General features: G+C 48.5%; 4 protein-coding genes and 1 long non-coding RNA gene across 14 annotated transcripts in view; 2 read left to right on the forward strand and 3 right to left on the reverse strand.

The window, feature by feature from the left end:
• The first annotated feature begins 23,018 nt into the window (after positions 1-23,018).
• Kcng2 (potassium voltage-gated channel modifier subfamily G member 2) lies at positions 23,019-86,738 on the forward strand. 2 transcript variants are annotated; one of them, XR_009589736.1, is made up of 5 exons: positions 23,019-23,126; positions 60,764-61,470; positions 82,891-83,658; positions 84,455-85,823; positions 86,440-86,738. XR_009589736.1 is itself a non-coding variant. In XM_060376995.1 (4 exons), exons 2-4 carry the CDS (start codon positions 60,799-60,801, stop codon positions 84,470-84,472), a joined length of 1,458 nt encoding a protein of 485 aa, XP_060232978.1. In that variant the 5' UTR covers positions 23,019-23,126; positions 60,764-60,798; the 3' UTR covers positions 84,473-86,738. The 2 variants fall into 2 exon arrangements, 1 of the variants encoding a protein (XP_060232978.1); XM_060376995.1 differs by having other exon boundaries at positions 84,455-86,738.
• Positions 86,739-86,860: 122 nt separating this feature from the next.
• Slc66a2 (solute carrier family 66 member 2) lies at positions 86,861-118,633 on the reverse strand. 6 transcript variants are annotated; one of them, XM_060376996.1, is made up of 7 exons: positions 118,479-118,633; positions 117,692-118,028; positions 112,377-112,510; positions 106,942-106,995; positions 95,973-96,189; positions 88,990-89,052; positions 86,861-87,949 (listed from the first exon to the last, which is right to left on the reverse strand). In XM_060376996.1, the coding sequence occupies exons 2-7, from the start codon at positions 117,892-117,894 to the stop codon at positions 87,742-87,744; spliced, it is 879 nt and encodes a 292-aa protein (XP_060232979.1). In that variant the 5' UTR covers positions 117,895-118,028; positions 118,479-118,633; the 3' UTR covers positions 86,861-87,741. The 6 variants fall into 6 exon arrangements, 5 of the variants coding, with proteins under 5 accessions (XP_060232979.1, XP_060232980.1, XP_021495718.1 ...); XR_002476510.2 differs by lacking the exon at positions 88,990-89,052 and adding an exon at positions 95,557-95,725 and having other exon boundaries at positions 87,813-87,949; XM_060376997.1 differs by lacking the exon at positions 106,942-106,995.
• On the reverse strand, positions 94,212-95,550 carry LOC132652268 (uncharacterized). Its single transcript, XR_009589738.1, has 2 exons — positions 94,929-95,550; positions 94,212-94,856 (listed from the first exon to the last, which is right to left on the reverse strand). It is a non-coding gene; the product is annotated as an uncharacterized LOC132652268 (long non-coding RNA).
• Positions 118,634-127,199: 8,566 nt separating the features above from the next.
• Positions 127,200-141,845, forward strand: Hsbp1l1 (heat shock factor binding protein 1 like 1). 2 transcript variants are annotated; one of them, XM_060377000.1, is made up of 5 exons: positions 127,200-127,933; positions 128,055-128,277; positions 129,453-129,519; positions 130,954-131,048; positions 139,866-141,845. In XM_060377000.1, exons 2-5 carry the CDS (start codon positions 128,227-128,229, stop codon positions 139,887-139,889), a joined length of 237 nt encoding a protein of 78 aa, XP_060232983.1. In that variant the 5' UTR covers positions 127,200-127,933; positions 128,055-128,226; the 3' UTR covers positions 139,890-141,845. The 2 variants fall into 2 exon arrangements, with proteins under 2 accessions (XP_060232983.1, XP_021495737.1); XM_021640062.2 differs by lacking the exon at positions 139,866-141,845 and adding an exon at positions 132,925-133,007 and having other exon boundaries at positions 127,225-127,933.
• Txnl4a (thioredoxin like 4A) overlaps positions 138,775-141,928 on the reverse strand; it is a 14,941-nt gene continuing 11,787 nt past the window's right edge. For all 3 annotated transcript variants that reach the window (XM_021640053.2, XM_021640054.2, XM_021640055.2), the window contains one exon: positions 138,775-139,132. In XM_021640053.2, coding sequence (XP_021495728.1) covers positions 138,961-139,132 — 172 coding nt within the window. In that variant the 3' untranslated portion in view covers positions 138,775-138,960. The remainder of the gene's footprint in view (positions 139,133-141,928) is intronic.

Genomic DNA, 141,928 nt, shown 5'->3' on the forward strand with positions numbered 1-141,928 from the left:
GTCTGCAGAGCGAACTCAGGTCCTCATGCTTTCAAGACAAGCCCTTTATTGGCTGAACAATCCTCCCAGGCCAGTAAACTTGCTTTTAAGTCTCATCTATACTAGGAAGTGATATAGATGAAGGGTTAATATTGCATCTCTACATCCCAGGATCTCTTGAGCAATTGGACAAGGCTTTGTGATGACCAGGGCTGGCACCATTTAGTGGACGTGTTTCTGGAGCACCTTGGCAAGCTAGCCAAGGGCAGGCTGGAAGGGCTGGAGAATTGCTCCTTCGTAAGAAACAAAAATCTCCAATGGAGAAAAGGACACAGATATTCACACACCCTCAGGGCAGCTTCAGGCTGTGGGAAGGATGGCTTATTGATAATCTGATGTCTCAGGCTATTAGATAAGAAGACCTCCAGTGTGATGGCCAGAGCCAGGGCATCATGGGGGAAAGAGAGCCAGGTGAGAAAGGGAAGCAGGCCAGATGCTCTGCTGTTGGAGATGAATGGTCTGGACATGCTCCTTCTCCCTGCATTTCTGAGATAAGCCAAAAATGGACAACATAGGTAGTGATCTTACATAAGTGTTTGAAGAGTCGCCCAACCAGGCCACACTGACAACAGGTGGCCATAGAGGGTAGAATGGCCTAGAATGAGACCCCATCATCAAAGACAGAGACAGCCCATGGGAAGGTCTCCATGGAGAAGGAGACAAGACAGCTCCCACAGTGCAGGATAGATTAGCAGGACATTAGATCTCAGAAGAAACAAGAGGGTCCTGTAACTTCCAGGAGACGGAGTGTCTGAGAGGCTCAGCTTTTGGAATCAGCACTGGGTTGATGGCCACTGGCCCAAACATCTGGGGTGCTTCAGTGTCCTTGCTGTTGGTGTGTAGGGTTGAAGACGCCCAGCATTAAGGCGGCAAGTGGAGGAGAGCAGCACACCCAAGGTCCTGGCTCACTCTGAAAGCACCGCTGTCCCCTCATTCTTGCCCCTCCCCCATCTTCTCCCTGTCACTCCAGGCCACTTCTCATCCCTACAGCCTTTGCCCACCACAGCCCTCCATTGTTTACAGTCAGCTTCTGCAGGGCAGCTGTTTCCTCATTACTGGGCTGACATTCGTGCTGAGTCTTTACACCATGGACAGACCTGAATGGGGTGTCCAGGGAATGAAGGCAGGCACACAGAGAGAAAAATTGGGATCACATGTTCTGGGCTCTGTGATGGAGAAACTGCACACTAAACTGAGCTTAGAGTGTTCATTATATACAGTTGAACAGAGGGGGGAGTTATTATACACAGCTGAACAAGGAGCAAGCTGGTTATTAAAGATAAACAAGGAGGCAGGGCTTATGGTATACAGCTGGATCAAGGAGACAGATTTAGCTAATCTGGGCAGAGGCAGTCCCTGTAGGGGAGCAGCAGTAAATAGGGAGGGCAAGCTATGGTGACGTTTTCTGCACATACTACCAACGTCCACACGTGGATGGAAGGAAAGCTTGGTCATCTCTCTGAGCCTCGTTCTGTGGGGTAGACTGCCACTTGCCCTTGGGCTGAGGTAACGGGATTCTTGGCATGGCCATGCCCATGTCAACAGCATACATTCAGTCAGGACTTTGCTCGCTCGGGGCTTAACCCCTCCTAGGAGGCATGGTACTGTACAGTGATCTCTGCTTTCCGTAATTTAGCGTAATGAACTGACCGGGATTCTGAGCAGCTGAGAGGATCAGCTAGGGCAGCGTGATGCAGCTGGACTCTGAGCGTTTAGGATCTGCACCCCTGCTGCTGTCCAGCACGGAGCCTGTTGTGACTACCACTTGTTCATTTCCGTTTCCTGTTTCCTGCCAGCAGCCATCACCCAGCAGCTATTGGCCCAGGGCCTTCTCCATCCTGGCTGGAACTGTGGCCATTGGTCTTACTGAAAACATCCCATAGGGAAAGGCTTTCACCTAATGCTGCAGCCTCCCCATGCCTTAGATAGAGGAAGTGGACCACAAGGACTAAGGACTAGGAAAAACCAGAAGCAGGGGCTCCTTCTGGGTTGAGATGCTCAGGAGCTGAGGTGATGGATAAGGACATGCAGCAGCAGCAACAGCAAGGGCCCATTCCAACGTTTGCCAATGAAAACATTCAATATTTGAAGCCTGTTTAGGATATTGAATACGAAGAAAAAAATTTGTGTATACAACACAAATCATACATATATATTTAGCTGTGGTTTTCCATTTTGGCAACAGAAAAAGATATAAATACAAAATCCACACATATGAACTTGGCTTTTGTTTGCATTTATCCCATTATAAACACAGATGTACATTTGGAAACAAGCATTCTCTGGATCCAGCCATGCCCAGCAATGGCATCGATATGATGTTATCTACATGGATTAGTCATCTCTCACAGTGTTGAGGTAAAATGCAGTGCCATTCCCTCATCCTGCAGGCCGTGGGTAGGCCTCTGGCATGGCCCTGAGCCACATGGCCTCTACAGGAGGTCAGTGCTGCAAGAAGGAACTAAGTTGTTACCCTGGAGAGGGTGCACCCTCAGCTCCACTGGGAACAGGCCATGGTAGTGAGGGAGCCACAGCCTAGGCCTCAGATTTGAAACTAAATACAGCCAGGGAACTACTGGCATATTGGGGTGACTGTTGTCACTTCAAAGCCCTCTAACCTTCTTTGGACATAGATCCACGACCTCCACAGGAAGAAGTGTGTGTGTCAACATGAAGTTTCATACACTCAGAAAATGTTTATTGGATAATGGTTATCAGGCACCGTGCTAGGAGCCACAGAAATAAATAAGGCTGAGTGGAGAGAAGATAAAAGGAATTACTTGAATATAGCACCAAAGACTAACTCCACAAGTGTGCTCACCTGTTCACCCTCAGAGGACAGACACCAAATGATGAATCAGGACCCAACTGTAAGCAGTTAAAGCCAAAAGAGTCTCTTATTTTATGACTAAGGCTGAAAAGACACTGAAAAGAAAAAAAAAATTGAAAGGATTGAGAGTATCAGGAACAGCTGTATCCAGCTCAAGCAAGGCCCACTACCCTTGCCTCTGTGCATAAGAACTGCCTCTTTTTCCAATACCCCATTTCTCCCGGAGTAGAAGAGGTAGAACCAAGCCACGAGCCATATCCCTGTCACAGGAGAGCCCAGTTTGCTTCCTCGGCGATGGCATGAAAAGCCTGCTGTCTGGTCTTTGACCGTAAGCTCACCCACGAAGGAAAGTCTGTCTGCCAGGGTAAAAACACAGTCTGATGGAGGAGGGAGTCCCCTAGGGTGGTGCTGGTCCTACAGCACAGGGGTGATCTGGGCCCAGAAAAACAGTTTCTGTCCCCTCCACAGTGCACAACCCAACCGTGGAGGTCAGAGGAGGCTCCAAGGGAGAAATTCCTGAGTTGAGTCTTTACAAAAGAAAGGGAGTTCACCTGGGGACACACAGAGCCAGAGGCACCTGCTGCAGTACACTGAGGTCCCGGCTCAACAGCAATGCTAGTCAGGGTGGAGAGTTAGCCCAGGGGGGAGCATGCGCAGTGGTGTTGCTCGCAACAGCCTCCAGCTCAATGCTCAACACCCCTGGAGTCAGGGGCAGCCCTGCAGCGGGTGCAATCATGTGGTCTGGCCAGGATGAAGTCACAGACGTCCAAGTCAGTGGCTTCATGCATCGTACACTGTACACATTCTAGGTTCCTGTACCTGGTGGACCTCAGGCTGCATCCGGGCCTCCAGCATCTGAAGAGGGCTGCTGTCTTTCTCCTCAACAGGCTTGGGGCATGTTTACTTGGTGCTCGTTATGTAACTGGCCCTAGGCACACAGCAGGGGTGAAGACCCGTCCATCTGCTCATTCCCCTGGGAAGGGCAGATGGCTCACAAGCCATGCAGTTCAGTTCATGCCCGTTTGTGAGTGCATGGCCCCACTCCCTGCCCTTACCCTGCCAGCTCACACCAGCATCTGGTACACAGCAAGGAGGATACTCGGGCTCCTGGTGGGATCTGTGGTCCTCGCTGTTCCTGATGCACTCAGAGCTTCTGGGCTCCAGCCCGTGTCCTTCTGATGAGCTCCAGCTGCCATTGGAGCCAGGTCACACCAAGTACAGACTTGCAGGGCATGATCTTAGCACCCCAGGGATGGCCCGTGCTGGGGCCAGGGTTAGGGTGCTGTATCCAAAGCTGTGATGGGGCTAGTTGCACCTGACACTGCTGGGCACAGGACATTCCTGATAAGCCCTCTGAGGACACCTCGCTCACACAGGTGAGCCTTCGGGTAAGGGATGTATGAGCAGGCTCTTCCATCAGCGGGTACAGGGAAGGATACCGCCAAGCCTGGCTTCTCCTTCAGAGGCATTCGGTCCCCGGTGTGGGAAGCATTATCCTTGTGAGCAGGGCCTGCCCCGTCCCAGTGAACCCAAGTGGCCAATTGTGACCTGTGCCATTGTCAGGGCCAGTCCTGTGTTCTAGACATAGGGAAGTCATCTGACATGGTCCGTCAAAGGTGGGAACATGACATTCACTTTCACCTAGGAGGAGAGTATATGTAACATGATATTCAGAGGAGGGGATGCGTGACAGTAGATACCAGAGAGTCACATGCCTGAGGCCACCCTACGTATAGAGCTCAGGCCATAGAGCTGACCTGTCCCTGTGACCACGGAACTGCTCTGCTGTAGTCCTCCACACAATCCCAAGTACTCATGAGCCTCTCACGTATTCTCAGAATGGCCTCGGGTGTGTAACACACTTAGGCCATGCTTGCAGGCTTCAGGAATGAAAGAGAATCTCCATTGTCTTCCTCATTGCCAATGTGCCTGGCCTCCAGCAGGTCTATCTAGAAGCATGTCCCACGGGCCCGGAGAGTACGCAGGGTGCCTGGTCATTGCTCATGTTGGAAGTAGGTGAAATGAATCTATGCACAGGAATCATTCTTTGAATGCTGCTGGGCGCACGTCACGTGCCTGTGGACCCTGCGGCCAACCTCACACGCTACAGCTTTCAAGCCTGGCTGGCTGGTCAGTGGCCCCCAGGGTGTGGCTACAAGAAAGCTTAGAGAAGCAATTAGGACTTGATGAGTTTTGTTCACGGTATGTTTAATTGGAAGTTTATGAATGTTCATTTTTAATAATAGCTCCTATCTGACTCGGAAAAGCCTCCAACACTTGATCGATTCCAGCCAGCTTGGGCATCTCTTTGAGCTAGCATGCAAAACCAACAGCCCTCTGCCCCCAGGCCTGGGCCGTCCTCTAAAGCCTTGCCATGGTCCCTTTATGGCCTTTGAAGAGCCTGCCCTTCCTCTCTCAAAAATAAAATGAACCTGTGGCCAGATGAGCCCTCAGAGCTCCTCTGCTCAGGCTCCTCACACCTTAATTGCCTAAAACCACCTGGAGAGGCAGCTCTGTGGACAGTGGGCTAAGACTCAGCTTGTGTTCCTAACGCCACCCACAGGAGCAGGCAGACCACAAAGCAAGGAGCAAGATCAGCCCAGCGCTACAACTGAGGACAAAGAATCTGAGTCACAGGAAGGTTTCCCACGTCCCCAAACCTGCACAGCCCGTAGGCAGTGGAGACTACACCTCCTCACTGAGGGTTGTCTTCTCGGCCACCCTACCTTACAGTTTTCCTCCTACTCAATGTGGTGAACATTCTGCGGTATTTCCCTGACACACACATGCACACATGGATACACATGTTAAATAAACCATAATGAATCATTGCTTGAGACAAAACACCCCAGAGTGTTTGGCTAATTACGCGATGGTAAATATGCAAAATCAGATAATCAGGGCGATACCCCTTGCCTCATATTCTTCAGGCACAGGATCCCCAGGCCCCTGTGGAGAGTGAGAATCTAAGACAGCTGCTGTCGATCCCAAGGCACATCACCTTCTTGCACTCGTTTTTTGCCACACTATCACCTTGGGCCAATAAATTGGCAAATGACTCTGCTTCCACAACCTGGAAGGCGGCGTTCCTCATGGATGACAGGCGCCAAAATATAGCAAGAGTGTGCTGGCGAGTGAAACCCTGTCTCTCTCCGTGCCACACCCCAAGCCCCTGCTCACTCCCTTTCTCCAAACCTCCTCAGTGGTTCTCAACCTTCCCAAGGCTGCAACCCTTTAATACAGCTCCTCAGGTTGTGGTGCCCCCCCCCCAAAAAAAAAACCATAAAATCACTTTCATTGCCATCCCAACAGTCATTCTGCTACTGTTATGAATAGTAATGTAGACACTTGATGGCAGGATGGCCTTAGTGGGCCTTTGTGAGAGGGTTGTCCATCCCCCCAGAGGGTCGACCCATAGGTGGAGAACCACTGTCCTAGAGAAACTGGCTTCCTGGGCAGCCAGGCCTGGCCTCTGACTCTTCTTCTCACGGCGCTGTTGTGTGGCCGCCCCTTTGGAGAGCTGCAGCAGCACGGATGGCCAGAACAATGATGGCTGAGTTCTCGAACTGCACACCGGGCTCGCCCCTCCACCTGGCGGGGTGCAAGCAGCCTTGTCCTCTGCCCGGGGGTGGGGGTTGGAGGGGAAGGGGAGTACTTCAGCTGGGGGTAATCTACTGTTCTACCATGGAGGAAACTGGGGGCCTCTGGGAACAGCAGCAGCAGCTCTGGGCAGGTCCGTGCCTGGCTGGAGAGGTGGCTACATCTTCCATTGAGATGACTGTGCCCACGGTGTTTCAAGGCTGTGCACTGGTTGTATCTGGAAAGACGTCAGGGTGCCAGCTCTAACAAGGGGCTTCTCTCCGTGTTGGTACCCACACTGTGACCCTTTTGCAAGACCCGCTGTCACTCTCGCACCCATGGGCTGTTGAGTTTCTTTCTAAAATCCAAGTTCACACATTTATAATTTGGCTAGAGTCCAATTTGACAGAAACATTTAAAGCCAGCAGCATTTGATTTTTTTTTTTTTTCTCACTAGCAAATGCTTCTCTAATTGCCCTGCCTTCCCGGAGTTCCTGCCAGGCACACTGGGGGAGTCTCGGGGGAGCCTTCAATCAAGGTTGTACCTGTTTGGAAAGCTGCGGGGCGTCTTTTTATTTTTGGTCCTCGTAATCTCTGGTTCGTAGGTGTTGAGGGATAAGGAATTTTCCAGTCACTCCCCTGCAAATACAGGACAATTAAGCAGGGTCACAGTCCAAGCTCAAGCTCTCTTCTCCTGCCATGTGGCTTTTTCTCTCATAGAAATCTGCCTCTCTAGCCTCACTACTGCTCTTGAATAAACATTTTCAAAAATCACACACTGACTTATTGTCAGCCAAGCCCTTAAGGTCATACAGCCTGCCTTTTGGTGGCCAAATTAGTCATAGCAGATGACATGGAGAAGAGTAAATGCGAAGGCAGATGAAGGGTCCTTAGCCAATATGAACAAATGCTTTTCTGGTGCTGCTGGGGGCTGGAGTCTCCAGCATGCAATTGTTCTTCCTGCTTCAATCAACTGTGGGCAGCTCTTTGGGTTCTCCAGGCTTCAGCTACTCAGCTGCAGAAACTAAATTCATACCCAAGGGGCCACTGTGGGAACAGTGTCCGTCAGAATCAAGGTACCTGAAGCTGCTCAGCAGACAACTGTCACTGCTGTTGCTAATTCTTCTACAGTAACTGCAGAAGCTGGTAAGGCCCTGGCTTGTCCAGGATCTGTAGTCACAGGCTGCCTGTGGGATGAGAACCTAATCATCAGGTCCCACTGACCATATGGTTTACACTAGTCAGTGATGCTGCTCCCTGACCATTGGAAGCATTCCCCTCAGTTCTTCCCTTTAGAAAACCTCTTCAGTGAAGTTAATCATAGCCCAGCTGTTAATCCAACAGTGTGTGTGTTCTCTCTAGGCTCTGTCTATGGGCCAGCCCTCTTGTTAACACCTATAGGAGATGCCATTTCCAGAGCCAAAGGGCTCCTGCCTTGGGTTTCATGGAAACCATTCTAATTTTCTTAAACACTGCGATCTTATAAAAGTGTGACTAATTGCTTGTTCTAGCTGGCTTTCTTTGCTCTGATAAAAAAAAAACATTAATCAAAAGCAACTTGGTGAGAAAAGGGCTCATTTCAGCTTACAGGGTAAGTTTATCGTCAACGCCAAGGCAAGAACTCAAAGCAGAAACCATGCAGGACTGTTCGATAGCTTGCTCCCCCTGGCTCATACTCAGTGAGCTTTCCTGTACAGCCCGGGACTGGCACTGCCCACAGTGGCCTGGTCCTTGCTACAGCAATCAGCAGTCAAGAAAATGCCTCACAGGGGCTGGAGAGACCACTCAGTGGTTAAAAGCACTTGGTGCTCTGGGCAAAGGAGCCAGGTTCAGTTCTAAGCACCCACATAGCAGCTCACGGCCATCAGCAATTCCCATCCCAGGGGTTCTGACCCCTTCTTCTAGACCTTTCAAACACCACACACGTAGGCAATTATTTATACAAACTAAAATAAATAAATCTGTAAAAACAAAATGTCCCACAGAAATTCTATAGCCAGTATGATAGAGGCAACTCCTCAGTTGAGTTTGCATCTTTTCAGGCAACTCTAGTTTGTAACAAATTGGCAATAAAACCAACCATCATATTGTTATGTATCTTAATAGCAATCAAGTACAATTTTACCTTCAAAGCATACCTGCAATAAATGCTAAAAAATGACTTTCCAGGCCAGTGAAATGGCTTAATTGGTAATGGCGCCTCTTCCAAGCCCAATGCACACTGTGGAAAAGAGAACCAATCAGCATAACCCCTAAGCCATGCTCTGACCTTCACATATGTGGCCTGGCATGCTTGCACATGTACACATGAAGACACATACATGTGCATGCACACACACACATGAAGACACACACATACGCTAAACATTTTTAATGTAAGATTTTCCTTATGTCTGTGTGGTGACAAAATCACCCACAAATGTTACTAAGGGGTGAGGGGAAGCACACAGTTGGGGTATGCGGAGATACCACAGTCACCCCAAGGTCAGAACCCCACAGAAATAACTGCCTATTACTGATGTTTCAGGGGTCACATCATACAGGACAGCATCACACAGCATAGCACCACACATGGTTCATCACGGAAGTGGCATCGTACGAGATGATATCACAGCTGATGTCATCACCCAGGATGTTGTCATGGAGGTGATATCAAATGGTACAGCTCCACACACAGTGACATCATGGGGAACCAGCATCACTGAGATGATGTCACAACTGATGGCGTCATGTGGGATGACGGAGTATAGGTGATGGCACACAAATGTCCCCTGTCCGGTGCTTCGATTGCAATCTGTCAATAGTGACTAGAGTAGAATGGCCTGAGAGAGCCCAGGGGAATCTCGGAAGACACCACACCCCACTCACACACTGCTCTGTCTTGGCCTCCGAGCTCTGGACAAATGTTTCTGGTGCGCTGAAGCCTGTCAGATCTGCCCCGTAACCCTGAGGTGAACAGTGAGCATTGTCACTGTCTACCTAAACACGGAGCTCAGGCCTATATTTGCTCTCAGGTATCCTGACAGGAAGGGGCAAGATGAGGGGAGCATGAAGGGCCACCAGCCAACAGAGAAGCTGGGCAAAGGCCTTGTCTCTTCCTTTACAGCCTCTTCACCCTCTGTGTTCTCTTTGCACCTGGGCCAAGGCTTGTGTACACAGGGTTTTGTGAGTGGTGAGTTAATCTGACAGTTAATATGGGAAAAACATTCTGGTCAGAGCCACACAAATATGATGAGCGATTAAGGAGGGATGCCACAGAGCAAGAAAAAGCTGCCCTGCTGTGTACTCTGCTCCCAGCAAGCCTCAGGCCCCTGTGCAGTGGATGCAAGATGGCGTTCTTGGTACCTCTTTGCAATCAGCACCACTGACCAAATTCCTTGCTATGAGGTACAGGGGACATAGATAGCGGTATGGCGCTTGAAAGTTCCAGCATGGTGCCCATATTCCCATACGTCTGCAAGCATGGAGAACAGACCACAGGACCAGGAGAGCTGCTGGTTTAAGCAGTGTCCTCTGAGACCACCTGCCCTCCCAACACCACTTCCAAGTCCAGGATCTTAAGCCATCCTCGGAGAGGAAATCTGTCAGAGTGAGGGCGAGCTCACGGACCATCTTTTATGCATATTAGAAGGGCAGACAATGCCATCCTAGTGAGGAACCCAAGAGGTGCCATTCCAGTCACGATCAATGGTAAAAGCAGGGTGGGCTTTCTCCGGGGAGCCCACGTTGGCTACAGATTTACACGAGAGGCTCTACCTCAGGACTCCCGCCCCTCCCCCATCACTGTTGTACTTTCTATGTGACTGAAAAATCCAAACGATGCCAGTAGGGTCAGACTGGATGATGCCTCTGGAGCCACAGTGGCCTGTGGGGCTCAGGGGAGGCTGCAGTGCTGCTGTACTGCACCGAGGCTCCTGGTGGCCAGTTCTCTGCAGAGGGGCAACTCCTGCGTGATCACACGCTGATGTGCCAAAGCTCTAACTGCATCTTCCGTCTAACCCAGCGGCCGTGTCCTTCTGCCGTGTGAGAGACTAGAGCACTCTGTCCCACTAGGCCTGGCAAGCTTGGTTGCAGCTACCAGCAGATTGGCTCCAGGTTTTCTTTCCAAGAGGAGCATGGTTAAAAGCAGTAGTTGGTTACTGATTTGGATTTTTCTCCCTCAAATATGAGTCAGCCGTAACATAGGCTGCTTTCAGACAGCAAGTTGTGTAAATACATGCATGCGCACATGTGGGCTGGATATACATTCCTTTTGCTTCAGAGAGATGTAACCAACTGATGGGCCTACAGGCTTCAAGTTGGCAGGGCGGGCTGGTGGGAGGTGGAGGAAGGAGAAGACAAGAGGCATATTTTAAAACACGAGTCTATTTAAGCACCTCCCTTGTGGTGGTAGCTGGCTGCTGTATGAGGGGCAGGCTCTGTGCCATACACAGCGCCATTGGAACTCTCAGAGGCCAGAGAAGCCAAGGGTGCTGAGTCCTGAAGTCAACAGCATTTACCACAGAGGCCTCAAATATTAATATGTTCGCTGTCAGTTTATCTCTTCTTCAAGGCTTGAAAATGGATGGGTCCAAAAGCCGGATGACCCAGCTCAGAGCTGAGCTGGAAGGCAGCCCAAGCCAGTCCTGAGCAGCGATAGAAATGGTCCTCAATTGGCCCCCTCCTGGCAGGAAGAAAGTTAGGAGAAAGAAGCTCACAAGCTCAGATCCAGCTTCTTCTTCAGTGAGTTGTTGCTTTTCAAACTAGGACACTGGCGGTTTGACGGTACTCAGCACTTTCTAGATAAGAGGTAAGCAGTGGCCTGGGAGATTTCTAGAAAGACACAGAATTGATGGGTAAGGATTGCTGAAAAGACAGGTCAGTGCCTCCAAAAACAAGGCAGGAAAGCTGGCAAGCCTCTGGGCCAGTGGAACTCCTGAGTGTTACAGCAAAGGAGAGAGAGAACTGGGGGTGTTCCTGAGTGGAGAGGGAAGGCCCGCAGCTGCATATCTGAGAACTTGTCCCTGGGCCCACCTTTTATTCACTCACAGAGTGAAGGCACCCAAGAGGCCCCCTGCGGTTGCTTCCCGCTTGCAGACCACCTGGGCCAGCAGGTTTCAAGACAACAGGAAGCCTACCCTGGAGGAGAGGAGCAAGACCTGAACCCAGAGTGTAACAAAGGAAGAACCATCCAGATGGGCATTTCCTCTGTCCCACCTATCACTGGTCCAGGGGTCTCTTGCCTCCAGGAACAGCAGTTCCTCAAAGACAGAAACCTGGACAAACCACCCAATGCTGTGTTAAGGAAAGTCACATTCTGGAGCAAATGCAGTCATTTTACAATAAGGGAAATGGGCTTCCTAGTTTCCATGCCACACACACACAGACATGCGTGCCTCTATCGTGATGTTGACAGGTCAGCCAGATACACTAAATATAGGATGTCCAAGCTAAATTTGGGCCTGATTCCCCAAGTCACAGAAATGAGGCTGCTGTGAAGTGTCTGTGGGGGACAGGCAGGCAGAGCCACACGCTTCACACTGTGCCCCTTCACCCCTGCTTGGTGGGTAGGTTTTCTCTGAGACATGTTGGTTAAACTCTGTTCCAGTGGAGACGGGCAAGCATGCAGACAGAAAGCGTGCGTGCTTCCTCCCCAGAATCCAGCCTTGATTCTGACAGATCCACAATGCCTGAGAGAGGGGGACTCGGGGTGGGTAATCCGCAGCCACACGGGCGATTGGACTGCTGGCAGATGTCTCCTAAGAAAGATTGCTACCAGAATTGAACTATTTAGCTCAGAGCAGGGAGAAGGCAGGCTGCAGTCATTACTCTGAAGCTCTTCGCGGCTCTATTTTTGGCTCCTGCAATCCCCATATTGCAGGTGGGGGAATTTGAGGACTATTAGGGCAGTCGCTGGCTAGCCCTGCTAGAGCCAGTCCCCAGGCCTAGGAACAGGACCTCGTGCCGTTGCCTGCCTTCTGTCCTTGCCTAGCCCATATTCTCCTGTGGACATTGTCAGGATCACATTTTCCTTCACTGTAATGAGTAGTCAGCCTGAAACAATGGACATAAAATGAGCGCTTTGTCTTTTTCTTTCTCTATATTTGAGATGATTCTAAACTTTCCTCACCTGTGAAATGAGAGCAGCGCCAAGTGCTTGCTAACATTAATTTAAGTGGCAGCAAAGCTTAGCTCAGCTCTAGTGTGCAGTATTGGTTTTTCTTTAGACTCTAACAGAGAATCCAGGGGAGGAACATGACACAGTGTGGAACCCTCTCAGAGGACACCAGGCAGAAGAGGCCTGACAATGGCCTTGCCCGCATGTTCCTTCCGGCGGAGGCTGGGAGCCAGGCGTAGTCCCTGTCCTGACCTGGACCACGCTCACCTGCCCCACGGCAGCCTCAGGCCCTATCAGGTCCTTCTTCCTCAGGGACCTGCAATGCATCCTCTGCTGAGCTGCTCCCTGCTTCCCCTCCATCTCAGTGTCCTCCATGCTGCTGGACACAGCACTTTGAGCCCCAATCAGACCCTCCCTCAGAGCTCTGTCTGAACTCTTGGGTAGAGTTATTCCAACAAAGCCCAGAGCCACTGGGGGCTCATCTCCGCCTGGGGAGCTTTGAGAGCAGAGCTGAGACAAAGGAGAAGGAAGGGGCCAGCACAACTGAGACCCTAGTTTAGTGTCACCCCAGCATGCTGGTGATGGAGGCTAGGTCTCTGCACATGTCACATGAACTTGGAAGTGTCAATTTCAACTTAGAGACCCGGCTGACACACTCCTCTAATAAATGCTGTTAGCGAAAGGCAAGATGTTCAATGGAATATGAACCCACAGTTAAAACCTCAAGCGGCAGAATAGACAGTTTTCTGAAAGCCTGGCATTAGTTTAATGTGGCTCAAGCTCGAGACGCCATTTGTAGGACCCTCCTTCCCAAACCTCGCCTTCCTTTTCCTTTTCAAAATACTGCGAGGAAGTTAGGAAAATTTTAGGAGTTTTTTCTGTTTTTTTATTTGTCTGTTTGTTTTTAATAGTCGTTCAATTGTTTCATGGTTAAGAATAGTGCTTTATATTCCTAATGTTTGCTGACTCAGCCTATCAGACGATCAAACCATTAAAATGGGATGACCAGAGGATGGAAGGATTCCTTTCATTGTTGCACACTTTTTACGTCTGTAGAGGTTACAAAAGTTCTTTTTAGAAAATCCAGGACAGCCTACAGACTTGGAAATGATCTTTAACAATCCTAAATCTGACAGAGGGATAATATCCAAAATATATAAAGAACTCAAGACATTAAACACCAACAAACCAAATAATCCAATTAAAAAATGGGGTGCAGAGCTAAACAGAGAATTCTCAACAGAGGAATCTAGAATGACTGAGAAGCACTTAAAAAATGCTCAGAGTCATTAGCCATCAGGGAAATGCAAATCCAAATGATTTTGAGATTCCATTTTACTCCCGTCCCCTCCCCATCAGAATGGCTAAGATCAAAAAACTCAAGTGACAGCACATGCTGCAAGGTTGTAGAGAAAGGGGAACCCTCCTCCATTGCTGATAGGAGTGAAAACTTGTACAAAAGCTTTGGAAATCAATCTGGTACTTTCTCCAAAAATTGAGAACACCTCTGCCTCAAGACCCAGTTCTACCACTCCTGGGCATATTATATCCAAAAGACGTTCCACCGTACAACAAGGACATTTGCTCAACTATGTTCATAGCGGCTTTATTCATAATATACAGCAACTGGAAACAACCTAGATGTCTCTTAACTGAAGAATGGAAAAAGAAATTGTGGTACATCTACACAATGGAATACTACTTGGCTATTAAAAACAAGGACATCATGTAATTTGGAGGCAAATAGATGGAATTTGCTGAAGGAATTTGCTGAAGTAGTACGTAAAAGCAAAGTACGTTTATTTCTGCAGAAGTCCAGCCTGCTCGGGTCACCACTATGTTCGTGACCCCAAAGGGAGTTTGAAGGTCCCCTTTAAAGCCTGAAAGGGGAATTCCTACTGTGGCTACATGACCTCAGTTGTGATTGGCTGGTGCTTGTGGAGGCTAAGTGACTCTGGTCAGGACTTAAGTGCTTTTCAAACTGGTAGTTAAGCAACCTTATCTTCCCAGGCCAGATGTCTTGGCTGTTTCTGATTGGTTGCCCTTTTTCTGTGTGTGTGTGTGTGTGTGTGTGTGTGTGTGTGTTTCCTGTAACTCAGGTCTGTTTTGTCTAGCATGAAAATGAAGCCCGTCACAATGCTGAGCAGGCTGATTTAGCCAGACTTTCTCACTGGAAGAGACCATCCTGGGTACCATACCACAGACCCAGAAAGACATGCATAGCGTATACTCACTTACAAGCAGATGTTAGCCATACAGTACAGGATAACCATACTAAAATCCACAGACCTAAAGAAGCTAAGTAACAAGATGGACCCTAGGAAGGTTGCTTAATTCTCTTTCAGAAGGGCAAATAGAACAGACACAAGAAGTGGTTGAAGACAGGGAACAGGACAAGAGGCTACCATAGATGTCCTCTGAACAACTCTACCTAGCAGGGGATTAAAGCAGAGGATGGAACTCACAGCCAAACTTTAGGCAGAGCACAGGAAGTTTTATGGAAGAGTGGGGAGATAGAAGGAGCCACAGGGGACAGGAACCCTATGAGAAGACCAACAGAGCCAACAAATCTGGACCTAGGGGGGCCTGAAGAGACTGATGCACCAACCAAGGACCATGCACGGAGAGGACCTCGAGCCCCTGCTTAGATGTAGGCCATAGGCAGCTCAGTCTCCATGTGCGTTCCCAAGTAAAGGGGAGCAGGGATTGTTTCTGACATGGAATCTGTTGCCTGTTCTTTGATCACTTCCCCCTGGTGGGTGGCCTTGCCAGGCCACAGAGGAAGAGGATGCAGACAGTCCTGGAGAGATTTGATAATCTGGGGTCAATTGGTAAAAGTAGAGGGCTCCCCCTTTCTGAGGACTAGGGGAAGGGGTGGGGGGAGAGGGAGGAAGAGTGGGACTGGGAGGAAATGAGGGAGGGGGCTATGATCGGGATGTAAAGTGAATAAATTTTAAAAAATACAGGAAACACAGAAAAATAAAAAAGAAACAGAACCACCCAGATCCATTATCCTAAAGGTCCACCATACCCCAATCCCGTCCTGCATTCTTATTCACATGTGGTGGCTCCTGAGGGCCATGTGCTACCAAGTGCTTCTAGAGTCCCTCGGGTGCACACACCCATGCTGGACAGTTGCACAAAGCTCACAGTTACGGACCAGGAGAGTGAAAGTTCCAGATAGTCCAGCAGTTCTTAGAGGTGGTGAAGTGAGCTAGCAGGAGAGGTTCCATCAGCCTGCTGTGGTCTGTTCCCCTCCCACTCAGGGAGGCCTACCTCACCGTGCAGTAGACACACACAGCTTTACACATGCCTTTTGCCAAAGTGTCATGAATTATGCCGGTGTTATAAAACAGTCTTTGAATTTTGTTGTTAATGTCTGGTTTGGGGTCTTTTTGAGACCAGGTCTCATGTAGCTCAGACTGCCCTTGAATGTATTATGTAGCTGAAGGTATCCTTAAACTCCTGATCCCTGTTTCCATGTCTCAACCACTGAAATCTCAGGTATGTGCCACTATATCCAACTTCTGGGAATCCTTTCAATGGCCTCATATATCTGTGTATCATGTGGCTGTCACATAATCTATCAAGACAATCTACTGTTACTGGCTCCAATGGTTCTGATCTCTCAGTATTGTGAATGCAGCTTCTGTAGACACAAACATCGAGGACTTCAGGGGCTAGATGTGGCTGTTGGAGTATTTTAGCTTGCAAGCTTTAGCTGCCAGCATCCCAGCAGTAGGCTGGGAGTGGGAGGGGCAAGCCTGGGTGGCCCCTCCTCACCCCTGCAACCAGCACTGTGCCACTAACCCCAGCTGTCTGCACTGCTCTTTTTTCCTGCCCCGATCTTGATCTTCTGCACCCCAGCCCTAACTGCAGCAAGACTGGCCTTCCCTACAGTTCTGCAGATTCGTTAACCTCCATGGGAAGGTGGCCATCTCCCTCACAGGCAGAAAACCCCTGCTGGCAGCTGTTCGCTCAGGGAGAATGGTTTTGTTCTAATTGGGTTCTGGGGGTGAGAAGGCTGTGCTCTCACACTCCTGGCTCTTCCCAGGTGCTGAGTCTATCCTCTGTGACTGAGCCTGGGAGGGAAGAATTTAAAGCTTATTTTAAGGGAGGAGCAGAAGCCTACAGGCACCTCTCTCTTGCTCTTACTCGCTCACTTTTTAAAGCCATCATATTTGACTTTTCTTTTTCATTTTTTTCATTACTTCACTTATTTTTTTCTTTTTTCATCTATCTGTCTCTCTGTCTAATCCAATCTCTTTACAGCCTGATCTCAGGCCCCTCTCGCCTCTCCTCCCCGTCCCACTCTCACTCCTGTTTACACCTCTCCTTCTTTTCAGAGAAGGGAGGCCCCTCAGGGGTACCAATTCACCCTGGCACATCAAGTCACAGCAGGACTAAGAGCATCCTCTCCCACTCAGGCCTGACAAGGCAGCCCAGCTAGGGGACAGGGATCCAGTGGCAGGCAAGAGTGTCAGAGACAGCCCCTACTCCCATTATTAGTGGACCCACATGTTGATCACGCTGTACATCTGCCACAAATGTTTAGGGGGTATAGGTACAGCCTATGCATAATCTTTGGTTGGTGGTTCAGTCTCTGTGAGCCCCCATGGGCCCAAGTTAGTTGACTCTGTAGGTCTTCCTATAGTGTCTTTGATAGCCGAATACCTAGGATGCTCTCCTCCTGGATGGTTTTCGAGCTCCAAGCCTCTCGGTAGCAGTACCTGTTTGGAGCTTCTGTGTCCAGCACATCTGACTTAGGTGGGCTGGGGGGAGGTGGTGAACCTTGATATGCCAGGTGAGCAGGTAAACTTATTGGGCTGAATACAGATAATGATCTATCCCCAAATGGAAAATGGGATTCCCTTATGCACAAAGCAGGAGACAAATATCTTCAGAATGTCTCCATTGCCATGGAGTGTGGTGAGGCAGATACCCATCACCCCGAACCTCATCTGCTTACCAGTTAGCAATAGGCAAATACTTCAACACGTGCTTCTGTGGTGTGTGAGACTACTTCTAAGCATCGGTGATTCTGAATGCCAACCTGTCAGCATCACAGTGCTGATGGTGAAGAGTCCTGTGTTCCACCGATGAGCAGCAGGATCCTGCGGAAGAGACCCCGGGTGCTTGCTGGACACAGTTCTGAATAGCAACCGCTGTGCTGTGAGGCTGGAGAGCGGGCTCAGAAGTTAAGAGCATTCATGCAGAGGACCTGGGTTTGGTTTCCAGCACCTACCAGGCAGCCCACAACCATCCATAACTCCAGCTCCAGGGGAGCTGGCCCTCTCTTCTGACTTCTGTGGCTACCAGGCACCCATGTGGTGCACATGTATGCAGGTGGGCACACACTCATATACATAAAAATGTGAAATCTTTTTATTTCAAAGCTGTGTTGTGAATGTTACACGACTCCTCCCCCAGACCTTGACCATGAAAGTTCACAGGCTTCACACCACACAGCAATGCTGGTCAGCGTCAGCCATGCACATTGTAGGGGGACAGGGACCCTGTCACAGACAACGAAGGTTACTCAAACAAGGAGCGAGAAAGTAGCTGCTTATCCCAGGAAAGAAGTTGTAGAGAGGGCCTCTCTGTGGAGAGTGTTCCATGGAGGACTCCCATGCAACCGCTGACAACATTTCGGTTTACATAGATCTCGGGAGCACGTCACTTTCACAAGAGAGACTGCCTAGTGCTTCTGTGTGCAGGCACACACGGAGGACAGTGAGCTCTGCCTTGCAAAGCCCATATTCAGAGATCGGGAGAAGCGCTGAAGTGATGAGGTCTACCTTTGGTTGCCTCCCTTTGCAGCCCAGACAAGGCGAGGACAGAATGATGATAAATGTGGAGGTGGGGAATCTAGGATATAGGATTCAAAGTAATGAACAAAGGTGGGAACTTGAGAAAGCTCAAAGAGAGTACAAATTCCCTAGGATGAAGAATGTTTGATCCATCAAAAGCTGGGTGGTAGTGAAAACAAGAAAGAGGTGTGACTGGCAGACAAGAGCTCTGATGGCAGAGGAACAGATCTGGGAGCATTTGGAACAATTGTGTAATGGAGTAAAGACATGGAATGCTGCATGCAAGTGATAGAGAGAGCAGAGGCTAGAACAACAAACGATTCCACACAGCCTTGGAGAGCTCAGGAAGAGGCTGGCTGTGGGAATGCCGAGGCCCACGGGTTTCTGCTCTGCACTGGGGAACTGGGGTTGGGGTCAGGCTTTAGGAGCAGGGTTGCGTCTTCTAGAAGAAAAGAAGCTATGGGGACTCCTAAGAAAGGCTGACTCATGAAAGAACCCAAGTACCCAAAGTGGACAAATGTCCAAGATCAGGTGGCAAACACAGCATTAGGGAACAGCAGGCTCCTTCAGGTTCCCCAGAAAAAGGCAAGATGAGCAGACCCACCATGGTTGCCAAGTGTGGAAAAAGGTGATGGGCATTAAAAATGGGCTGTAGAGATGACTATGAACACAGTAAGAGCCACAGAACTGGCCACTGTAAAGTGCACAGTGTCTACATGGATCTCATTGGAACTGTTAATACAACAGAATGAAACATATCATCTTCCTTTGAAAAGCAGCCAAGAAAAGAAAATTATAGTTAGACATCTAGAAGAAAACCACCAATTTAGAAAATGCCAGCAATGAAAGTAACTTGATAGCTGCTCAAGTTGGATAAAAATGGAGTCTTAAGCCTGAAGAATACTGAGCAGATGGAGCCAGGCAGGCCTCTGAAGTGACCCAGCACACTTGGTTTGCAAACATCAGGAACACTTGGCTGTGGCTTGTAAATGCCTGTGTTAAAGAGAAACAGAACCTAAGCTCCAGCAGTCATGTTACATAACAAGTGCTTTCCAGCCGAGACATTATCTCTGCAGCCTTACCATCCCACCAATCAGACTTCTGTCATTTGCCACACTGTACTGGTCCTGTGACAGCCTCACTTGGTTCCAGAGCAACTTCTGGGTCACAGCTCCCTGATATGCTAACCTTTATGTGCTCAATTTTTCTACGAGTTTATTGTGCCTCTGTTTATTTTATAACACACAACTTCCATAGTATCCACTAGCCTCCTCCTCATTGATACAAACAGTAAACATCTGTTAACTTAGAAGCTCTCATGGCAGGCTCCCTGCTGAGGACCAATGATGCAAAAATAAAACATGGCCCTGCCTTGCAGGACAGTGTTTCCTAAGACAGAGAGGTAAGCATGCTCAGAATTTTCTGCTTCTTCAGAGAAATTAATTTTCAACTTCAGGTCAAGGCAGCATTGACTTCCGGAACTTTCTGCTGACAATGTGCCAGTTGGAATTTGGTAATACGTTCACGCAGTCATGAAAGGGACCCAAATATGTCTATGAAGGTAAAGTTCTTTGAGAGTGGAAAGTTGGAGAGAACACCATGTCAATTAATAAGGCATGGTACAAGTCACAGATTGGAATTCTGTTTAAGTAACTCTCAGCTTTTATGGGGGCCAGTGGAAACACTGGAAACATTTGTTACCTGTTTGTTGGTAAAACCTCAGTGTATGTTATAATATTATTTTTGTATATTAATGAACCAAAAGTATTTTTACACAAAAATCACTAAAGAGTTTTGGTGTCAAAATTGCTACCAAAATGTTAGCAGTGGTGAAGTTTGGATGATGGAGTTACAGAAAGTTTGCTATTTCCTCTTTTGTGCTTTTCAAAAGTTGATTTTTTAAATAATAACTAGGTACTATAAACAGAAACAATTCTGAAACATTACCCCTTCTTAAAACAGTAGCTGCCCCAAAGCACAAATGCCTCCCCAAGATGTGAACTTCCTGTCATTTAGGAAAACAAAACAGCATAAGGCCATGTTGGCAGGTTTGCTACCACCTCCCACCAACTTCCCAGGGCTACCCTGTCTGTGGGAGAAGCTCATGTTGACACCTGCAGCCAACACGATGTCCCACGGCCCCCTAATCACCTTCCGTAGATGCTGCCTAAGACCCAAAATACTCAGAAGTACAGAGATGAAGCAATGAGAATAGAGAAGGTAGTGCCGGGTGGGGGATTATGGGACCCAGAGAAATGGAGACTGGTTGAAAGACGACAAGCTTTCTGCCTGTCATGGAGAGTTGGTTGTATGAGTGGATGGTCCTCAGAATACTGTTCTTTACGGAGTTGCCATGGTCCTAAGGCCAGGAAGCTGGACTCAAGATCTCACCTCACCTACGTACGGATCCTGCATCTCAAGATCCCTTAGTTGCAACAATAGTTTATGTGTCAATCTTCCCTAAACATTGTTACAGTATGTGTAACGTTGTATTTCAGTGTTTTGTAAGCTTTAACAGTTTGGGTTTGTTTACAGTGGACCTGGCATTCCCATTAACTAACTAACCTACCAAAGGGAACAACACAGAGTTCTTGCCATTGTTCTCAGTCTACAGACAAGGACACTCAGACAGAGGTCAAGGACACACAGACAGAGGAGCTCACCTGCACTGATTTCCAAGTCACCGGGTGGCCTTGTGGATACTGATGATCACCTTACATTATCTTTCTTGTTCTGTTTTGGCATGCATGTGATATTGGTGGTAGAGTCACCAGTTTAAATGTCCCTTTAATTACATTTCAATTTCAAAAAATAGTAAATCAATGCCGACGTTCTTGTAACACACATAGGAAATACTGGATGGCTAGAAGAGCCAAGCGGGGTCAGCACTGGGGCTTGTGCAACACCTGGGTCCACAAATGCTAATGGTGTGTGTGTGTGTGTGTGTGTGTGTGTGTGTGCTTTTGAAAGCATGATCCATACTGAGGATGAGCCACCATAACCAGTCATATGTGTAGTGGTCCAAGGAGATTGGAGGGAACAGAGGGAGGCTAAGATTCTAAAGCATATGACAGACCCGTTAAAAGGGGAAACAAAAATGAGTGAGATGAAATTTACTAGGAACAAATTGTAATCTGCATTTCAAAGAACCAAAACCCAAAGATTGCAACAGATCAGGGAAACCAATTCCAACAAGTGCACAGAGGAGATACAAACACTCGGAGACTAGGGTTGAACTAAGCCAGGGTCATCTGCAAGTGTGCTGGGCGCCGGGGAAGGCTAGCGAGCGCTTTGGCTAAATGCACAGAGGCAGTCTGCGAAAGTGAGGGACACGGTTTCCTCACTCACCGTTCCAGTGTGTGGTCACTGTGACCCAGAGACTTGGAACAAGGTGAGAGTCTAAAAGGGGTGGCCATCGTGCTGCTGGACATGGCCACTTCCGCCCAAGAAGGACAGGACAGGGCCAGAGAATAAGAGGGCCAGCAATCACCTGGACCTCGCTATACCTGTAAACACATGAGCAGCTGGGTCAGGCTGAGCGCTTCCTGAGAGTTGCCTTGCTTATCAAGCTGCTTATCTTTGCATCAGAGGCATTCCCAGCTTGCTCTGCCTGTCGCCACCGCAGACTAACCGGAGGGCTGGCCAGGAGCACCTGCCCCCACAGACAGATTGTGTTGACAAATGGAACTGCCTCAAAGGGCACAGGCCCCAGAAGCACTCATTTCCTGTGGAAGGAACATGGTGGCCTTCCAGGGATAGTAGTGCCTGGGTTCCTGGGCTCTGAATCCAATGAACGGTTTCCAAGGAGAGGACGCCTCTCTTCCAGGCAGGACAGAATCCAGAAAAGAACATTTCCATCTCCATGCAAACAGTGACACAGTGGCCACAAGACGCCTCCTGCCGCCAGATCCATAAAAGGCTCCTGTCATAGCGTGAAGCACACACCTCCTGCTTGGCTTATGTCTGCAGACACCACAGTTGGACCGTGTCCACAGGGTGGAAACCTCCATCCTGTCCTTCCCATGTGTCTGGAGTTTGTTTGGAAGAGTTTGTTTCCTTGTCTTGGGGCATGGCTCTGGAGGAGTCAGTCCATGACTCTCCAATGGTGTGAATTCACCAAGTGAGTGCCTTACTTGCTGTGAGTCCCTGTGTGGGTGTGTGTAAGAATGAGTGTGTGCATGCCAGTGTGTCTGATTGTGTCTCCGTGTGTGTGCTGAGAGCACCCTGTGTGTGAGCAAGTGCTTATGCCCCACTTTGTCTGCTTGTGTGTTGGTTGTGTGTGCACCCTTAGCTCGCGCACATGTGTGTGCAAACGCTTTGCCTAAACCATGTGTGTGTGCCTGTGTGGTTGTATGAGTGCCCTCACATGTGTATGGGTGGTGAGTGTGAGTACTAGTGAGCATGTGAGTCCATATGTGTGTGCCTGGGTAGCTACGTGTGCTTTTCCTAGTGCGGTTGAATGTGATGGAGAAGCACATGCGTTTGAGTGCCTGGGTGCGGGAGCGCATACCTTTGTCCTTCCACGGTTCCACAGTGTCCACAGAGGCCAGCCTGGAGCTCCCCAAGCCTCCGCGGGGGGCCTCGCCCTGGGCCCCGCTGGGCACTAGGGGGCGCCGCGCTACCGCCGTCGGGATGCGCTGGCCGGGGCGGCCCGGGGGCGGCTCACGGGGCGGTGCCGGACTGTGCGCCGCGGGCTCTGGGGACGCCGCGCTCCGCCCCGAGGAGCCACGGCCAGGCACGCGGAGCAAGCCGCCCGGAGCCCCGGCAGGAGGTAAGTTGCCCGGAGTCTGCTCCAAGCGTCCCCGGGACCGTTCGGGGACAGGGGAGTAGCTGCGAAGGAGGTCTGTGCGCGAGGCCGGGGTCCGAGGGGAGGGGAGCGTGGACACCTGTCCGCCGGCGGCCACCGGCGGGAACGCAGCTCGGCTTGGGTGGCGGGCTGTGCAGCCGGGGCCGCGGCGCTTGGAGGGGCTCTCGGGGAGTCGGGCAGGGCCGGGGCAAGCTGCGCTGGGAGCCGGAGGCTGGGGCTTGGTCGCGTGGAGCGCTTTCATGGAGGTCCGGGCGGCCGCTGGAGGCTGGGTCTCGCTGCCGCCCCGTCTGCCCGCGTCGCCTCTGCCGGAGCCCGGGTAAGAAGGAGAGAGGAGGGAAAGGGGGTCCGCCTCCGGCCGGGGGGCTCAGGGTCCCCGCGAAGCTGCCAGGGCTTTCCCAGACCCAGCCGAGCTTGAAGGCTGCGCACACCAGCTTCCGAGGAGAGCCCGCGGCTCCGGTTCCCCTCTCTGGTCCGAGGCGGTGAAGTGAACGCCCCCCACCCCACCACCTTTAACACGCGCAGCCGCGCGCACACGCGCTTTGCACGCGCGGTTGTCCGGCCACCTTGTCTTCTCTAGCCTACCAGAGCCCCGGCTTGACTCAGGTGCGGGTCCCGGCTCAAAAAACGATCCGAATTCGGCAAACTGTCTCTCGTCCGGAGCTCGGACGGCAACCGCTGGTCAGGACGGTGGGGCCAGCAGTGAGGAGTGCTGGGCGCTGAGGGGATGCGAGCCTAGGCTGGCGCGCGGAAGGTGAGCTGGCTCCTCTGCGCCCTGGACGATTGTCCAGCCTCGCGACACCGCACGCGTGTTTGCCATCGAATGGTCTCGGAGTTTGGAAGCCCCTTGATTCCAAGAGTTCTGACTCTTGACGCACTGCCCCTCGAGGAAGCACTGGAATCACGTGATGTGCTCCCCGTGATGTACTCGGGGACCCGTTTGGTCAAGTCCAAATTCTCCTGCTCTTGGACCCCGAGATTAGGAACTCAGATTCATCCTTGTTCTTGGCCTCTGGAGGTCTTAGAAGTACCCACGCCCCCACCTTAAAGCCTCTGGCCTCTTTTGTCCCCTTCTTTGCCCTTGGCTTAAAAAGGCCAGGCTAGCATTTAGAGCAGTGACGTGCCGTGAATAATGGATTTTGGTCCAGTCTGGAATTTCGGGAGTGATTAAGTAGTGGATCACACTGTGGCCCTGCCCTGGGGTCAGCTAAACCCACCCGGGCAGGAATCGCCTTCAGCAGTGGTTTTCATTTCTTCCAGTGTCAGGAGGCATCCACCAGCCCCAAGGCAATGGCTGTCCTCTGTAGCTGGCTACCCAGTCCTTCCTTCCCTCTGTGGCCGCGTAGGACTTTCACTGGCCTCTGGCTGCCTTGGGTAGGTTGTCATTGGGATTGCTGTGTTCTCTTACACGGTGAAAACCAAGGGTGTTGTGGCACATGCAGCAGCGAGGTCCGCTTGCCCGGAAGGTCCGCTGCAGGCTCTGTACTGTGCAGACACAGGAGCTGGCGGTGCCGTCCAGAGAAGGCTGCTGTCTCTGGGTCTCCTCTGGGGAGGCTGATGACTGCTTTCCAAGGCCAGTTTATGTATTCCATTTTGAGTCCCCTCCCACCTTGAGGTTGCCATAATTAAAAAAAAAAAAAAGTTGGGTGTTTGTGGAGGCAAGGGAAGAGAAAGGAGTGAGTTTCTAGTTGACACAGAATGTAGCTGTGTGATTTTCCTTTGCCAGTGCCTAGCTGAGCCCTGCGTGGGCCAGATGCTTAGAAAATGTGAGCTGGTTGATTAATTGTTTGAGTTATAATTAAGAGTTTCTACCTTGTGTATGGCGGGAAGCAGCATTATCATAATTACAGGTGTGTGTGCCGTAATTAGTAGGTCCTGTGGAACACATAGGTTGGTAGGAAATGATAAAATGTTGGGGTTTGCCCTGGCAAATGCAGGTCCTAAGCTTCTCTGAGTAGCGGAGACTGCGTTGAGGCTTGGGGTCCTCTTTACCCCTAGTTCTGGCCTGGGTTTCTGAAAGAAGTGTACCAGATACCCAGAGGGCAGCATGAGCCAAGGGGTATCTGGAGTGGGAGGTGTTGTCGCCAGAGAAACTCTGTGCAGATGTGTGGGGGCAGACAGGAGGGGAGCAGATGTGTGGCACTGAGTGTGTGGGGGTGCTGACGGTGGCCGCTGACGGTGGCCGATCGGAATGATGAGGCTGGCCTCTGGTCCAAGACGGCCCTTTGGCTCTCAAGCCCTGGGTACCTGTCTACCAATGGCCATTTGATGAGGAGCAGAAGCGTTCAGAGCTAGCCCTACTAGGGGCTAGCTCTAGAAGATGGGTTCTCATGTTGCTCCCCGCTGCTAGAGTGGGGGTGTCTGAGCAGGGAGTGCCTTCAGAGGGCCCTGTCCCCGCCATGACGAGAGGCAACCGTGGTCTGGTTCACTGAAGCCTCCACAGTGGCTGACAGCAGCTACCACACCACAGCTGGCTTGCAGCAACACCTCCGCCCCAAGGGACTGAGTCAGAACTGCCTTTAACAGGGGTCCTCGCCTTCCAGAGCTCGAAGGTGCTCTGGATCCCTTTTCTATGGCCGAGAAGCCCCACCATCTCTCAAGTCCACTAACTTTGTCAGCAGGGTATCAGAGGTTCCCTTTCCCAGAGAGGCTCAGTCAGGCCAGGGAGCGACCAATCCTTGACCATCTAGGCACTAGCATCTCCACTGAATTGAAGGAGCTTGGGCTGCAGCCGATACGATGAGGTTGGGGGAGGGGGTCTTCCTTCCCCCTTTTCTAAACCAGTCAGTTTGTAAGAGCAAGCTGAGGAAGACACTTAAGAAGCAGCCATCCATCATCTAGCCAAGGGTAACATCCCTCTGAAGACACAGATTCAGCAAACCCGGGGCTCAGTATTCATATAAACCCTTAGTCCCAGAATCAGAGGAGAAGCTGCACCAAATGACATCTCTGTGCAATAGCTTTGGACATCTGCTTTGCAGAGCCTTATTCATAACGTAAAACCCACACCACATTCCATTAGAAATACCCAACATTTTAATTTGATAGTGAGTTTAGGAAAAAAAAAGAGACTAATGGGAATGTGTACAGAAAAACCTCTGTGACTTTCTTCCCCTAAGAGAGGAAATCTGCAGATTAACAGACACACCAGCAAAGGCTCCAGTGGCTCTTGGGCCTTGGCAGCCACTTTTGTTACGGTCCCTGATGAGCCATTGCTCTCCTAACTAAGTGCTTCCTCTTCCCTGAAGCACCTGGGCCCCAGTGAGGAAGGCAGGATACAGGCTATGGCCCCGGAACTCAGTGGTTCTCCCGAATATTCTTAACCTCCTCAGACGTTTAAATGGTGACGTTTAGATGTTAGTCTCAACCTGAGTGCTGCCTTGAAACCAAAGGCTGGAATTCAGAGGCTCCACCAGGCCTCCAAACCGCCCGGCTGATGTGAATACGGGGGCAGCTTTAGCTAAATTCCATCGCTAAGAGGCAGATTTATTTTTGTCAAGGCTCGGCTGTGGTGGGAAGGGCTGTGGGATTGACTTGAGCCTGACTCTTGGCTCTACGCCCCCCTGTGGCTTCCCAGCTCCGGGAACTTCCTCCCAAGTAAGGAGGGATCCGAGGGTCCTTCAGACATCCTGACATACATACCACTGGGCTGTTGCATCTCAGGCCCTTCCCTGGGGGACTCTAGTAGTGAAGGTGGAGCCTGAGGATGTGGATTCTGGATATGGATCCTAAGTGAGGCTTGGTGCATGAGTGCGTGGTGTGTGCAAACCTCAGTCCTCACCTTCCACCTTGTTTGAGACATGGTCTGTCGTTCACTGCTGTGCTGTGGATGATGCTGGTCACGGTGGCTGCCCATGTTGACAGAGGCAGGCTTCCGTTGCTGATGGTTTGTGTGATGTCACTGAACTTGGTGCCCTTGGTGGGCCTTCTCATTCATCGCCTACTCCCTCTGTTACCTGTTTTTCTGTGCTGGTCTGTATGCCTCTCTGCCATCTACTTTGTTTGTCACTGGTCTAGCATAAGCTTCTCCCCAGATCGTTTCCTGCACCCAGCTTGGCTGCCCTATCCTTCCCATCTTTAAGTACCACAGGAGACACTTTGCTGCTTGGTGGCTTCATGCCAGCACTAAGTGTGCACCCGGTGACCAAACTTACGCTCAGTGAGCTGATGCTCCTGAGGAGTCACTGTGAGCTGGGTCCTGTGCAGGGATCGATGTGGTGACCTAGGGAAATACCTCGACCACTAAAACCTAGGCTTTCGTGGTATAAATAAGGAAATGCACACGAGTGCATACTCACACATGTACACACATGGGCACGCTCTCCCACACACCTCCTCTGACACACACCCACCACATGCCTAATGAGTGAAGCAGGCTAGTAGGTAGTGAGTGTATGGCGGCTGATGTGAAAGCCTCAGGAGGGGAGGCAGCCAGCCAGAGCTTTGTGACCTGTGTTCACTAGTATCTCTCTAGGTTAGTGTATTAACAGAATATAGCATGTGTTAGTTATCTTTTCTAGGAATGGCTGTAACAGGATGTCTGAGGTCGGCCACTTTATGCACACTAGATGGTTTTTTGGCTCATGCTTTCATTGCTGAGGGTTTATTATGGCTCACCGTTCTACCGGTCACAGTGAGGAAGACATGGTAGCAGGCAGGGAAGGAACAGTGGCAGGAGCAGGATGTTGGCTGGTCACATTGTAACCATACTCAGGAAGCAGAGTACAAACAGGAAGTGGGACCAGGCTATACATCTGAAAGCCCACCGAGTGACTCACTCCAGCAAGGCTATCTCCTTAGGTGCCACTGTTTCTTTGCCCCAAAGCACCAGCAGCTGGAGACCAAGTGAGCTTCTGGGGGAAATTTTGCACAATTTCACATCCAAACCTTAGTATTTCCTCTTTTATGAACCTATCAGGATCCAATCATAGGTTCTACCCTGATGACTCTGTGTAACCCAATTACCCCTAAGGGCCCCATCCCTAAATACACAGTTGTATTAACTGTCCACCTTCTTAATACATTAGTTAGGATTATGTGGCCTGAACTCCTGAATGAGTTAAACTACATCCGAAACAGCAGAAGAAAGGTGATTGAATCATCCTACCTGCCAGAGGGCAGGTGCCTGCATCCACGTCTTCACGGCTGCATCAGGTCAGATGCAGAGTGGCCCTCCTGTGGCTTTCCCTCCTGCTTGGGAGCAGCGGTTGGTCTCTTGTTCAAAGCTGGTAAGAGCCATTCTGCGCATGAAGCTCACACTGAAGCACACTGTGTCTCTGGGCAGTTGGGGCTCAGGAGGCGGGAAGCCGTGCAGTGCTCACCACGCATCAGCAGAGGTGGTCTTGTGAGCCTTTGTTGAGGTCTGGGTGTGACCTTGCTTCCTTCTGCAGCCCTTTAAGGAGACAATTTTGGAACCTCAGACATTCAGTAACTCTAACCAGGCCTTGTGAGAAATATGTACTGGTCAGAGACCCTCTCTTTCCTCAAACTGATGCACGTGTGTATGTGTGTCCGTGTGTCCACGTGTGGGGGTAGGGAGGTATATGGAGGTTTCTTATTTGTGGGGGGAAGGGAATGTGAAGGCCAGAGTATGACTTCAAGTAGCTTTCTCTATCATACCTTTCTTCTTCCTCCTCCTCCTCTTCTTCTCCTCTTCCTCTTCCTCCTCCTCCTTCTTCTCTCTCTCTCTCTCTCTCTCTTTTTTTTTTCTAGACCTAGCAGACACATTCCCAGATTTTTACCTGGTGGCTGAGGATCCCAACTCAGGTGCCCATGTTTGCACAGCAGATGCTTTATCCACTGACCCATCTCTCCAGCCCCCTGAGGCTTTTAAGAAAAGTGCAGGCAGAATTCAATCTTGCTAGGAGGGAGCTGGAGAGCATTGGCTGCTGCATCCTCAGAGCGCTAATTTAATGACAGAGCAGCGTCTTGCTCTGTCTCACAGCCTTTAGACTGCACCGTGGCTCTCTTCAGGCTGACTTGGGGCCAGGTATAAACATCTCTCCTGGCAAATTAATAAGAAGAAAAACATGTTCCTCTTATTTTTCAGCTCAAGGAAGTCAGTTTTTGACAACTCGCCCTGGCTCAGTGCTAGAACAACAAAATTAATTAAGTGGAATGTTTCTAGCATTTTCTTCCCTCTCATCCTCTCGTAGCCAGCACCTGTGCAGGGCCTCAGGGTTCCATCAGGGATGGGCCCCCTCCTCTGTGACTGTGTGTGAATGTGAGCAAAGTCTTAAACCCCTGCCCTCGGAACTGGAGAGGTCTTGGAGATTAGGTGCCCCCCTCGGGTACAGAGGTCCCCCGCCCAGGTTGGTCCCAGGGTTGGCTGGGGAATATTTGTACACACAGAAATCACTCTCTTCTCTGGATATCATTGTACTAAAATGCCACCAAATCCCGAGGTTGAGGTGTTTATCTGCAGAAGACAAACAAATGATATTAAAGGGCATCCAGATCCCACATAACCTGAGTGAATACCACCCCTTCCTGACTCTGGGCCTCCTGGCTGCTTAAAAACACTGCTTCAGATAGTGGAAGCCCAAGCAGGCTCTCCTAGTCCAGAATTTAACCAGCTGCTCAGTTGCTGTGTTTCCAGAAGCTTCCTTCATGAGAGCTTTACAGGTCTCCAATCCATATGACTCTGGGGTCTAATGGAACCCTGATATCATATAGGAACATGTTCTGTCTATCCAGTATGTGGGGAGTTCTGTGTGTAGTTTTGTTAGCAAATAATAAGTGCACGAAATGGGTTTATTATGACATTTGCATACATATATGATGCACTCTAACCATATTCGTGGCTCCCAGTTACCCCTTCTTGCATTTCCTGATCCAGTCCCTTCCAAAGTGGTCCCCTCTCATGTCCTCTTTGTTTTAAATCTATTTAATCTGAATTTTTTTAAAAAAGAAGAGCTTATAAATAGCCTAAGAGAGAAAAGATGGAGCTATGGGACAAAGAGAAATGTTTAAAGGAATACTTGAGAAAGAGGGAGGGCTGGCATAGGAGAAAGCAGGAGTTTAAGGCCACCCTTGGATAAGTAGTGAGTTGAAGGCTAGTCTGTATCACATGAAGTCTCAAAACAAAAGCAGGAAGAAAAATAGACTCAAAGAAATGTTTAGGTACAAGGACTTATGTAACAATGGCAAAACTATTAACATTCATATTATTTTATTATTTGGTCCTGGAAAGAAATGGCAATAAAAAGCATAGAAGCAATACCTAAAGTTCCCAAAACTTAACTGACAGACACACGCATACAAAATCAAGAAGAATAGAAAGATAAGAGCTATATATCAAAGTAACACATCTTAAACTAATATTTTGTTAATTCTTTGAGAATCTTATACAATATTTGATCATATTTACCTTTCTCCTCCTCCCCAACTCCTCCCAGATCTACCCTACTTCCCTACTCTCCCAAACGTTGTGCCCTTTTATTCATTTTTAATAACCTATTGAGTACAATTTGTATTGTTCATATACTCCTGGGTGTGGGTCTGTCCGCTTGAGTGTGGTCCGCCTGCCAAGAACCACACACTAAGGAAAACTACCTCTCTTCTCAAAACAGCCCACCGTCTATAGCTCCTCAGCTGGGAGTGGAAGCTCATGAACCACTTCCCGCTCCATGCAAGAATGTTGATTGCCTTGTGCAGGCCACCACAATGGCTGGGTTCACGAGTTCAGTGGTCCTGTCAGGTTCACTCCCATCATTCCTGACTTCCGGTTCTTACAATCTCCCATAGTCCCTGAGCCCTGAGGAGGAGGGTGTGAAGGAGATTTCTTATTTGTAGTTGGGCAGTCCACAGACACTTACCTGGACTTTGAGTAGTCGTAAGTGTCTGTCTGTATTAACTACCTTTAGCTGTACAAAGAAATTTCTCTGCTGAAGTCTGAGATTTGAACTAATATATGGGGAGAGATACATGAATTTACTGGACACTTCGATACTATGTCAGTTTAGCAGAATAATAGTGGTTGGCTCATCCCTGAAGCCGGTGAGAGTCTCAACTGTGGTTCTTGACCACACTCAGAATGCCAGGCCTGTGTTTCCAATCAGAAAGTGGCTAGTTATCTTCACATTTGTGCCACTTTTGTTTTGTTACCCTCGGTCATATCTTGCCTCATAAATCATTGTTGCAATTCCCATGGTTCAGAACTGGGTAAGTGTGTTGATGATTCTTCCACCCCATCAGCCTGCATATAGCACCCTCCAGTACTACAGAAACCAGTCAGCAGGGAACATGCTTCTGGGTCATGTCCGATGACAATTGTATGTAGTATCTTCAGCAATATTGTGAAAATGGCTATCCTTCTGAAGGTAATCTATAGACTGAATGCAATTCCCATCAAAATTTTAGGGTAATTCTTTTTTTTAATTTATTTGTTTTATTTATGTGTTTGTTTTTTTATGAATATGAACGCTCCTCTGCATGTGCACCAGCATGCCAGAAGAGGGCATTAGATCTCAGTATAGATGGTTGTGAGCCATCATGTGGTTGCTGGAAACTGAACTCAGGACTTCTGGTAGAACAGAGAGTGTTCTTAACCACTGAGCCATCTCTCCAGCCCTCTAGGGCAATTCATAAATTTCATATGGAAGCATAAATAACCCCAGATAGAAAAAATATTCTGAACAATAAAAATTCAGCACGCCCAATTTCAAGCTGTACCACAAAGCCGTAGCAATAAAAACACCATGGCACGAGCACGAAATAGACACGTTGATCGATGGAACGCAACTGAGGACTCAGTTTTAAGTCCATGCGGTCTCCTTGAGTTTTGACAGTGATGACAAAAACATGCATCAAACAAAAGATAGCATCTTTACCAAATGGTGTTGGGGAAACTGGGTAAGTACATGGAGAAGAATGAAATCTCTCTCACCTTGCACACAAATCAATTGCAAATGGATGAAAGATCCAAATGGATCTCAGTTAGACCTGAAACTCTGAAGCTTCTAGAAGAAAGAGTAGGGAGTACAACTCAACATACAGGCTTGGGGAAGGACAGGAAATAAGACCGCCAATCAACAAGTAGAAATTCATTAAATCAGAGAGTTTTTATACTGTGCACAATACAATCAGCTGAAGAGGCAGAGTGGAGTGGGAAAACCTTTGATAGCTAAACACCTGAGAGAGGATTAATGTCTACAGTGCACAAGAAACTCAAGAGTAAAACACCAAGAAAACAAACAACCCAATTAAAAGGAGAGGGTATGGAGCTGAACTGAACGTTCTTAGAAGAAACACACACGGTTAAAATTATTTTTAAGTGTTTCTCTGCCATTCGATATTCCTCTATTGAGAATTCTCTATTTAGCTCTGTACCCTATTTTTTAATTGGATTACTTGATTTTTTTTGCTGTTTAACTTCGTTAGTTCTCTATATATACTGGATATTAGTCCTCTGTCAGATAAAGGGTTAGTGAAGATCCTTTCCCAATCTGTAGGCTGTCGTTTTGTTCTGATGACAGTGTCCTTTGCTTTACAGAAGCTTTTCAGTTTCATGAGGTCCTATTTATTGATTGTTGCTCTTAGAGCCTGTGCTGTTGGTGTTCTGTTCAGGAAGCTGTCTTCTGTGCCAATGAGTTCAAGGCTCTACCCCACTTTTTCTTCTAAGCGGTTTAGTGTGTCTGGTTTTATGTTAAGGTCTTTGATCCACTTGGACTTTAGTTTTGTGCAGGGTGATAAGTATGGATCTATTTGCATTTTTCTGCATGTAGACATCCAGTTAGACAAGCACCATTTGTTGAAGATGCTGTCGTTTTTCCATTGAATGGTTTTGGCAGCTTTGTAAAAAAATCAGGTGTCCATAAGTGTGTGGATTTATGTCAGGGTCTTCTATTTGATTCCATTGATCCACCAGTCATGGAGATAACCTAAGACCCCTGCACAGCCCATGGCAGTTCAGTATCCAAATGGGTTCCATTGTAATAGGAACAGGGACTGTCTCTAACATGAACTGATTGGCCTGCTCTTTAATTACCTCCCCCTGAGGGGAAGCAGCATTACCAGGCCACAGAAGAAGACAATGCAGCCACTCCTGATGAGACCTAATTGACTAGGATCAGAAGGAAGGAAAAGAAGACCTCCCCTTTCAGTGGACTTGGGGAGGGGCATGCATGCAGAGGGTGGAGGAAGGGAGGGATTGGGACGGGAGGAGGGAAGGAACCAAAGGGGGGATACAAAGTGAATAAAGTGTAATTAATAAATAATTTTAAAAAAGAAAAAAAATATTTTTAAAAGTGTTTGTCATCCTTAGCCATTAGGGGAAGGCAAATTATTTTGAGATTTTATTGTATTTGGAATGGCTAAGATCAAGAAACCTAAAGACAGCAAATGCTGGTGAGGATGTGGGGAACAGGAAACCCTCACATACTGTTGTTGGGAACTTAAATTGGTGTGGACGCTATGAAAACCAGCCTGGCAGTCCCTCAGAAAGCTATCAACAGCTCTACTGTGTAGTTCAAGTGTAATACTCATGGGCACACACACTTAAAGGACTATTATTGCTCATCCGTGTTCCTCTCTATTCATAATGTTACATGGAAACAGCTTAGATATCCAGCAGTTGATGAGTGCTCTGATGGTACCTAGTCACAATAGAATTTTATTCAGCTGTTAAAAAAAGAAAAGAAATTCTCAGGTAAATGGATAGAGATGGAACACAGACCAAGTGAGGAAACAGACACAGGATGACAAATGATGCCTATGAAATAACATATTTATAAATAGTTGTGGGTCAGAGAAAAATTCAAGAATTTTTTTTTCAGTGGTCTCACTTTGTAGCTGGGAATTCCCAAGCTATCTTCTGAGAGAGCATTGCTAAGAACATACCCCATGTGATCCCTAGGCAGAGCAGAGAGCAGATCTCACGGTTATCAGACCTCATGATTTCATTTCCATGGCATCAGAGGAGCTGAACTGTGTGGCTGCACGGGTGGTCCCGGGGGAGCGAGGTGGGCAAGGCTGTAGCGGGCATTAGGATCATGCTGGTGGCCCCGTCACCTCCTAATGGTAAGAGTATTCTGTGGATTTACAAGAAGTGACCCTTGTGAGGACTGACGAGGATGGGGGGTGGGTGCTCTCCATGTTAGGTATAGGGAATCTCAGCACACAAAGTGTAATTGACAAAGTTTGTGTGTTTGTGTGCCACATGTAGGTTTAGTAAAAGTTCTGCACAAATGGAATTGCCCTAAAAGCAGTGTGAGCAGGGAAGGGACGTGACTTTGAAGGGAAGAAAGTGGCCACGCATTTATTGATTTACAAAGGTCGGGCAGGGAAGGCCTAAGGTAGATGCACGGGTCTTCTCTTTCTCCTTCAGAGTTCAAACATGAGTCCCAAAGGCCACTGCGGGCCAGACACCATCCATGGGTGGTGTAGGAACTCCTTCTTGCCTCCTTCCTGCCTCTCCTTTCCTGCCCTCTGAGGAGCCTCCTGAGGCAGCTGCCTCTCATCATCGCTGGTTTTCTGTTGCCGTCGCCTTGAGATTATTAATTAAAATTCTTTCAGAATCAATTTTCTGAGCAAAGTTGGTGTGGGAATGAGGCATTTATGTAATTCCTTCTCACTGTTTTTCTTCCAGAAATGGATAATGGGCTCGTTTCAAATTGGATTAATAGATAATTAACACACAGGCAGACACAGACAAGAGAGTAATGTGTCATTTACTCTCCCTCCGCCCCCCTCCCATGTTAAATTTTTCTTTAAGGACTTGGCTGTGGGCTGGACCAGTGAGATACAGAGCAGTGGCCCCTGACCCTTTCCTAAGACCATGGAACCCTACTGCATGTGAGCCGAGAGGGACACAGCAGCCCAGTGGCACTTGGGCCAATAGGAAGGCAATGAGGAGTCAGCCACTCCAGGTCATGCATTCAGAGTTAGATGGTGTATCCCCAGCAGAGAAATTGCCCGTGGGCTTTCGGGGAGGTAGCTAAAAGGCGTCCTTGTCACTTATTTGTCACAGCACGTGTCACCCACTGCAATACAGTTGCCACCCACTCCTGTTGTCACACTCTGATGACACTCTATTGTTACATACTCTCAACAGACTGGCGTACGTTGTCGCAGGCTGTCACTCCTGCCGTAAGCAGTCCTACAGTGGCACACTGCCCCTCTGCTGTCCCCGGACCATGCGCACGCTGCTGAGCGGTCCCCAGGGATCATGCCATGTTGCTCCTATACTCTTTGCCCTAATTTTGACAACTGCCCTCTTTGGCTTTCTGAGGCTTGCATGAGGCCTGATCCCCCAGTCAGTGTTTCCCCAATCCTGAGACCCCTGTGCTTACCCCATGCTTAGCCCAAGACCCCATATCTCGTTCCTAGTCATGAGCCTGTTAAAAAGCCCTGCAGGGCAAGGTGACTTCAGGCCACTACCTGAATGTCCATTCATTTCCAGTTCTTTCCTAGAAGTCATGGGGCAACAGAAGTGGGTGAGGGGGGCATTCCTTGGGCCCACGGCCTTCTGAACTCTCCCCCTGAGTTTACCAGCTCCTTCTCTAGGGCCCTGCTCAGTTACACCAAGGCCAATTGTGCCCCTTCCCCAGTTGGGTGTTTAATGAGGGACAAAGAGCCCCCATGTGTTCCCCTGGGCCACCACAGGATCAGCTTTTCAGAGAAGAAAGTATAGTTTAGGCATGTTTTGGGAAGGAATCCGTCTGTGGAAGCATCTGGTTCTGCCTGGAAGATGATGGTTAGGCTGTGGCATAGCTCACGGTGGCCAGGAGATTCTATGCTCTACCTCTAATGGTCTAACCTACTCACCTCAGACCACCTTCAGCTGTGAAAGCATCAAGCAATGAGAGAGGAGCATGGTACAAACACACAAGCCAGGACTCCCATCCCCACAGGAAACAGCATTTCTTCCAGAGAATGTGTTTTCTCGTCCTGAACATCTCTCTAAGCAGCCCACACACAAATTACCCAAAGGCGTGGGCAGGAGTTCCACTGGGGCCGTAATTACCGAGCAGCATGGAGGAGTGGCAGGTGCCTCCGTGGTGAGCGCTGCAGGGCCCATGCGGCAGAACTCAGCTCTGGCAATAGTCCTGGGCCCCCAGCCTCTGTCAGGAGACCCTCCCCCACTCCCAGGGTGCCCGATGCTGCTCCACAAGCTGTCATAATAGAGCCTCCGAGCCCAGCCAGCAAAGACTGAAGCTTTAGAACCCACCGCTCCTGTGCTTTATAAAACAGTGTGTATATGTGTGTGAGAGAGAAAGGGGGGCGGTGTGTGCTTTTATTTTGGTGTATAATTTAGTGGCACCAATTACATTTACCATGTCATAGAAACATTGCCACTGTTCCAAAATTTTATTTCTCCCAACAGAAACCCTACTTCCCCAAAACACACACACACACCATACATTATAATATACTTTCCATCTTAATAACTTTTCCTGTTATAGTTCAAGGCTTAAAGTTTTGTCATTGGATACCTTTTCACCTGAAACATTTATGTGACCCTGGATATAAACATGCATAGTAGGTAATGGAGCTCCGACATTTATTGAAAATCATGCAGAATTTTTTAAAAAATCCTTTGCCATATATATATAATTTTCACCATTAACTAAAGACTAAAGCAAATTTGCATACTACTGAGAGATGTATTGTTTATTTTTCTGTAAAGATTAAATCTTGGCTGAAGATTTGATTCCGTAGGTTGCGGGGCATCTTCAGTGCTTTTCAGAGACAGTTAATGCTTTGATTTGTAAGAATGCTGCTTAAGGTAAATATATAGTGCAAAATGGCCGACATGTTTAGGAACCTTTCAAAAGCTGTTGGAAACTTTGTGCTAATCTCAAGCCAGGGTTCATTTAATGATGTTTTTAAAGTGAAATTCAAGTTGGTAGCTCAAATACTGACTTTTTAAAAGAACTCTGACACAATACAGTGCAAGGATAATCTAACATGCTTAGGTGGTTAGAATAATGGCAGGAATATATTAAAAGTGGTTTCTGTGGTTAAGCCATGTTATTTCTGTAAGGGCAGAATGCATTGTAAACCTTACAATTCGCAGCACTGAGCAGTCTTGAATGTGAGCCCGCGGGGTTGAGGCGGTGTTTGCTGGCATTACATGGTATAATAGCACACGTGGCGCAGAGTGCAAGTGCTGATTGTTTAGAACCGAGGGCTGCCGTGGAGTTGCACAGAGCTACAGAAATGCCATGCCAGAACCTGCTTGGATTTCACATATTTGATTCTGTTAATGTTTGTCATCCTGAATTCAGAAATCTTTTACTGTTGTTAAGTGTTTCATGATCCCACACACACATTGTTACATGAAAAAGTATGACTCTCAATTTTTCTAGGTGTTCCTTTTCCTGAAATTGTGCCATGTAGTTCACCTACATGTCGCAGTGCCATAGATTGTGTGAATCTGGACCTTCTGTATGTGATGTCCCCTTTCTCAGCATCATCTGTGTATGTTGGGAGGTAGGGAGCCTCCTTGCTGGCTTGTCTACATACTCTGTTCCCAGGTTTGCTGCCCACAAACACCAGGATCTATGTTTGGGGTCTTCGTAATGTTTTGTTGATTAATATATCTGGTATCACACTGTCTTAACTGCTGTAGCTTTTGGATCCTTTGGCAATTGGAAAGCGCTCCAGTCTTCCATGCCAGATTGTGTGCTACCCACAGGCCATTGTGACTCCATATAAATTAGGCTGAGCCTTTCCCATTTCTATAAACCTCTCTGAGATTTGGATGGGCTGTTCTAGAAGGGCCTCACTTGTGAGAAAATCCCAGCATGGCAATTTGGGGCGTGAAGACTTCAGTTAACACATCAGTTTCTGACTCAGGGTGCTTTTCTTTCCAGGACTCCAGGGCTTAAGCAGGAAAAGTTAGGATTTTAAACACGTTTATCTGAGCTATTTTTGGACTTAAAGAATAATTAAGGAATGTGTGCGGCATTCTCAGCCAGTGTCCTCCAGCACTGGCATCTCTTAGTGGAATTAAACCCTCTCCATCTCTGCCTGTCCCCCTAAGGCCATGCTGTAAGGCTCTGTCCAGGGCCTCGGACACATCCTGCTTGTACTTCTCTGTTTCCTGCCTTCTGCAATGGCTCTGCAGATTTGGGTGGGTCTTCTTTGATTTTGACACATTAAAAAAAACTGTTGTTCTGAGCCTGTGAGGCCTGTTCGCTGGATGAAGACTTTCAGCCACAGATTTCAGTCTTCATGCTCACTGTTTCAAATGATCGTTTTCTGGTAACTTGAGCACTGTTCTCCCCACACTTCCTGTGGCCTTTCATTTGCCTTGATGGGTTCTGTCTTATTTGTAGCTGCATGTGGACACGTGTATGTGGTTCTGTCTATGGCATGGGGAACGGTGTCTGAGCTTTGCCTGCAGAGACAGACACCTGTTGGGTCTAAGTTCTAAGTTCCCTTCCAGCTGGGCCTCAAGGCCAGCATGTTTGGTGTCACAGCCCTGGCCACTGTCCATAATGCCCACCCAGTGTGTTTTTGTGCTGAGGTTTCTCCCTTAGCCATATTCCCTGTGATTTGCTCCAGGACGGCCAGACCTTCCCATGGATGCAGACTCCTATGGAAGCATATGTTTATCTAGTCCCTTTCCTCTGCCAGGAACTGGGACTTGCCTATCATTTGCCAGTTAGAACCACTTTGCACTGAAAAGTCCTGTGTGTGCATTTTAAGTTTCTTTGGGGCTAAATCCTAGAGTTGAATTGGCTGAGCACTTCTAGGTTTCCTGCAGGGCACTGGGCACACAGCAGCCTCACAGCTAGAGGGATGCCATCCTATGGTGACAAGGGTCAGTACTGTGCCAGTTGGCATGTGGTTAACTAAAAGGAGCATGGAAATTTCCCCCATACCCTTGAGAGCCTTTTTTTTTCCAAGAAATGTTTTTTCTGTGTAGTATTGGCTTTCCTGAACTCTCTTGGTAGACCAGACTGGCTCAAACTCACAGAGATAAACCTACTGCTGCCTCCCAAGTGCTGGGGTCAAAGGCATGTGACACCACCGTAGAGCTTGAGGACAATTTTAATCCTTTGACTTAATGTTCTTGTTTTTCCCTCGTTCTCTATGAGTTTTGGTCCATTGTCTCTCAGTAATCAGGAATTAATCCATGCTCATTTTTTCCCTCATGTTTCTTCAGTGTTCTGATTTCCCTTTCACACTCATACTTTATTATTAAGTTATCTTAATTCGAAATTAGCTTATTTTGTTTTAGGAGGAAGGAGACTGGATTTAATTTATAAATTAATACCAGGAGGAAAGTCTCATGGGCTGGGCAGTTGGCTCCATGGGTGACACTGAGTTTGGATCCACAGAACCCAGTCAAAAGCTGGCCATGGCTGTGCATGTCAGAAACCCCAGAGCTGGGGATGAGGAGACAGGAAGATTGCCGGGTCTTCCTGGCCAGGCACTCTAGGTGACAATGAAGATCTCCAGACTCAGGGAGACCCTGTCTCAAGTGAATAAGGTGGTAAAGTGATATTCTGGGATGTGCATATGTGCACAAGATGACTCAGCCATAAACACACACACACACAGAGTGGGGGAGGTCATGACAGTGTTGAGCGATCTTGTCCAAGAACAGAAGATCGTTCTCCATCTGTTCGCATTAACTGTCCTGATCCTGTGGGTGGCACCCAGGGCCTTGCATGTGCTAAGCAAGTGCTTGATCACTGAGCCACACCCCCAGTCCAGTTCAAGTCTACTTCTGTGTTTACAGAGTATTGTCAACTTTCCTTATAAAAGTTGTGCACATGCCTTGTGAAACTTATTCTTCTGTTGCTTTTGCTGCTATTTTAAGCAGACTTTTTTGGTCACTGTGCCCTCTGTTTGTTGGTTTTATAGCCAGATATTTTAATACATTATTTTACTCATTCAAGGCATGTCCCCTGGATTCTTGAGGTCTGCACTCATTTTATAGTTTGGTCTACAAACAGAGGTACTCATGCTCCCCCTACCCACCCTATGCCACTGTCTGCTCTCCATCTACCGGCGCGGCTCCTGCCTCTCAAGCAGAGCCAGGTGGGCCCAACACTATGCTCTGCATTCACTTGCTCCTGGCTTTCATTCTTTCCCATTAAACACAAGATTGGCTTTAGACCCAGCCTGACAGTTGGTCCAATTTGACCCTTGACTCCCACAGCACTTGGAGAAGGCTTTCTTGGCCTCTTGGAGGTAATCGTGAGTGCCGAGCCACAGAGTGCTGCTCACACTCCAGCAACAGGCACCGAAGGGCGTGAACAAAAGCATGTTTTTGTGCCTCTGTCCTGTGGATTCAAGACTTGCAGCATGAAAAACATCTTTGTTGCCCAGAGCTGCAGAAGAAGAGAGGGCTATGGGGGGAGGAGGGGGTCCTGATGAGCCCTGACTCTCAGCGGACCTCACACTGCCCATAGCCTTCCTACCAAGGATGTTCATGAAGGTTAGGATGCAGGAAAACGATACATTATAATTTCACGAGGACTACACTCTCCTATAAAAAAAAACCTGTAAGATGATATTTTTCTCTCCTAAAATTGGAATGGTTTCATTCCTTTTTCTAGTTACTAAAATTACCTGTATCTTTTGTTCAAAAGAATCTTAAAGGGAAAAATGTAACAGAGAAAAACCAAGGAAGAAGTAAAAATTGCCTGAAATTTCATATCCAATCTGTGTACTACTGAAGTCTCCTTGGGTGTCCTCTTTTGCTGTTTATGGTACCCTGAGACCTGTTCTGTCTTACAAAACTCTGTTTCAAGACACTGTTCCCACTAGAACCAATGGAAAGACTGCAGAAAATGTGCAGTTCTAAGGAAAGGCTTGGGTTTTTAGTTTATTTCAACTCCATGGGCTTGCACCCTGGACTGTTGAGAGGGAGTCCAGATGATGGAATGCCTGTGGTCCTGGGGTGCAAAAGCATGAGGGAAGGATGTGTCACTATTGGCAAATCCAAAAGCAAACTGAGAAGGGTTTTCTGGGCATACGATGACGTGAGGGAGGCTGACATTCTAAGGAAAAGGTTAGCAGCTCCAGGTCTGGGAACCATGCATAACCCCCAAAGAGTGTCACCTGGAAACCAGGCTGACAGGGCTTCAAGAGACCATCCCCGGCGCTAATACATGGCTGCCCGCTAGCACAGTGTGACCTTTCTGATGAAGCAGCAGACATCTCAGAGTTTAACTAGGTGCCTTTCACATGATGAAGGGTCTGAGATTAGTCATTTACTTGTAAAATTGGAAAAGAGATCATCAGTTAAGAACCAAAATAATTAAAAATAAAATGTAGGGGCTGGAAAGATGTCTCTGTTGGTAAAGTGTTTGCCATGCAAGCCTGAGGAGCTGAGTTCAGAAGTCGAGAATCCATGTAAAGCTGGTCACAGCAATACACATCTGCAATCCCAGCACTCCAAAGAAGTGTCTCCTTGGAACTCATCAGCTAGCCAGCGTAGCCAATCGATGAGCTCCAGGTTCAATGAGAGATCCTGACTCAAAAAGGTAGAGTGATGGTAGGGAGGGGAGCTGTAGAAATGACTCAGTGGTTAAGAGCACTTGTTGCTCTTGCAGAGGGCCTGGGTTCAGTCCCCAGCACCAACAGAATGGCTCAAAACCATCTGTCACTCCAGGTCCAGGAGACCCAATGCCCTCTTCTGACTTCCACATGTACCAGGCATGAATGTGGCTCATAGACATACACGTAGGCAAAACATTCATATACCATAAGATAAAATAAACAAATATATATATATATATATATATATATATATATATATATATATTTACATTTCAATAAATATACTGGAGAGTACTAAAAGAAATCACCTGATGCTGACCTCTGGCTCCTGAAGACATGTGTAAGGTCTGCAAAACACATACGCACACAACCACATAAACACCTCACACCCCCACATCTATAAAAATAATAGATAAAAATTTAAAAGTAAACCTTAATTGTCTGGAACATATTCTGGTTTCTGGCCACTTTCTGTGCAGCCCTGGATTTCTTTCTGCTGTTTCTGAGGAAGCTGGCTTATCCTGTGGGCGCTGGGCACTGACCTCTGGTGATGATGTCCCACCCTTTCTCCAGGGGCAAGTTGCCGACTGCAGCAGAGGCTCTTGGGAGCAGAGCTGGAGCTTGAGAGCTTCTGTATCCAGTTCAGACAACCCTTGACCTCTGGTGTGTCCACCCTGACCCTTAGTGGTATTGTTCTAGCCTGGTGCTCAATGGCTATTAGTGGTTTTACACCTACTCTGACCCTTGATGACTGGCCCTCAGAGTATCTGTGTCCACCCTAACCCTCAGGGCATTTATGTTCACTCTTGGTCCCCGGGGCTTGATTCTCAGGGATCAGGTCCAACCTTGGTCCAACTTGTGTCTGCGTCTGGCTCCCAGCTCTACACTCACCTGTGGCCCTTAGTGGATCTGTGTCCACCCTGGCCCTCAGTGGTCATCTTTTGACCCCTGGCCCTTGGTAGCCATCCACCATGAGCCACTGTGTGTGGTCATACTGGCTCCCTATACCCACTCTGCACACCTTGCACACACACCTGAGAACTTTCCTAGTGTAAGACAGAGCATCGTAGTGAGGGGCCTCACAGTAATAGCCCACTCCTCACCCCACGGTCAGGCAGGAGTAGGGACCTTGCCCTAAGTAGCCAGGAGAATTCCATATCAGATCCTCAGTTTCCCCATCGCCGTCAGCATCCGGGTTGAACAGTGTCCTGGCCTAGACAGAGTTTCACTCTAACTCCTGGTAGAGCGGGGGGCAGGACTTGATAGCTCTTTCAGATGTGAAGTCTTGAGAGTGTCGGGACTCTTGGGACTTTTGTTCACGAACGGTGGAATGGTATCTGAGGTCCAGAGAAGGAGGACTCTCGAGAGTGCCAAAGTGGTAGGAGGAGAGGGGCAATGATGCCCTACTGTCCCCGTGCTGCCTGCTGCTCCTCAGGTGGCTCCGTGGGCCGGACCTAAGTCCCTCTTCCCTGGGCTCCACAGCAAAAATGCAGACATAAATAACCACTTCAGAAGGGGAGGGCATCTTAGCAGTACATTTGCATACAAATACATTAATTATACTCCTCCTTCTAAGTGCTGGGACAGAATTAGCAGTTACAGCCATTTTGAAACACAATATTCTTAAAATCTGTAGGCGTATAAGCATGCAGAGATGCCTAGGCACATGCGGGAGGGCATTGGTTTGCAGGTGCATGTGTAGGCACACTTTGTATCTGTGTACATAGCTGTGTGTGCATATATACCCTTATGAGTATATATGTGTATATCCGTGTGCACGTATGTTTGAATGTGTCTGTGTGAACATGTGTGCATGTGTGTGCATGTATATCTGTGTGTTGTGTCTGTGTATATCCTTGTGTCTACACATTCATGTGTCTGTGTGCTTATGTGTCTTCGTGTGCATATGTGTGTGTGTGTGTGTGTGGTGTACCCATGTGTACATAGGCGCTGGGACAAAGTCTTCAGCATATGAGTTTAGGGGAACATTTCATATCAGGACCATACCACATGCTGCTCATCTTTGTGGTTGGCCAGTTCTTTGTGATTCCTAGTCACTCTGTTTAATTAGGATAGGAAACGTATTTCTGAAGTAGACAAGCTCATGTTCAGAGTGGCACAGCTCGCTGTCAGCTGTTTCTGAGACAGAACCATGATGTCCCCAGGTCTGCATTTGAAGGGCTTGCCTTCTGTTGACACCCACTTCAGCCCCCTGCCAAGTGATCTGTCGGGGGGAGGGTGCTTATCGTGGCTGCCGTGTGAAAGGCAGAGGAAGCATGGCTGGTGCTGCTGCTGAATTCCAGTCTAGTCACATGCAGGGCGCCGCTGCGGCAGCAACTCAATAAAAACTCCTGGTGTTAGGGGACTGCTTCGTGATGGAGTTTGCTGGAAAACCAGATTGTACTGAGGGACGAAATTGCATCCTTCCGAGGAAGTGAAAAGTCTTAGAAACATCTGTTTCTTTTTTATCCTGTTGTGGCCATGGCAGCCGAGCTGAACAGAGTTCCTTTCTAAGTCAGGGAGCCAACCAGGCTCAACACAGAACCAGCTGAGCGTTCAGGGAGCAGAAGGTAGGAGGACCTCTCTCTCTGAGTCTGTGGGGGAGTCTAACCACCAACCTTCCTACAGCCATTCAGTTAAATGCTGTCAAGATGCATGTAAAATGTCCCCGGAATGGCTCTTAACCAGGGGTCAGTGCCGCCGTGAGTAATTCCATGGCGCCCCAAAGCCACATGGAAGCCAAGGCAGCGAGCGGCTGTGAACATGCTGTGAGGAATGGACTATTTCCTGGCATCTCCAGGGCTGAGTGGCCCTGGACTAAACACAGGGCTTGTCGTATCATTTCAGGGGGTTGAGAGATGTTGACAGGGATCTCATGAGATGGCACCAGATGAAAGGGGGCAGCTGTGGGGAGCCCCCACTAGGAACCCATGGTCAAGGGGAAGGACTGGGACTGCTGAGTAAGGGCTCGCTACCTGGAGAGAAGCACGGGTCTGCCGTGTCCAGCCCTGAGGCAGCCTTAGACAGCAGCTAACGGAAGATAGAACGTGTGGGAAACAGCAAAGGGCGAACCCTCAACTGCGGATGCCTCATGCTGTTCTGGAAATGTTAACCCTGGCTGTGGTCTGGGGAAGCCAGCGTGAGGGAGATGTTTCTGGAGATTACACTGCTCCATGGATTGCATTATGGGTGTGTGGAGGAGGATACCATGGTCCTCCAGAGACCTCAAAGCCTCCTCAACCTGCCTGCCTTGTGGGGGCAGGTGATTAACTTGTGAAAGCCAGACGCTTGTTGAAGTATGGAGTGTGAAGCTTCCATCGTCCTCCTACAGGGACACACGACCTTCTGTCACCTCTGGGTACTTCTGGGAGAAGAGCAGTTTCACACCAGGGAAGAAGGTGAGGGAGGCATTGGGCGAGTGATCTCTGTGCCAGTGGCAGAGATGGGAAGAATGGATGTCTATTTGCCTCCTCTCAAGCATGCCCGCTTCAGTCTGGCTCCCGAATCTCTCCCTGCACCCCACAGTCTGCGCAGCACTGAGCTATCCTCACCTGCCTTTTTTCTTTCCCTCCCTTCCTCTCCTGCTTCTCCTCACTCCTCCCTCCTTCCCCCTCCCCCTTACCTTCATCTTCTCACTCTCCATCCGAATCTTCCCTGCCCACCCTCCCTTCCCTTCTTCCCTCTTCCTTCTCCCTCTTTCCCCTCAAAACCTCTCCTCCTCTCCCACCCTTTATCTGCCTCCCTCACTTCACCCTCCTCTCCTTCAGCATCTTTTCCTTTCTTCACCATCGTTTTCCCAGTCTCTCTCTCTGGATTTTGTGTTGTATGCTCTTCTTGGGTGTTTTCAGACGCCCCATATGTGGACGAGAGAGGGGCGTGACAGGTGAAGGCAGACATGGATTGGTCAAGCCTAGACCCTGTTCTTTCACTCAGTCCCTGGTCTTTATCCATGGAGTACAGGGTTCTCGTCTGCCCACAGTGTGGGTGCTGTTGGAACATTCAAGGGTAGATGAGGGCTGACATCTTCCCTGAAGCCCTGCTTCATGACTTCCATACTTTTGTCTCCTTAAACCGCCACATCTTCAGGCAGATCCACCGGTGCTCTGATGGGACACTCTGGACTGCCTGCTTTAATGCCACAGTTAGCACAGCCCCCAGGCCTGGGGTGGGGAGGAGGGAGCATAATTGCCCTAAATTCCGGCAATGAAAGAACAACACTTTGTAATTTCCTCTGCTGTGTACCTCGGTGTTCCTCAAGCCAGTCGTTCAGAATGTCTTGCTGTCTAACCTGGGTCCCTTTTCTGCAGTTTGTTGACTATTACCATTGCAGGGAGTTTCCATTGAGATTCTAATTGTTGTTTTTCTTTCAACACCCACACTGTTAGTACTATGTTTGGGAAGTGAGAAATCAGAAAGTGTGAGTTACAGAACAAAACCCAAATTTGTTTGGACACAATAGTCTAAAAGAAGCAAACTTTCCCTCGGATGTCGCTCTCACTGACAGACACTGCTGAGGAAGGCAGTGGATTGTGTGAATGAGTAGACTAGAGGACCAGAGCCCTCCACCTGTGGGATGGGACATCTCAACATCGTGTCCGGCTGGATTCAGTGGGCAGGAATCCTGGTGTCTAATATTCTTAAGAGCAAGAAGATACACACTCTCGCGTACACACACACACACACACACACACACGGTGCATTTCAGAGTCTGGGACATCAGGTTTCTTATGAGAAACACCACAGGACCTCCCTGCCATGGGCACCTAGGAAAAGCTCCCATCCTGAGTCATAAAGTACCATCCTTGAGTGTAGGCAGAAGCCAGATGGGAAAGCTGGGCTCCTCCCACCTGCCAGTCACCAGCTGCCTGCCGCGCCCGGAGTCAGCGGGACTCAGCCACAGTGGAGAATCTGCCAACATGGGACACAAGTGTCCAGATTCCAGTAGGAAAGCTTGCCGTCATACAAAAGAATCAGAAAGATCTCAAAGTGAGTGAGAAAGGACAGTCAGCAGATGTGAAAATGAGCAGACCCTAGAATTAGTGGATGGAGACATGAGCCACTGTTGTGAAGATGCCCCAGGGAGCAACCAGACCTGTGGTTGGGAATGTGAGCAAGAAGAGTCTGCAATGGAACAAATAGAAACTGAGACATAGAAGGAATTCAGTGGACTTCTCCCTGGCTGGGCTCAGTTGTGGTGGATGAGAGGCAGTCAACCAGAGACAGAAGGGTAGAATGACCCACTGAGTGTGCCTATCAGCTGTGACAATAATGGGTGGCGATACTCAGTGCTGGCAATGCCAAGGACCCAGCTTGCCCACAGTGCTGGAGGGATGCAAAGTGGTCCAGCTACTCCAGAAGACACTTTGGCAATCTTTTTCAGAAATATACTTGCAACAATCAACAAATCTGAGGGAAAAAAAAAATGATAAATTGGACCTTGGTAAATTTAAAACTTTTGCTCCCTCCAGAACAGGCAAAAAACCGATGTGGAGGAGTTTATAGAAGCTCTGTCCATATTTGCAAAATCCTGGAAATAAGCACAATGCCACCCAGCCTCTGCATGTATGAGCAAACGATAGTTCATCCTGCCACCGAGATGTGAAAGATGCCATGCGCACAGTGGACTGCGTCATCTCACGTGAACCGTGCAGAGAGATCTCAAATTAACCAGACTGCATGGCTTGACTGGGGCTAGAGAGTAGGCTGGTGACATCAGGGCCAAAGAGCAGCTATGGTAGAAGTATGGCTGTGGATGGGGGCCAGGTAGGCACATGCTGGGTGCTCTCTGTCGGTCAAGCTGTGCCCTGTCATGTGTACATAGAGTGTCCTATAGGTTTTCAGGTGTTGTCTGTCATAGGTACTGGAGCAGGGTGTAGCAAGGCTGTCCATGTGCCATACTGATGTTATGCTGTCTGTGGGCATGTCCACCATGATGTACAGCCTTAACAGTCTCCAGGGCCGTGGCAGTAGCTTTGCTTGCATCTTGCCTTGTGCATGCGTGCCGTTAGTCACCAGATTCCTACACATCGATGGATTTGGACGTTCTTTCTCATAAATCATAATGGAAAAACACTTGTCAATTTCTCTGTCAACATCATAGCTAAAAAATGGATCTAATTAGCAGGTTTTCAGTCCGGCTCATTACATACTTCTGTGTATATCTGAAAATTAACACTTGGTAATTGTATCCCTTTGACACAGAAAATATACCCCATTTCCAAATGAAATGACTGAACTCACAGGAGTCTAACAATCAGGAGGAAACTGTAGGAATACTATTAGCATTCCACCGCATAATTTTATAGCAGACGTCTCCTGAGTCATATTTTGCTTAAAACTATTTACTTTAAAGCCAGGTATGGTGACATGTTCCTATAAAATCAGCATGTGGGATACTAAAGCAAGAAGATTGTTTTACGGCCAGCCTGAATTTGTGAGTCCCTCAAACTCGGTGAGACCCTGTCTCAAACAGTAACAATAAACAAATAAAAATCCCTGTTTTTAGCTCCTTTCTCAATCCATAAGTAATTGTTACCTCAGTTCCTATGATGTTTTCTTTGGTAGAGCAGGTAAGCCTGAAAAATGGCAATATCTCAGCAGTGCTAAGCATTGGCTTCCTGCTTGTCATAGTCAGACATGTGTTTATTTTAAACATTTCTCAACTGTAGTCACTCAAGAGTTGGTTAAGGGAAAATGAATCTTGTTTAGGTCGCCATGTCCTGCACACTTGTGAGAACCTACTCTCTCAGAGCTTATCTCTGCCTGGAGAAAAAAAAAAAAAAAGACAAGTGGAAGAGCCTGGAATGTCTCCTTGAGAAGCCACATATGTTACCTGTTCTCCTTGAACCAACTTTATGAAAATGCCAGAGGCCACACAGGTGGGGAAGCACCCATTAAAAGCTTTACGTGAGGCTAGGGAGACAGTCCAGGCACTATAGCGCTTGCTATACAAGATTGAGGGCCTGACTTCAATCCCCAGAACCCAACTAAAAATCCAAGTGTAATAGCACATTCTTATAATCCCAGAGCTGCGAAGGCAGAGACAAGCAGAACTCGGGGGCTCACAGCCTACTTGTTCTCTCCAGGCCAAGTGAGAGACCTGGCCTCAAGACACGAAGTGAGCAGTACCTGAAGAATGACACCTGAGATTGACCTCTGACCTCTCTCTGTGCGAGCGCATGCACGTGTGTGCGCGCGCGCACACACACACACACACACAGAGAGAGAGAGAGAGAGAGAGAGAGAATTTTGTTTCTCTGGGTATCCTCTAATAACATCTTAGCAGGAAAAAGTCTTTAAATCCTTAACCAACGTCATCCTCGGAGCCTCCCTTTGGAGTGCTGCAGCTTGGTGTGATGGGTCCTCTGACATCTGAACCTGCTCCGGGCTCAATTGTTCCTGGGCTGGCTATTTTCAAAGCTGCTTACTTGACTGGACTGAGTGTGTTCTGGCCCTTGGCACTGTGACACTTAGTGTTGGATGCTGTTTATATCCACTCTGGGAGTGATAGGTGTGGACCATCCTTGACCACCATTCGGTCATCTTCTGTCGTGACCAACACAAATGTCTATGGAAGTCTCTCTCCCTGGGAAGCAGGACTGGCAGTGGGTCCCGGATGAGCCTGGTCTGGAAGCCACCTGGGCAACCTTTGCCCAACGAGGGACAGGACTCGTTAGTACAAAGGGAACCCTTGCCTTTGGCTCTCCCCAAGCTCTGACATTGCTCGCTTGCCTCATTTCCCCATCCCTCCTTCCTTTAATAGTCCTCACAACACAGAGTCACTTCTGGTACCTCCTCCTGGACCCCTCATGTTCCAGGGTGCCTCCCTCGGCAGGGTACCTCCTGAGTTCCTGAGTCTGTGTTCAGATGTTTTACAGACAATGGTCTATGGTGGGTGTTTTGGGTAGAGCGTCAATCCGTGGTGTGTGTAGGAGAGTGAGTCTTCAGGCAGGCCCTGTCTAAAGTCTACGGGATTCGTCCTTGCTGCAGCTTAGCTCCCCTGACCACCTGCCTCCTATCATAGTCTCGTGCGCACAGCTGTGCACTCACATACGCCTGCACCCACAGACTTGTGGAAATAAAGGGAGTTCGCCATCCTGCCAACGCCCCTCCCGCACCGCTGTAAGCCCGCCGTCATCTCCCCCTGCCTGAAGGCAATGTGTGTTTGCATAAGGTTGATTTTGTTCTAGTCCGTTGCAGTTTGGCAGAACTCTCAATAAAATCGTTGGATGTTTTTAGAGAGAAGGTAGATATTTAATCACTGCTTTCATTTTCTTTTCAGTGATTGTAGATGTGCTCAGGGTTCCTATTTCTCTGCTGTTTTCTGAAGTGCACTAGGACCTGCTGCCGAGCGGCCTTGAACTCTTGGGCTTCATGTGCTCCACCACAGCCAGCTGGGTTTCTGCCTCTACAGTCCGCTCCAGGGCTGTGTGTTTTCCTTTTGAGGTGTTTCTTTCTTTTCTTTTTTTCTTTTCTCTCTAGTTGCATGATTGCGTTTCTTCATGGTGTGCCAGTTCCTGCAGGATCTGTGTTTTTCTGGCCCAGCTTCTCATTTCTCTTCTTCATTAACCCTCCAGCTTTGACTTTTTCTGTCTGGATAAGAGCTAGAATTTAGGTTTGCTTTTATGCTTTTCCTTTGGGCTTTGCAATGAGAGAATCTTCTAACAAACTTTGTGATTAGCTTTCTCTTCAAGTGTTCTTAAGGTTAAGATTAAAACCTTTGTCTATGGCATTTCTTTTTCCCTTGTAGTTTTATAGTTGCTGTTGGTGGTAGGTAGGTGTGTGTAGTGTGTGTGTGTGTGTGTGTGTGTGTGTGTGTGTAGTGTGATTGTGAGGTGGTTTGAATGAGAATGACCCACAGAGGCTCATATGCTTGAATGCTTGGTCCCCAGTTAGTGGAACTGTTTGAGAAGGATTGGGAAGTGTGGCCTCGTTGAAGTAGATAAACACACAATTAAATGCTTTCTTTTATAAGTGTTTTCCTTGGTATGGTGCCTCTTAGCAGCAATAGAACAGTAATCAAGACAGTATGTATGTATGTATGTATGTATGTATGTATGTACGTATGCTATATATACTTATGTGTGTGTGAGAGAGGGAGATACAAGGTGTCTTTCCCAATAGATCCCTCGCTCTTTTTATTGAGACAAGGTCTCTCACTGAATCAGAAGTTCATCGATTTAACTACACTGGCTGGCCAGTGAATTCCAGGGATCTGCCCATCTCCTGGCTCTGTTTGTTCTAGGGGTTCTAACATTGGGTCTTCACACTGTGCAGCAGATACCTCAGTGACTGAGCCCTCTCCTCAGCCCCACTCTGAGCTGTGTTTGAAGCCAGGAGAGACAGTACTTAGAAGGAATCCCAGTGAATTCTGGGTAGGGCACTGTCAGCCCCGAGGCCTGGATGGAGCCAGCTCTACTCGAGCTCCCAACATCATAGAGCATGTGACCTTGGGACCAATCCACACACTGCTACAACAGTCTGTGCTAGATACTCGGTTAGAAGGCTGGGAAGCAGCCAAAGCTTTAAGTGTGTATGTGTGTGTGTGTGTGTGTGTGTGTGTGTACACACATACTGGCAGACATGAAGGGCTGGGTGTTGAAGGCAGTCACAGACTCTTTAGTCTTCACAGCTGCCTTAGTTAGCTTCCACTGTAACAAAATGCCTGGCAGAAGCAGCTCAAGGGAGAAAGATGCATTTGTGCTCAGGAGTTTAGAGGTTGCAGGCCCTCATGAAGGAGCAGAAGAGCTCACATCATGGTGGTCGGGAAACAGAAAACCTAGGAAGGGACCAGGACAGAGAGAGCTCCCAAGGACAGTCCCCTCGTGACATGCTTCTTCCAGCTCAGCTCCACCTGCCATGTGTCACCACAATCCGGTGGTGTCACCACAATCCGGTGGTGTCACCCTCCTGTAAATCCACGAGGCACTGGTACATGGATTAGCTCAGCACCTTTGTGCTCTAGTGGTCTCTAAAGAATCGTTAGGGACACTCACAGCTGTGCTTGTTAAGCCGACCAGCTGCCAGTCAAACAGACACGACACCTTGTCAGACAGGCTTGGTTAGAGAGGTGGCCCCGGTGACGATGGTTTGACTTCTGACATTTTCGAACCCACCACAGGCTCTCAGTGGAGACTGCACTGAACGTTGGCTCACTGTTTGGAGTGATCCTGACAACCACTGTTCTTCATTTTCTGTACAGTGCCCAGTTAAATTAGCTGACATTTTATTATAAAACCAGCTTGTGTTGGATGAATCAGGCCCAAGCTGGCTGGTGCCGGTCTCCGAGCACTCTGAGGTGGGTGGGGCTTAGCTGTCATGCCCGTGGTGTTTGGTGTACTAAATGCACTTTCAGCTGTCTGTTTGTGATAAGCCCGTCTCTAACTCCTACAAGTGGAGGACCTCCTGTGCCATCCTTTATTCCACTCAACGGATGTAGCAGGGATAAGGTCATGAGGCCAACAGGTCAGGCTCCCAGGCTTTACTTACCTTTAACTAGAATTTCAAATGTCCTGAGACACCTTTGGTTGTTAGCATTGTTAGAATTGTGGGGACTCAAAGTCAGCATGGTATACATAAGTAATGTTTAATTACCACCAGCCAACTGTGTTCCCTCCCAACGGTCTCCTTTCAAGCAAGCTCTCTCTTGTTTTCATAAGTGCTGGGCCCCGGGGAGAAGATAATGCCAGCACTGATATTTCTGATAATGTGCCATTAATCTCCAACAGTGCTGAGGGATACCAGTGCTGGGATAGCCAGCTCCCTCCAGAACATTCTGTATCCAACTTGATCTTTGCTTTATGTCTGTGTTATCCATCCAAAAAGCCCAGGGCTGTCAGAATGTATTCACTGCAGATTTAGATCCCAGTAAACCAGAAAAAGAGCTACCCATAACAGCCCACACCCAGAGATCAGGCCACGCATGCCTGGGAGGAGTTTGTCCCAATCTTTTGTCCTTGAGAGGGTCATGGACTCACTCCTTTCAGGGCTCGATGTCCTTGACTGTCCCTGATACCTCTTTGGTTTTTTTTTTTACCATATAAGTGATGGCTGTACTCCTCACAGAATTACTGATATCCACAGACGGCTTATCATATCTGGTGTCCTCAAGCCTGAGGTGACACTAAAGAAAGCCAGAGCTGGACTCTTAACATGTTGACAGGGAAATCAAATGAGCAGAGGCCTGTGGCTGTCACGCCAGAGACAGAGAGAGCTGGCAGGACTGGCTATCTCAGTGTAGGATCTTTTCTGCTTCCAATAGTGCAGGGACTCCGCTTTTTCCCTGTAGGGTTCATACTGTTTCTGATTTGGGTCTCCTCCCTGGATACTAAGTAGGGCAGAACAGGGCTGAGTGGGTCAAGCTGGCTTCCATCCTACTGACATCTCTTTTGGTTCCTGGCTTCTAAACACGACCATGCCCACCAGGACCATTACTACAGATCTAGTCAAGCATCCTGGGGCAGTCACAGAGATATCCCTAACAAATGATGCTCCCATATGCTTGGAACATGACCTTCTATTGGAGGTCACCCAATAGCTTTGAATTTCACAGATAGAATTCCAGCTTCATGCAGTCAGCTTGGGTTCTGATACTTACAAACATTTTTTTTTTTCCAAACCTAGAACCAGACAGAGAAATCCCATAACCTTTTTTATGGATAGATTTTCTTTTAGGTGTCCCTTTTGCCACTGCTGTGGCTGCAAAGGTGACTCTTTAACTCTTCCTGCTGTGGGGAGCTAGCAACCTGCCTTTTCTAATCCAGCCATGGCCCTGATAGGGTCTGACCTGTGGTTCCATCTCACTGCAATGCCTTCCGGTTACTAAGTGTTTGGTTTTGCTCCAGCGGAGGGCAGTGAGTGGCTTCTCATCCATCCGGAGGCTTCTTTACCTGGCTGGGCTTTGGGTGGAGTTGCCTGTTTTTCCTTATTTTTACCTACAGAGCTGTTAGGTTTCCCCTGTGATTGCAGAACCTGTCGCTGTCTGCTCTACTCTGTACAAAGGGTGGGGCAGGATCTTCAGGGCTTTCAGCTTTACAAGCTTAATTCAAAAGGAAGTTGACTTAAAACCACATACACCGTGTGATTACTGCCCGTGTTTTAAGATGCATATTCTGGAGGAATAAAACTCCCCCTGAGAAGTGCCTCAGTGATTCTCCGGCTACGCTCACCATTACTCATCCTTCCCTTGAACACTTGCACTTGTCTGTGGTGACAGAAGGACCATTCTGCCACAGCGGAAGAAGACATGGGGGTGGAAGCCGTGGGGGGAGAAGGCAGGCAGTGGCAGGCCTTCTCTGAGATGTCACCCCATGGAAGAGACTAGGCACCCCCCGCTCAGGTGGAAACTTAGACTTGGCTCTGATTTGAGCAGGTGGGGAGAATGAACTGCACTCCACAGAGCCTTGCAAAGTTCCCACAGGGTCTGACAGGAAAGCTTAGCAGCTCTGGGGTGGCTGTTCTTTAATTCTGGGAATCTGAATTCAGAAATGCTGGTGCTTTTGTCGTGGTGGGGAGGGTGAGACAGTGATGAACATTTGCCAGGGGCACATGGCCAGGGCCTTCGGAACATGGGCATGGCGCCTTCAGGAGCACAGTCTGCAACCTAGGAGAAATCAGGTCCTCAAGGACACAGGGGGTGGCAGAACTATACACAAACCAGAGTGCTGGGCTCAGATGGCCCTTTCTGGCCAAATCCGGACAGTTGCCATTCCTGCCCTGCTGCTCATCTTCCTGTTCATTAGTAAGCTCTGTCTCCAAGCTAAATGCCCAGTGCTAAGTCTCCACACCAGATGGCTGTTGAGTAAATCAGGAGCCTCCAGCCCTGACACGTCAGATTCCTCAGTGTTTCGGGCTGTTGCCCTGCTCTGGGAAGCCTCCCAGCTGTGCTCTACTCCTCTGTGCTCTACACCCCACCTTGCAGTGTAGAACAAGCCAGTGTGCAATCCTCGGCTTCTCCTGGCTGGCCTGGGGAGATGAAAATGAGCACATCCTAGGGCAGGAACTTGGTGCTGGTCTTGAGCCTCCCAAGGACTGAGTTCTTGGAGGTTGCAGCACGCTCACTCTCAGCAACTGCCGGAAGCTTCCCTCCTCTCTCCATGCAGTCATAGTAAACTGACATCTCATGTTGAAAAGAAGTTTCCCAATTCCTTGTTGGCACAAAGAAGTTATGGGCAAGCATGAGGACATTATATGTTTGCTTGTTTGTTTGTTTTTCTGTGACAAAAAATATATGACAAAAGCAACTTAAAAGAGAAAAGATTGAGTTTGGCTCACAGTTTGAGGGCACAGCTTGTTGAGGCAAGAATGTGAAGATCCTGGTCACATGACATCTTAGTCAGTGTTCTATTGCTATGAAGAGACAGCATGACTTCAGCGACTCTCTCTCGTAAGAGAAAGCATGTAAATGGGGGCTTACTTACAGCTTCAGAGGTTTGGCCCAGTGTCATCTTGGCAGGAAGCAGGGCTGCACACGGGCAGACATGATGCTGGAGATGTAGGCAGCAAGAAGAGAGAGACTCCAGACTCTGGCCCACCCCCTCTGACACACTCTGTGGTTCTTCTCCTGCCTGAGGGGCTGTCTCCCACCAGCCCACGAAGTCAGGAGGGGCAGGAGACAAGGTGCAGGCTGTGGCATCTCTCCAGCACTGCAGGGAGATGACACACTCCGGGAGCTAGTTCAACTTTAACCCCAGAGAACAAAGGCCTCCTAATCCTTTCACGTAGCGCCACTCCCTGGTGGCCCAGTATTCCAATCTATGATCCTATGGGGGCCATTCTCAGTCATACCCGCTCACGTGACATCCACAGACAGGAAACAAGCAGACAGGAATGCTGGTCTACGTTTGGTGTTCTTCTCTTTGCTCAGTCTGAGATGCTGGCCTGTGGAATGGTGCTGCCCACATTCAGCGTGGCTATTCCCACCTCAGCGAAACCCCCCTGGAACCTCCTACCCAGAGCTGTGGCTCCTGGCAGGTTCTAAACCCTAACAAGCTGACAGCCAAGATGAACGTCACAGTGTGTGAGCCCCATTTGGTCGGCCTCCCCTCAGAACCCTTCCCCCCACCTGCCACCTGTGACACCTGCCACCTGTGCTGTATCAGGTGACTGACACCTGGGCCCACAGAACCACACACCAAACACCGGATTGGACCTGTGTTTTCAATTACTAGGTTGTCTCGGTGAAAAGTTTGTCTTACTGGGCAGTGCTTCAGAAGCAAGCTGTCAGCCTAGATGGAAGGCCTTAGAGCAGACAACCAAAGGAAGTGGTTGGGGATCCACACTGTTGTCCCAATGGACAGCACTGGATTTCACCTGGACCTACCAGCTCAGAACTTTTTCCAGTTGGGATCAAATCCCATAGCAGCGTACCTACCATTTCCGTCACTTTAAGGTATACAATTCAGAGGGTTTTTTCTTTTAAGTACATTAACAATGCTGTAGAACCATCACCACTGTCTAGTGTCAGGCCGTTGTCATCATACCAGAGGAAACCCTGCACCTTCTGAATGCTTATGTTCCATTACCTCTTCTCCACTTGGCAGCCACTAACTTTGTGTCTCTGTGAGTGAACATACCAGGGACATTTCCTAGCAGGGGATTCATTCTATATGATCTTTTCTATATAGCCTTTTACATATGGCATACCATGCTCAAGTTTTGTCGGTGTGGGAGTAATACTTCATGGCTTCTGTGTCAATATTTCAGTGTAAGAATGCAGCAGCCCTTGCTTAGTCACTCACCAGTTGACAGAATTGGAGTTATATTCATCCTTTAGCTATTTTGAACAGCAATGTATAAGCGTGGACACACACATCTTTGCCTGGTTGTATGTTTTCATTTCTCTCAGGTTCTTATGTAGGAGTAGAACATTGGGTCCTGTGATGATGAGCTGACTCTACCTGACCTTGGGGTCATTGCCAACTCTTTTCTGTGGGGCGGTGCTCTTTAGTATTCCCCATCACGTGTGAGGTTCTAGTGTTTCCACATCTTCACTGACATTTGTTTTACCCTCTGTTTAGTGTGTATGTGTTTTGGGCATGTGCACATACGTGTGCATATATGTGTAGGCCAGAGGTCAACCTCGGGTGTCTTTCTTCAAGAGCTACCCACCTTGCTTTTTGAGACAAGGTCTCTTACTGGGACCCAGGACTCACCAATTCATCTAGGCTGTCTCCAGTGAGCACCAAAGATCAACCTGCCTCTGCCTTCTCAGGTCTGGGATGAGAGGCTCACCACCATGCCTGGCTTTTTACTTGAGTACTGGGGACTGAAGTTGGGTCCTCAGTCTTAGGCGGCAAATGTGCACGAACGGTATTGTGTTTCATCCAGACCTCCTCCCTCAGAATGCTTTCCAACTGAAATAAAATCACATACAGTTATACTTGCTATTTTAATCATCTGAAAGTATTCAAGTCAGTGTTTTTAAAACACATTACCAGGGCTTTGCAACGATCACAGTATAGCTTGTACACTGAGCTATTTCTGCAGTTCCCCTTGCTTGGTTGTAACTAAACAAAGTGACGTCTCTCTGTGTGACCAGTGCCATCCCTCCACCTGGGGGCCTCAAGGCATCTGGCTCTAGTGAAGATCCCTTAGATGCATAGCAGGGGCCTCTCCCACTGGCTTCAAAACACTTCTATAGCTTGTCTGTAGACAGTTAATGTGAGTTATGTCAGTGTGGATCTCTGAATTTATCTGTCTTGGAGTTTGATGCATAGATTAATGGGTTCCATCAAATATGGAGATATTTTTTATTGTTTGAGAATTCCACATGCATACGCAATGTGACTTGATCAAGTCTCCCTCCCATTCCTTCTCTGTCCTTACCACCACTATTCCCTTCTTCTTCCTCCTCCTTTTCCTCATCTTCCTCCTCCTCCTCATCTTCCTTTTTTCTTTGTTAAACACAGCATGTCCACGTAGTACTGCCTGTATGCACATGGGCGTAGTGTCATCTATGGGCCACGGACAGCCTCTCAGGGACTCTAAGAAAGCTGACTCTCTGGTTTGGATTTTTTTTTCAAGCATTCTTTTCACCTTTCCCCTCTTTTGTGTTCTTTGGGGATGCCTCTCAGGCAAGAAGGCAGTGAACTTCTTTCGGGCAGCTCTGCTTCCTGTTCTGCAGTTTCCCCTCAGCCTTCAAGAGATGTTCTCACAGGACTTGTTTTCATCCTGTGATGGATGCTGAGGCCTGCTCAATTCGTCCGCTTTTTATCTTATTATTAAACTTTTCAACTCCAGTATTCTCTTGCTTCCTTTTTATAATTTCTGTACTATTCCTTTTTATAATTTCTGTAGTAAATATTGGTACTGCTTGGAGAGACATTCTCACCATTCCCTTAGGAAGGTCTTCGGGCATGGCTTCCTTTAACTTTTTTTTGTTTTTTGGTCTAGTTTTTGAGACAGGATTTCACACTGTAACCCAAGTGGATCTGGAACTTACTGTGTACCCCAGGCTAGCCTCAAACTTGTGGCTATCCTCTCTACCTCAGTTTCCCATGTGCTGGGATTACAGGTATGCATCATTTCCCCAGGATATCTCTTGAACATATTTAATTTAGCTTATTTAGTCTTTTCTGGTGAAGCTGCTGTATAGGGCTCCTTAGGGACGTTTATTTTAGTTGTTTCCTTCCTGTTTGGAGGCCATTCTTTTTTACTCTTCATATTCTTTGTTATTTTTGTTGTTGAAAACCGGACATTACAATGTAAGTGGCAGTTATGGAAATCAGATTCTCCAGCCGTGATTTGTTGTACTTACTGATGTCTCTTTGCACAGCCCATCGTTTAAAGGATCAATTCTGTAAAGCCTGTATGTCTTGTCTTTGTGGTTGTCCTGTCTCTGTCCCATTAGACTCACAGAAAGAAAAGCAAACCCAGTCTTTGCAGATGGGCTGTGTGAGCTAGGGCCTTGCCAGCACTCAGCCAGGTAGCCCATTTAACTCTTCTGCTCACCTGCTTCCATGCCTAAAGGTCAGCCTAGGAAAGCCTTGGAGGCTTCCTTGATATTTACTGAGTAAGCACACAGCCCAGGCATACACATGGCATCCTGAATCCCAAAGCATTTTCTAATTCCTCATTCCCCAAGCACTTCATGCCCAACCTGACCTCCAAAGCTCTTCTTGTTCTGATTGCAATCCATTGCCTCAGGCACCAACAGCTATATTCTCCTATAAATGGCTTTGACAGACAGTCTTAAGCTGCCTATATTGGCACCAGGCAGGTTCCTGGTATGGGAGATAACAGCAAAGCCTTTGAGTCAGTCTTCCCGGAGCTTGGAGGGAGCTTAGTGGAATGATGCGCCCTGGTGAGGTATGTTCTTCCATTGCCAGCACTGGTGTCAGCAGTGGGCTGTGTTTTTCAAGGACACCACTGAGCTTGGAGCAAGGGGTGGACAATGTGAGTTCCCTGAGCTGAGATCAGGGGTGGATGGAGGTGAATCCCCTAAGCTGAGATCGGGGGTGCACATGGGTGAATCCCCTGAGCTCTGACATCATGGGTGGATGTGGGCCGAGTCCCCTGAGCTGAGATCAGGGGTGAATGTGGCCGAGTTCCCTGCCCTGGAGAGGGGAAGACAGAGAGTCCAGATGCTGCAAAAGGGTCATTGTTACTAAGAGTCAGTTGTTTTCTTTGAAGGTCCTCATGGTCACTGCCAGTTTTTGGTTAGTCCCAAAGTCCCACAAAAGTTGGCTCTGGAAGTTTTTACCCATTTTCCGTTACCTTAAGGATGGACTTTGGAGTGCTTTACAGTATATACAGTGCTGTGCAGTATATTTTCACATAGGATGCTGTGGTTAGGGCTGAGAAAAGTCTTTCCTACCTAGCAGGTATGCTGACAATTACCATCATCCCTGGGGCCATGACTCCCAAACAGACATCCAAGCTGCCCTCACTGGCAGGTTGCTCTAACCTGAACCAGCTGGAATTTGCCTGTCTTACACACTCTTGTTGCCATTAGCATAGCTCTAAGTGCCTCTGCTGAACCTCTGGCCTCTCCATTCCAGGAAGCAAAGAAGACTTTAATTGGAGGGGGCAGGGCGTCCTCTGAGAGAAAGAGCAGAGGTCTCCATATGGTCAACGTCTTTGATGTTAGTGATGTTACAGCCCTCCTTTTTATATATATATATAATCCTCTAGGAAAAGTGAGTCCAGTGCAGCGGAGGAAAAATGTATATGCCAAACAGTTGGCATAGAAACCTAGAAGGCTCACAGGCCATCTGAATAATTTCTGTGGGTACCAAACAGTTCCTCTGACTTAGAAACGAAAGCTGGCTGGAAAATCAGGCACTGTGGGTTCCCACCTTTCTTGATTGGTGATTCTCAACCCCAGCTGTGCAGCAAAATTACCTGGAAGCTTTGTTCCAAGCAGAGCGGGCCACTGGCATCATGCTTGGAGATGCCAAAGACGCGGGAAGCATTGAAAGGCCTGGTGAGATACAAAGCGCTATGAGAAGCTGACCGTTTCCTCAGCGACCACCCGTGTCCCAGGCCCCCCTCATCCGTGAATGTGCAGGCAGGACCTCTAAGAAAAACTGCCCTGGTTTCTCATGCACCATTATCATATCTTTACATTTTCTTTTACTTCCTACGTTGTGCTCAGTGTTCCTCATTTGGCTTGAAATATCTTTTTTATAATTGGTTCCTTTTAATCTGGTCTAGAGCAGTGTCCACACGGTGCGTTTGCTGGAATCTCATGTTTGTTTCTAATTGATGGCAAGCCCACACCCACCTCTGTTTCCCTCCTTGACTTCGTTGGAGGGTGGATAGATGCTCTCTTTTTAAATCCTGACCAGCCTAGGGCAGACCATACATGGGTTTGTAAAAGGCATTCTGCTGCCAGATATGTGGCACAAACCCTGTTTGAATCTAGGGGTTTTTAAACCATTTCCACCCATGACCTCTCCTTGCCTGGGAAATTTTTGTGTTCCTAACCTCTAGGAGACGAAGCAAGGTAATAAGATAAGGTGTCCACTGTATGGTGTCCTCTGGAAAGCTGGGAGGGATCCCCAATCTGGACAAAGCAGAACCTGCAAGTGTGCCAGAGTTAGAGGTAAACCTAGGGTAGGAAGCTCCTGCTTCCCCAGACCCTGGTTCTTTGGCTAGGCCGGCTTCTCCACGCAGTCCTAATACTGTGGTTTCTCTTGCAGGCCCCGTCTCCTGATCGCGGCCGGCATATGGGGCCATGGCCCGGCTCCCGGGGCACCCGGAGGCCCCCGGCCCGGAACCTGGAAGCGCAGGTCGAGGAGGCCGAGGAGGCCGAGGCGGTCGAGGGGCCCGGGCTCGGCACGTCATCATCAACGTCGGGGGCTGCAGGGTGCGGCTGGCCTGGGCCGCGCTGGCCCGCTGTCCCCTGGCGCGCCTCGAGCGCCTGCGAGCCTGCCGCGGCCACGACGAGCTGCTGCGCGTGTGCGACGACTACGACGTGAGCCGTGACGAGTTCTTCTTCGACCGCAGCCCGTGCGCTTTCCGCGCCATCGTGGCGCTGCTGCGCGCCGGCAAGCTGAGGCTGCTGCGCGGCCCGTGCGCCCTGGCCTTCCGCGACGAGCTGGCCTACTGGGGCATCGACGAGGCGCGGCTGGAGCGCTGCTGCCTGCGCCGCCTGCGCCGCCGCGAGGAGGAGGCCGCCGAGGCGTGCGCGGGGCCGCCGGGCCGCGGGCCGCAGGGGAGCCCGGCGCGAGCCCGAGGCACCGGGCGGCTGGAGCGAGGCCGACGGCGCCTGCGCGATGTGGTGGAGAACCCGCACTCCGGCCTGGCGGGCAAGCTCTTCGCCTACGTCTCCGTGGCCTTCGTGGCCGTCACGGCCGTCGGTCTGTGCCTGAGCACAATGCCTGACATACGCGCAGAGGAGGAACGGGTGAGCGTGAGCATGGGCTCCAGGGCCCAGGACAGGACAGCAGGGGAGCCACGATCGTGGGGGTGGGGATGAAAGGCCGCATCTGGCCCCCGGGTGCAGCGATTCGGAGGATGCGTGCTTATTACCGGCCATAGTTGTCTACTGTACCTCCAGCAGTGGCTGGAGCGGCAGGCTCCACACCCCTGCCCCTCCCCACGCTGGTTGAGCAGCCAGGAGTGAGGGTCCAGTGAGCTGGTGCATGAGACTCGAAACTACATTAAGTTCCAGGACAAGGACGCACGGCTTTTCTCCTGGGGCCCTCTCGGCATCTCCGACAAACAATACCTACAACGTCTAGACAAGGTAGAGCTAAAAAAAAAAAAAAAAAAAAAGTAGCTTACGGGGCTAGAAGCAGCGGTTCTCAACCTGAGGGTCAAGTATCCCTCTCAGGAGGACTGCCTATCAGATATTTACAGATATTACAGAAGCAAAATCACAGTTAGGAAGGAAGGAGCAATAAAAGTACTTTTAGGGCTGGGGGTCAGCCCGGCATGAGGAACGGTGGAAAGGGGAGCAGCGCAGCGTTAGCAAGGCTGGGAACTGTACAGGCCAAATTTGGGTGCCCCAGGGCTAGAGGACCATAATGGCGAAAAGAGGGCCCCGATCTTGTTGGAAGCCCTGTTTCTTGTCCTGTTTTCTCTGTCTAGTCCACCAGCCCTACAGTGCTAGCACATGAAAGGTGAACAGATCCGTTATTTGTAATGAGCCAGTTCTCACAGCAGGTAAGAGGAAACAAGCGACCCAAAGGTGTTTGTGCCCCTTACCCATCAGGGAAAGTTCTGAAAGCAGCTGGCAAAAGACATTGTGTAGCAGACTGGGGTCTGTGTTTGGGGATGTCAGGATTCCCGAAGTAGAGGACATCCTTCATTTGAATTTGGCCTTTCAGCCCCTTGCCTAGACACTCTCTTGTCCCTATGAGGACACACTTCCAACTTCTCACACTGACACCTCTTTGCTTGGGCAGAACCCTCAGCCTAACTTCTTAGAGTCCTGTAGTGTCCCTGGCCAGGCCTAGTGATCACCTAATGGGATCAGCTCATTCAGAGAAATGCAATTGACCAGGAGCTTGGCAGCCCCGGCTGCAAATTGAACTTCAATGTAAACTTGAGGAAATTGGTTTGGCTTGCTTCGTTCTTGGGTGTCCCAAGCCTGAGCCATCTCCAGCCATTTTAAGTAGTCATGGGTTTCTGGTGGAGATGGGGTGGGGAGGAGACATTCAAGCTGTTGTTTGTGTAGTAATGCTCTATATATTACCAAGTCAGGGGTGCCTCGGCTAGTGATAGCAGATCTGGGGAAACCCAAGCCCAGCTGGAAACGTCTGCACCCCCACCTGAGTACCCTACCAAGCACCGCATTCCTCAGCTACAATTAAAAAGTGGTGACCCCTGTTGGGAGAGAGCTGTCCTGCCAAGGTGTGTCCGCACTGCAGTGTGGACTCACACTGGCTCTGTGGAAAACTGTTCAGCAACAGAGCTAGAAAAAGTCAGTTCCGCTGAACCTGTCTTAAGAACCCAAAGATGCTTTGGCATCTGCTCTCTGGACACCAGAGAACTTCCCATCAAAGCCAGCTGGGTAAATGCCTTCTGGCCACTGCCTGGGATGTGGGGAGCCATGAAATGTCAATAGTTCATCTGAAAAATTGCTCTGCCCAACATAATCAAGTAGCTGCCAATCACCCTCACGGTAAAACTGTGGCTTCAGTGTGATTAGAGTAAGTTTTTTTTTTTTTTTTTGATGTTTAATCAGTATTTCATACTCCAGTAAAAGATTATTATTAATTTTACATAAAACCTGTTCTAAATAGACATTTTCTTTTTTTTATTTTTTTTCCATCAATTACACTTTATTCATTCCCCCCTAGAGTAAGTTCTTTAGCTTGTGGCTTGGGCCCCGATGCTCAGCACACAGGCACAATTTGAATATAAATCTCAGTCTCTTGCCAGCACTCTTGGTGGTGGCTATTGAAACATTAGTTCTTGTGAAAAGTAGTTTTTGAAACAGTGTGTACAGGCTACCTGTCGGGGCATTCTGGGTAGACAGAGCTCTCTTAGGCTGTGTGGGTTAGATAAAGGGCTTCCTCTTAGTTAGGGCTTCCCCTACACCATGATCACCTTAGGATACCTCGATCCAGAAGCTGCACAGAATGGCCCGCTGGTGTCTCCAGATGTGCAAGAATGAGAACGCTTAGAAAATGTCTGCCCTCTGCATGCACTGGGTACCACACAAATAGGCAGTGTTGTAACCACCTCCCAGGAAAAAGTCTTACATCCCATCAGCTGTTTTATGTGTAGCAAAGCACACATGAAGCTTGGCATCTTGTCACAGTCTAGCATGTAGCAGTGATGCCACACACATACACACGTGTGTAGCCCTTAGCCACTGGTCTCCACAACTCTCCACCACCTCAATAATAACAGAAAGTGTTAATAGTACGAGGCCTGGGTAGCAGGGAGAGTGCATCAAAAAAGAGTAACTGGGCATCAATGGTAGCACTGGCTGGGAGCTCCACCAGGGATCTATGCACTTGTTTCCCTGAGCCACTGACACAGAAACCACAGCCCACCTGCCTTACTGTGGGGCACAGCCCTGATGAGTAAAAACTGTGTTTCCCTGTAAACTAACGTGGAGCAGGGCTGGCCCCTTTCTGAGGCTGTTGGCTCTGTCCCTTGCCTTTTAGCTTCAGGCCATTCTTTCTTGTTCCTTCATCACCAGCACACATCACTATGGCCTCAGCTTTCACATATCTTCTCTTATTGACCCCAGCCTCCCGTGTGGACAAACTTAGAGCCCTGTCGGGCTCACCTGGTAACCAGGTCAGGTCCCTTCTCAGGACTGTCTGTCACTTTATCATACTGCAAGTTCCTTTTGCCATACGGGGTGACATTTTTCCAGACAGTTTCTCAGTAGCCAAGCAAACTCGTGGGGCATTCAACAGAAGCCTGCTGTCTTGCCCTCCAGAGTATTTCATGTTCTGCCATGCACCCTGTCCAGGTTGGGAGCCACACCTGCCTGCTGGCTCCAGAGTTCAACATTCACCTATTGACCTGGTACCCAGCAAAAGCACCCAAAAGAAGGCTGTGTGACATGGCTCTGCACCAATGCTCAGGAGAAGCAGTGCTCACTGCAGGGACTGGGCAGACGTGTGTGTCTGCACACGGCTTTTCTCTTGTAGTCGCATCATCTACCTTCCTGCAAGCTTTCAGCTCCTCAGATCTGTCGATTGAGAACTGCTGTTCTCATGGCATGTGGTTTATTCTCACACTTCCTGAGTTGTGTTCATAACCCCACACTAAGCAGATACCCAACCAACCTTTTCCTAGGGGACTGTGCTGTGACACTGTGCCTCTGCTGCACACGACACCCAGTCTTCCAGTCCCAGCAGGCTGTGTCCTCAATGTAGTCCCTGGGAGGTCACTCCCTCAGTAGCTGTGTCTTTCAGAGAAGAAAAAAATTCATTGATCTCCAAACCTACACTCATGCCATGGAAACAGAGTTAGCAACCTATAGCCTGAAAAATCTGTGGCCACAATAGCTGCCTTGAATTTTTTGACTCTCAAAAAGTACATTCTGAGAAATATGCCATCATACCCCTCTCCCCAGCTGGACACATTGTGGCCAAGTGCAGATTTCCCATGTTTGCATACCAAGTTGGGGCCCTGGGATGAGTTATCAGTGTCTTAGCACCAGATCCTTAAGGAGGTTGGAAGGACTTGGATCCAGGGCCTAGAGCCGGTCTTGTAGATGGAGACAGGGTTCAGTATTGTGTCTTTCCAAGCTCTTACCCTCTGCCTTATGTGGGAGACCTGCAGAGGAGACAGAAGCTCTACCACGGTTAATACTTCATACAGCCTCCAATGAGCCTGTAGCCTTCACTAGGTTGGGGTGGAGGAGACAGCTCCTCTACCTTCCGTGTGCTGCAGGCCAGTGTGTATGTTCAGGTATTGTATGCCTTTTCCTGGAGAGACATGAGCAAACATCTGTTCAGCTAGACGACCCAGGTCTAGCTTAGTGAGCCAGAGAGTATAGTATGTTTCCTTAAAGGAACATGAGTGACCACTTAGGCGACTGTATCACTGAAAAGCTCACCCAGCATAGGGGAGAACTCATGAAAGCTGCATCCCTGGATTACAGTACCTAGATTACAGGCAGTTTTGGGAGCTGGAGAGATGGTTCAGCAGTTAAGAGCACTATCTGTTCTTCCAGAGAACCTTAGCTCTAATTCCCAGAACTCATACGACAGATCACAAGCATTTGTAACAATCATCCCAAGGGATCAGACACCTCCTTCTGGCCTCTGTAGACACTGCATGCATGTGCTACATACATATATGGTGGAGGCAAAATACCCATATACATCAAATAAAAATAAGGGGAAATTAATTAATTAAGGAGATTATTTAAGTTTAATTAAGGAGATAAATAGGCTCCTCTCCCAAACAAGCATTAATCTTATACGACTTTAGAAAGGAACTTAGTGAATCCTGTAAATTTCAGGAGCTTCCAGAGCCTTGTAAGTCAACTACTGAATCTTAATACCCTATCTAGAGGAGAATGTTTCAACTGGGAGAAAATAGCTCATAACATCAGAATCCTTAGGGACAAGCAGGGCAGTAGTGCTACACGAGTCTATAACCAGCACATGCCCTACCCATGACTGGCCCTGATGACTATGACGTCATTGGAAGTAACATCTTCTGAGAACTGTATCCACAGAGCCAAGAAGTAACAGTGGAAATGTGCTCTTCTCTTGGGTTTGAAGGTGCTCTCGCTGGTAGGAAATGCTCAGGGGCCAGGCTTTAGACCAGGAGAGTATGTTACAGTGTCTGTTTTGAATGATTCAAATGTGTAGAGAGATGGTGCAAAGACAATTTTATGCCAACAGATAGCTGCAAGTTTCCTTCTATGCGGTGGTGGCTGCCGTGTTGCCTGGAGACAGAGCTAAGCGCTTGCCTGGGCCCTGGCGCACAGCAGGGACGGGCTGTGCTTGCCAGCCTGCCCGAGAACAGCCTGCCGCTGTGAAGGCTCATGGGGTGCAGGGTGCTTTTCAAATTCATCATTTCCTTTTGCACTGGGCTGTGTGGCTGAGCCAGTCAGTGTTTCCCTTTCCTAGCATGATCAAATTAAGGCTCTTGTAATGAGCTATGGATTTCATGCCTGGGATTTCAGCTTTGAATTCACTGAGGTTATTTCTGCAGCAGCAGCCCGGAAAGCTGGTGGCAAAAGTTTCTGCTCGCAGAGACACACACCCTCAAACACAGAGCTCTGCCACCTTCTGGCAGAGGGAGGTGTTAGCTCTCTGGGCAGGTTAGTCAGAGTTCCCCAGAGGCATAAGTGAAAGGATGAGTGTGCAGGGGTTCACTGTAAGGATGCTCAATCCCACAGTCTCTGGTCAAGCTGCCCTAGACTGCAGCTTTTGCCGGACACCCAGAGGGTGTATGCACAGGCTTAGGGCAGAAGCACCAAGGTCCTGGTCCCACCATCATGTAGGACTCTATTACCCAGGAGGGAGGCCTTCTATGCCATTCATGATTCCATATAACTGGGTAAGGCCAGTCACAGGGAGAAACATCTAACACCCTCACAGGTACATCTGGGGTTACATCTGACCAACCCCCAGCCACCCCCAAGTCCACCCAGTACACACAAAGCTGCCCAGCACGTGAGCTCTGGCCTTTGCCTCGTGCCCATCCTGAGATCTGTGGCTGGAGGTTCCCCATTCTTTGGTACCCCATGGGAGCCCTGACAGATGACATGGACATATTGTGCATTTGTTGTCCTTGCCTCTGGACCATCTCTGGGAACCTCTGACTGGTTCTGCAGTCAGAGGAAGCTGGAGGAAGCTCATCTCAGAAGCTCAGGGCAGAGCCGAGGTGGGGACTCTTGCTCAAGAAGAGGTAGCAGAGATGCTGCCAGGGTGGTTTCTGTGCTGGGCTTCCGTCCATGTTGGTATGAAAATGGCTGTTGCATCTAACACAGAGCCACACTACCAAGTCTGAACATCAACATCAGGAATCAGCCTCACTCCTCCCATTGTCCCAGCATCTAGAGTGGGCAGCATGGCCAGCAACACGGCTTCTTCTATGTCTCCAAAAGGCCGTAAGGCTGTCCTTCCCACCTAACAAGGGCAAGAGAACATAGGACGGATGGCTTTGGTTGAGGCTACAGTCAAGCAGCTGGGTTTCTTGACATCTGCAGTGCACTAGTGCTTAAGGGACCAAGTGGAATTATCTTAACCAGGTAGCTGTGAACCCAGGAAAAGAAAGCCGTAGTTGCTCTTCGCTGAGAAAAGAGCAATAGCCAGGCTTTACCATTGCTGACAATGTCATACTGCTTCCCAGGACCTCTGCTTGGGCACCTGCACTAGGGAATGTCACCAGGTCCTGTCACATTCAGAACCACGGGAGCCCAGGAGGTGATGGGTAGAGACTTGGCCTTTCCTGAGGCCAGAGCACTACAAGAGCACTATGTGGCCAGATCAGTTAGCTCTGGATTCCGTGCCCCCTATTCAGCCAGCAGTGTGCATGATTGGTTTATCTGCCTGTTGGCAGATCTGCCTGTCAGTGATGTTACAAAGTGAGTCAGCAGAGGGCTGAGCTGCGGTTAGGGCTCTGAACCAGGTCTGTCTGCATTTCTCGTCTTCCTCAGAGTGCTGGGGCTTGTGACGTGAACATAGTGTGTGGTCTTGTGCCCTGTCCAGCACGGCCTCCTTCCCTCTTAGGGCCAACCCCACTACTCAGAGTTGGTGTGGGAGCTCGTGGCCGAGACTGCTGCCCGTTTTCATGGGAGACCCTGTGGGAGCTTCTAGGGGCACGTGCCTGCGTATTTGGAAGCCAGGGGTGTTGGACCCCGTAGAGCTGGAGTTAAGAGAGTTAAGAGCTGCTGGATGTGGATGCTGGGAACTGAACTTGGGTCCTCTGGAAGAGCATCAAGTGCTCTTAACCACTGAGCCATCTCTTCAGCCCCTAAATGCCTGTTCTGACTGTTTGGGGACCTTTAAACATTTATTTCTCCTCTAGGGCCTCAGTTTCTCCATCAATCAAATGCAGGTTTCTGCAAAGAGATCAGATTCAATGATCCACGAGAATTAAGGTACTCAAGGTATTCTTTTGTCCACGAGAGTACAAACATACTTCGAAGGGCCATGGTAGCACTGTAAGAGGAAATTTGTGTAGTACAGGTGGCCATGAAGTGGGCACCCCCCTCCTCTGTATGACTTCCAAAGTTCTGATAACTAGCAAGGGTTGTTGGTCTAAAGACACAGCAACGCTGAATGAGAATGGCAGACCAGGAAACCCCCTCTACCTCCACTGGTGACGTGGTCAGCACACAGCGCCCAGTGGTTCTGCCCTCGTGCCCCATTTTTGGCGGACCATCTGTGAACTGGGATCATTCTGCCCCACTGACCTCTGCCTCAGCCAGTGAGTGCAGCTGAGATGTGAAGGACTCACTGGAACGAAGAGGAAATGGAAGATTTTTCCAAGTGTGTGTGATTTCATTGCCTTCCAGCATTTCCCTAAATAGGATTGAATTATTTTGACAGATAAGCTGTATTTTTAAGGGAACTCAGTTCACCCAAGTATAAATTCATCAGGCACTACCCAGTTGGGAGAACATATTTGAGAAGTTGGAACTGAGATAATTTTTTGACTCCAGCTAAGCTTGAAATATTGAAGTGTAGCACAAAGGGGAAGTTGTCAAAATTCACCAAGTTAGCCACGGCCAACTTATGCCATTTTACCAAAACTGTTCCCCTGTGATACAGCGTGGAAAGCTCTTTTGCAGTTTGCAGCGGAATTCTGTATGAAGAACCCAGGAAAACCTGCATCTTCTGGTCCTCTGTCTGCTCGGGTAACCTGTCCTCCCACAGAAACCACCCTGCAGAGGTGGGCCCTCCTGAACTGAGAGTCACCTTTCTCCCTTAAACATGGACTTGGACATCTTAAAAATAAGCCTGCCACCTCTGTGGGAGCATTTGTTACTGGCTCAGTTTGGACAGAGCTTGGAGGAAGCAGCTGAGCCTCTGGTCCTGATACCTACCTACCATGACCATTTGTTTTTATGGACAGTTGAGAAATACAGAGCTGAAATAGAAGAGCGGGAGATTTGACTGAGAGGGCCGAATAGGCCAGTGGGCTTCTCTTTGCCACCTTCCTCCCGATAACCTCCCTTTTCTGCTGGAAGGGTAGCCACCCATAGCCCGCAGCCAGCTGTGTCCCAGAACCATGGCCAGAGCCTTCTCTGGACATCCTTGCATCTGCCTTCACAGCACTAGGGGAATGCATTGTTAACTTCCCAGCTCTTTGCTGTTGTAGCTTATTCTGGGTGATCATTCTTGTCCACAGATGACTTTGAGGAGTTCCACATGTGCTGTGTCGCTGTGTGTGAGTGACCCTGTGCTGGCCCCACAGGCTGCTCCTCCCAGGTCAGGCCAATGATCTTGGGTCCATTTGTCCATATGCCCATCCAGGTTGTGGGGTCAAACCAGTGAGGGTCCATCTCCAAATTCATCCATCTGTCTCAAACACTATCTCATAGCTTTTTAAGTCTCCTTGATCATTAGGTGATAGGTGTGTTATTACGTATATATCTGCGAATTGCTTCTCTTAAGATTGCCGTCTCTTCTTAGTCAACTGTCCTTAGGTGGTTCTTTGTCTTTGAACCTGTGTGCACAGTGCAGTGTTTTCCCATCGATCACTTGTGTATCTCTAACCAGGCCTCTGCTTGCTGTGGGCACACCCTCCCCACCTTGTTTCTCCTGTCTTTAGACCCCTACTTGAGCATGAAGCTCAATGGGCCCAGTGTCCTCTTCCTGCTGGGTACCTGCCTGACAATCCCAAAGTGACTGAGTTCAGTGAACATCCAAGACAGTGCCTTGCCTGTTCTCCTTTAAACCAGGTGAGGGCCAACCTGGCCCTGCACACTGGTGCCCTTTCATTTACATCCTGCACAGGAAGCATACTGTTTTGCTTGCCTTGGCTCCATGATGAGCCTGACCCTTGGTGGATGTCTGTTGAGTCAGCGCTTGGTAACTCGGAAGTGCTGAGTGGGCTTCTGCCTCCCATCAGAGGCTGAAAGAGCATTCTGCCCTAAGCTGCTGCTCAGCAGGCTGAACAAAGAGACTAGAAGCAACTTCATGAAGCCTCATAGGGTCACTTCCTAAAATTTAATATTGTTTCCAATTAGTCCTGATAGGATGCCATGAGTAAGTGCTTCATCTCAACATGGTAAAACACAGACGGCTAAATAAATATAAATGTCACCTTTACTCCTAAGACTCAGCTTGTCCATGTATGCGATTCGACGTAAGATAAGCATTGACCATACACTGGCAAAGTCACTGCCCCCGAGTGGATCAGTTTGGGGCAGGTCCTTGGGATATATCCTGATCAGGAAGTGCTATTTTGCCAGCTCCTTTCTGGTCACTGGGAGGGATAGGGGTGAGAATTGACAATGGACTGGGTAGGGGGAGGGCGCTGGGCTTCCTCCTCATAGGCAAGAGCCACCGTTTGTATGGATTTTGCTGCAAATCCAAGAGAAGGAGCTAAAAGTGTATTTTAAACAAGTGAATCTGTCAAGGTGGCTGGCTAAAACTGTTTATTAATAGTCAAAAGAAAAAAACTGGGGAAACTGTTCTGGTTAGTATTAAAATAAAATCTTCACGTGCACTCAGAAATATGCTTAGCAAGAAAGGCCCAGTGTACAACAAAGAAGCCAGCACAAGGCTGAGTGAGACAGAAAGAGTGAGTGAGGCCAGCATCTTGTGTGTTTGGATGTTTGGAGAAGTGCCCCCTCTGACATGCATGATGCTGTCGACACAAGCCCATTAGGTGTTCTTGGACCTTACAGGGTGTTCTTAAGGACCTAGAGAAACGCCTGTGTTCCACTAGCTATGAGTTGTGGAGAATAAGGAAATCAGCTGAGCAGGAGGCCTGGTCCTTCTTGGCATCTGAGAGCTTCCCAGACTTGGAGTGTGTGAGTGGTGACACACGCCAGCTGGTGGCTGTGGCAGATCCTCAGCAGAAATCAGCTCTGTCTGCACAGTGTATCTGGCTCATGGGAACCTGGCACATCTTTGGTGTCATCTTCTAGGTAGCTAGCTAGTAAGAAGAGCTCCTGGCAATGTGGAGCATGGTCTTTTCCATAGTCTTGTTGGGGGCTCACACATCTAACACCAGCATTGACATGGGAAGGAAGACTGGTCTCTGGGGACATTGTCCTAATATTTCACACTTTACCAGATATAGGAACATAGTATAAATAAAATTAAACAATTATACACTTAGTGACAGCTCTTAGAAATACTATATGCAAAATTAAATATGTTCTTAGTAAGACACACATTGAAAGTGCAATAAGTAAAATTAAACAAGCATATACTTAGTAACAGCAGCATGCTCATCCTGGCAATTTGGAGATGATCACACAGAAATAAAAACAAATCTGTGTGGTAACATAGTGTCTGAGATGAAGCCTTCCCCCATCCACCAATGGTTGTCTTAACAGAGGCTACCTGAAAGCATCTATTTAGATAAATTCTACATATGTAAGAGACCGTGGGGAAAAACAAACTCTATATGATTAATAAAAGAAAATGTAAGTGAATATACCTGGCCTCATGAACGTAGGGGAAATCATTTTAGTCTCCACAAAAAAGCCAGAAACAATAAAGGTAATAAAACTACAATGTATGTGACAATAGGCTAATAATCTTCACATAGAAGAAGTTCAAATATATTCATAAGAAAAAAATAACACCTCGGGGAGGAGGAGACTATGCTTGTGAGCCAGCCATGAAGGTCAGCAATGCCAGAAAAATGAAGAGGATGTTGTGTATGGCAAAGGAATAGCACATCCCATTCGATGATAGATAGTGTCTGACTTTTGTCCACATCAGAGTGTGTGTGTGTGTGGAGGGGTCTTTATAAATGGGCCTTTCACAAACAGCAAGTCAGTGCAGAAGAGGAGGCACGTTACAGGTGAGCCTACGCAGAGGAGCAGAGATCGGCGCTAATGGGAAGACCGGGATCCATCTAGTTCAGTGGTACAGTATTGGCCTAGTATGGGTGAAGCTCTGGATTCATTAAAAACAGGAAGCCTCTTTCTGGGAACTCTGCCTCAGAAGCCACAGGCTTTGAATGCTTAGCATGTCTCTGCTGCATTGTTTGTGGTAGGTAAAAATTTAATGAGAGCGAGCGAGCAGTTTCTAGTAATGGCAGTTGGGTTAATTCAAACCAACCCACCTCCCACAATGCACACACTGGGCTGAGCCAGGCACAGAGCAGCAAACCCATCCTCGTCCTCAAACAGAGCTGCAGCTGTGGGGATGGCCTCCAGAAAACAGCTAAAATTAACATCCCAATGAAGAAAAGCGGCTGTGCGTTCTGGGCCATTGTTGAACCAAAAGGAACTCTAACCCATGCTCCAGGCCTCTCCACATCCTGTCTGTCCACCGCCTGCTGATTGCCTCTGGACCTAGAACCTCAGTGCATTGCTCAAAGCTGGGTGACAGCATGCTTGACACCCCCAGGTGCTCAACAGAGCCCCCATCTGCAGGAAGCACCCAGGCAGGCTTAGCGTGCCCTTCAGGATGCTAGCAGTCTCCAACCTCAAGCCCTTGCCGGCTCTGAATCTCTCTATCTGCAGAAACCAACAGCTCTTGGGCCAGGGCTCTTGAGGATTTGTTTGTGCAGTGTAACACAAACTGGGTAACAAAATGTTGGCAGGAGAGTGAATTGACCAGCTTGCTCCAGCACAGACTATTTGGAATGAGCAGCTCACTTTTTCTGCTTAAATGACTGCAATGATGTTTTTAAACAATTGCTTCTCCTTGGTAGAGCTGATGATCCTCTGCTACTTTCCTGCTTGCATTACCAAATCAACTGTGAGTGCTCTTTTCCAGAGGTAATTAAGAAGAATAAACCTCCGATGAGTTCAAAGTCAAATGTGGAGTTAGTGAAACGAGTTAGCAGACATTTTGTTCTGGGTCTTCTGAGACAGAAGGTGAAATGAGCAGGATCATTAGCAAGAACGCATTCTGCCATGGGCTCAGCCTTCATGGTGTCTGCCTGGGGACACCCAGCTAAGACTGCTAACTGCAGGATGGTGGGTTATCCTGCAGCCTACTCTACCTAGTTACCTAAAGCGAATGTTTAGACTGATGAAGAGCTGGTCCAGGCGATATACAAGCTTTGTCAGAGGTTCGTGAAAGAATTTAATCACCCACCAAGTAGGCTTTCAGACACCCACCGAGGAAGACACAGCCTGAAGACACACCTGTCTTCCTGTGCTTCCTCCTGTCTCCTCATCTACTGGCTGTGTTTGATTTATGAAGAGTGAAACACACAGTAGTTGCAGGGCTCCTTGGCAAGCTGCTGTCCCTGATTTTTAATCACACAAGACAAAAGCAAGGACCAAAGAGAGCCTGCACGGGGCAGCATGTTAGTGACACACCCACCACAGTGCTGACTGAAGTCTCAGCGCTGTGGGAGCGGAACCTAGCCTGTTATTTCTACTAGAAGGCGGACACGCCCAGTGCCGGCAGGGCCCCCTCTCTATACGCTTTGCTTTTTGGAGAGTTTGGTTTTCCCAAGTTGTGCCTGTCCTGCTCACTAGTTGTGAGCCAGCCTTGCCTTCTTATTTCTTTCCTCTGCTATCAGAATGGGTAAGACATTAGCCATGTTCTTTTCTGGTCACATAGTTGCAGAGATATGGTGTGTGGGGGCCACATATTTGAGTTTTGTTTATTAGTGTGAGTGCTGAAACTCAACAGCAGAATCAGAAGCTGGGGCCTAGTGGACATCAGCAGCATTCCGAGTGAGAATTATTTTCTGCTCAACATTCTACAAGGCAAAATGAGAAGGCAGTTCCAGATGGGCAGAGTCTAAAGGAAATATACCCCACCACTGTTCTTTAAACTGCTGGAGGGCATGACCGGTGACATCCTGTGTAAGAAACAAGAATTCAAAGCTAGAGGGGGGAGGGGCTATAGGTCCAGGCAGGTGCTATCTCCTGGCACATTCCCATAAGCCCACTAGTTAGGACACTGCAACAGGAAGACAGAAAAGTCAAGTCTGTCCTAAGTAACTCAGTTGAGACCCTATCTCAAAGATAAAAGGCTAGGGATGTATCCCAGTGCCCCATGCAAAGGTCCAATAGCCAGGACCATAGCAGGGAGGAAGGAGATGGGAGGAGGAGCACCTGCTGTCTGATGTGCTAGCACACTTAGAAAAGATGTATCAGGACTTACAGAAAGCCAAGCAGTTTATAACAAAGCCATAAAACCTCACATCATATAAGGAAAAAATGTAGACCACTGGCTGGCTTAGACCATTGAATATTCTGGGTCATTTCCAGTATTTACATGGAGAACTTCAGCCTAGGTAAACATGAAAGTTGAGTATTTTCCTCCTGGATGCCGGCTCTCTCTTTCCCAGGCACTGAAGCAAGAAAATGGAAAGCCTGTTACTTGAGACCCAAGAAATACACAAAAAGAACAAGTAAGTGAGTTAGGACAATCAATCACAGGACTCAGATTAATAGATAAAATCCAACTGTTTGACTACAAATGAACAATGAATAAACAGAACTGGAAATTGTTTTGTAAAGTTGCACTGAACGTGTCTAGGATCCTGATGAGGTATATGTGGGTTTTCTGTGTTCCAAAAGTTACAAAACAGCCAGGTTAATGTGCATGCTTATACTTCTAACATGTGAAAGGTAAAGGCAGGAAGGTTAAGAGTTCAGGGACAACCTGGGCTATGTGATTCTGTCTGAAAGAGGAGGAGAAGAATAAGAAAGAAGAAAGAATAGGAGGAGGAGGAAGAAGGAGAAGAACAAGAATAAGAACAAGAACAGTACTGATATGAGAGGTGTCCATGACCAAAGTAAACAGAGAAACATGCTTGCCATGAGCTGGGAGATTGGATGCTTTGGAACTCATCCCAGATGAGTTGTGGGGTCTGTGAAATCTCATTCCAAACCTGGTTCTTGTAAACATACTTGTAAAAATACTTGAGGGACATCAGTGAAGCCATTTTTAAGAACCAGCTGGAGGAGTCACATCCCGCAACTTCAGGATTTACTACAAAGCTCCAGTCAGACTTTGTAGTGTTGTGAGAGGTGAGATCTGCAGTCAACGCAAAGAGCAGACGTGCATGCACAGGTGACAACTGCAGCCAACACGGAGAGCAGACGTGCATGCACAAGGTCAGCTGAATCTTTTTTTTTATGTGTATGTTTTGCCTGTGTATGTGTGTACAATGTGCAGGCAGTGCCCAAGAAAGCCAGAAGAAGGCTTCAGATGCCCTGGGATTGGAGTTAACAGATAGTTGCCACCATGTGGGCACTAGGAATGGAACCTGGGTCTTCTGTAAGAACAGCAAGTACTCTTAACCACTGAGACATCTCTCCAGCTTCTTGCCTTATATTTTATACAAAAATTCAACTAAAAATGGACCATGCATATAATTATAAAATGTGGAACTTCTGCAGGAAAATGTAGGAGACAGTCTTTGCTTGTCTAGTTTGGAGCCTTCAGATATTACATCAAAAGCTTTCTACAGAAGAAAAAATTGGTAAATTACATTTCATCAAAGTTAAACACTTTGCCTGTGAAAGACTGCTAAGGGAATGAAAAGGCATGGCTCAGACTGGGAGAAATATTTGCAAATCACAGATTTGACAAAAGACTCGCAATTAGACTATATAATGAGCTGTAGTAACTCAGCTGCAAGAAAACCCAGTTCAAAAGGAACAAAAGATTCGAGCAGATAATCACCAGAGAAGACATACAAATGACAACACATGAGAAGAAGCTCTGTAAGCTTCAGGGATATGCAAACTAAATGATCGTGTGAGACCACACACTTTATTTACATGGGAACACACATGTATGTGGGCTGTGATTTGAAAAAGCAAACAAATAATCTGGGGAAAGTGCTGAGTGGGCTGCAGAGGACTGGACCTCCAGACTATATGCGAGGGAAGGTGGTGTGGCTCTTAGGAAGTAGAGTGCTCTGATCATGGAGTGGTCTGATCCGACAATCTCCTGCAGGGATTTTCCCAAAAGGAAAGCAAATGCCCAAAGAGACTTGATTTATTAATGTTCATGCCAGCAAAAGCACCCAGAACACAAATGTCCATAGATGGACAGTGGATATACTCTGCGCAGTCATATAACGGGGTCCAGCAGCCAATAGCAAAAGAGAACAAAGCGTTGACAGAATAGCACTAGTGAACCACAGGTCTCCTTGAGCAGAAACATGGACACCAAAGCCACAGTCTGGATGCCAACCACATGCCTATCTGGAGCAGGCAGGGTTAGCAGGCCTAGAAGGCCTGGTCAGCGCTGAGTAATCTGTGTTGGTTGGGACCATGATGCATCTTCTTCCTGGAAGGTGCCTGCATGTACTGTCTAGGTTCACAGAACTGCACTCTGGCATGTGGGGCTCTCCTTGTGCGGACATCTTTGGACCTATTTCTAATGTTCCCTAAGAGCATAGTCCCCAAATGGAATTGCCAGGTCAAAGCAGACAGTGTTTGACAGCTTTTGAAGTATATCTGTGCAGCACTTACGTTGTCGTATATTTTGTCCAGCATTCTAGACCTCACCTGGACAACCCTGGACTCTAAATCTTAGCCTCGGATCCAGCTGGCCCATGTGTAATAGAGAATGGATAGGCTGAGGAAACAACTCAGAAATTTCTAATACACAAGGGAACATGTCCTGTGATCCACAGCTCCTATCTGGCAACCGTAGAGAATGTCTACGGTGTGGACACAGGACATTCCCAGCAGGTTTGGGTTTTTTGTTTTTTTTAAGTTGTTTTGTTTGGTTTTGGTAATTGCAGATGATCCCACATGCATCAAATCCAAATTCAGCTCAATGCTTCTTACATATGGAGGAAAATGGGACCCGAGTACACATTAGCTTCCCATGTTGTCATGGCTGACCGAAGTCTGACTTTCCGGTTCACCAGGCTGCTTCCCTTGGAGGCAGCTGACCCTCAGTCACGTAGCCAGAAGCTGTCACTTAGGAAGGGCTCACAGCACCTTTTCCTGGAGAGGAGGTTTGCTCACAGGACCCAATATTCAAATATAGTTAGCACTTCAAGAGTCCAAGCACATAAGTCAGGTAGAGGAAGGGAGAGGAGACACCACGTACACACTGCTGTCAGGCCCGTGGAGAGATTGCACTGGCTAGCCAGTGGCCCCTGGGATGCCTAGGAGAGCCAGGTAGCCTGAGAGTTCTGGTGTAGCGGGGATGCGACCGCCCCTTCCAGCTGTGTAGCTGAGTGAGGACAAGGTGTGAAGTATGCCCTTGCTCTATCGGCCAGGCCCAGATAGCCACGACGTCATCTCTTCCTCTTTTCTCCTCCACCCCTTCTCTGCACAAGCCCCTGGGTCTGACCATCACTTCTTCCTGCTCCTCTACACTGGACAATAAAATTTCTTCCAGTCCCCCAGGAACCCCATCCTGTTCCCCAGGACCCTCTTCCTAGTCCTTTAGAAGTGCCCCCCCACCTCTCTAGACTACCATCTGTTTCCCTGGACCCTTTTCCCAACCCTTAGATAATCTGCTGCTCCCTCAAGACCCTCTCTCAGGTTCCCCAGCACTCTCAGGTACCCCAAAGCCTCTCTCTAGCCCCTTAGGATCCTGTGCTGGTCTTTCTTGATCTCCCAAGACCCTCTTGCTGATGTATAGATGAAAAATAGGTCCTCAAAACAGACATATTTGATCCCCTCCATCCAGACATGGCTGACCCTGCTTACCAGAATTCATGCAGCCTTGGTTCATTTCTAGACTCCTAGAAGTAGTGAGGAACCATTTCTGCTCGCCTTAGCCTAGGACCTGGCTTCTTCATGCAGATATCCCACATCTGTGCTGGTCTCCCCTTACCAAAGGAGCTAGCCTCAGAAGGAGAAAGAGGGTTCCAGAGACAGGGCAGAAGTACGACTGCAACCAAGTGGCCAACATTAGTCCAGAGAAAGAGAACTCTAGGATCTGGGATTTCCCGTATTGTTACCTTTGCTGCTCGAAAGCTGGACAGTGCTGCAGCTTCTGGGAAGTCCCCGTGAGTGCGCATGGACGTGCCTGCTGTTCCAGTGACTCCTGACTGTGGTGGGACCCCATCCACCCTCAACCCTCAGGCCTTCATGGCTTACACTGCATGTGGACACTGACAGCTTGCAGAATAATCAGGACGTGAAGGAGGAAACGTAGAGGCAAAAATCAAATAGAATCACCCTATGAGAGGGAAGCTCTCCAGGGGCAGTTGAGGATGTGTGCAGGCTTACTTCTGACCTGCTTTTGGCCAGGTAGGACAGATGTCAAGTCACGGTGAATTGGGGTCTGCCTTCCGGGTTGAAAGTCCTCCCAGAAACTGCTCCCTTACACTAACCTCAGGCTTGAAGATGCCACCATCCTTGGTCATTTCTAGCCAGGGAGGTTGAGCTGGGTCCCCAGTGGCAGCATCTGGGTCTCCCTCCAGGACAGGCCAGTGGTGATCTGTGAGGACTCAGAGGATATATTCTAAGCCCTGGGACCCTGATCTGTGGTTCTCAACCCCCCAGGGACACAGGGTTGGTTTCCTCCCAGCCTGTGGAAGCAGCCATGAATCCAGAACAGCTTTATGGTAGCGTGGCTAGGGTCAAACTGCCCAGTTCAGATTCCATGTGTGTGACCTGGGCAAGCTACCCAGAGATCACAATGAGGCAGACACTGAGACAAAGATGGAAAGGAGACCTCTGTGAGCATGCAGTGTCTTTACTGAAATGTGCGTCGGAGTTTCCTTGAACAAGGCTGAGGCGAGAGTCTCTCTTGTCCAGTATGCCTGGAAGTAGGGTCTGTGGCAGAAATGAGCAGCAGTCTGTGGGTAAGACTGTGGGGCCAGGACCAGGGCTCTTGCTCAGGTTTGAGTGCAGCCTCCATCTCTCTCAATAACCAGAATGTGAGTACAAGGATGGCACCTCCAGCCACACAACAGGCTGGTGGCCAATCTGTAGGTCAAGGTGGGGGTTCTGGCAACCCATGAATGCAGAAGTGAGTCAATGAGGCAGAGCGCTCAGCACACAGTACAGATGTCCACAAATCAGGTACCAGGCCCCCTCTAACTGTGGAGTCTGGTGGTAATGCCACTTATTTGAGGAGCTGCCAGCACGTTCTCTAGAGTGATGGACCACTTTGCATTCCCGTCAGCAGTGCGTGAGAGTTCCAGTTCCTCCATATTGCCACTGACACTTGTTACTGTCAGACTCCACTCTATCTTACCATGTGGAATTTCTTTCAGAAATAACGGCATCAACTGTATGTATATGTGTGTATGTGTGTGGGGGGGTGCATGTGTGGTGTGTATGTGGTATGTGTGTGTGTGTGTGTGTGTGTGTGTCTGTCTTTGTTCTGTGTGTGTGAGTATTCGTATGTGTGTGTGAGCTATTTGTTTACTTTCATGGTATTGCAAATAGGATTTTCATTTTCAAATTATTTATTGCAAGTTTAGAGAGATAAATTTGACTTTTGTATATTTATCCCTCAATATTACTGAATTAGCTTTTCAGATCTAATGTGTTCATTTATTTTTGTGGATTTTTAGGGCTTTTCTGTACACAAGGTCATGTCACCTGTAAACATAGGGTCATTTCTTCCTTTCTAAACTGGATTTTTTAAAATGTATTTTTTAAAATGTATTTTTAAAAATAAATTTATTTATTCACTTTACATCCTGATCATAGCCCCCTCTCTCCTCTTCTCCTGGCCCCACCCTTCCTCCCTCTTCCCCATCCCTGCTTTCCTACTCCCCAGAAAAGGGGAGCCCATACACACATACCAGCCCACCCCAGCACATAAAGTCGCATCAAGACTGAGTGCATCCTCTTCCCCTATGGCCTGACAAGGCAACCCCACCAGGGTAAAGTGATCAAAAGGCGGGCAACAGAGTCCATGTCAGAGGCAGCCCACACTCTCCTTACTAGGTAACCCACATGAAGACCAAGCTGCCCATCGGCTACGTCTGTGTAGGAGGCCTAGGTCCAATGGCCTAGGTCCAACCTAGGTCTTTGGTTGGTGCTTCAGTCTCCTCAGGCTCCTCAGGGACCTGGTTAGTTGGCTTTGTTGGTCATCTTATGGTTCTCCTGTTTCCTCCAGGTCCTTCTGTCCATCCCCCCAGTCTTCCACATGGCTCCCTGCACTCCTCCCAATGTTTGTGAGTCTCAGGATCTGTTTTGATCTGCTGTTGGGTGGAGTCTCTTAGAAGACAGCTATGCAAGGCTCCTGTCTGCAAGCATAGCAGAGTATCGTTAATAGTGTCATGAGATGGCTTTCTCCCATGGGGCAGGCCTTCGGTTGGGCCAGCCATTGGTTGGGCATTTCCATAATCTCTGCTCTATTTTTAACCCTGTACATCTTCTAGGCAGGGTAAATTTTGGGTTGAAGATTTTGTGGATGGCTTTGTGTTCTTCTCCCTCTACTAGGAGTCCTCTTCGGTCTCCATGACCCTTGCTACTAGGGGTCTCAGCTAGAGTCACCTCCATATCCTCCATATTCCAAGCACCTACCCTGTCCTAGGTCTCCAGCTTGTCACAGAGATGCCCCTGTCCACAATTTCTCTTCTCCTGCAGGCCCTCTGTCCTTCTGCTGCTACTCTCCCCAGGTCTGATCTCCACCCTTATTTCTCTCCACTTTCCCTTTCATATTCTGTTCCTCTCTTCAACCACTTCTGCTGTCTATTTCCCCTTATTTCCTTTTTCCTTTCTAAACAGAATTTTTTTTTCTAATTGTCTTGGCTTGAACCTTCAGAACTCCTTGGCTGTACCAAGGTACCAAGGAAAGACTTGATTGTCTAATCTAACTTTGTTTGTTTGTTTGAAATGGGGTTTCTCTGTATAGCGTTGGCTGTCCTGGACTCACTTTGTGGACCAGGCTGGCCACGAACTCAAAGATCCACCTTCCACTGCCTCCCTGAGTGCTGGGATTACAGGTGTGTGCCCCAGCACCTGGCTCTGATCTAACTTTTTAATGATGCAATTATTGTAGAGTATATTAATCAGTTTCAGGTGTTAGGCCAACCTTGCTTTCCAAGCAAAAATTATTCTCCATCATGTTTTTTTTTTAATTTTTTAAATTAGTATCTGTATCTATTTATTGGAAGGACACGTGTGTGCCATAACCCACATGTGAATGTTAACTTGCAGAAGTTGGCTCTCTCCTTCCACCATGTATGTCTTGGGAATCAAATTCAGGTCGTCAGTTTTGGTGGCAAGTCTGTTTACCTGCTCTGCCATCTCAAAGGCCCCTCTACTGTGCTTTCTCAGTCTTCTATCTGCTGCTGGATTTTGTTTGTTATTAATCTTTTACTGTTGTTTTCATTTTTGTTTCTGAGATGGTCTCATGTAGCCTCAACTCAATATATAGTTGAGGATGGCCTTGAATTCCGTATCCTCCTGCCCCCATCTCCCAAGTGCTGGGGTTAGTGAGGTGCACCACCACACCTGACCTTGTTTATCTTATGTTTCTGTAGCTTTCTAAGACGACACTGTCTGGGTTATGCGCCTAAGACAGTAGGATGAGCTGTGAAGTGCTTGCTCCTCTCTTGTCACGGTTGGTGAACACTGTGTATTAATACTCGACTCACTGTAGAATGCTATGTGGAGCCATCCTGACATCACCCTGCTCATCAGCCCACATCACATCAGCCCTGTGATTTCTGTCTGGGCAGACTGCTGATTTAGTCTCCCTGCCGCTGACTCTTGTCTGCATGCTTGCTTTAGGTCCATTCAGATGCCCTTTTCTTCCCAAGTCCATTTCTGTTTACCATTCTAGAATTTGCCCATTGCATCTAAATTATCCACCTTGCAGGTGTGTATTCACAATGTGGCCTATATCCTTTTCCTTCACGGTGGCTGTAGAAGCGTCCCCACCTGCATTTCCTGTTCCAGTTGTGTGAAATGTGTCAAGTTTGATCTTTTCAGGAATCAAGGTCTCAGGTCCGCCCTCTGGGTATTCCTGCGCCTCTTTCTGTGCAGCAGGATTCCTTTTCCTCGATTTTACCCAGCTGTCTAAAGATGGAATGTTAGGTTATTCATGCCAGAACTTTTTGTAGGCCTCTCCCTGATCAAGTCAGAGGTGGTCAGTGGTCAGTGGCTCTGGGTTTTAAATGCCATTCCATTTTCCTGAGTCACCCTGCTCATCAGCCCACATACAGAAATGATGTCAAGAAAATTTTAAAACGAGTAGGGGGCAGATTGGGCCTTTTCAGCCAAACTCGTCTATACTCTTTCCCCACTCCCACACGTGCCTGGTGTGGGTCTGTGTGACATCCAGCATCCCTGCCTGACTCCCTCGTGACCACCGCCCATTTGCCAACCGGGTGTCCCTCTCCTCCACAGGGCGAGTGCTCCACAAAGTGCCGCAACCTGTTCGTGCTGGAGACGGTGTGCGTGGCCTGGTTCTCCTTCGAGTTCCTGCTGCGCTCCCTGCAAGCCGAAAGCAAGTGCGCCTTCCTGCGGACGCCGCTTGCCATCATCGACATCCTGGCCATCCTGCCCTTCTACGTGTCGCTGCTCGCGGGCCTGGCGGCAGGGCCCATGGGCAGCAAGATGCTGGAGCGCGCCGGGCTGGTGCTGCGGCTGCTGAGGGCGCTGCGCGTGCTCTACGTGATGCGTCTGGCGCGCCACTCGCTGGGGCTGCGCTCGCTGGGCCTCACCGTGCGCCGCTGCGCGCGCGAGTTCGGACTGCTGCTGCTCTTCCTCTGCGTGGCCATGGCGCTCTTCGCGCCGCTCGTGCACCTGGCTGAGCGCGAGCTGGGCGCTCGCCGCGACTTCTCCAGCGTCCCCGCCAGCTACTGGTGGGCGGTCATCTCCATGACCACCGTGGGCTACGGAGACATGGTGCCGCGCAGCCTTCCGGGCCAGGTGGTGGCGCTGAGCAGCATCCTCAGCGGCATCCTGCTCATGGCCTTCCCTGTCACTTCCATCTTCCACACCTTCTCGCGCTCCTACTCGGAGCTCAAGGAGCAGCAACAGCGCTCGGCCAGCCCTGAGCCGGCCCTACCCGAGGACAGCACTCGCGACGACAGCACGCGTTCAGCCAGCGCCACCGAAGACAGCTCGCAGGACCCCGAGAGCAAAGGCGCGGCAGGGAGCTCGCCAGGCCGGGTGGGACCCTGAGCTGAGTGATCTGTGATAGGTGCTGGGGGTCAAAGCCTAGGAGAGGACAAGCGCTCGCTGACCCAGGAGTCAAAAACCTGGCCTGGCATGTCCTCGCAGCTAGTTCGGCTTCCTGAGCAACCCCGAGCTTCACGTAGTGTGGAGGGAGAATACAGCAGCCTGGTTTTTTCTTTTTGCTTTTATTTTCCCTCGTCTTAAATTTTCTATGGCTAATTAAAATAATTAGAAATTACACGTCTGAAGCAAAAGCCAGTCAGTCACCCTGGACTAAATTTTGCCCCACCCCTCCTGCTTTGCTCCTAATCCCCAGGGAACGGAGGATTAGGGCATAGAGGGCTTCCGCTGGCATCTGGCACTGCCAATGTCCATATCACCTGCCAAGTGTTGGGGCAGAGGTTTGACCGGGTATTTAGCCCCCTAGTTCTGCCTATTCATCCTTTGCAGGGGGTGAAGTGAATTCTCAATCTTGACCTCCCACCTCTGTTCCTCCAAACAATCTCAATCAGATGATAAGGCTGTTCAAGGTTTGCACAGTGGCCTTTTAACCCTTTCCCTGCCCTCCCTGGTCTATAGAATGGTTGTCTGTCTGCAGGTGATGTTGGTACCTCTTCTGTTGGGATGTTTCCCTCTGATGGAAGGAGGCAGTTCGGGGAGAAGACTGAGGACGCCTCTAGGAAGCTCCTGCTGGGACACTGGCATGCAGGGGCAAGCAGGGCCTTTCTCTGCTCAGTGGAGGCAAGGGAAATGGAATTCCCCAAACCATTTTGTGTTGCTCTTTTTTCAGCAAACCCACGGTTGCTAGCACATGCCTGTAACTGCAGCACTTGGGAAGTGGAGAGAGGAAGATCAGAAGTTCGGTGAGCTCCACAGTACACCTGAAATAGTCCTCGTCCTCCTCATCAGAAGGGAAGGTCCTCTATCTTCAGGCCACCATCTTGCCTACTACTTAGAGGCTCTCAGCAAGGCCCCTCTGTGAGCTACCCTGGGGCCCTTGTGCCACAGGCTTTGCAAGAATCCACTGCAACCAAATAAACCTCCCAGGCCCTCCTCACGGCAGCAGGCTGAGTTCCTCTCACTTGGCTATCAATTATGTGTCCTGGGGTCAGTGCTGAGCCTAGGGCTAGAAAGAGGGTTTCCTGTGATTTGGCTGGGGTTGGGGGTAGGGGGGAATGGCAAACGCACAGGACAGAGCACCTCAACCTCTGGCTTTGTGAGAATCCTTGCTGCTTCTACAAATTGCCCTTACAGTGCAGTAAGCCCAGCCTCACATGGTCCTCATTCCCAGGGCAGATGGATGATTTCAGGGTGTCAGGTGGAAAACTGAATCCAGGACTTGGAGCTTGGATATCCATGGCATGTCCCTGGGGTTAGGGGTGGCATGGAGTAGCTAAGATGCATGCAGACAGCTTCATCTGTCAAGACACAGGGTATGAGAGTTAAGGGTCCTGGGAAGAAAAACAGGTAACCTGATCTTGCCAGCAGCAAGACCAAGCAAGGGACGGAGGCCAGTGAACTACACAAGAGAATCTTGTCCCACTTCTCTTCAGAACATCCCCTTCTCTGGGATCTTTGCACATGCTCTTTGAGAGAAAAAGGATGCTCAGCTTTCAGGCCTGGAAACAGCTGCTCAGGACGGCCTTGGCCAAGCCTGGCTGAAACGTGGACCACGGCTTGCAGTTTGTTTAGCCCCTGGTAGCAGCTCTTTGAGGAGCAGAGCCCCCTTCTTCCTACTGGGCCCACATCCACCAAGGCCAAGGCCAGCAGGGTCTTTTAAGGCACTTGTAGTGAAGGAATGCAGAAAGTGCAGGGACCAGGAGAGCCAGAGCTTCCTCCAAGAGGGGCAGAGCTAGGAGTTACCCAAGTGTACCTTGGGCTCAGGCCTGCCTCCCCAGCATGCAAAAGAACATGGGTAGACCCTGACCACACAGTGAAGACGGGCCTGGGACTTTCAAGGTGAACTGCCCTTTATGTAGCAATGGCCTTGGGCTTGCTTAGGTCCCAACAGATATTTTGGTACCAGTAGACCGAGATCCAGCCAGAGGCAGCCTCCTGTACCAGACTGGCATTCAAGTGGACTCCTGCTTGGCAGGGCACTGATTTCCTCCATGAAGATTTCAGAAGTAAATTCCAGGTTGCTGTCTCTTGGAAGCCAGGTAAGCCACGTGGAATGAGCAAGCGATCCATAGTCATTCCATCCGGAGCCTGAAAACACCCTCAGCCAAGGCATCAGAAGCCACCCTGGGTTACCATATGGCAGGGGCTGACAGCCAGCTCTGTTGAGAATGGGAGCAGGGAATGCCCTCTTGGCTAGACCACCAGCTCTGGGCTTCCTCTGCCTATACAGACCATGAGGACTCCCCTCCTAAAACCTTCTGGGAAGGGTACAGGGCTGGTCAAGCTGTGGCCACAGCTCCCTGTTTGGCTTCGGGGAACATGGATTCCCCAGATTCCAGTCAGCCATCTTGGGGCATAGATGAAGTCCATGTGGGAACAGATGACAAGACACCACAGAGCATCCTTGATGCCTGTGATGCTGACAGTAGCCACAACCACAGCAACGACTGGGCTGGGTAAAGTGGCTCCTTTTCACACCCCAAGAGCTGGGCTGAGCTTGTATGCTAAGAACTGAAGTGAGATGCAGCCTCAGCGGTGCAGGCAGTGATGCCACAGCCTGCCAACACCCTGCCAGGCTAGAGAACAGAAGTCAATACATCATTGAGGCCAGGCACTGCCTCACTCCTGGGCTTCTGTTTCCTCACTGCTAAACAGATGGTCCGGAGTGATCCCCAAACCTCCTACTTCAACAGCTGAGGAACAATCCCACTCATGTCTGTATAGCTCTGGCTTACCTGGAACCCTCTGTTGCCCTCATGGAGGACAATTTGAGCCCATCCATCCCAGAAGTCCACATTGTCAAGTGCCAAACGGAGGACCTCACCCACCCTAGACCTGGACCAGGTCCCTGAAAGCCACACGAGCCCTTCAGCCCAAAGCAACCCTGAATCTCCTACCTGAACCTATGCCAGCATCCACCTCTCAAACTAGTTCCAGTCACTCTTCTCCCCAACTCGTACCACCGCCCTCTATCCTCCATCTCGGCCCCCTCCAGCCCTGTCCTCTTACTGTGATTCCATCCTCCCCCCTGGACCCATATGTTGTTTATCGACTTAAATACACCACATGGAGCATGTTCATTCAGCAGCTGGGCCTGTAATTGATGACATTTACTTTGGAGGTAATTACCAATACAGACATCTCCCTTCATTTTTAAAAAATAAACATCTTACAGGCCAGAGAGTAGGCAGGGATCTCGCTCACACACTTAGAATATCCAAGGGAAGCTTGAAGGTGACACAGTGGACTCTTCAGCCATTTGGTGAGCCACCATGACTGTTGGAGCTATTGTGCTAACTGTACGGCATCACTGTGTGCGCAAGAAGTCCTTCTGCCCAGCAGAAGGGAAGATACTGTTTGTAGAAGCATCTAGAACATTCTGGACCCAGGAGTCAGCCAGGTCAGCGCAGGGCTGCCAAGCATAACGTGACCTCATGATGAGCTGAGAGAGGGGCAAAATACAGTGACCAGCTTCAGCCCAACAGTCCAGCTCTACCAGGTGCAGTGGACACACCTGTGGCACACACAGGCAGGCCAGACCACCAGTAGCCATGACTGCACTGTCTAGAGTGCCAGCGGCTCTGCTAGGAGACAAGAGGCTCACTGAGGGAAGCTGGCTGAGCAGAAAGGACTCAGCGGGTTGCTGTGCCTGCCATCTTGCTCAGTGGCATGAACCTATTTCAGGGTCAGGCCAGTGTTTTTCTGAAGGAGGTAGGGAAAGACACCTGCCTTTTCTCTCACCTTGAAAACACCACAGAGCCAGCCTAGCTCCTCACCCTGAGTCCCTGAGTCCCCCACCCAAAGGCTATGAGGGCACAGCACTCAACCTCATCTCTGCTCACACCTGGCCGGCTCATCTGTGGAGCGCACAGGGCTAACCTCCTGAGTGCAGAGGCATAGGTTGGGACTCAGTACCCACAGCTGGTTGGTCACGTGTCCTAGTCCTCCCTAGAAGCCTCAGAGAGCCTTGGCACTGACAGGGTGCACTGCATGAGGTGCTGGCTTCTGGGGGTGGCGAGCAAAGGCATAGGCCTGTCCCAGGATGGCCAGGTCCACCATAACCTGCAGTAGACCACAGACTGAGAACTGCAGAGGTGCACCGTTGAGCAAGAAGTAGGCTGTCTTAAAGGTGTCACCACTTGTCCACATGAGCACCATCTTGAGGCTGCAAGAACACAAAAGGGCAGTTAGCGTTGACCCGAGAACAGACAGACGCATACAGGGCAGTAGTGTGACACCAAGGATTAGGATTAGGGGGCACAGTAAGATGGCACAGTGAGATGGAGGTAGAGCACCCTGACCCAGTCCTGTCCGACCTGCCACCCTGCTCCCTTCCCTGGTCCCAGAAAGAAAGGATAGTCTACTTCAGACCAGGACCTGGGAGTTCTGACCCTCATAGGTTAGACCATGGCTCTGAACAGGCCCTGAGAATGGCCTGATCTCAGAGAGCCTCAGGGCTGGTATCCAAGGAGGCTGGGACCTTAGGGTTCTTCAGCCTGGCCCAGCAGGGTGCTACACGTCTGAGGGGAACGGAGGAGGCAGAGATAATACACAAAGCACAAAGCCACTGCCCTAGGACCTCCCCTCAAGAGAGATTTCCATGAGAGAAACAAACAGCTGCCTTACTGTCCCACACCCCTTGTCTGCACGTGGCATCAGGGCCACAGACGTGACAACTTTTCCTGCTAATAGGTGCAATCAAGCCCAGCTTTCCTGGCAGGATGAGCCTGTAGCACTAAAACTGCAGCCCAAGCATGGGGGCTGCAGCTGATGACATTTACGGCTGCAAGGCTCCTAACACAAGGCAGAGGAGACATCCCACAAGCTAAAGACACAACCACTTTCTTTGAGCAACCTCTGCAGTATTGCAGCTTCCTGTCTTTTTGGGGCCACCAGCTTACTCCTTCCTGAAATGGCTACCTCTTTATGCAAACCCCAGTGCTGCAGCTCAGATGCCCCAAACGAAGGGGGCAGTGCACCCTCATCTCCTGGTCCTACATCCACAAACCCAGGGTTATGAGAGGTCCCGGCCCCAGGCCTTTCTACAGGCAGGGATCTGAGTGTCTAAGAGGAAGCTGTAGTGATTGGGAAGAACTTGGGAGACCGCTCAGTGGTTTATGTTAGACACTGTACTTTTCCTACTACTGTGACAAAATGAACTACAAAAGCAACATAATAAGGAAGGAATGGTTTGTTTTGGCTTACAGTTTGGGGAGGGCACAGCAGCAAGAGGATGCGGCAGCCAGGCACTGTACTAGCATCCATATTCTGGGAGCAAGAGGAAGAAAATGCTTGCTTCTGTTTTATTCCAGGACCCCAGCCCATGAAGTGTCCACAGTTAGGGATGATCTCTCCAATTCAGTTAACCAATCTAGAAACTCCCTCACAGACATGTCAAGAAGTCTCTCCCCTAAACATCTGTAGACCCTGTCAAGCTGACAGTGTTAACCATCACAGCCAAGGTTCTAGAAATCTGAACACAGAAATGCTACAAACTTCTGCCCTTGGCCCTCCACTCCAGCTCCAGCTCCAGGTCCTGAGGTTTTCTTTCAGACTTGGGAAATATTCTTCTGCTACACTTGAACTGTAGCTTATGCCACAGCTAAGCTATCATATAACTTTAATGTCCCCCTATTCTAAAACCTTAGTAGAGCCAGGTGTGGTGGTACTTGGGTGATAGGGGCCGATGGACAGGGAGTTCAAGACCAGCCTCAGCTACAAGATTTTGCCTCAAAAGAAATAACATTACTGGAAACCATTATTAGACACCATACACATACACAATACAGATAAGGGATCCCTGAAAGGCATACAAATATGAGGCCATATGGAGTTTACTGTTGGCTGCTGTTTCACACGTGGTTGGACAAATCTGAGGCTACAGGTGGCTGGAGCCAGGCTGTATGACATGACACCTCTAGGGCCAAGAGCCCCAGATGTCACCTCTCAAGACAGGTGACAATGCCCCTCATAATCCTACACCACCAGATTAACAGGCAACAATTTCCATTGGATCTTCTAAGAGTCAAGACAAGAAAGAAGGCTTTCAACTCTCATTTTAAAAGCGGGCAAAGCCACACTGCTGGGTTCAGAACACCCAGGGTGATAGATAGGGGTGGTGGGGACAAAGGATGGGTCTTGGGTCTCCCCTGCAACAACCTCACACCTGAGCTTCAGTCTCTCAAAAGAGGAGCAGAGGATGGGGAGGGCCAGGTCACTCCACTGCTGTAGAGCTGCATTTGACTCACTACCTCTCAAACGGAGGTCAGGATTCCCCTAGGACAGACACTCATACACACCAAACTCCAGAAGGCCTTGAAACAGTCACACCTGTCCAGGCCCCCAGGAAAGACCTGGAGGGTCATGTCTGTCCACTTATCACAAACAGAAAGCAGGTGATGGACTTTCAGGTTCCAGTCTTACAGTCAGTGGCACAAAGCCCTGGCCAGATAGCAGGCTGGGCTGTACAAGGGACATGCCGTGGCCTATGAAGAAACTGGAACCAGCTGTAACTCACACGAGTTTGCTGCAAACCAACGGAAACTAAGAAGGCCCTGCAGGCAAAGCCAGCCAACTTGCGTCTCCAAGTCACAGATGCGTGGTAAGCATTTGCTCGGATAAAACATGCAGAGGTGGCCTGGGTGGCCCAGTTAAGACACACAGAGAGGGTGCTTAAATCATTCACTCAATGTCACACAAAGCGGGTGTGGGATCTTTGGCTTGACCCCAAAGTCTGGCAGAGACAGGTCTGCAGCACAGGATATACAGCTGTAAGCCCTGAGTCCCGGACCACCTGTCCCTGATCCTGGCCACCTGCCCGATGCCCTCACTGTTGACACCCCATTGGCCCCAAGTGCATAGCTGTGTCTGTAACAGCAAGAGGAGACATGAGGTAATTGCTGGAGCATGACACTGCCCAGTGCCGGGGGTTAGTCTCAGATCCACAGATTCTTCCTCCGGATGGTCTCTGTCCTCCAGAAGATAACTCACTGGTAACACCCACACCGTTCTTTCCTGGGACAGGCATGCTAAGCTTCTGACATACTCCGAGTGGCTCAGAGAGCTCTCGGGGGAGAGGAGACCATGGTCTATACATCAGAAGCCACAGGGCTGCTGTACACAGGCCAAACCCACAGGTCAGCTTCCTGGGACTGACAGTGTTTTCTTTGCTCTGAGGCAAGGGACACTAGCCCTCCTCCACACTGGGGTTTCCCTAATCAGTGTCATTTTCATGAGCAAAGAGTGAGCACCACCCCTGAAATCCCAACACTTGGGATGCCAAGGTAGGAGAATCAAGTGTTTAATGGGCCGGGAATGATAGTGAGCGCCTTTAATCCCAGTATTTGGGAGGCAGAGGCAAGAGGATCTCTGTGAGTTCAAGGCCAGCCTGGTCTACATAGATCTAGGACTATACAGAGAGACCATGTTTCAAAAAGAGGAGAGGGAGGAGAAGAGCAAGAAAGCAAGCAAGCAAGAAATAGGGAGAAAAGACAAAGAGTTCAACAGCAGCCTAGGGAAAGTGGGGTGCACCACACCCCAAGAAGTTCCTCTCTTGTCCTTGGATAGAGGAAGCAGCTGGCCTAGGGTCTCTAACCAAGAGCTACCCATAGTACTGGATGTCTGCTCTCCCAGGCAGTAAGCCTTGCTTTGGAGCCAATGTAGGTGTGAAGCGGACTGTCGTCACAAAGACCTCATTTTCTACTTTAGTATCTGACTATGGCTGGTGGCCTAGGCGTGGCTGCAGTTCCCTCTTCCACCCCTTCCCTCTTCTTCTGCTCAGTGCTGACTGCTGTCTCTTCTATGGGCCTCTTGGCCTGACCCTCCTGTCCTCCCCCAGTGTTTTAATCTAGGCTCCAATTACTCAGTCTTGGCTCCAGCATTTTTCTTCCAAACCAGGCTGCCAGATCAGTGCTCTTAAAATACCTCCTCACCTCATCCTTGCCCTGGGCAGCCGACAGGAATGCCTCTCTCGGGCACCCAGGACAGTAAAACCAACTGTTGCACCTGCTCAGCGTGCCTTCCAGCTTCAGTTCACTGGCATGCTGACCATGCTGACCTCAGCTGAGGACCAAGCCGCCGCCGCCACCACCACCACCACCATCTACGAAAGCTCCCCCAGGACTGAAACCCACCCAAAACATGTCCCCTTGGAGGTGATTTGTAACCCTGGGTTAGGCAAAGTTCTTTTAGAGGAGACACCGAAGACAAAAGCAATACAAGGAAAAGCAGATACAGTCAATGTCATCAAAGCTGAAAGCTTTTTGTTTGTTTGAGATAGGATCCTAGGCTGGCCTTACATTCCCAACATAGCTGGGGGTGACCTTGATTTCAAAATTCCCCTGCCTCCACCTCCTACAGATTACTGGGGTATACTCCCTTGTCTAGTTTAAGTGGTGCTGAGGCTCAAACCTCCAGGGCATGCTAGGTGAGCACTCTACCAACTGAGCCACCCCCCAGGTCCTACAGTTGAATTTTAGGTGTCGAATAGATGGCATTGGAAAAATAGGAAAATAAACCTGAGAGGGATATATAGGAAGTATCTATAAATCATATATTTGATATGATTCTAATGCCCTAAACAGAATTTTTTTACAATATGGTAATAAAAAATAAACTACAAATACACCTGTTAAGATGGGCAGCAATCTTGAGGGCACAACTTCAAGGGCCACAGGAGATATTCAATGTCACTTAATTATCAGGGCACACACACACACACATAGAGCTGGTGCAATGTAGACAATGTGGCTCTCCGGAAAACAGGCTGGCAGAAACTTCCACCGAGTATCACATGCCAAACCATCATGTGACCCAGGCATTCTATGCCTACATGCTTTCTCTATAAAGGAAAACATAGTATGTCCACGGAAGAACTTGTACAACAAGTCAGGACAGCATGTGTCACAGCATCCAACAATGAAGACAGACAAGCATCCGGTACATCCACATCATGAAGCTGTGGAAAGGAATGATGCTCAGGACAGACACAGAAGGCCACCAGCTATATATAATGACCAGAACAGGCAAATCAGGAAAGACAGAAAGCAGGAAGTGGTGTGGAGGAGTGTGGGTCAGATGGGCATGGCTGCTGATGAGTTAAGGAGAGGAGACGGCTCTAAAATTAGAACATGACGCTGGCTACCAGAGTCTGTGCTTGCACAAACATGCACTGCCAGGTACTCTGCAAGCAGGTGACTCGTGCTATATGAATGGTATGTTCCAGCGTGGCCTTTCTGCTGTGGGCACTGTGAGCAGCACTTCTCACGGAACTATCAGAATGACGTGCAAACAGCACAGGTTGAGTGTAGCAGTCTGCTAGTGACAAAGACATGTCCCAGAAGCAGCAAGCTGGCTTTCCCACAAGGCTGTGAATGCAAGGGGCCTGCTCATGGGACCAAGGATAGACCTGTGGGATCGTACATTAAGCAAAACCCAGCTTCCTGGAGCATCTCACTACAGCAAGAGAGCCCAGAGTCCCAACTGGATCCTGTAGAGCGGCCTGGGGGCGTGGTTCAGGGACTTGTCCCTCAGCTGATTTCTTTAATTTTAACTGTCCACGGGCTAAGCCTGCCTGCCTCCTTCTCATCCTGTTCCCTCTCACGAGGACCCTGCCTTGGATGGAGCACCGTCCCTGCTCACTGACGTGTCAGACTCTGCAAAGCCTCTGCCTCCCCAGGCTGTGCTTCCGGGCCTTCCCCAGCTACTGCTTCCTGCTCCACACTCTTGAAGGCTGCCTAATGCTTGGCTCGCTCCTATCCTTTACACCCACCCCTGTCCTCCAATAATTACTTGTTAGGGAACAGTCTTCAAATCTAGTAAAACCTGGAGGAAGAAGAATGCAAATATCCCCACTGAATCTGCCTGGAGGAGGCCTGCTGCACTCAGCAGTGAAGTTAGTCCAAAAGCGTCATCGATCTTCACTGGCTCAAACCCACGGGTAACAGTTTTCAAGAGGGAAATTAGTCAAAAATATCTTGAGCAGTAGCTCCCAGGTAGGAAACGTGTGTGTGATTGTGTGTGTGTGTGTGTGTGTGTGTGTATGCCTGTGGGGTTGCGTGTGTACATGGGCATATGTGTAGGTCTATGTGCACACTCATCTGCACACGTGTGTACAGAAAAGTAAGACTTCCAAGGAAGCCTGCTCCGAGGCTGCTCGAATTAGTCAGGAATGAAGGCAAGTTCTTCCCAACTCCTCCCCCTCCCCCCCAGCCCCAGGAGTCCATGTGTACAGTACAGTTGGGCTGAAGTCCCACTGTAGATTCCTCCCCATTAGGGTGCAACGATGTGAGCAGGCCCTTAGAGGAACGGGATAAACCTACACAGCCACAGTAGCACCTGTCCGCGGCCTCTGGTTTCCACGCGTGCTTACGAGTTCGTGTGTGCGCATTAAACGAAACATTTCCAATCAAACACACCCACCAAGCACCCACACTCCACCAGTTTTATTTGGAATTGCACTTTCCATGGCTTCACGAGTCACAATCCCACAGATCTGCAGTAGTCCAGAACTGGAGAAGGTGAGGCCACTATAGGACTGAGGTATGTCCAGCTAGGATTCCTGGTGGGTGGTCCTAACAATGACAGCATTAGCCCTGCGGTAGAGGGAACCTCTGTGCACGTGATGGAGCCTAGCACTCTGCCCCAAGACGACGCCCTAGTATTTCCAAATACCGGCTCCTCTCCTAAGCACCATGCCACCATCTTTAAGGCATCTCTGCTCTCAGCTGAAAATGGCTTGCTCAACACTTGAGTGGAACAGCTAGTTCTGGGACAAGCTAATGGCCTCCAGAAGTCACCGTGGGCTTTCCTCCATGCTCCACAATAACATGCGCTCATAGCTGGTACTCTCCCGCTCACCCGTCAGCTCCAAGCCAGAGCCTTGGGATCTTGATGGCTACAGCCCCACCATTTGTTAAAAAAGAAAAGATAAGAAAAAACCATCCAGACCCAATTCAGGGCTGCACCCATCCTCACTAGGGAAACTCAATCCCCTGTGGTCACTACTGTCAGGCCATCTCCGCCCTTCCCGAGTGTTCATCATGCTGGAGTCTAACCGGTACTGACTTCTACACCTCACGCTTGGCCATCTCCGCCCTTCCCGAGTGTTCATCATGCTGGAGTCTAACCAGTACTGACTTCTACACCTCACGCTTGTACCTACACTTGACACATGCACAGGAGCCTCATCCCTGCAGTCCTGCGGCAATAAAAAGAACTACAGAGGGATACTGAGACCTCGTATCTGGCAGGACCCCCAAACCTCGGCACTAGCCACTGCCAGTCCCTTCTTGCCAGGATTTGGTTTTCTCAAAAGAACAGGCTGCTGTGATTCCACTGACAACAAAGTGTCCCCACTGTGGGCAAGGGTGCAAAGAACGTTCAGAGAGCTGGGCAAGGACACACGCCTTTAGTCCCAGCACTCAGGGAGGCAGAGGCAAGGCAGATCTCTGTGAGTTCGAGGCCAGCCTGGTCTACAAGTCGAGTCCTGAACAGCCAAGACTACAGAGAGAAACCCTTGAAAAACCAAAAAACAAAACAAAACAAAAAACTCCAGAGAAAGGGGTCCTCTGGGTGTCTTCCACAAGAGGTGGGATGGACCTTAATGAGATGTGGATAGGGAGCGGGAAGTGGACAGGGTCTCAGGGAAAAGCAGGATGGAGTCTCAGAAGCGGGGCCTCTGAGAAGCAGGCAGGCTCTCAGTTTGAAGCCGAAAGGCTTCCTTAAGAATGGTGCCAAGTTAAGCACATGGCTGTGTCCTTCCCTCCTCCTCACCAGTTGATCTGTGCTCAGTTAATGCTGTTCTCTTCAAGACTTCCCAATGGTCTATGGGAACTGTCCTGTGCTAGACAGATGTCTCCAGACACTTCTTAGTATGATCCTGACAACAGCTCTATCCTCCTCTGCCAGACACTGTAGCTTTCGTAGGCCATGTCGAGTCCCACTGTGAAAGAGCCATAGTTGGGGTACCTTTGGTAGGGTCACCTGCCCTGCCACATCCAGCTACACAGGTCCTGCATGAAAGCTCTGCAGCTCCAGATGGGCCATGGCCTCCACGGACCACTTCTGCTTCCCACCCCAGCCCCATCTAACAAAAGCCAGAGGCCCAGGGTATTTGAGTAGCTTCACCACACTGTCAGTGCCCACTGGCCCCAGGGAGTGTGTGGGACCCTCCACAGGAACAGCCCTACCTCATGCCCTCCGTAGAGCGGTGGCGATAGTTGCGATACAGCTGTGGCACGCCCAGCATGGCCTCGGTCAGCACAGCCAAGAAGCCCAGTGTCTCCACAAACAGAGCTGAGTCGATGGACAGGTAGGTGACATAGCCTGCCACACCTGTGAAGGCCAGGACACACTGCACATAGTCTGCAAAGTTGCTCCAGTGCCAGAAATGGTGAGGATCGAAGTCTAGAGGGAGAGGGAGAAGGAGAGAGCTGCCTCAGTTGGGTGAGCAAATTGGGAGTTTATGGGGAAAGAGATACCAACAAGGCATGGGTAGGTCAAGTCAGTGGAGGGAGTTGAACCATGTCAAGGTCATTGTGAGAGAAATGAACGGGCCAGCCTACGTTGGTGTGGGGAAGAAGTACACATAGGGCAAGGCCAGTGGGAGGAGACTTGAGTGGGTCAAAGTCAGTGTAGGAGACGTGGATAGTTCAAATTCAGTGAAAAGAGATGGGAGCAAGCCAAAGTCAGTGTGCAGAGGAGACACAGCAGGTCAGTGTGGGGAGAGGAGAGCATTCTAATAGAAGCAATTTTAGGAACTCTTGGTGCCAATATTAAGTCAACATAAGGGAGTTAGAGGCCGTTAACGTAATCCCAATAGTTCTAGGAAAAAAAACACATGGACTGTTCCACAGCCTCTGGGATCTGAAGCCTGGGTTAGAGCTACAGCTACTGTTCCACAGCCTCTGGGATCTGAAGCCTGGGCTAGAGCTACAGCTACTGTTCCACAGCCTCTGGGATCTGAAGCCTGGGTTAGAGCTCCAGCTCTGCCCTCTATAACTCTGGTTAACCGTGTGTCCCCATTCACACGGCGTTAACGCACCCACCTCCCGGAACTGTTCTAATGGTTAATGCATCCATTCTATGAGTCTTCTATGAGTGTTTTTAGCCCACGAGAGGCAGTCAGTCAACACACAGTACTATTACTACATGCTTGGGTCACCAGAACAATATCCCTTCCTGTTTGATGATGGTTTCTGTGGAATATTCACAAGCAGTCACAGGAATGAATTAAATGACACGTCAGCAGATGAATCCTCAAGGCCCCCGAGACAGTGGTGACTGCAGAGAAACTTCAAATGAGAACGGAAAGCTGCCTTAAGAAAGGATGTGGCATGGCTGTGCCTCAACTGGCCCTTACATCAACAAGTCCAAGACAGGAGCATCCAGCAGGTACGGGTAGGCGGGGCCAAGAGATGCCAGAGATACCAAATTCTTCTAAATATGTTTTTTATGGGGAGGTGGGATATTTTTTCTTCTCTATTTGTGTTATTGCTTTACTTTGAGGGCTGGGGAAGAAAAAGTCCTCACACATGCTAGGCAAGTGTTCTACCACTGAGCTACACCCCAGGCCACTGACTATATCCTGTAATAAAAAAATCAGCTAGCACATTTCTGGCCTCGTAGCCCTGTCTGGAATAAAAACTGGACCATCTTTAACATGCAAAAGGCAGTAGCACTGGAGCCCTGGGATCTCAGAGGCTCGGCAGGCCCTGCATCAGCATTTCTGCATCTGAACTGGGCATGTGAATCGGCAGGTTGCCATCTCCCTCTGCTCCAGAGAAATCAGGCCGTGTCGGTGTGGCACTCATTAAAGTGGGGGTGGGGGGTAACTTCCAATTACTCAGACTCAACACACACACATGCACACACACACACACAGGCCATTTCTAATACTACCCAGGGCTTTCACTTTTCTAAGGAAGCTCTTTTTTTTTTTTTTTTTTTTTTTTTGGTTCTGGGGGGATGGGCCAGAACAAAAAGGAGGAACCTGGAGGAACCCCAGTAAGCATACACAAACCAGGCTACCTACACCAAATGGCATTTATTTGTGTCACATGCTTTCTTGCTCCGCAGTGGACTGCCCCATACCTACCCCCACTTACCAGGCTCAGAGGTACAAAAGAATTACCCTGACAGAAGCCTGGACCCAGAAAGAAACTTCACAGTAAAGAGCTGCCTTCCTAGGTCTTCGGTCTCTGGGGGCCCTCCCCAGCCTCAGCAACAGGTATGTGGCCCAAAGAGCCTAGATGTGAAAACCTGACTTAGAGCCTACTACAGGGCTAAGGCCCTGCGAGGGGAAATGGGTGTGTCACCTCAGGCCATCCACAGTTAAGGTTCTCAAGTGCTGGCAGCTCATGGACTATGCTTGGCTTTAGTTTATCTCCATTCTAGAGACATCTTTATTCCAGTCGGGCCTGGACTTGTTCACGGTTCCACTGCATCCTGATCATGGCCTAAGGGGAAGGCACTGGTCTCTCGGATGAGAAACCCAAACCTGAAAAGAGCAAAGGCAAGCAGAGCTGGACCACACTGCAGGGGTCCACGCTCTACCTCTCTGTATGTTCCAGCACCTTCAGGGAGTGCTAAAATGACCCTCGGAGGCAAACAGATTCCATCAGAGCATTGGAAAGAAGCCATCAGCCTAATGCAACACCATCAGATGTGCTGATCAGGGACCTGGAGGCAGGGGTAGCCGGTTCACAACAGGTAGCAAGGGTCAGATGAGAGACAAGGATGACACTGGGACAGCCGGTTATGGAGAGGCTGTGAGAAGACGTGGAGAAATAACAGGTGAGGCGCAGCACCCTGAGTTTTCCCCTGAATACAGAAAAGTACAAAGATCTGCAATATACTTGCACATTAATAACCTAAAACAAACATTACTGGAAGCCCTAACGTCCTTCTGAATCTATGCTGTGCAACAAAATGGACAACCCAATAAAAAGTAGGCAAAGGGAATAGACAGGAAGTGGCCAAGAAGCACATCAAAGAGAACTCAGCATCCTCAAGTCATAAGGTCCTCCTGGACCTCAAGAGCAAGCCTGAGTTCAGAGTTGCCCTAACATTGCTTTGAGGAGGGAAAGACCCTGGGTCCACCTCAGCGCTGAGAGCAGAAAGAAACCAAGTCCAAGCCATGGGTTTGTTATTTTGTTTGTGTTTTTTGTTTTCTCTCAAGAACCCATCTCTGGGGCAGTGTGGATAGCACCTTGAGGCCCCACAGTTACAAGGGGCAGCTTCGATACCTGTGGTGTACAATCTGCGGTCCTATGGCAGCCCGCCAGCACCCTCGTGTGGCTTGTCTGTGCCAATTCAGGCAAAGCCTTCCTGCTCCTTTAGCAGCAAGAACAAATCACATTCTCCAGAGGGCAGGCCATGTGTCCTACTGTATCTGGGACCCCGGCTGTTAGGGCCTGGGTATTCTAAGCTTCCTGCCTAGAATTTAAGTGAGTGACAACTGGCCACTGAAGAGGCAGAGTAAACACCAGGCCCAGTGAAGAACAAGGCACAGGGCTCTACCTTGGAAGTGAGTTCTCAGAAATGATAGTTCTCTTCTTGGCCTGCAGAAGGTCAGCACCACCACTCACTTCCGAGAGGATGGCTGGAAAAGGTGGTGGATGCTTGGCAGGAACATGAATCGGGGCTCAGGGGACCGAGCTGTTCTGGCTGGTGAGCTGGGTAAGGAGAGACCACTGATGACAGCATGGCAGGACATGCAATGCCTCACAGCTCCACCTGGCATGTTTCTCTCAGCTCCCTAAAGCACTCAGCACTACCATGGCAGACCCACAGCCACAGCCTCCCAGCTCCAGAAAGGTTTCTTGTGGCTCTCATTCTGTCCCATATCCCTTCGGCAGAGACACAAGTCTGGACTGTGGACTGCAAATAGCAGGAGCTCAGCTGGGCCACTCAGAACCTTCGTCTGTGAACCTGGGAGTGCAGAGAGGAATTCACACTGGCTGCAACACTGACCACTCCTTCTGTGAGCACCGCTGAGCAACACCTAAGGAGGCCGGCCACAAGGTGACGCTCACCCCAAAATGAGCCTCCCCCTGGCCTGCAGTCATCACAGTCCTGCTGGTCAGCAATCCAGAACAGCTCTCACCATCCCGGAAGACAGCAGCACCAAGAGAGATATCCCTAAGCCACTCAGAAGAAACAGCAAACGCGGCATTCTGCCCCTCGATGGGCAATTAAAGGATGGAGCAGGGCTCTGCACAAAAACCCATGAAGAGTCAGGCTCAGCAGCACACAGGAGCGGCCACCTCCCAAGCCCCTTCCCCCCACGAGTCACACAAACCTGAAGGCCCTTCTTAAACAGCCGTGACAAAGCTGCTTCTGCCTTTCTCTGCCAGAGTCCCTCCCACCAACATGCTGTGCCACACATTCAGGCATGGGAGAGGGTGACTCCAAAGCCTTAGTACAAAGAAGAGGAGCAGGTCTGCCCAACGTCTGTGTTGGCTGTGCACAGAAGGGTGTTTATTATTTTTTTAACTAAAGGTGTAACTTCACTCGTTTTTTTTCACTTGTCTGGGAGATGGGGCCTTGGCCCAGGCTGGCCTCAGGCTCCTGGGCCTCCTGAGCAGTGGGGCTCCAGGTCTGGCCTGCCGTTCCTGGCTTTTTCATGGTCTTTTACAGACTACTGAAAACTCCACACCTCTCTGTGTGGATCACACACTGGCTGCATTCTGCTTCCTTGGCAGCATGGTCTGACCTTCACTTCTACCTAGCAGGGCTATCAGCCTGGATCACCTGAGATTCCGAGAAAGTTATACTCCTCAGACTGTTTGTCCTGATGGCCGCAGTCTGGCCAGCCCCCAACCCCTAGCCTGGCCAGACCCCTGGTCAGAAAAGCCACTGAGCCAGAGCCTCCTGATCAGGACCAGTGGAAGGCCAAACAGGCAGGAAGCACAGCCGAGCACAGGTTTACCAAAGTCAAGAGCAGAGCAGGGTGCTCCTGAGGCCGGACAATAAGGTACTCAGCAGCTTATTTGGACTCTTTGCCTGGAGGATACTGAGGCCTGCTGAGCATCCTGGGTAGTTTTGGGGAGACATCCTTGTGTTTGGGAAATATACTTAACCTCAAATAGCTCAAGAAAAAAAAATCACTGTGGCCCAAATTTAATGTGGATATGATATCCATACAAACAAATAAGCAAACCAACAATGCAAAAAACAAATAAAAAGCTGTGATCCTAGCCATCCTGGTTCAGACTCATGTACAGCGTTCCTTCCTGTAGCTAATGCTCACAGGGGCTCAGGCTGGGAGGCAGAGCCCAAGTCCCAGGGACAAATGTGCACAAGACTCCAGGACATGGTGTCTCACCTGTAAAGATGACAAGAGACACATGGTCCAAGCCCTCCCCAGTCCAGCACCAGCTTTCACTCTGCCTGAAGGTCAGATACATCAACAGATTTTAAGATAACAACAAGAGCCCCTGCAACAGCTGAAATGCTCCTCCTGGACATCCAGACTAGACTGGTGGTCCCCACTCACCCCAGTACTGCCCTCACCCACAGCAGACAAGGGACAGGCTGTGGCTCAGCCAGGGGGCGGCTCAGACACCCAGAGTCAATGTTCTGGGAACAGATCCCTAACACACCATGGAAGCTGGGCAGCATGGCTGTTGACGTGCTGTGTTCAGTCCCCTGAGCCGGTCTCCAGACAGGGGCCCTGGGAAACTGACTGGGAGCACCCACTGCTCGACTAGAACAGAACAAACAACTGCCAGGGCCTGCATCCCAATCAGATCTGAGGCTGCACAGATAAGGCTGTGTCGTGGTGCTGCCGCTGCTGGTGTGCCACATCATGGTGGCAGCTACTCCCAGAGCCAGAAGAGCTGGAGTGAGTGGAGCTTGGTATGCACAGGCCATTGGCGAGGTTCTCTGTCTCTCATTTCAGGAGTCCTTTCTGACTCTACCCTCATCAACATACCAACAGAAGACTGGAACACTCAACTTCCAAGTTCCTCCATCAATGGCACTGACAGGTAACACTGACCACGGTATGAAATGCCCTCCCTAATTCTAGCCCAGAGGTTCAAGTTAAACAGAACGGGCAGGCAAACACCCGAAGAAAGGCAGCAGGAAATCACAGGAAGCTCTATCAGGAAACTGATAGAAACAGGGGACCCATGTACCAAGCACCAGTACAGGATGAGGGTGACCTGCTGCAGCCGCGTGCCTTTCGCCTGCCGAGCTCCTCTCTTCCGGGCTCCATCTCCAGGTGGCCCGCTCAGGGCAGGAGCTCCACGCAGGCCCAAGGCTGAGAACACTGGGTAACACTACCACACCTTACACAGGGTGGGCACTCCATACTAGGAGAAGGCTGAGAAGACCAGGGGTCACCCTCCAGGGCCTGTCCTCAGCACAGGCTGTTGCCTGAGAGATGTGCTACTGCTCTTGCCACAGCAGCTCTAGAGCAGCATCTGAGGTTCTGTCCTGGGGACATACTCACAGAGTATGGAAACAGAGAGTTCAAAGCCTTCCCTAAGAGACATGCTCAGAACAGAGCATAGCCAAACTTGGGCTCAAGAGAACTAGCCAAAGAATGAAGACTTAGGTCCTACAGGAGGTTGAGCCAGGTATGGCTGGACAGCCCTAATTTTTACACTGGGTGAACTGAGTCAGGAAGAGAGTGGAATACCGGGCTGGCCTGGGCTACACAGCAGACCCTGTCCTGAAAGAAAAGGGAAGCAATGAGGAAGCAGCAGCAGCTAGTGGCTCCATGGCCAGCTGAGGGGAAAGAAGCAGGTAGCTAAGAGCTCTCCTTAAAAGCAATCTTCAGACTGACCCGAATGACCCCAGTGCCCACTGTGATGCAGCGTCACTCAGAGTACCGCACGCCAACAGAGCCATAGCTGCTGGTAGTGGAGGCCAGATTTGGTGCCAATGAGGTCGGAGCGCCTACAAGCTCACAGTTGACCAGCACCCAGCACCATCAGGCCTACAGGAGGCTGGGCTCAGACTGCCCATCCAACCAAACCAGGACACCAGCAAATAAGACACCTTCCCTCAGGTATACAATTAGTGCAATGGCTGTCACACATTACCTTTAGCTGTACAGTATGCAAAGAGGGACATGTAGTCCCTACATGGAGGGGAAGCAACAATAAAAAGCAAGGAACATTATTTGTGAAGAGGTGTAAGACTAAACAGGAAAAAATATTTCAGAATATCACAAATATATAGTAAGGATTAAAGGAAACCTAAGAATATATATATAAAGAACTAACAAAGGGCTGGTCATGGTGGCGTATACCTGTATTCTCAGCACTCAGGGGAGGCAAAGGCAGGTGGATCTCTGTGAGTTCGAGACCAGCCTGGTCTACAAAGTGAGTCCAGGCCAAGGCTACATTGAAAAAAACAAACAAACCTAACAAAGGTACAGAGATGTGATCTCACTCAAAGGAAGAATATTTCGAACAAGAGAACTAGGAGATTAAGGAGCCAGCTGCAGGCTGTGTCTGAAATAAGATTCAATACTGGGGTTCAACAGGAGACCTGATCTGATAGAAGGGTCAGTGAATATTTCCACAGAGATTATGTTGCCTTTAGGAGGAAAACTACCAGTACTTCTGAAAAACAAACAATTCCAAGTACAGCAGCAGAGGTGTAGCAGGCACCCTGAAAAGGAGGAGAGAGAAGAAGGAATAGGAAAAGGACTCACAGATTCTAAACCTGCCAATCCAAGAAACTACATGACATCCAAGTACAGAGACACAGATCCCAATACCTCACCAGCTATGGTAAATGTCAGAGACAAAGAAAATCTTGAGAGCAGCAGAAGAAAAATACCACTTACAGGGAACCCTGTAAGGTGAGGCCACTGCCTTCTCACCAGACACAATGGAACTCAGTAGGGGATGACATTCAAAGTGCAGAAAGGAAAAACAACTGTCAGCCAGGTGTCAGCGCCCAAGAAAGTTTTTTACATGAGAAAACAAAGTCCCCAGATAGACAAAACCTGGGAAAATTGTTGTTTTCCATGTGGGAATCAAGTAACATCAGAGGTCATGTGAACAATGAAGTGTGTACATAAAAGAAATTATGTAGGTTACTCCAAAAAGATACAAGTGAGCTGGGTGTAGTGTTTGCCAGCTGCAGTTCTGGCACTGAGGGTGGGATGGGAGGCTGAGGCCTGCCCGGTCTGCATTAGAAAACCCTGTTCCAAGAAAAAACATCACACACACACACACACACACACACACACACACACACACACTAAACAAAAACTACAAGAATATAAGCACAAATCCACAGACAGAAAAGAGGATAGCCAAGGACTGGAGAGATGGCTCAGTGGTTAAGAGCACTGCCTGCTCTTCCAGAGGTTCTGAGTTCAATTCCTAGCAAAAACATGGTGGCTCACACCATCTATACTGGGATCTGATGCCCTCTTCTGGCATACAAGTGACCTATAGCTATAGCACTCACATATGTAAAATAAATAAATAATTCTTAAAAAAAAAGATAGCCAAAACTTGTAAAGAAGGTTGACAGTGGAACTTCTCCTTTCTTTGCTCATCTTTGAAAGGAGTAAAATCTATACAGAGAACCAATTAAAACACACAATTAGATTTGTAACACTCATAAGCAAAATGCATATATAGTCCTCATACCACTAAAAAAGAGAGGGAGGAATTAACATGGGAATTTCTATATTTCACCAAAATGAAATTTAAAGGACTGTGCTAAGTTAAAATCTGTAAGTCTCAGAGAAACTGTTAAGAAAACTAGCTATCAATATATAGATAAAAATCACAAAGGAATTAAAACACCATGCTATTAAAATATTCAATTATTACAAACTGTGAAAGAGCAGGGATGCACAAACAACAGAAAGGATGGACATTTGTAGAGTAAAACACATCAGCCATTAGTCAGATCATAGGGAAGAAACTGTTTTGATATTTTTAGTATAAATTTATTTAATTGTGTGAGTGAGCGCAGTGGGGTGTGTGTGAGGATCAGTAGTCAGTATATGGGAGCTGATTCTTTCCTTCCACCTCTTAGAGGGACCAAACTCAGGTTTCCAGACTCAACAGGAAGCACCTGATACCAGCTTAACCACCTTCCTGGTCCTGTGGTTTTTTCATTTTGTTTTGAGACAAGGTCTTGCAATGGCCTTGAACTTGCCATCCATCTGCTGTTCAAAGGATAACCACAGGTGATCCGCAGAGGCTGTGCTAATATTAGAGTAAGCTTTAAGCCCGATCTGGGGCCAGGCCAACTACCCAGCTGCTTGGGAGGCTGATGCAAAAGGCCAAACCTTCAAGGCCTACCTGGGCTGCAGAGTCAGTTCACGGCCTAGGCAACTTGGTGAACCCAGTCTCAAGAGAGACTTGGCGGCAGTGTGCACCATGCATGAGGCCCGGGTTCCTGCAGAGATTCCTGGTGGGATGCACAGCAGGGGCACCAGAACAAGCTTCACCTCAGAGTATCTGAACGCAAGCATTCTCTACAGTTACAGCAGATTATTACAGAAACCAACAAAGGCATTTGAGGGATTCACAAACGTGAAGGTTGCAGTATATTCTTAAAAGGGAAACGGGTCGAAGAAATTTTGAAGGAAATGAAAACCACTTTAAGACAGAAAACAAACAAACACAGCAGCTCAAAACACCCAGGAGATCAGTCCACCACCGCAGAGTAAACTCACGGCTGTAAACACACATGTTTCAAAGTACAATAGGAAAAAAATCTAAAATCAATAAGTGTTAAAAAACCAGAAGAACGCACTAACTGTGGCAAAAGCATGCACAAAACAAAACAACCAACTAAAAAGGAGCGGGGAAGTTAAAGTAGAAGTAAACTAGATACAGAAAAACCAACAAAACCAAAAGTTGGTTCTTTGAAAAGATCAGTAAAATTGACATTTGTAGAGAAACAAAAACGAAGGATGGAGATGGGACTAAAATTGTCAGTCAAGAATAAAAGAAGGACCAGTACCAATTGCTCAGGGAAGTAAAAAGGATTACAACAACCAAGAAACATGATTTCCCCAAAACCAAAAACGTTTGTTAGGATGAATCTGAACTGTTGTACAGATGAACCAGGTGGGTGAAGGAAGAGACAGAATCTAGCTGGACAAAGAGCAACAGGTGGACAATGTTAGAACAAAATCCCAGACCTTACCAGGTAAATGAGCCAAAACTTTAAAGAGGAACTGACCACAACCTTCCACAAACACTTAAGAACTTACTTCATTACACAGTATTCACAATAATACTGCCCTATATTTAGTATATACTAAAATCAAAGCCGTCAAGAACAAAGGACTCCAGGCCAAAACAATGAATATGGACATAAAAGATCTTCAACATATTATTATTAATGGCGCCCACTAGTTAAGAGGTAACTGGACACAAAAATCAAATGGAATTTTAGCTCAACACACAAAAGCCAGTCCCCATAAAGCACCATGAAAACAGAACAAAAGGCAGAACTCACGCAGTCATCTCCATAGAAAGAGCACAGTGCCTAGCCAGGGCCAGGGCCAGGGCCATTCATGACAACAAGGCAAAGCCCCCTGGCTCACAATAGAAAGGGGCTCCCTTCATCCTTTAAAGATGACTGCAGGAAGACAAAGATGACACCACACTGAATGAGAAAAGACAGAAGTCCTCAGGGGCACCAGGAGCAGAACGCACACGTCTTCTCTCGTCTCTGTCCAGCCAGCGTTATCAGGGAAGACTGGAAGGAGAAGGCAAACTGCTGTCCCCTCTTGCAGGTGATGTGGCCTTTTAAGTGGGCAATCTCAGGAGCTCCATGAATGGTGCCACAGCTGACAGAGCTCAGTAGGCTGCCGTACAGATCACTGGGTAAAGGCACTGTTATTTCTACAGAGTAGCAATGGACAACTCAAGAGGGAATGAGGACAATTCTTTCTTTTGCACGTCATCACAAAGCTTGTTATAAATTTAAAGCGTGTAATCTTGAATTTTCTGCATCCATTCTTCCTTCCCTTTGGTCCACCCCTCCCTTGAAATCAGCAGGTTCTAGTTATTCCAGGCTGACAGAAGCAGGGCTCAGGGCTAAGTGTGAACAAGCCATGCTTGGGGAAGCAACTCGTGAGGTCACAGGTAGGTGCAGATGAAGTGTTGGCAGAGGACAGGTTGCAGGGTGAAATGAAGCCAGTGTCCCAGCAGTACATACCCAGGTAGGGCCGCCTGGGAGGAACTTTGAGTTCTTCGTCCTTACTGTCTGTGGCTACATTTAAAAAGAGAGAAGAAAACAAAACAAAACAAAGAGAGGAGACAAAAACAGACTGGTTTTAACACTGGTAGGTGGGTTTTTCCTAGGGTTGTTGCATTTCTTAAACAAACAAATGACAACAACAAAACAACAAGAACAGGGCAGAAAGGATTTTTGTTTCCTTGCATTCAAAAATGCACTTTCTGAACTGTTCTCCCATCTACCCTCTTGTAATAATGTGCTGAGACAGTGCACAGGAGTACAAGTGTGAAACTCTCCACCAAAATTTAGGCCCACACATTCTCCCGTCATTTCTACAGTCAGATGACATTGACAACTGAATTAGGACAGGCCCCAATTCTCATGTCCCTAAAAGCTCAGGCAGCCTGGGACTGAGAACAGTTAATCCCGAGCAGAAATGTTCTAACAGGCTGCATGGCTCAATAGCTTTAGAGTTCACACAACAACAGGTCCATTGCCAGAGGGCAGCCAGTTTAACAGCAAATGCGACAGGTGTGCTGCAGAGACACACGACAATGTCCCTCTGCCTGCCTGAGCAGACATGTCACCTGGAACAGGCAGGACATCACAAACAATCAACAGGTTGTACTTTAACCTCCCTGCTAGCACTGTACCAGGTCAACAGCCCAGAGCACTCCACGCCAGGGCACCTGGGGTCAGCGGGCAGACTCTCACTTCCTGGGGTTCAAATTGTTAAAACAGAGTGAGGTCACAGGCTGTGTCCCTCCCAGCATTCTGTGGATGGAAGCAACTGGCAGTAACAGAGTATGACCCCGTGACTGCTTGCAAGAGGAAGAGTGGGGACCTGTCACCAACTCTGTGATTTGCAGACCACAGGCACCACACCACATGTAGCCCCTGGGCACCCAGTTATGTATGAATCAGGCCAATTTTACTCACACGTCTGCTAAAGATCAAGATCCACGAATGTAGAAAGGGAGAGAGAGTACATGCTAGAACAGTCAGGTACAAAGTGTGAGCAGAGCAAAGGTCCAGGGGTGGCCCAGGACAGAGTTGTGCATGACATGTAACGGCCCTAGGCATCTGAAGCTCCTGGGGTCTCCTGTTTTCACAGCCAGACAGGCTTAGAGTTGAAAACTGCTGTGTATAGGGCAGACAGGAGAAAGTCCGGAGCTGAGAAATACATGAGACATTCGCAACCATCACTTCTCTACAGATTTGATCCGTTCTCTGTTGGGCACTGGGGATCTGGATGTGGCCCCAGAAATGGCTGGATGCTCCTCATTACAAGTATGAATGATGTCCTATCCTTGAGAGATTGTGTGTGTGTGTGTGTGTGTGTGTGTGTGTGTGTGTGTGTGATGCTACATGGCTTCCAAGGCTCAACTGCAGGAAAGACACAGCCCAGGTTCTTCTCTCCCAGCCTTGGTTTTAGGGTAACCTGAATTGAGGCCTGGGGTTCCTGTGGGAGTTCTGAAGAATTTGATAGAGGTGTGCCCTCCTCCCCAAGGCTCAGGAAGGCAGGTCTGCACAGCAGGACCACCTGGGTTGGCATGTGCATGACAGGCTGCGGACAATGGCTGCAGGTGGGACTGACAGAGAAGGCAGCTCAGGAGATGAAACCAAGGTGAGTCATGCTTAGAAACTGGGGTGGGATGCAGGCCCAATACAGCTCCCTGCAGTAGCTTATAGCAGCAGCCAAAGCCCTTGCAAAAGCACCAAAGTTGTAAGCTACACTCCATAAAAATGGACCTTGTAAGGTTACAGCTCAGTGGCTCTTGCACACTCACAGATGGTAGCCAATCACTATGACCACTGACTTAAAACATTTTCATCCCAGTGGAAGAAACCTGTAAATAGATATCACCCTTCGACCCTAGAAAGCCCCAACCTGGAGCTCTGAGCACTAAGAGTTGAGACATATGTCAGCTCTATTTGACCACCCAGTCTCTGAGGCAGTTTTGTCAAATAACTACTAAGAGAAAATATGAAAAACAAAAATAAAAAACAAAACAAAACAAAACAAACAAACAAAAAAAGACAAAACCCTGTAAACCAAAATTTAAATTAAAAAAAAATAAATACAAACAGACGTAAACTAGAAACAAAGAGACTCAAATGAACACGCATATCCAGCTGGTAGCGCATCTGGGAAAAGGCACCACTCATGGTGATACTGAGGCGCATCTCTGCCAGAACATGGCCTCAGACCACTCAACCCTGAGTGCATAATCCTCCAGTCTACCCACTGTTCTAGCAACCACATTTCTGGCCTCATTATTCTCACTTATGAAAGCAGCGTGGGCTATGGCACACATCCCATAATACTTTGGGTCCCTGAGAGACATGGTTAGGACACAGGTGGTGGAAGAGCTGAGCCGTGTTTGAAGCTCAGCTGGTCTCGCCACGAGGGCTCTGCAGGAAGAACGTGCACAGTGAGGAGGGGCTCCACTTCCAAAAACCACCTCAGCCCACTGAAAAAGGCCAGGTGGCAGCCACGGCCTGTGCCAGCGAGATCCAGCACTCTGCTAAGACATGATCCACTGAGTTCTAGAGTGGGAGATGATGGGGAGCATCCTGCAGAGATGGAGCAAGGGTCCAAAGACCTAGTGGGCACCAGCAAGGACAGTAAAAGCACCAAAGGGGACACATCATGCCGCCAACCATACTGGAGTTCATCCCTCAATGTCATGTAGAGCCATCGCTGCAGCTTCTAGGAAGTCAGATATAAAAGCAGATGGAGGCCTCCATTTCCTCCACAAATCAAAGCCCTGGTAACTCAGTGAGTGGGCATGGAGCCAATCAACCTCTGGATCCAGCTACCTTTAAAAACCTCTGCCAGGGCAAAAAGGGCAGAGAGGCATCACCTGCTGTGGATGGCTACTGATGTGTCGTCCACAGGGTCTCCTGGAGGCCCTCGGGAGTCTGCAGCTCTGGCCTGCTGCTGCTGCAGAGTGCCAGAGGGCCACACGGAGTTGGGCGGCAACAGATAAATAAGCCGCAGTCCACGGTGGCCAGAACAGGGAGAAGGGGGTTGGGGAAGGGATCTAGATCAAGAGTAGTTAATATTAAAAAGAAGAGAAAGACACATGAGCCCGACCACTGAGCAAGAAAGAACGCTAGCCCTCACGGTATGCTTGTGCTCAGACTCTGACTCAAGGGGACCAAGAAGCCGAATGTCAAAACAAACCACCAGAAACTTCCACACAAACTTTGACCATATGGAATTGTGCACCTGTATGGATGGCACGGAGGTTCTTTTTGGCTGTGTTTCCTACATCACCTCCAGAGCAGTTCTCAACCTTCCTAAGGCTGCGACCCTTTACACAGTTCCTCGCGTTGTGGTGACCACCACCAACCACGAAATTATTTTGTTGCTATTCATAACTATAACTTCACTACTGTTATGAATTGAGATATAAATATCTGTGTTTTCTGATGGTCTTAGGTGACCCTTGTGAAAGGGTTGTTCAACCCCCAACAGGGTCACAAGCCACGTGTGCAGAACCACTGCTCTAGAGATACATCTGAACCATCTACAAATGCAATGATACCTGGGGTCTGCCTTGAAACGTGCTGGACTGTGCTGGGAAGCCGTTTAACGGTAGAGCACCTGTCAAGTATGAACAGACCTAGCAGGGGTCAAAGGTCAGGGTGGGATCAGGATATAGGCCCACATAAGGGATCAGGGTAGGTTCATGGTGTAGGCGCAATCACAAATGCTCTTCCTTAGTGATTCCATGTATGAGAAACTAAAACTGAAAACCAAAACTCACCCAGCACTCACAGGACGTGCCCGTTATCCACGGGCTCCAGAGGGACAGAGCACCTGCCTGGCAGAAAGCGACATCACATAGTCCCATGGAGCCATCCACACTCCACCTCCCCCAGATTCAGTACTTAGAGCCCCTCAGTCTAAGTGAGCACAGGGAGATTGGAACAAAGTCTCATGGAATATATGCAAATTTTAAGTTTGATTCTAATTTTAGAAATTACACAAATTTTGTGATAAGCCACTGACTATTAAAAATAATGGAAAAATGTATCAAAATAGTCACAAGGGTCTATTTTACTTTGTTTTCCTCAAAGTCTACTTTGAGAATATACTCCGCATGTTCTTTATAACAAGACAACAGTTTTAGATCGTTCTCTTTCCTTCTATTTTATTTTATTTATTTTTTGATAAAGGAGTCTCACTGGGTAGCCTTGGCTGGCCTGCACTTTGCTATGTAGACCAGGCTGACCTTGAACTCAGAGATTTACCTGATTTAGCCTCCCAAGTGCTGGGTTTCAAGACATATTCAAGGCATATTTGAGGCATGTCGAGGGCATGAGCCATCATGTCCAGCTTTTTTCATTCGCTTTTTTTGTCTTGTTTTTAATCTTAACTGGAAAATAGTTACCCTTAAAATTAAAGGTATAATATTAAGCTTTTTTTTTATGAGAACATTGTTACAACTATTTAATAATGTCCTCACTCTTCCTTGGAAGGCAGAAGCAGAAGGATCTCTGTGAGTTCATGGCCAGCCTGGTCTACACAGGGAGTTCCCGAGCAGCCAAGACTACATACTCTGTCTCAACATAAAAGTGTCTTCATAGGGTTGGGAAGATGTCTCAGCGGGTACAAGCCCTCGCTAGGCAAGTATGAGAACCTGAGGTCTGTTCTCCAGCACACACACGCACACACGCGCGCACACACACACACACACACACACACACACACACACACACACAGTTGCTACAGATATGCCAGCCTTGCTGAAAAATGGTGAGCACTACATTCACAGAGAGACCCTGCCTCAAGGGAATACGATGATGTGAAATATAGGACACCTGTCCTGGCTACTTTTATGTCAACTTGACACAAGCAAGAGTTATTTGAAAGGAGGGAACCTTAACTGAGAAAATGCCTCCAGAAGATCCAGCTGTAGGACAGTCTCTTAATTAGTGATTTATTAAGGAGTGGCTTGTGCTCAGCAGGTGATGGTCCTACCCAACTCCTCAGACCACAGGACATACAGACCCGGGGTGTGTTATACCTCAGATGGGTGACTGCGCGTGAGAGACATGCTAACAGGCACACTGACAGGCTTGGTTCACCTGGCAGTCACACACAAACGACTCTGCCTTCTCCAGTTCTTCTGTGACAAGACTCAGTCAGGATGTGAGCAAAAGTGCCAGGAAACCATGCCCAGGTTCCAGGAGAGAAACTCTTACCAGAATTGTTTCAAACTGTGCTGTGTTGTTCAGTCTTTTACAATATGGAAAACAATACAACACTTTACAGATAACTGGCCTTTGGTGAAACAAAGGCTGCCTAGCTAACACTCAGGTGGTTTTATTTGTTTTGGCTTCACAGGAGCTAAGTTCTGACTGTTGACTACAAAAGTCTTTCTCCAGGATGCTACACCCACCTGTGAAGGAGCGACGTTTGACGTTGAGCTCATTGGCCACGCGGACCTCGGTGCAGAGCTTCAGCATCAGCAGCATGGTGAGGATCATGACGATGCTCTGCCATAGGAGCGGGGACTCAAAGTGCCTTCCAAACCTAGGAGAGGAAAGAGAGCCTGCATCGGACCGAAACAGACGCCAGCCCAGCCAGGACGCCCACAGCCTCCCCTCAACCAGGGCCTGGGCTGCGAATGGAAATGAAGTCCAGGGGAGAGCGGTGTGCACACAGCCCAGCCCTGGCACCTGCTGCCTAGTCTTCCAAGGTCTCCATGTACGACTGGGCTGGAATAGGGAAGGGCCAAGGGACCCAGGTCAGACTCAGCAAGGGACCTGGAACACCATGCCCACATCTCCCCCCTCCGTGGACTCTGTGGCCTAGTCACACACTCCATAAGGGCCACATATTGGCCTGAGAGGATCCTACCCTCCGGTCAAAGTCTAGCCTTAACCAGGCAAGACACTGTTCCTAGACCACAGTAGCTCTGCTTTGCCTGTGGAAGGCATGTAGCCTGGTGCCAAATTTCCATTTCTATTTTCCACTAACAAGAGAAGGCAGCCAGGGCTCTCCCAACCAAAGATGCTTCTTCCACCCCAGGCCTCCCTGCATGGCCTCCCTGCGCTCCCTCCCTTGCTACCCCTCCTCCAGCCACTCCAGTGGCTCCCACTACTATTGAATATTTCATCAACTGGGCCATAAGCTTTGGAGGGCAGAACTGCAATTCAGCAACCAGCAAGGTCTGGGGATCACACCCTTGGCAGAGCAGAATACCACCAGGCTATGACATACAGACACAGCACATCTCCAAAGGCAGGTCCTGACACAGCCTTATCCCCACCACGGTAAAGCACAAATGCAGGCTAGAACTGGCCTCAGCAGTTTGTTTGGCCTGAAAGTTATTTCCAAGACTTTCTAATTAGGGGGTTAGCATACAAAATTCAAGAGATTCTACACAGCAGCCTGCCAGTTGTACCCCCTGAAGCCTGTGAGACCAAGTCACAGCTCTAACCTTGCCCTCCATGTCTGCAGCCCATCACTACACTGGTCTCTTGGGTCATGAGTTACCTCCAGGGCTGAGAAGGGAAGCTCTGCCCATAAACAGGAAGGATGGGGGTGGGGGGGGTGGATCTTGCTGATCCTAGCCAGCACCAAACCTACCCAGGGACACACTCTATCATAGCATTTGTGTGGTTATTACTACACCAGAACTTGCTAAAAACCAATCTGCAAATGAAAACCAGGTAGTATTTACCATGCCACGTGTGCGGTCCACTCCTAGAGGCCCACACTTGGGAAAGTGAAATGGGAGGATTGTAAGTCATAGCTAGCCTGGAAAATTCCAATCCAGGCCTGACAATAAGTTATACAAGTATTTCACAAAACTCCACTGTAACAGCATTGGTGAAAAACCACCTGGAGGGGGCCGACAGCCTTGCTTGTGCCTTAAGGAGTGGGTCTGCCAGACCTGCTCATTCCATCATGGGGTACACCACACCAAACCTTTAACTGACCTGCAAGCTACCTTTAGTTCCTGGAAGTTATGTCTACAAACAATTCCCGGTCAGAGAGAATCCCAACCGGCTTGAGGGCCTTCGGAGAGCTCAGGACATTCTCAACATCCCCATGGGGTATGCTACTGCCCAGGTGAGCACAGCCAGCACAGCTGGTCCACAAGGGAGGCTCTCCTCTGCAATGAGGGCAAGTCTTAGTCTACTGTGGGGTGGCAAGCCAAACTGAGGATTTGGTTGGCTGGCTTTATTTACGGAAAGGCAGCTGAAACAGGACACAAACCTTCTAAAAGCACAACCCCAAAAGGCATAAAGAACAAAATAAACAGGAAGCAAAGTTTAACATAATCAAATTTTAAAGATTTTTTTTTAAAGTGTCATTTCTTAGCAAACTAATGGACACGGTCTACAACTGAGAATGCAACTATATCCTGAGATCGTGTGTGTGTGTGTGTGTGTGTGTGTGTGTGTGTGTGTGTGTTTGGGGGGGTGTTGTTCCTCTCCTGCTCAAGACTGTGGGTTAGCAGAACTGTTCTGAGGATAAGTGGCAATTGCCACCACAATGGATGGTGTGTCTAAGGACTCTCATAGGAATGAAATGGTACTCATCATGGGAGATGTGCTGGAGTGGGATGCACAAGATTGACCAAGTGCAGCAACTGGTTCTGTGGACAACTTCTCCAAGTCCCAAAGTAACAGAAAAACCCTTACGGAGGAGGTTACATATCACTTAGTTACATATCAAAGGAAACTTATCACCATAGTAGCAGAATGTTACTGCCTCTCAGATACAGTGTTTCACACTCACAGCCAAACCTGCTGCCAGCAGTGGGAGAACTGAGTGTCAGCATCCTCATATCTCCCAGGACTGGGTGGAGAACCTTTGCTCAAGTAGAACCTGGGCACTACTCACTTCTCTCACCTATCTGGGCCTGCAAACACTAGATAAAGGATCACGAGGCCCCAGCTTCTAACATCAAAAATGCAAAATCCTGTAACCCACAGTTCACTAAGCACAGCCAGCTAAAGGCGAGTTCTGTAACATGATGAGGACTGTAAGAAATAAGGGCATGAGCGTTTCACAAGTTCCAGATTCCCTAGGTTTGCACAGTCTCTTCCTGCAGGACTGTCCAGCCTGAAAGCGAAAAAAAGGAAACCTGCACCAAACCTCTAAGCTCTGAGGCCCATGTTGCAGTTAGCACTGGAGAAGTACTGAGGGTTCTAAGTCTCTCCCTTTCATGGTTTGAGGGATTCCCATCTAATCTGGAGCCTGCCACAACCAGGACTTGCTCCCCTCCCTGAGGGAGCTGTGTAGATGGAGAAGGAGTATATGTGCCAGTCATTGCTGCCACTGAAGCACAGACACTACAGCCTTTGGCTGTGTGAAGTCTGAGAGGATGCTGACTTGTGAAACCTTAAGAGGGATGCCAAGACCAGGGCTACAGAAAGCTCTGTGGAGGAGCACACAAGGACCATCACATCACCTTGTCTCATGAGGGTCTCCACAGATGGGCAGCAGTGTCTCAGACACTGTCCAGACTTCTGGCTTTCATCCTCTAAGGATCTGGAAGGATACTTCCTAGATGGAAGCACTCAGAAAGGCCAGGACCATCCACTCCTCCCTTCCTCACAGTCTTCTAGAAGGCACTGGGAAACTGAGGCCCTGTGTACAGTGCCCACAGGAGCCCCAGGAGGCCCAGGTATATGAGTTCTGCTGAAGAGGCCATTTGTGGACAAGGTTTGGCATCCACAGAAGGCAACCCAGACTCCACGATGAAAAGTTTTCGAGATCTTCTCAGAGGCCCCAGCACAAAAGCAAGGAGACCAGTCCCAGTGTCCCTACCCTCTAGTACACACAAGGAAAATGGCCTCACTTCTGATTTCTCCAAACCAGGTCAGTAGTCTGACCTCAGGCAGTCCTTGGATGTATTCCTCAACCCTAATAAGAGTGGGTATCCTGTCCCTACATAAATTAAACAGTGCAGCTGGGCTACATTGAGCAGCCTGCCTGAAATCAAGGCTCCATCCTGTGCAACAGTATGAGCATGGTTATACTGAAGGATCTGCTTCCATTCAAGGTTAGATTTAATTAAGGCTACTTCCCTGCACCCAGCCACAGTCACAACCCAGCTGGCAATTCCACCCTCCGCCCAGGGGAAAGCAAGAGGAAGGAATCCTCGAAATGCAATTTCCCAGGTTTTTTGGTTTGTTTTTGTTTTTGTTTTTTCTTAAACAAAAGTAGGAACTTAATGACTTTCCTTAGAAGGTGCCCGGCCCAAAGCAAACAGGAAGGTGGCACCCTCTAATGCTCCAACAATGGTCATCTTATTCCACTCGACACAGGGGGGTCCAGTGCTGGGACAGAGTGCAAAAGTGCCTAGAGAACTGCCTAGTCATAAATTCAGGGTGAACACCCTTGACAAAGCTCAGTGACCTGTACAAGTAGGTGTGTTCTATTTAGTGTAGATTTACTACATTTATTTCTTTATGTGTGTAAGCACATGTGTCATGGTGCATGTGTGGAGGTCAGAAAACACCTAGCAGGAGTTGATTCTCTCCTTCTACCATAAGAGACTGAACTCAGGGATGGCTGTAAGCCCCTTTACCTACTGAGCCATCTCACTCACCCATTAATCAAACTGATTTTAGCACTAGTTAACAAAAACTCAGGCCATTTCCAACAGTAAACAAAAGTCAAAAGCAAATAACTCTGCCACCAGCTCTCTGGATTCTTTCTCCCTGGCTTCTGCAGGCAGCTACTTTCATGAGGACTGCATGAATAGCCTTCCCATGAGGACTGGCCAGAAGGAAAGTTACAGACACTTTTTATCTTAGCATGCAGTGAAGAGACTTTTATTTCCTCTCAAGTATGTAAGGAATGGCTGTGGTGGCACCTGCCTTTAATCCTAGTAGCACTCAGGAGGCAGAGGCCGGAGGATCTTGGAATTTGAAGCCAAGTTGGCCTAAAGCGTGAGCTCCAGGACAAGCTAGAGCTACATAGTGAAACCCTGTCTCAAAACAATAGCAAAAACCTCAAGTATGTATGGTTTCAACAACTGTTAAAATTAATTTCAACTTCCTCAGCAGAATGCAAATGAAAATGAGAGGAAGTTGACCCAAGAAGAGTTAGAAAACAGACTCTACCCAAGGATTACAGGGAAAACTCTGACTTCCTAAGAAGTCGGAAGAAGCTGGGCAACAGTGGCACAAGCCTTCAAAGCCAGCTCTCAGAAAACAAAGGCAGGTGGATCTCTGTGAGTTCCAGGCCAGCTTGGTCCACAAAGTGAGCTCCAGGACAGCCACAGCTACCTAGAGAAACCTTGTCTCAAAACAAAGTCGGAGGAAAAAGACAGCAGCAGGCTCTCCTCCCGACAAGCACGCCAGGAAAACTCTCCTGCTAACTAACTCACTATATTATTTTCTCACCCTGGCGCCACACTCCACACACTAGAAAGAAAGGCGGGGATCCAGGAACTGTGCCCACAGAGAGGCCCCAGGATGTTTCAAAGTAAGGACACAGTAAATGAGCGAGCAGATCTGGAGATTATATTTGACTCTCTGCCCCAGCCCTGACATCTTCCTGGAAATGACGCATCCTAATAAGTTCAGTAATAACTCAGGCTACGCGAAAACCATTGAAGAATGAGCGCCTGCTCTTCCGGAGATCTTTCAGGAAAAGTAGGCAGCCCACTCGCTGCCCCCTGAAACCTCCAAGAACAAAGAAAACCATTTCTCCAGCAGGCAGTCCCAGGTAGGAAAGTCCTGAACTTACCAGAAGAGTATCCGTAAAATATTGGCCACCAGTAGCACTAGGCACACGTGGGTGGAGAAACCGTCAGCATTCTGAGTCCTCCGGATGTCCCTGTACTGGGGGATGTAAGGTACCACCCCTCCGAAGACCATGGCCCCAGCGGCCACCCAGGACACCAGCTGGTGCAGCGGGACCAGAAGCCAACCCAAGCCTTCCGCTTCCATCGCCAACACCGAGGCCGAGCTGCCAGCCAACGCCGTCCACCTGGTCCAAGCTCCTTTGCTCTCTCCGAGTCCGCAAGCTGACTGTCACCTCCACATGGCCGCCGCTATCCTGCGCAGTCAGCCACCATCCCGATCTGGAAGGGGGAACAGAGTAAAAGCACTGACAGGAGCTGGACCTGGACGCACCTGTGCCGACCTGGAGTCTAGGTAGGGCCTGGGAGAGCGGAGCGCCCAAGCTCCCCCGGGGCGCACGGCGGGGCTTCCCCCTCAGAGGCAGCGCCGGACACCCGTCCTGCTCCTGGGAAGGCTCGGGAGCGGGAGATGCGCGCCTGGCCCTCTGCCGGCCGCCCAGGAGCAGGGAGGAGTGCACCCCGCCGGGTTAGGGGAAGGAAGGGGTGTACCGCCCCAGAACGATAGCCGCGGGGGGTGACACCGCCCCAAAACGGGTTCAGCTAAAAGGGGGAGGGGTGGACGCGTGGCCCAGCGGGAAGCAAAGCAACCAGGCCCCGAGTCCTCAAGTTCCACTGGGAGATTCCTCCCAAAAGCAAAGAGCAACCAAAGTGAGGCGAAACCGCGTCCCTTACCAGCCACGCCGCGCCAGTCGGTCCTTCTGTCCCTCAGTCCCAGCCAGAGAAAGCCCCGCCCCGTGACGTCACAATGGATTTCACGCCCACTCCAGGGTCCCGAGGCTACCCCGCTGGGTCCTAACGCGCGCGCGCGCGGACGGCGGGATGGGAAGGGAGAGGTGGCGGCCGCTCAGCTCTGTTTGGCTCTGTGTCCCAGATTGGGAAAACCTATGGGGAGGCGCTTTCAGGCCAAGTGACCACGTGAACCTGTTTCAAGCTAGCTCTGCGCGCCGAGCACAGTGTAGATGCCTCGCGCAGCCACTACAGCTGAAGATGAGATACTGGGTGTTGAAAGGAGCTGTCACCGTGGCCAGCTTTAGGCCTAGGAAGCCATCCTCTCCGTGATTCCAGGGGTCTTTGAGAGTCTCTGAAAAGTCTATGAGGAGCTAGCAACCCTTTCCTAGGACCGGAGCTTGGGAGTTCGCTGATTGCCGCAGGCAACTACAGGGCTGGCATCAGCACGCCACAATTTGCTGAGCCGCCTCCGCCAAAGTGTGAGGTCAGTCCTCCGGGTGCTCATTTACAGGAAAAGAAAATTCCCAAGTACATCTCTAACCTCAGATAGACCCTGATGGGCTGGGCAAGCTGAACCAGAAAAACCAGCTGCCCTGCCTGTCAGTAGGTACCTATGCAATGAGGCGCCAGATGAGGTGGCAGCAAACAAATAGGAAATATATCAAACCCTGCCTGGCATCCTTACGCAAAGAAGTGGCCTGGGCAGGGCAACCCCCGCCCCGCCCCCAGAACACAGCTGACCCCACCCATCTCACCAGACATCGCCCTTCTTTTCACCAGGTCTGGCACAGTTTCTCACCTGGTTGGTTTTGTAGGAAATCATTTTAAGACTCACCTAAGATCAATTCCAAACAAGCTTGATTGTCCAGGGGCCTAGAAAACACAGGAAGCACTCATGCTTCAGCAGAGCCCACAGTCCCCATAGCCACTTCCTGAACCAACACACTCAAAGCTCAACACCAGGAAAAAAAAAAAAAAGGGAAGATAAATAAACAGAAGGAAACTACGACAGGACTGGGTGATCGGGAAGCAGGTGTTCCCGTTTAGCATACACCCCAGCCCCTAAACTCCTGTCCTGCACCCCAAGGCTCCAAGTCTGAGATTCCATTGCTTCTCCTGTTCTCATGGTGCATTTAATGAGTCACCTGTGGTCACCTTGCTTGTTGTAAATATCCCAAGGGCTGTGGATCCACAAAAGGAGGCTTGCTGCTCAGCACACGCCAGAGGCGCCTCTAGAAGCCTAGCACACAGTCCTGTGTTCTGGCGCAGTACTGTGTACCCTGTAGTCTCTGGTAAGGCAAGCTACCGTCGGCAGAATCGTGAGTGCGTTGTTAACATTACCTCATCTGGGTTCTGAGCCCTTGGTCTAGACTAGAGTGCCTGTTGTGCAAGGACCTTCAGTTCTTCACAGGTGCTCCGCCAACAGCGACTCCCCACATTCCCAAAGAGAGAAGCTAATCAAGCAGAGCAAGGTTGAAGAATGGCCTCCAGAGATGGTTTGCCCTAATTCGTGACAGTCATGCATGCTCTCATCGTAGGTGGGAAAACGTATCTTGTTTTTGCAGATGTGACTGCATTAAGCTGGGCTCAAGACTGTGTACTATCCAGGGAGCCTTTAAGAACAACCACATGAATCTTCACAGGAGAGAACAGATTTAAGGGAAAAGAAGGGGTGGGGGAAACAAAGACAGAGTACTCAAAATGCAGCCTTGAAAGCTGAACTGAGCCAAGGGTAGCCTATGATCCCACTGTTTGGGAGGCTGCCTGTAACTCTGAACACTGCAGTTAAAGAATCATGCATTGCTTGGCAGTGGTAGCACATTCCTTTAATTCCAGCACTCAGGAGGCAGAGGCAGGAGTATCTTTGTGAGTTTGAGGTCAGCCTGGTCTACAGAGTGATTCCAGGACAGCCAAAGCTACGCAAATAAACCCTGTCTCAAAAAATCAAAAATAAAATAAAAATACATACATATGAAACTATCTCAACTATTTTACAATTAATGAAAAGAAACAAAAATATGCTTAAATCTGCACACTCAGATAGTTACCCCCAAAAGAGTTCTTTTACAGAACTTCTTAGTGATAACTTTCAATAATACAGAAATATAGAAAGAGTAGCAGGAAAGGATGGGAAGGCGGGGTAGAAGAGGAAATATTGGGAAGGATAACACTAAATTCCTTCTGAAAAGCCATAACTTAATAGTAATATACCACATACGTGTCTCATAGAACATGGAGAAATCTAGCTAGTGGAAGCTTCATCCCCACTGGCTAGTATTCATAGCGCTATGAACCCTGCAAGCTACGATCCACACCTGCAAGGCCCGACCATGCACACTGGTGCAATATGACAGGAATATCAGAGTCCTCAACATTCACCAGCGCTTGAAAGGAAAATCAGGCCCCCAGAATTGGTACAGGACTTAACCAGACACAAAACCTCAGCACAAAGGAGATTTAGTACCCCAGAGGGACAAGGGGGTGTATGCAAAGGCAGCAGCAGCAAGTACAAGAAAGGAAAGCAAGAAGGGAAGCAAGAACAAGAAAGGGTGTTTCTGCAGGAAAGGATTTTTAAGAGGGAAAGTCTGTGCTAGGGGGAGTTGGTTAATCCTGACTAGACAGATTAGCCAAATAAAAAATTGTGATTATTGGACCTCGGTGTTTTGTCTCAGGAATGCATCAGTGGCCAAGTAAGGGGATAGACCTTGGGGGCAGCTCTAGGAATGTGATGGTTTTTATTTAGCAAGGGAGAAAAGCTTCTTGTAGTAGAAACTCACAACTGGTCAACAAGCACAGATTTGGGAATTTGGAATGTTCAGCCCCAAATGGGTTGTCTAAATTGTACATGTCCCCTCAAGGCCCAGGGATCTATGTGGGAAAGGCGTGGAAAGAGAGTAAGTCCCAGATGTGGTGAATGACTTCAAGGAAGCAGTATTTTCCGGACACTGGAGGGCAGAGGCACATAGGAACTCAGACTGTGACAGCACGCATGAGACCTTCATAAACCCAAGAGAGAAAAAATCCCGGCCTAGAGAAGGGAGGTGGGCACAAAGTCCTACCCCTTACCAGGGAGCTCTTGATGTTTGATAGCTGCTCGGTGAGGGAAAGGCAGTTTTCTTCAGTGGAGTGACACTGCTGTGTTGACCAAACTCCAGTGCAGGCCCCGCACCCAGGAACAGTCAGTCAACACAAACTGGACTCCAAAGTTTTCCCCTCCCTCTCCAGTCCCTCTCTTCCTCTTTCCCTCCCTCCCCACTCCCTCCTTCCCTCCCTCCATCTCCACTCCCTTCCTCCCTCTCCACTCCCTCCCTCTCCACTCTCTTTTTCCATTCCCTCCCTCCCTCTCCACTCCCTCTTTTTCCACTCCCTCCCTCCCTCTCCACTCCCTCTTTTTCCACTCACTCCCTCCCTCTCCACTCCCTCTTTTTCCACTCACTCCCTCCCTCTCTCTCTACTCCCTCCCTCTCTTCCTCTTTCCCTCCCTCCTTCCCCCTTTTCTTTCCTTTCTCCCTCCTTACTTTCTCTTGAGAGAGAAAACATGAAATTGGGTGAGCAGGGAGGTGGGAGAGGATCTAGTAGGAGCTGGGGAGGAGAATGAGTGATCAAAATGTATTGTATAAAATTCTTAAAGAATTAAGGAAACCATTTTTTAAGGTTGGATGAGAACCTCCTAAACATGTCCACAGCAGGGTAATTATACATGGGTGAGATTGAGTACAGGCAGCTGCTAGCCTATTGGCAGGCCCTAGAACCAGAACCTCTTCACTGCTGAGGTCCAGCAGGCAGTGTAGCTCACAGCAGGGGTTGCCAGGAGGCCTCCACCACCAGCTTTCTCCTGCCTTGGTTGTGCTATGGAGTGCTTGCCTCTCCAGATGAAATGTGTTTTCTAATTTAGAATTGGTTCCACATTATCTTTCTGTGTGCTGCTCTGCATCTTTGATTGCATATAGGAATGTTACTCTTAGACTGTTTTCTTGAGGTCAGCTGTCTTCAACCCAGGGAAATGGTGCTTGATTCCTATCTCTCTACAGTGCACTTTAATATTCTTTAATATTTAATGTGCTTTTGCAAGGTCATTCCTTAATCGCTCGGGTGTCCAACAGTCTCATATTTGTTGTTTCACAAGCAAGCTATACAGTTTCTTTTTTTATTACTACGTGTTATACAAATGGAATATAACATTTCCATAAGTTCATGTAGAACACAGTGACCCTGCCTTTGTTCTTTTTTCCGGTTGTCCTATAGTCTCTCATTCTCACAGACCATCTCTGCTGGGGTTCTGAATCCGCGAGGAGACATGCTGTATTTGTCTTCGCATGTCTGATTTATTTTGCTCAGTATGCTTACCTCTAGCTCCTACAAGTGACAGAGTCCATTCTTCATGGCTAAACTCCATTGTGTGCACACACACTCCTAGGACCTGGACTGATCCATCTTGGCTACTGTGAATATCCTAAATAAATCTACATGTGTAAACATCTCTTTTGCATGCTGATTTTGCTTCCTTCTGAAAGATAATTGATATTCCTTCTTATTCTTTTGAGAAGCATCTATTCAGGTCATTTGCCCCTTTTTTATTGCGTTTCTTGATTTTGATAAAAGTTGGGTTATTAATATATTCTGGGTATTAATTTTCTGTTGGGATTTCCACCCTGCTCTGTGGGCTGTCTTTTTCTCTTTTCTCTGCTCATTCATTCCCTTTCTGTACACAAGATGGATTTTAATTTTACACAGTTCCCTTTGTCAATTCTTGTATTTATTTCCTGGGCTTTTAGAATCCCTTTTAGAACATCATTGCTTTGCCTGCATCTTAAAATGTCTCTGTTTTGTTTTTTTTTTTTTTTTTTTTGCTTTTTGTTGGTTTTTTTATTTTTAATGGTGGTGGTGGTGGTAGTGTTTTTTGCTGTTGTTGTTGAAACAGAGTTTCTCTGTGTAGCCCTGGCTGTCCCAGAACTCACTCTCTAATCCAGACTGGCCTCTAACTCACAGAGATTCACCTGCCTCTGTCTCCCAGGTGCTGGGATTAAAGGAGTTCACCACCACTGCCTGGCTAGAAAGGAAGATTTAAAAGAACTGACAGGCAATATTGTAGAGTAGGTTTTGCTTTAGTGTTTATTAAACTTGAAATCTATACAATCAAAGTGAAGGCTGATTTTCACCAAACAAATCCACATGATCTGCTCTATTATAGAATTTTCCTGGACCTAGATTCATATCTAAGAAACCATTGCCAAATCCAACATCATAGCCCCCCAGCCTTCTGCACATCTTTTAAAGCTTTTATAGTTTTAGCTATTATGTCTAGCTCATTGATCTATTTTTAGTTAGATATTTTCCTCTACGTATCTAGCTATCCAGTTATCTGGATAGAAAGAGGTACTTCTATGACAATGAAAATTAGTTTGTCTCTTTAGGATAAATTGCTCAGACTTCATGCCTTGGTTACATCACCCCTCCAAGGCCCCAAATATTGAGTTCCCACAGGTCCCTTTTTTCTAGGTCCTTCCATGGTCTCAGGACACTCATCGTTCCCTCGCAGAATAGAACGGAGCACCTTTCTTGTTGCATAGTCTCTGGCATGACTGTCTTTTCTGCTGGGGCAAGGAGGATGGTTGCTCTGAGGCCCTTTCCTGGCCTCTTGCTCCTGACCTGATGATCAGATCTTTCTACTTCCCAGATAAAGTGAGTGCACCTCCATCTCCTGCCTAATTACTTCTTTGATGCCTCCCAGAAAGCCTGAGGACCTTCGCCCCCCCCCCCCACATACTCAGAGAGACAGAGACGGAGGTGGGGGAGGAGAGAGAAAGCAAGCCGGAGCCCTCTCTCCTCCTGCCAGCACTGTTCCAACCTCTGTCCTGGCCCAGTGAAAGGAGGCACCCTGATAATCAGGGCTCTGCTTGCAGCTATATGGTGATCAGGAAAGGCAGGCTAGGAGCTGCACCAAAATGCACTGCTTTAGCCCTGTGTCTTGATCCTGTGACCCCAAGAAGTGTCTCTATCTCACCCCAGCTGCACCAAGGACACCACGACTCTCTGCAATGGTTCCACTTCTGGAATTTTCCTCTGAAACACTTCATGATCCCATGGTTGTTTCTCTCTATTGAAGAGGGATCATGAGCCCCCTGGGCTCTTACTCCTTTCTTGGGGAGCCTGTCAGCCTTCCTAAGGGGTGGTCCTAAGTTTTCTGCAACAGAACCTCATTCCTCCCCAACCCCCGGGAACAGACTTCTTGTCTACCTGACCTCCCAAGTCTCTGGTGGGGTCTAGGGCTCTTTGCCTTCATAGCTTGCTGGACTATGCTTTATCTAGATGCCATTTAGCTCTGCTCTGGCTGGTCTGGTCACCAGCCATGACTGGGAGCCTCCAGGGAGACCTTACTGGTGGGTATAGACTCTGCTAGTCTGTATGTCTGGTCCTCGGCTTCTGTGGTCCAGGCTCTGTCTGCAATGTAGAAAGCAAAATGTGTGGAGGATGTGGTCCCCCTTTAGCTGAAACTCCAGCAAGGCTCTGCCACTGCTTGCATTGAACCAAATCTGTCTCCATGGTGTCAACCAGCTCTCCGACTCCCTGCTTGAGGCTGACTCTGTTAGCAGCGAATGTCAGAAACACCATTCTTCGAACTGAGAAGACCCAAGGGAGGGACACCACCGTGAAATGGCCTCATGCCTTTTATTAACTGGAAGACCATTTGCTCTGGGCTGTGACAGACCAGGCCAACCAAGTGAAGCCTTGGTCTTGTCTCTCCAGGAGTATTTTCCCTTTCCTCTTGGAGGTTGGTCTGGTACTATGTATTCAAATGCTGATTTCAGTGCCCTGAGATCTGGTTACCGCTCTCCAATGAATATTGTTAGGATGTTGAACTATCTCCTGCAACTACGTAATGAGAAGGAATGTTCTCCAATCATCCCTGATTCGTTGATTAAAAGGCCTATACCTGGGCAGAGCAGAGGAAGGTAGGTGTGGCTAAGGTTAAGAATGACTAAGGCAGATGGAATGGGATGTTGGCTAGGAGATAATGGCAGGTAGCTTGGGAGGTAATAGGCCATACCCAAGTTGTTTTAAGGTAATTATAAAATCTATTAGATGTCTGTGTCTTATTGATTATGGCAGTGGGTTAAATAATACCACTGTAATAATTATAATAATTATAATAAACATTTTGAGCCTGACACCATTTATTTTCAACATTTCCTCCTTAAAGTGGTCCTGGTAAATCCTGAGCCTTGAAGCTGTGGTATGCTGCCAATGGGTAAGACTGTAGTTCCCCAGTCCCTGTGGGTGGCCATAGGCTGTTCTCCCCACATCTCTTCACAGCGGCCCACAAGGAGAAGTCAGGCACTGCTGCACAGCCTGACTCAGGTGGAACCACAGAGGCTGGCTGGGGGCCGTGCAGGGCCAGCGCTCACACCCCTCTCTCCTCAGGCTTCAGTCAGTACTAGTCGCAGCAGCAGTAATTTCTGTCTCAGCCCCCCCCCAAATGCCACGTAAATGACATGTCTTAGTCACTGTTCTAGTGCTGTGAAGAGGCACCATGACCGAGGCAACTCTTGTAAAGGAAAGCACTTAAATGGGGGCTTGCTTACCGTTTCAGATGGTTAGTCTATTGTCATGGTGGGGAGCAGGGCGGCAGACACGGCTGGAGAGGTAGCTGAGAGCTACATCCCGATCTGCTGGTGCAGGGGCAGAGGTGGGAGCTGGGCCTGGCATGGGCTTTTAAAACCTGAAAGCTCAGCCAGATGTGGTGGCACACCTTTAAATCCCAACTCTCCGGGAGACAGGCGGTCTCTGTGAGTTCAAGGTCAGCCTGGTCTACAAATCCAGTCCAAGTCAGCCAGAGCTCTTGTTACACAGAGAAACCCTGGGTGGGTGGTGGGGACGATACTCAAATCCCATCCCCAGTGACACATTTTCTTCAACAGGGCCATACTTCCTAATCCTTCTAATCCTTTTAAAGAGTTCCACTCCCTAGTAATATGAGCCTATGGAGGTCATTCTTATTTAAACCACCACAGACCCAAAAGGCAAAACGTTCATATTTTTAAAAGTTATCATTTAAACACATTAATTGATATATAATTCACACACTGTAAAAATTCACTCAAAGTAAGTAATTCAATGATTTTTTTTTTTTTTTTTTTTTTTAGTATATACACAGATTGTTGCAGCAATCTGATGTCAGGGAACTTGTTCCTCAAGAAGGAACCCCTGACCTATGAAGCAACTGCACCCACGTCCCTCCTCACATTGCAGCAACCACTCAGGTGTTGTCTGGCTTCCGTCAGTTACTGGTGTTTTTACAATGGAGTCATTCCCCAGGTGTCCCGCCTCCTTGGATGTTTTGTAAGTGCCAGCACTTCGCCCCTTTCACCCCTTTCGTTGTTGAATAGTATTTATATTGCGCAGGCCTCATCTGTGTGTCCATCTTGTTTCCCCCTCCAGTGCTGCATGATCACTGCTACAAAAGGAGTGAGTGTTTCTGTGTGGCTCTGTGCCGCTGTTCCATGCATGCACCTAGCAGTGGAATGTTGCTTTGTGGTGAGCCCTGTTTACCTGTGTTTTCCAAAGGGGCTTCAGGAGTCCATGCGTGCTGATAGTTAGCAGTGCCGGGAGCCTTTGTCTGTGAGGCTTTGTTCTGTTTGAGTGTTTAAATGCATTTGTTTTTATTTTTTGCGTCGGAATGTTTTCTCTTCATGTCTGCAGGCACACTATGTGCATGCCATGCCCGTGGAGGCCAGGAAGCATCTGAAACAGGAGCTATTGAGCAGCCATGCAGGGGTTTTGGGAACCAAACCCTAGGCCTCCGCAAAAGCCAGCAAGTGCCTTTAACCTTTAACCTGTGAACCACCTATTTAGCTGCCCTGCCCCCATCAACTGAAACACACCTGTAGTATACTTGACATCCATGTGTTATCTCTGAACGAGGCTCTACAGGTGTTGCGGTGGCCTAAATAGACACAGCCTTCAGGTTTCAGCCCAGGGTGTGCAGATGTGTAAATAAAACAGGCAACTGATAGAAGCACGGTCCTGGGAAATCAGCCACAGGGTGACGCATGCGCCACGGCGCAGATCTAAAATGGAAAGGGCTTTTGAGATCTTGTTTCCCCGCAGTGAAAGCATACTTGGAGGTCTGAGCATCAGTGGAAACAGTTCTGAAACTGACATCCTTAGATCTTCAGAGATGACAGATTTGCTGTAACAAATTCAGTTGCCCAGTGTAGCGTGTCATCGGTTGTTGACCGCTGCGGGGTCCCCAGTAAGAGGAGACGCATCCCACGAAAGATTGGACCTAGTCAAAAGCGAGAAGGGTGTGGTCCCAAGAGTAAGAGGAGAGCCACTTGCTGTTTGATGGGCACTGAGGATCAAGTGTGAGACCAAAGCCCTGGAGATGGAGGGTCAGGGTGAGTGTGGTTAATGTATTTGTACTGTGCGTTCAGAAGTGGGGATGGTGCTCACTGTCCTGTTAGCGTTTGTCGTGCCACAGTAACAAGAATGAATAACTACTGGCAGGATTCCTCCCAGGTCACCTGCTCTGAAGGACGAAAACACCCAGTAAAGCCGGATTGGCCAGCTGCTGGTCTGGTCCGAACCTGCCCCCGCGCTCCCTCTCCGGGTTTCCCCGTGGCCACTTGGGAGCGCGACAGCTGCTGGGTCCACTGAAGACCCAGGGCCCCGGACTGCGAGGCTGGTGTGGATGGACGCCCGGGCGCCGGAAGTCCCCAGCGGGGACCTGCTGCAGAGCGCGGTAAGTGACGCGTGCCCTAGGGCCTACGGACCAAGGTCGCCGGCTAGTCGCCGGCTTTACGGTGCTGAAACCGATCGAGGCAGCAGCCGTGGGGATGCTAGGGAACCAAAGTAGTGAGCCAAGAGTGATGGCGGACGCTGGGCGGCTCGAGATGAAACTTGTTCCTACACAGCCTGGATCCTTGTCCCATACCCGGCTGATCTGCTTTACCCTCCTCCCCATCCTTGAGTCCGGTCCCACGTCTCTAGTCAGGTGTACTTTCGTCTAAGAGCCTCTTTCCCTTCCTCCAAGTCCCGCCCCTTGTCCCAGATCCCGCCCCACCCCTCCTTTGCCTCAGAAAGGCTCCGCCTTAGGTTCAAGCCCTGCCCCCTTCCTTCCCCGCCTTGTGCGTTGCCCGCCCCTGCTGTAGCAAGTCTGTCTCCATGGCAGGTCCTCATGCTAGTCCAGTTTAAAAGAATCTGTTAGGGTCCACGTCATTTACACTCTTCAGAAAGGCCGCCTGCCACAGGAAACCTGCACAGAGGAGCTCAGGGTCCGAGTTCGAGGACCTGCGCTTCCATGTTTATGGCCTTTGCAAGTGTTGGGACAAGGATCACACAAGGTAGACTCACACAGGGTGTGTGGACCATAAAGTATCAAACGGAAAGCTTAGCAGTCTCCGCATTGCCTTTCTGTAGGTTTTACGCTGTGTGCAATTAAATAGCCAAAGCAAAAACGAAGGCCCCAAAGGGGCCTTGGCTCACCATGGACTGTAGCAACGGGTGACTGTTCCCTGTGTTGACAGTGAGCTTTACAGGTCCACTCTCATGCTTTAGGCCATGTCCACCATAGTGTTCGTGCTGGCACAGCCCTGTAGCTCCAAAGCTGAGGGAAGCAGATCTGAGTTTCAGGTCAGCCTGCGGTACACAAGCAGACCCTGCCTCAAAACAAGTGCCCTGCCCCGTGGGGAATACCTATATTCCTGACACTGCGAAGCACAAGGAGACCACTGCAAGTTGGAGGCCAGCTGGGTCCATACAGTGAGTTCCAGCCCAGTCAAGGCTACACAGGGAGGCCCTGTCTCAATAAACAGCAGCAAAACCAATGGGCATGTATGTTTAGGTATTTCATGATACTTAGAATGCCCTACACCAAAAATAAATACCTTATTCAGTTACCCGAGCTTCATTTTTCAGGCAGAAAATCTACTTCGGGAGCTTGAAGAGCATTTCCGAGCTCTGACTGCAACACTGAACCTCAAAAATATCCTTTCCCGTTTTCACTAAACACCCTAAAGCCGCTGGATTGTCAGACTGGGAGGGGTGGCGTCTAGTTCTCTGCTTTTAAGTATCTGATTGTTTACACATGACTTCCTGGTGTTCACATCTGTGCTTCTATGGCATCTGGGTGCTCGGACTATCATTCCGGTGTGGTAGGTTCTGCTTCCTGCTTGACTGGCAGAGCAGGAACTTGAATGGCTAGTACAGAGCTCAGGGACCAGATGCCCTGCCCTGGCAGAGCAAGCCTTGCTGAACCATCAGGTTTGCAACCCAGACTCCACAGCTTGGAGAGCAGAGCTGAGGTCTCCTTTAGGAAGGAAGGTTCTCCCTCCCCAGATTGTGAACTGGAACAAGCATTTCAGTGTTTCATCGCAGAGGAATGAGATCAAACAATTAGGATGTAATGTGCAATCCCGAGCTCTACACCTCAGTGAGCCTCTAGATGTTTAGTGGCCAGTTAGGACTAAGTGTCTGACTAGTTGTGACTAGTTGTGTGATGTTTCACTTGTGAATTTATTAGGACACAGTTATTTTATAAAATTTAAAAATAAAATAGAATGTTTACAGTTTGTGAAACTCTAGGTTAACACTACCCTAACACTTGCCCATGTTAAAAAAAGTTTTATTTTGTTTTTACATGATTAAATTCACTTTTAAAAACATCAGCTGCAAGGCCTGGGAACATAGCTCAGCAGTTAAGAGCATTTGCTGCTCCTGCAGAGGGCCCAGGTTTGGTTCCCAGCACCCACACAGTGGCTCACAACCATCCGTAACTCCAGTTTCAAGGGAACCTATGCCCGCTTCTGGTCTCCTCAGGCACTAGGCATGTCTGTGGTGAACATAGATTCATCCAGGCAAGATACTTACACACAGAAATAAATAGATCTTAAATAATAAACCAAGTGAAGTGGGCTGTTGAGGTGACTCAGCCTGTAAGCGTGCTTGCTGCCAAACCTTACATCAGTCCATAGGACCCATCTTAAAGGCGAGAATTGTCTCCGAAAGTCATCCCCTGACCTTCAAACCTGTGTCATTGTATACACGCACACAAACACACACCACCAAATATCTTTTAAAAAAATATACCATAAGGAAATTAGTTTTAAAGAGAGCTAGTTTTCATCACATTTAAACTCAGGGCTCAGCTAAAACTTACTGAACTCAAGTCCTTGAGCCTATTATGTACAAGCTGGGGGAGCTGTTTTCAAAACTTGGTCCACAGCTGAGGGTTAAAGACAATGTGCTAAGAACGCTGAGGGAAGGGTGATGACACTGACTTCGAACAGCCTGACTCCCTCACGCGAACGCCGCGCTCCACATGTCCAGGGACCTGGGCAGAGCAGGCGCAGGTTGAAGCAGGCTGCGTCCATGAGGCAGGCCAACTGGACCACATGTGCCATCCTCCTTGACATTGTACTGGAAGAAATGGGAAATCGCATCGAGGACTTACAGAAAAATGTGGATGACCTAATGGTTCAAGCTGGAATTGAGAACTCTATCAAAGAACAAACGGTAAGGCCGGCATTAAGAAATTGCCTTTTGTGTATCTGCTCTCATCACTGCCCCTGGTCATTACAGGAAAAGTCTTTAGGACCGATGGGAGGTTCTTCTAAGTGCTTTTTCACAATGAAAGCATGGTCATGATTCCTTAAAAGGCACACATTGCAAATGAAAACTCTCATTTAAAAATCAGATTTTATTCACGGTATTTTTTCACCCTTACTCCTTAAGTCAGTGTTTAGTCACAATATAAATTATTATGAATGCAACACTGTAGCTAGTCAATCCTGTCTGGGATAATGTATTTGTTTGATCACTTAAAGAAGTCACACTCTACTGAGCCCTTATCATATCCATGAGCAGCCTGGAGGACAACACTGAGCCTCTGCCGTAGAAACATTTCCTTTCTAAGGAATTTCAGTCTTAAGGAGCAAATAAATGCTGTTTCAGGCGTAGACCGTACATATTATATGCCCATATGACACACATGGATATACAGTTTGTAAAATACTTTGGCTTGTTATGACATGCTGTTCTGAATATATACATGGTTTCATTGAACATACTTATATTAGCTTACAGATGAATGGAATGCATTATGGTACTTTTATTTCTTAAGTTCTAGTCTATGTGTTTATATATGTATGTGTACATGCATGTATGTGAGCATGTATGAGAACACAAGTGTGGAAATCAAGAGTACAGACAGCTTGTGCAAGCTGCTTCTTGTCCACCATGTGGCTACTAGGAATCCAACTCAGGTCATCAGGCTTGGTGGCATTTTCATCTCCTGAGCCATCTCACTGGCCCCATTATGACACTGTTATACACAAATGACATTCTGCTGTCTTCTCATTCACCCCTCCAATCCCTACCCTCAAACTTCTGCCCCTCACCATGGGCACTGAACAATTTAAATACCTTTGTTTGCTCTGCCTCACAATCAGCTTATGGCAAATTACCCCTACTTATGCATCAAAATCAGAGCTGGGTCGCCTGTCAATGCTGCACGGATATCCAAATCGGTAGCTTCACAGCCCTGGAGAAACAAGCATGGACAGCATAGGGAGATCCCACTCCTCACACTCAGAATGATGAAACAAATGTAAAATCTCTAACTGTGGGCAAAGCACGCACCTTTCCCTACAAAGGTGCTGTCAGACCCGTCCTGCTCAGCCAGGTGCCTTCAGGTACTGTGGACTGTAACCATCCCACCCCTCACCCCCACCCCTGTCAAATTCCCATCTTCTGAGGCCAGAGCAGCCGGGCGACAGCAGCAACAGGCAGGCCTGCTCCTCCTGGTACACTGGCTGGAGTGCTATGCCGGCAGTCACGCAGCAGGGTGAACTGGCTAGATTTAGACCTACATGTCAAACTGAGTGTTTGTAACTGTCACAATTTTGCTTCCTTGAAACGCACAGTCACTAAAGACAACATGGCTGAAGCCAAGTACTTAAAGATTATTTAAGCGCTGTTAAAATTGCTCAGGTTAAAGACCTAAGTGCTGAGAATGCTTTCACCAACTTGTGCTTGCTCTTGGCTGGGGGCCGTCACACAGGGATCCCACTGGGGGGACGGCCATCACCCTTACACTTGAGGGTGGTTAGGCCCAGCGTCAGACACCGACTCCACGCTGCTGCTCCGCTGGCTGCAGAGTGCATGCTGTTCACTCAGTCTGAACCCCAGATCCATGACGACTCTTATCTGAAGAAAAGGAAAATCTATCATTCAAGTGTTTCTCTATACTGCATTTTACCCATATAAGTACTTAGCAATTACTGGTAATTGTAGAATCTTATTGAAAACTACACTTGAATGTAACTGATCATTAATTCATTGGTATGTAAATCATGCAAATAAACTAATCTCTCTCAAAATTCTCTTTCAGACCTGAAGATGTTAAACAAGTCATGTGAAATTTCTAAAATGAAAACTATACTGTTTGAGTAATAATAATCTATGCAGTATGAATTTTGATGTCCAGTTTTTAATTTTAATTTGTTTTTTGAACACTTACTTTAAGTCAAACCCAGGGTCTGAAATATAGGCGAGTGGCTACCATCGAGCTATAGACTAACCCATTAAACACTGAAACTCATTTTAACAAATAAAAAATGGAAACAAAGCCAGGCAGTGGTGGCACACTTCTTTAAACCCAGCATTCAGGAGGCAGAGGCAGGAAGCGAGTTCCAGGACAGCCAAGGCTACACAGAAACCTTGTCGTCAAACAAACAAACAAACAAACAACAACTAACAGAAACAAAATGAATAAAATAATAACCCAATTGAGAAGGCAACTATTTACCAAAGATGAGACTTGTAAAAAAAGGACAGAATATTTTTCAGTGCATATTTATAAATCATGGAAGAAAAGCACACACTATATTAATTCACATATATTCCAAATTAGATGTCTGTATTGGTTTGAAAAATCATAGTCTTCTGATGTAGTTGCTTTTAGTTATTTTTATTTTTTTTAATTCTTTACTTTTCATACAATATGTTTGATTATATTTTCCCTTCCTCTAACTTCTCCCAATCCTCCCCTCCCTGCTCTCCCAATGTTATGTTCTTTCTTGTAGCTGTGGTTATTATTTTTATTTTTAATGCCTTTTTGCTTCTTGGTTTTTCAAGACATGATTTCTCTGTGTGGCCCTGGCTCTCCTGGGACTAGCTCTGTGGACCAGGCTGTCTTCAGACTGAGATCCACCTGTCTCTGCCTCCCAAGGGCTGGGATTAAAGGTGTGTGCTGCCACCACCTGGCTGTTAGGATACTCTTCTAAGCATATGAGCCTGTTAAGATTTTGTTTTTTAATTTCCTTGAGTTGTTTTTGTTTTTTTGTTTTGTTGTTGTTGTGTATGGATGCTTTGCTTGCATGTATTTCTGTGCATCACAAGAGACCAGAAGAGGGTTTTGGATCTCATGGAGCTGGAATTAAAGATGGTTGTTAGCTGCCTTGTGGGGATCTAATCCAGGCCTTCAGGAAGAGCCACCAAGGCTCTTAAGACATCATCCATCTCTATGGTCCCATTTGTATCGGCCTTTAAATAACTCTCTCCTGCTGGTCATTCGTGCCTTTGAGACTCGATTTAATATAATCAGACTCAGGGACAAACTGGAGACCTCAGAGCTCAGCTAAATCAACACATAGGAACTAGGAAAGCAAGCTGTTCCACAGCAACCAACCTGTTTCAGCTCTCATCTGAAGCAGATGCTTTTCTCCCAGAGAGCTTTCCTGTGGCATGAGGTGAATCTCATCCCACCAAGGAATCACTGAAGGATAGAATAAAGTCAAGATAATTTGATAGGCTATTCAGCCTTATGGATAGTTACTCAAACCAATGTAAAATAGCTATTTTCATCTAAGATAGCTATGGTCTCCTCTTTTTTATAAAAAGTATTCCAGTTGGGTGTGGTGGTTCATGCCTTTAATCCCAGCATTCAGGAGGCAGAGGCAGGTAGATTTCTGTAAGTTGGAGGCCAGCCTAGTCTACAAAGTGAATCTCGGATAGCCAGGACTACACTGAGAAACCCTGTCTTGAAAAACCAAAATAAAAAGTTATTCATACATAATGTAAAATTAAAATAACCCCAGTTCTACAGTTAATGGCCACTGATGACGCTTCTCTTATGGAGTTCAATATATTCAATCATGTTACCTGAATCTAATAGACTATTCTCTTTACCTATTATAACATTGTCCCATGTGAAGATTTCATCTATTTTTCCCCAAGTGGCTGCCTAATATTCCAGTATGTGGCAGTGATCATCTGGGCAGCTGAAGGTTTACTAGCTCTTGGACACTGAGATCATTAATTGATGTCATAGTATTATTAATAATGCCATTGTGAGAAATTACCCACAAACCCTCTGCACATTTCAGCAAGTCAGAAGTTTTACTAAATCCACAGCATTCGGCCAAACACACCTGAGAAACAGAGGACCATCTGATGTTCCCATGGGTAGTGGGCATCTTTTGATCTTAAAAGGTGTGCCTTAGGGCTGGAGAGATGGCTCAGAGATTAAGAGCACTGACTGCTCTTCCAGAGGTCCTGAGTACAATTCCCAGCAACCACATGGTGGCTCATATCCATCTATAACATGATCTGATGCCCTCTTCTGGCAAACAGGTGCACATACAGATAGAGCACTCACATACATAAAATAAATAAATAATTCTTAAAAAAAAAAAAAAAAAGAGGTGTGCCTTAAAATGGATCAATGGTTGGTGGTTTGAAATCAGTGCTATTCGACAATGTGCCAAATTTCAAAGCATCTTAGTCATAACTGTAATTTTAGCAGAGCCACAGTGGATATTTGAAGTAAGCCAAACAGACCTGTGACCTCACCAGAATCTTAAAAACCAGGCAGTGACACATGCCTGGATCCCTGCCACAGAGAAGCTGAGGCAGGAGGATCATGAATTTAAGGCAATATTTGGCTCTACAGTAGATACCTGTCTCAAAAGCAAACAAAAATGAAGACACAAAACCTTCACAGACTGAATTTACATGCCCAATGGCCTTCCATGAGCCTCTGCATGTTCATCCATTACTTTCTGAACCCTGCCTTTGGGTTTAGTTTAAAATTAAGGGCTTGTGGAGGTTGCCTTTAGTCCAAGCACTCAGGAAGCAGAGGCAGGCAGACCTCAGTAAATTTGGTCTACTTAGTTCTAGGCCAGCCAGGGCTACAGAGTTAGACCATCTCAAAAACAACAACAAAAAAGGACAATTTGTATGCTTTTCATCAGTTGAAATTTTAATTTAGGGATGGGACTACTCTTCCAAATGGACTCCCCCATACTTTAATCTTCGGCTGCGCTCTGTGTGCTGTGCAGTATCTGTCTTGCTGTCTCTGTGGGTCCAGAGCAGTCAGGGGCTACCTACCCTTAGTACTCCTAAAAGCACCAGTGTGAGCAGAATGTGTTCATGTGTTAGGTCTCTGTCTCGGATGCTCTAAGACTGCACAGGCAGTCTATGACCTTCTGCATCCTCTCTTTGCTGTACTGGGCTTACCAGTTGGTATTTGGGACTCTGGACCAACAACTCAGTGCTATGTGACAGTCACTGTACTGTGCATTTTCTCTGTGCCTGGTGTGGCTTCTGAATATTGCTGTGATAAGGCTGCCTCCTTGAATACACTGGGAAACTTGTATATCTGCAAATTTGATTACATCCTCCTGCTGATGCCTCTGGGTTTACTTCCAAGCTTACTCTTCTTTATCTTGAGTAATTCCTGGACATTGCCTAAAGGGCATCGTAGAAAGCTTGGAGATGAATTTTCAGATGTTGAGAGAACCAACAGTTGATTTCAGCTGGACCAAAGCTGGAATGCATGATCAAGACCTGTTCTGCGGGCCCAGAGCACAGTGAAGATGGTCGCTGAGTGAGAGCCAACTGAACAGACCCTCTGTATTCGTAGCGGTCTAAATGCTTACATACCCCCAACTGGTATGCTTATGCACTAATCCTAGTACAGCTGTGATTAGAAAGAAGGTCTCTAAGGAAGTAATTATGGGTAAATGAGGTCGCAAGGGCAGAGCTCTGATCCAGTAGGACTGGTGTCCTCACAAGAGACAGAAGTTTGACCTTTCTCTGTGTGCACAGTGAGAAGGCTGGCCTCTGCAAGCCAGGGTCCTGAAGCTGAACTGTCTTGGAACCTTGGCCTTGTACCTCTACAACTGAGAAAACATATAGCCATTGTTTACAGTCTGCTCATTCCGTTATGGCAGTCCAATAGCAAGAGGTATAAAATAACCAAGGACTGTGGAATAGAAACTGTTCACTAACCTTTTTTTTTCTCTAACACTTGAAAAGCTATTATCAATAATGTATAATTCTAACTTTATACAAATTCACTCCAAAATAGTGAACAACTATCTGACCTTATAAATGCTGTGCAAACAGCATAATTAATTTTAGAACATATTCACCATCTCAGAGAAACCCTGCAGCCATTTGCTACATAATCCACTTCTTATCTCATCCCCAAATCCTAAGCAACCACTAATCCACTTTGTCTGAATGGACCTGCCTATCTGCACATCTATGATGGACATTTAGGTTTCCGCATTCTGCCTGCTGTGAATAATGGTGTTGTGGACAAGGTTGTGTGTGGACATTTGTTCTCTTTTCTTCGACCTATGTCCAGGAGTGACATGGCTGTAAGACAGTATTATATTAAACTTTCTAAGGACGTGCCTACCTTTCTAAAGCGGCTACATCCATATTACAGCCCCACCAGCAGTTTGTGAAGACTTAAATTTCTCCCCATATTCATCAACACTTGTTATTGCCTGATCTTAGGAATCCGGCATCCCTGTGGGGGAAAAGCGGAATCACACTGTGCCTGATTCCATCTCCTTCCTGAACAATGAATGTTGAGTATTTTTATGTTTTCTGGACATTTTCCTGTCTTTGAGAACATGCCGGGTGCTCAAGGCCACTTTCTAAAAAACTAGTTCCTTATAACACTGAGATCACTGTACTTCCTCTTAGTCATTTTAAGTAATAGTTTTACTTATTTTTAGCTTTTTTGTTTTGAGCTATGGTATCATTTTAACTCAAACTAGCTTTGAACTCCAGTTCCTCCTGCCTCCATCTCGGGTGCCGCGATCGCATACATGTGCCACCGTGCTTAATTTGATAGCATGTATCACTTTACAGCATTTATTTTTAGTTACAAACTGTTTGTGCTAGGAGTTGTACATAATACCTCCATCACTGAGCTGCAATCCCAAACTCAAATTTTAAAAGTGCATTTATCTGCAAATGTAGGTAAGACATTTGCCTCACTCCTGAGTTTTACTAATAATGGATCAGCTTAGTAACAGAAGGCACTGTCCATCTACCAGGTGCCTGGACAGTGGCTATCAATACATACCATGGAAACATGAGAGAGGCACAGAGGCGTGCCTGAGTCAATGAGGAGCTGGTCCAAGGTTGGCTCCTGTATGCTGACCTTTCCCTTCTGAGTTTGTGTTCAGAGAGATGATAGGGAAGACCCAGGTCCCTCCACATTACCAGAAAGATAAGAAACAAAAGAAAACTGAAGTAGATTCGGGGACCCCACCTCCGTAGGAAGCATGATGCAGCCACAATCTGAGCAAGAGTGGAAGAATACTCACTAAAGGGAAGGCTTGACATTTAGGAGTTGTGTTTTGGGATGAGCTCAGCAGGCTGGCCTCAGACTTGCATAACACTTAGCCTGCTCTGCTATTTAACATGCTGAGTAAAATTAGGACTGGATCCTATTGTGGATGTCACCCCAGAATTCATATATGCATGTTTTAAACCCAGTATCTCACACCATGACTGTATTTAGAGTGGTTATCATATGGAATGAGTCAAGATGGGTTGTATAGAAGTGAGGTGGGCCCCTCGGGCAATGTGACTGGTGCTCCTATGACTAGGGATATTTGAGACTGACAACACATGAGGAAACAGCTTGTAAAGCATTAACGGGCCTCATTCCAAGGATGACCAAAGACTGCCAGTGACCTCTAGAGCCAAGGGTCCAGTGCAGACAGCCGACAGCTTCAGATGGGACCCCAGAACACTGTCACCTCAGGTTCACACCTTGAAAATGTGCTGCCGAAATGTCTCTGTCTGTGGTAGTTTGTTCCAACAGCTCTAGCAACCACTTGAGGTTGCAGAACTTTTCACAGCCTCATGGGACAAACACCTTGGTTTCCCTTCAAGAGTTCAGACATTTACAGTCAGTAAAGCACAAAGCAGATTTCTACTGTTCCTTCACCATGTTTATTTGCTTCAGCTAGTTAAGGCCCCAGAACTCTCAGCTCAAGGATCCTCCAGCCCTACAGCCATGTTGTGCTGCAAGCCCTTTCCAAAGGCTCTGAAGAGCTGAGTGTGTCTACACGGAAGAGGCTCCCAGTGTCCTCTGCACAGCCTGGGAAGGCAGTGCTCAGTATCTGTACTTAGTGGAGTAGTCCTTGGGAGACACCACCAGACCCCGGCCTTTGCGAGCCCCACGGTACACGGTCTCTATGATGTCAACCATCTCTTGCTTGTCTTCCATGGCCCAGTTGATCTTATTGTTGTTGCCAGTGCCCAAATCAATCATGATATGCTTGTTTCTGAAAGAGAAAAGAGCAGCAGTGCTCACAGAGAGAGTTCCACATCATGCCCCTTTTCCTGGCCGCTCTAAACACTTGTTACTTAAAGGCACAGACCATCGAAAGAGACCACTACTCAAAACAAAACGAAAACAAACACTAAATGCTATTTTCAAGGAGTGCAAGGCAGCAAATATATGTTCTTCCTGCCCTCCTCTACATTTTCTGTGCATTTGTTTTCTTTTTCTTTTTTTTTTTTTTAATTTTTGAGACAGCATTTCTCTACGTAGCTCTGCTAGTCCTGGAACTCACTATATAGACCTCAGACTCAGATCTGCCTACCTTTGCCTCCCAAGTGCTAGGCATTACTGTGCCCGACAACTGTGCATTCACATTGTGGACTGTAAAGGCCAAAGACAGTTGCATCACTTGGAAAGACAAGCAGTTTTCCAGAGAGGTGCACTAGTTTCCCTGAAAAAGTGATGTGTGACTTTGTCGTGTTTGGCTTACAGGGACTTGGAATGGCCTGACCAAAGGCTCTGTAACAGCCGAGAATGGTGACCTTGCATGGCCTTGCGTGCTTTGACTGGAAGCACACAGCCCTTTAGTCACTTGTCTTTCAGGATAGGCTTTTCCCCTTAGGGACCAGTACTTTTGCTTTTCAAATAAAGATGTCAACCATGTTACATTTGCATCTGTTTTTCCGAGTTTGCTAAAGGCCTATTTTTATTAGTTTAACTTTTCATGTTTACAGAATCACACATTTGGCTTCAACTAGAGTCCAGGACCATGATCCACTGGTTTAACAGAGTTCCTCTGCGTCAAACATTTACTCTCAGGGTAGCACTCTACATCCTCAACCCACATCTCCTCCCACCCACACCCACAGCAGCCCCGCCAGGTTCTGTGGCTTACTGTCTGTACATTTGTGCTACAAGTACACTTTACACACGCCCGTGTGGGTTAGACGGGCTTCAGTTATAGCTCTGCAAAGATTCTGTAAGTCTGTCCAGTCCTAAGAGTAACACCTGGTAGGAGTTCAGTGTGCACACTGGACATAAACTGACGACTTCTGACATTTGTTCTGGAATGTTGGGTCCCAGAAGAAAGGAAATTTGTCATCTTTTCTAAGTACACTCTGTCCTGCTGACCCCAAGTATGCCAACTACCTCCTAGCTACACACCAACGTTGTTCCCTGAAACCTTCTTCCACGCCATCACTGCATCTCTAAGATGGCCCTCCTGCCCCACCTGAAGTGAGGAAAGGGAACTTTGGTTGCACGGTGGGAACGACTGTCCCACGGCTGTGAGAAGCAGAACTTGTCAGGGATGAACTTGTATATTTAGCAGAAGAGACTTTCAAACAAGGACCTGCCGCCTGCTTTCTCACTGTCAGTAAAGGGCGCGGAGATGAACCCACTCAAGACTGTTAATGAGAAGATTAAATTCCCAGCCTCTCCAGACAATGAGATGCTGAAGGCCTGGAATGAACACAGGTTAGCATACTCAGACACAGGACTTAGCGGTAGGTATGTCTCCCAAGGGTGGGTGGCTCCCCTACCTCTAGGAGGCATCGAAAGTGGGAACATCATTTCCTCCTGCTCATCAGAAGTCACCCAGTAACTTACACCCTCAAAGTGTGAAGGACAGAGAATTGTGGATAGAAGAGAATGGCTTCATTGTGGCTCCAAGACAGGTCGACCTGTTCAAACACCAGTCATGAAGGGGACTTGGTCTGATCCTTTCTCAGAGGGAGCACACAGCTAGGAAGGTGATGCCAAGTCATACTAGCTAAACAGTTTGGCCCTACTGGGTGTGTGTTCAGGGTGTGGGTGGGGAAGAGGATCCCTGTTTCTCCCCAGTCCCTCTGATTCAGAACTGCTGGAGCTGTCACTTAAGTCTCAGCTTCAAAGGTAACAGGAGTTATGCCTGGAGCTGTGGGGGTCACTCTGCAGACCTCAGGCCATGCTGACTTGGATGATCTGTACAATGAGGACTTTGAATTGCTGATCCTTAGATACCTTGTAGAGGGTCCTGCTTTGTTTATGGGAAGGATAATCTCAAGGAGTAATAGACAAAATCCTAAAAAAAAAAATTCCTCCTGTGACCCCGTGACTGCAGCTGTGACACTGTACAGAACATTCCAGACAGGATTCAAGCTCTCAGCGGCTGGCTTTAAAAAGGAGCTTACCCTGCATTACCGAGTCCCACACAGTGAGCCTAACCTCCTCCCTCTGAGAGAACTGGGGGTCAGAGGATTGTGTAACCAGGACCCAGAGAGACAGAAAATGGATGCTGCCCTATTCAGGTAGAAGAGCCCTGAGGAGCAGAGTGGCTCCCACCAACAGCAGCAAGAAGAGAAGCCTCAGACAGCCGGAAGGAACTCCCAAAATTACACAGCCCACAGGTCACACCTGTGAGACCCTGCCAGGGAGTCAGCTGGCAGTGCTTACCGTCCCTCCAGAGCTGAGTTCATAAATGAGAGACAGTTTACATGGCTAAGTCTGTGTATAAGATGAAACACATAACCCTGCTTATCAATCTGCTTTTGAAGTTCTATGCCTATATACCAACTTCTTCAGTAATTATAGGAAAAACTTTTGATGAGCAGTGCCAGTGTCAAATAGAGGATGTCTTTCCCAATCTCTTTCTGACATAATCTTGACTTAAGTCCAGGTTTTCTTGTTGGGTTTTATCAAAGGATACCAAATAAAGTCAATGACAATATTTAACAGTGAAGTTGTATTTTAAAAGTTTTGTTTACCAGCAGATTTTATTTGAAGGCATCTTAAATGCCAGAAAGAATGTCTGTCTTCC

The sequence above is a fragment of the Meriones unguiculatus genome, chromosome 2, assembly GCF_030254825.1.
Source record: "Meriones unguiculatus strain TT.TT164.6M chromosome 2, Bangor_MerUng_6.1, whole genome shotgun sequence".
Classification (NCBI taxonomy): domain Eukaryota; kingdom Metazoa; phylum Chordata; class Mammalia; order Rodentia; family Muridae; genus Meriones; species Meriones unguiculatus.

Coding starts and splice junctions, on each gene's coding strand:
- Kcng2 (XM_060376995.1), top strand. CDS start 60,799: ATGGCCCGGCTCCCGGGGCACCCGGAGGCCCCCGGCCCGGAACCTGGA. Junction 61,471..82,890: donor TACGCGCAGAGGAGGAACGG/GTGAGCGTGAGC, acceptor TCTCCTCCACAG/GGCGAGTGCTCCACAAAGTG.
- Slc66a2 (XM_060376996.1), bottom strand. CDS start 117,894: ATGGAAGCGGAAGGCTTGGGTTGGCTTCTGGTCCCGCTGCACCAGCTG. Junction 112,511..117,691: donor ATTTTACGGATACTCTTCTG/GTAAGTTCAGGA, acceptor TTCCTCTCCTAG/GTTTGGAAGGCACTTTGAGT. Junction 89,053..95,972: donor CGCTCTACGGAGGGCATGAG/GTAGGGCTGTTC, acceptor TCTTGCTCCCAG/AATATGGATGCTAGTACAGT.
- Hsbp1l1 (XM_060377000.1), top strand. CDS start 128,227: ATGGACGCCCGGGCGCCGGAAGTCCCCAGCGGGGACCTGCTGCAGAGC. Junction 129,520..130,953: donor TGCAACACTGAACCTCAAAA/ATATCCTTTCCC, acceptor TTGACATTGTAC/TGGAAGAAATGGGAAATCGC. Junction 131,049..139,865: donor ACTCTATCAAAGAACAAACG/GTAAGGCCGGCA, acceptor TCATGTTTACAG/AATCACACATTTGGCTTCAA.